This window comes from Indicator indicator, chromosome 21 (assembly GCF_027791375.1).
Source record: "Indicator indicator isolate 239-I01 chromosome 21, UM_Iind_1.1, whole genome shotgun sequence".
NCBI classification, from domain to species: Eukaryota; Metazoa; Chordata; class Aves; order Piciformes; family Indicatoridae; genus Indicator; species Indicator indicator.
Genome location: NC_072030.1, coordinates 1,439,094 through 1,578,313, shown reverse-complemented (window position 1 = coordinate 1,578,313; position 139,220 = coordinate 1,439,094). Strand labels below are relative to the sequence as shown.

General features: G+C 56.4%; 2 protein-coding genes across 2 annotated transcripts; both read right to left on the bottom strand.

Annotated features, from left to right (window-relative positions):
• Positions 1-9,331: 9,331 nt before the first annotated feature.
• On the bottom strand, positions 9,332-34,292 carry CD151 (CD151 molecule (Raph blood group)). Its single transcript, XM_054390383.1, has 8 exons — positions 34,277-34,292; positions 28,154-28,256; positions 25,705-25,896; positions 18,235-18,309; positions 15,326-15,430; positions 14,309-14,464; positions 12,024-12,110; positions 9,332-11,329 (listed from the first exon to the last, which is right to left on the bottom strand). Exons 2-8 carry the CDS (start codon positions 28,235-28,237, stop codon positions 11,270-11,272), a joined length of 759 nt encoding a protein of 252 aa, XP_054246358.1. The 5' UTR covers positions 28,238-28,256; positions 34,277-34,292; the 3' UTR covers positions 9,332-11,269.
• Positions 34,293-65,603: 31,311 nt separating this feature from the next.
• Positions 65,604-138,738, bottom strand: CRACR2B (calcium release activated channel regulator 2B). The gene is made up of 18 exons (XM_054390731.1): positions 138,596-138,738; positions 110,356-110,611; positions 104,107-104,218; positions 98,530-98,698; positions 93,912-94,058; positions 93,070-93,160; positions 92,864-92,956; positions 89,624-89,811; positions 86,651-86,722; positions 85,409-85,463; positions 78,289-78,368; positions 73,332-73,617; positions 72,752-72,893; positions 72,510-72,591; positions 69,189-69,303; positions 68,240-68,347; positions 66,596-66,672; positions 65,604-65,708 (listed from the first exon to the last, which is right to left on the bottom strand). The coding sequence occupies exons 1-18, from the start codon at positions 138,736-138,738 to the stop codon at positions 65,624-65,626; spliced, it is 2,301 nt and encodes a 766-aa protein (XP_054246706.1). The 3' UTR covers positions 65,604-65,623.
• Positions 138,739-139,220: the final 482 nt, after the last annotated feature.

Genomic DNA, 139,220 nt, shown 5'->3' with positions numbered 1-139,220 from the left:
CTAGATGGGCTTCAGTTGGGACTAGATGGGCTTCAGCTGGGACTAGATGGGCTTCAGCTGGGACTAGATGGGCTTTGGTTGGGACTAGATGGGCTTTAGTTGGGACTAGATGGGCTTTGGTTGGGACTAGATGGGCTTCGGTTGGGACTAGATGGGCTTTGGTTGGGACTAGATGGGCTTCAGTTGGGACTAGATGGGCTTTGGTTGGGACTAGATGGGCTTCAGTTGGGACTAGATGGGCTTCAGATGGGACTAGATGGGCTTCAGCTGGGACTAGATGGGCTTCGGTTGGGACTAGATGGGCTTCGGTTGGGACTAGATGGGCTTTAGTTGGGACTAGATGGGGTTTGGTTGGGACTAAATAGGCTTCAGCTGGGACTAGATGGGCTTCAGTTCGGACTAGATGGGCTTCAGTTGGGACTAGATGGGCTTCAGATGGGACTAGATGGGCTTTGGTTGGGACTAGATGGGCTTCAGAGGGGACTAGATGGGCTTCAGCTGGGACTAGATGGGCTTCAGTTGGCACTAGATGGGCTTCAGCTGGGACTAGATGGGCTTCAGTTGGGACTAGATGGGCTTTGGTTGGGACTAGATGGGCTTCAGTTGGGACTAGATGGGCTTCAGCTGGGACTAGATGGGCTTTGGTTGGGACTAGATGGGCTTTGGTTGGGACTAGATGGGCTTCAGCTGGGACTAGATGGGCTTTAGTTGGGACTAGATGGGCTTCAGTTGGGACTAGATGGGCTTTAGTTGGGACTAGATGGGCTTCAGCTGGGACTAGATGGGCTTCAGTTGGGACTAGATGGGCTTTATTTGGGACTAGATGTGCTTCAGCTCGGACTAGATGGGCTTTGGTTGGGACTAGATAGGGTTTAGTTGGGACTAGATGGGCTTTGGTTGGGACTAGATAGGGTTTAGTTGGGATTAGATGGGCTTCAGTTGGGACTAGATGGGCTTTGGTTGGGACTAGATGGGCTTCAGTTGGGACTAGATGGGCTTTGGTTGGGACTAGATGGGCTTCAGTTGGGACTAGATGGGCTTTGGTTGGGACTAGATGGGCTTTGGTTGGGACTAGATGGGCTTCAGTTGGGACTAGATGGGCTTCAGTTTGGAATAGATGGGCTTTGGTTGGGACTAGATGGGCTTCAGCTGGGACTAGATGGGCTTTAGTTGGGACTAGATGGGCTTCAGCTGGGACTAGATGGGCTTCAGTTGGGACTAGATGGGCTTTAGTTGGACTAGATGGGTTTCAGTTGGGACTAGATGGGCTTCAGTTGGGACTAGATGGGCTTCAGCTCGGACTAGATGGGCTTTGGTTGGGACTAGATAGGGTTTAGTTGGGATTAGATGGGCTTTAGTTGGGACTAGATAGGCTTTAATTTGGACTAGATGGGCTTCAGTTGGGACTAGATGGGCTTTGGTTGGGACTAGATGGGCTTTGGTTGGGACTAGATGGGCTTTGGTTTGGACTAGATAGGCTTTAGTTGGGACTAGATGGGCTTTGGTTGGGACTAGATGGGCTTTGGTTGGGACTAGATGGGCTTTAGTTGGGACTAGATGGGCTTTAGTTGGGACTGGGTGGGCTTTAGTGGAAGGTCTATGGAGTTATTTGGGAGTAGATGGGCTTTAGCCCCTGTGGGGAGGAAGCAGGCATCTTCCCACCTTCAGGAGCTTGGGTCCACTTTCCCCAGAGCTCTTTGGGACAAATTTCTCACCCTGCAAGAGCAGATGGAGATGAGGTCTCCTGTGGTTGGCACTCTGAGGCCACAGCTTGTGTGCTGGGTTCAGTTTTGGGCTCCTCACTCCCAGAAGGACATTGAGGAGCTGGAGCAGGGCCAGAGAAGGGCAACCAAGCTGGGGAAGGGTCTGGAGAACAGGGCTGGGGAGGAGCAGCTGAGGGAGCTGGGGGTGTTCAGTGTGGAGCCCTGTCTTGAGCAGACTCCTAGAACCCCAGCATGGAGGGGCTGGAAGGGACCTCTGGATCTCACCCAGTCCAAGCCCCTGCTCCAGCAGGGCACCCACAGCAGCTTGCCCAGCAGCACAATGCCCAGGGGGGGTTGGAAGCTCTCCACACAAGGAGACTCCACAACCTCTCTGGGCAGCCTGCTCCAGGCCTCCAGCACCCTCACACCAAACAACTTTCTCCTCCTGCTCAGGGGGAACCTTCTGGCTTCCACTTTGTGCCCCTTGCCCCTTGAGCTGTCCCTGGGCACCCACTGAGCAGAGTCTGGCCCCAGTCTCATTACAGTAATTAACAAGCCTCATGCACCAGGGGGCTTCATTAAGGGCAGCTGAGGGCATCTCCCACCACCTCTGTCCCCATCCCTGAATATTGCAGGTCAGGTTGTTTGGAGCCCTGAGCAACCTGCTCTGGTTGCAGATGTCCCTGCTGAGTGCAGGGCAGTTGGCCTGGATGACCTTTAAATCAAAGAGGGCTTTGATTCCATGATTATTTAGCTGGAAGCAACAAGGGATGAACATCTGCCTCCTACAAGCCCTAAAGAGAGCTCAGGGCTTGGCTCACAGGTTGCCAGGAGAAGGGACCCAGCCTGGAGAAGACTCAGGTGGGTCAGTGGCTCCTGGCTGAAGGCACAATTCCTCCATTTGTAGCTGGGGGTTTCTGCCCAGTGCCCAGGAGGTGGGACCTTGGGGCTGCCCCTGCCTGCAGGGCCCTGCATGGGGCAGGTGGAAGCTGCTGGGGGACTCTGAGTCACTGCTTCCCTCCTCCAGGACCCCTTCCTGGGGATAAGGGAGGCAGGGAAGTGACCCTGTTCCCTGGAGCTGTCTCTGAGCTGCTGAATCACAGAATCAGCCAGGGTGGAAAAGACCTCCAAGATCCCCAAGTCCAACTGATCACCCAACCCTAACTCATCAACCAGACCATGGCACCAACTGCCTCATCCAGGCTCTTCTCAAACACCTCCAGGGACACTGACCCCACCACCTCCCTGGGCAGCCCATTCCAAAGCCAATCTCTCTGGGAAGAACTTCTTGCTAAGCTCAAGCCTAAACCTCCCCCTGCATAGCTTGAGACTGTGTCCTCTTGTTCTGGTGCTGGGTGCCTGGGAGCAGAGCCCAACCCCCACCTGGCTGCAACCTCCCTTCAGGTAGTTGTAGAGAGCAATGAGGTCTGCCCTGAGCCTCCTCTTCTCCAGGCTGAACACCCCCAGCTCCCTCAGCCTCTCCCCTCAGGGCTGTGCTCCAGACCCCTCCCCAGCCTTGTTGGCCTTCTCTGGACACCTTCCAGCATCTCAACATCCTTCTTGAAGTGAGGGGCCCAGAACTGGACACAGTGCTCAGTGTGTGGCCTCACCAGTGCTGAGCACAGGAGCTGCTTCCCTCTTCCCAAACCCTACACTCCCTCTCTACACTCCTCCAGTACACTCCAGCCTAGTTCCTGCTCCCAGTTCAGCCCAGGCTGGCAGCAGATGGTCCTCTGGGAGATGGTGAACATCTCTGGAGAGTGTCTCTGGGGAGGACTCTGAATGCTAAAGCAGGGAAGGGGAGCAGCTCTCCAGCAGTGCCTGGAGGGAAGCAGCTCTTGGCATCCAGGTTTCAGAAACCTCAGCCTGCAAGAGCAGAACTGAGCTTCCCCCAAGCTCCAGGTGAGCAAGACCAGAGACAGCCTTGAGGCTACACCACAGCCTGCAGCAATGCCTGGTTTGGGCTTGGGCAGCCTGCAGAGGAGAAGGCTCCAGGAGACCTTCTGGTGGCCTTGCAGTGCTTCAAGGGCTGAGCAGAAAGCTGGGGACAGACTTCTGAGCAGGGCCTGTGGGGACAGGCCAAGGGGGGATGGTTTGAAGTGCAAGAGGGAGCTGGAGAGTGGAGAGAAGGGAGAAATGTTTGCCCCTGAGGGTGGGGAGAGCCTGGCCCAGGCTGCCCAGAGAGGTGGGAGCTGCCCCATGGCTGGCAGCAGTGCAGGGCAGGTTGGTTGGGGCTGTGAGCAGCCTGCTCTGGTTGGGGATGGCCCTGCTGAGTGCAGGGGCTTGGACTGGATCAGCTTTGAAGGTCCTCTCCAACCAGTGCTGGTTCCAGAGGAAGAGTGCTTTCACTCTGAGGGCAAAGGGGACCATGCTTAGAAGAGGAAGAGAAACCCTGAGAGGAATTAATTTATCTGCTGTGCCTCTGGCAGCAGCTGGCAGGGGCAGAGGAGCTCAAATCCCTTGGAGATAGATGCAGGATAGGCTTCTCCTGGGGTGCTGGGTGCTTGTCCAGCACCAGCACTGCTAACATCTGGATAGCTGCTGGGCACTTTGCTAAAGGGCTCCTTGGGATTGCCAAAAATCATAGAATCACAGAGTGGGGTTGGGTTGGAAGGGAGCTCAAAGCTCATCCAGCCCCAACCCCCTGCCATGGGCAGGGACACCTCCCACCAGCACAGCTTGCTCAGGGCCTCATCCAGCCTGGTCCTGGACACCTCCAGGAAGGAGGCAGCCACAGCCTCCTTGGGCAACCTGTGCCAGTCTCTCCCCACCCTCACTCTCAACAATTTCTTCCTCATCTCCACTCTCAATCTCCCCTCTCCCAGCTCCAAGCCATTGTCCCTCATCCTGGCACTCCCAGCCCTTGTCCAAAGTCCCTCCCAAGCTCTCCTGGAGCCCTTCAGGTACTGGAAGCTGCTCTGAGGTCTCCCTGGACTCTTCTCCAGGCTAGGCAGACCCATCAGAGCCTCCCAGCTCTGGATGTAAGGTGTCCTCAAACCTCCAGGATGCACCAGCAAGCTCCTGTAGCCCCAGTCAGCAGCACCACTGCAGCCCCAGCACCCTGCTGCTGCCTCTGCTCAGCACTGTCCATGCAAATTCCCTTCAGTTCCAGGAGGCAGTGTTGGGTTAGGGCTGAGAAGGGCCCCAGGAGCCCTGGTTTGTGGGGCTGTGGTTTTAGCAGCCCCATCCAGTGCCATTCAGAGAATCATTGAGGTTGGAAAAGCCCTCTGGGATCATCCAGTCCAACATCAACCCAACCCCACCATGGCCACCAAACCATGGCCCCAAGTGCCATGGGCAAAGGTCTCTTGAACACCTCCAGGCATGGGGACTGCACCACCTCCCTGGGCAGCCTCTGCCAATCCCTGACCACTCTTGCACCAAAGAAATTTTAGTTCCTCTACAACCTAACCCTCCCCTGGCACAACTTCAGGCCAGTTTCTCTCCTTCCATTACCTGAGACTGGTGAGCAGAGCCCAACCCCAGCTCACTGCAGCCTCCTTCCAGGGAGCTGTAGAGCCATGGCAATAGTGAACTGTGAAATATATTTGAATCACCTCTGGGTTTAAACCTCTGGTTTAAAAACATAGGTTACACACAGCATGACAGATTCCTAGACCACTTTGGGGTGGAAGGGACCGCAAAGATTATCCAGGTCCAACCTCCCTGCCATGGGCAGGGACATCTGCCATCCCAACTTGCTCAGGGCCCTGCCCAGCCCAGCTGTGAGCAACACTTCCAGGCTTGGCAGCTTGATTCACTGTCCTCATTTAGGGCTCCACTCCCTGCTCTGGGGTTCAGGATTCAGGTGTGGAAAGTGTGGGCAAAGCTCTGAAAGTTTCCTCTGGAGGAATTGTGCCCCAGCTGCCAGCCCAGAGCCCAAGCACTGGAATCATTCATGAGCCCATCCATAGGCACTCAGCATGGGGAAGAGGAGGTCAGCTTCAAGGGCCTGCTGCTAAATCATTAAAGTCCTGGAAGAGAGCAGGGAAGGAGGCAGGGAGGGAAAAGGAAATGAATTGGACCATTGATCACGTTTGTGGATCGATGGGGGAGGAGGGCTGGCAAATGAAGGACAAAATGTGAATTAGCCTGGGACATCTTGGGGCTGGGCACGTTGAAATGGGACAAGATTTAATTTAGATCAATATAAAAGAGTGCTTGAGAAGAGCTCAGCACTGAGCAGGAGGCACAGGCAAGAGCTGGGTGTGGAGGGAGTGCCTGCAGGGACAGCAGCTGCTCCTGCAGCCTGGGGGACACTGAGCTGGCAGCCTCCAGCAGCAGCAACCACAGCTCAAGTCCCAAGCCCAAAACCTGAGCCTGATGCTCTGGAGAACCTCAGCACAGACAGGGAGCTGCTGGAGCAGGGCCAGAGGAGGCCACAGCAATGCTGGCAGGGCTGGAAGCCCTCTGCTGGGAGGCCAGGCTGAGAGAGTTGGGCTTGGGCAGCCTGCAGAGGAGAAGGCTCCAGGAGACCTTCTGGTGGTCTTGCAGTGCTTCAAGGGCTGAGCAGAAAGCTGGGGACAGACTTCTGAGCAGGGCCTGTGGGGACAGGCCAAGGGGGGATGGTTTGAAGTGCAAGAGGGCAGTTTGTGCCAACTCTGGGTGCCCAGTGCCCCACCAACAGCTGCTGTGCCCCTGCTGCCCCTCTGGGTGGTTGTACTGCAGAAACTCAGGCAAGAGATCCATAGTGAGTATGGGCTGGGGTGTCTGTGCCCCTCAGCAGGCATTGCAAGTGCTGGCAAAGCCTCCTCTTCCCTGGGGGTGCCTGGTTGATCACATTGGCACCCCCCAAACAGTCTTCTCTCTTTGTTTCTATAGAATCAGAATCCCAGACTGGTTTAGCTGGAAGGGACCTTTCAAAGTCATCCAGTCCAAGCCCCTGCACTCAGCAGGGCCATCCCCAACCAGAGCAGGCTGCTCACAGCCCCAACCAACCTGCCCTGCACTGCTGCCAGCCATGGGGCAGCTCCCACCTCTCTGGGCAGCCTGGGCCAGGCTCTCCCCACCCTCAGGGGCAAACATTTCTCCCTTCTCTCCACTCTCCACCTCCCTCTTGCACTTCAAACCATTCCCCCTTGGCCCTGATCAGAAGTCTGTCCCCAGCTTTCTGCTCAGCCCTTGAAGCACTGCAAGGCCACCGGGAGGTCTCCTGGAGCTTCCTCTTTTCATGGGATTAGGTCTCATACATGGACACAACCAGTCCCACCTCACCCAGTGCATCCCAGGAGCACATCTGCCTGCCCCTCAGCAGCACCACAGCTGTGGTGCTGGCTTACCTTGCCCCCACATCTGTCTCCTTGGCACATGCCAGCACATGTGGTGGGAGTCTTGAGGAGAAGTCCCAGCTCTGAGTCAAGGGCAGGTGAGGTCAAGCTCCCAGCCTCAGTCTTGCACGATGTGGCTTTTCTGCAGCATGAAAATCAGGCTGCCGGGGCTGGCAGGAGCGACCAGGTGACAGAACAGCAGGGGTGACCCCCCGGAGCTCAGTGACACCACGGCCCTGCTGCCCACACAGCCAGGCAGCCTGAATCAGAGTCCCCGGAGCGAGAGGAGCTGAACGCCCAGCTCCGGGATGAGCCCTGACAGCCACCGAGTGGCCATGCCCCGGAGCTGCAGGCAGCAGCTTCCAGCTGGCTGCAGAAACCTGTCCTGGGGCATTCCAACCTTCAGCCCCTTGGATCCAGCCCCCCTGCTCCAGCAGGGCACCCACAGCAGCTTGCCCAGCAGCACAATGCCCAGGGGGGGTTGGAAGCTCTCCACACAAGGAGACTCCACAACCTCTCTGGGCAGCCTGCTCCAGGCCTCCTGCACCCTCACACCAAACAACTTTCTCCTCCTGGGTGCCACTTTGTGCCCCTTGTGCTGTCCCTGGGCACCACTGAGCAGAGTCTGGCCCCAGCCTCTTGCCCCCCACAGCTCCTTTAGCTCTTGCTGAGCATTGCTCAGCTCCCCTCTGGGGCTGCTCTTCTGCAGGCTCTCAGCCCCAGGGCTCTCAGCCTTTGCTCCTCCCAGAGCTGCTCCAGGCCCCTCAGCAGCTTTGCAGCCTCCCCTGGACTCTCTCCAGCAGTTCCCTGTCCCTCTTGAACTGGGGAGCTCAGAACTGGACCCAGGACTCCAGATGTGACCTTACTATGGCAGAGGGGCAGGAGAACCTCTCTTGCCCTGCTGACCACACTCTTCTTCATGTACCCCAGGACCCCATTGGCCTTCTTGGCCATGAGGGCACCTTGCTGGCTCAGGTCCTTCTCCATGGAGCTGGTCTCCAGCAGGTCCTCCCTCACCTGTCCTGCTGCAGGAGGCTGTTCCTCCCCAAGTGCAGGACCCTACACTTGTCTTGGTTGATCTTCATGAGGTTCCTCTCCCCCAGCTCTCAGCCTGTGCAGATCTCACTGGATGGCATCACAGCCTGACAGGGTGCCAGCCTCTCCTCCAAGTTTGGTACCACCATCAAACTGGCAGAGGGTGCACTCTGTCCCTTCATCCAGGGATGAGGATGTTGACCTTGACTGGACCCAGCCCTGACCCCAGTCCTGACCCCAGGGAACACTCTGAGCTACAAACCTCCACCCAGACTCAGTGCTGCTGCTCACAACCCTCTGAGCTACAGTGGTGGGCAGAGGCAGCACAGCTGTCCTGAGAGCCAGGATGGAAAAGGCAAAGGTTTCTGTCTTTGGCTGGAAGGCAAGGAGTGCAGGAGAGCACAGCAGAGCCCTCAGCCCATCCAGACCCTCAGCTGGGCTTCTTCAGCTGCCCTGACTGGTAGCCCAGGCAGCCCTGGGCCAGCAAGGGGCAGGTACTACCCCTGCTCCATCTGCCTCCATGCGCTGCACATGAGGATCTGCAGCCTGTGTGACAAGGCTGAGAGGTCCCCCAGTGTCCCAGAGAGCCCAGTCAGGTGTGCCACAGCCCCCAGAGCAGTGCTGCTGTGCACATCTCCATGCACAGAGCACCTACATCACCCCCTGGCACCCTGAGGTTCTGTGACTTCAGCTCTGAGGGTGCCACAGCAGGGAGCAGCCTGCAGCACTCATGGCAGCAGAGCAGAGCCAGGCTGGCAGATCAGGGACACACAGCAGAGTCTTCCTCTTCTGAGGACAAAGGACAATGGCTTTGAGTTAGGGGAGGGCAGATTGAGACTGGAGATGAGGAAGAAGTTCTTGGCTGTGAGGGTGGAGAATGGATTGAAGCTGAGGGAGAGCAGGGTTAGATTGGATCTGAGGAAGAAGTTCTTCAGAGTGAGGGTAGGGAGACTCTGGCACAGGTTGCTCAGGGAGGCTGTGGCTGCCTCCTGCCTGGAGGTGTTGAAGGCCAGGCTGGATGAGGCCCTGAGCAAGCTGTGCTGGTGGGAGGTGTCCCTGCCCATGGCAGGGGGGTTGGAACTGGATCAGCTTTAAGGTCCCTTCCAACCCAAGCCAGGATTCTGTGATTCTATGATTCCCTCTCAGCCTGGTCCCTCAGAGCAGCTTCTGGAGGAAGCAGCTCCTCAGCAGCAGCAGCAGCAGAAGGGATCCCTGGGCCTCACAGCTTCATTTCTACCACACGCAGCAAGTACAGAATCTTCAGCTTTATTTTTCTATTGGCCAGCAACTTAGAACTGGGTTAAAAAAAAAAAACAACAACAAGCCATGAATATTATTACATTGAAAAAAAAAAAACCCACACCAGTAGAAACCAACTGAAGGGACACAAGGCAGCCCACTGGTGGGATCTCATTCTTCCTGGCCTCTCCCAGCCCTGGGTGATGAATCTGCAGGGCAGGGGGTGAAGGCAGCTCTGAAGATATGCTTAAGAACCTGGAAATCCTGCTTCAAGCCATGTGTTCAACCCTTCTTCCTCACAGTTAGTAGTCAATAGGTGTCAGGAACTCGATTATAAACCAAGGAATCATTCAGGGATTTCTCCTTTGGATCATTTTTCTTTCCCTCTGCTGTGGAACAGAGGACACCCCCCATGGGCTCCTCCACCCCCCTCTCCCTCTCTCTCTCTGCATTAGTTAAGGATTATTTCATGGGGCTGATGTTGAAGGGGGCAGTTCCAGCTTGACCTGCTCTGAATTCCCACTTAGTCACCCTTTAGCACCAGCCCAAGATTCCTGCTCTGGAAGAACTAAAACCCCCCCACACAGTGCTGCAAGACCCTTCAGAGGCCTGGCTGACTTTGCTCCTGTTAGCTCTCTGCTGCCAGGGGACAGGGTTCAGCTGGCACCACCAGAAGGCCAGGAGAGGGATCCAATTTGTTTCTGAAAGGGAAAGGGCTGGTGTCCACTGCTCAGGAACACCAGAACCCCACAGCTCTTTCTGCTCCAGGGCTGTAACAGGCACACCAGGAAGGGGAGAGGAACACCAGGAGGCACACAAGACCCTGCTGGCATCACCACCACAGTGCCAGGTCCATGGCAGTGGTGATGTCTGTGTCCTGCATGTATCCAGGATCCCAAAGCAGAGGGAAAGTTAAATTCAAGCCTATTCCTCTGCAGCAGCTAAGCCAGCACTCCCAGCTTGCCAAGTACACTGGGGCAACTGCTTGAAGCTGACTCTCCTGACCAGTAAGCAGTAAATGGGCTTCCAGGTGTCATTGCAGCCCCTCAGCTGATTCCTGAGCTCTCTGGAGGCTGACAAAACATCTGCAGAGATTCATTTCCTGCCCAGAAGAGACAAGCCTGGAGGTGTGAGTGAGCCAAACCAAGCTGAGGGCCTCCTCTCTCAACGTGTGGGAGAGCTGAGAAGGCAGAACCGAAGGGGCCAAAGATAGACCAGCTCCACAGACCTGACCTTCACCAGACCCCAGCAGGGGATAGGGAGGAGGAAGCTGAAGTCCTCTCTCTCCTGCTGGAAGCCACTCAACAGACCAGACCAAAAGAATTAGGAAGCAATCCATCATCCTGGCTCTGGAATCACTGGAGGCAAAAGGCCTCTGCTGGCTTCTAAGAGCACTGTGATGGGAAGAAGCTTCAAGGAAGAGGAGGAAGCATGGCTGGGAAGTCCTAAGGCACCATCAGAGTCATGACAAGATTTGAGCTGTGCTTCCAGTCAGCAAGGAGAGAAGCTCCTGCTCCAAGGAACCTCTCAGGAGGAGAACTGCTGCGTGGGGATTCCGGTGCACGCGTGGGGAAGAGGGAGAGAAACCTTCCATGGGTGAGAGACTCAGCTCTGGCTCCAGCTCGGCACAGAAACATCATCTGTCCTCTCAGCAAAGGCCTGCTGCTGCTGCTGAGCCACTGCTCATGGCTCTTCTTCTACCATCCTGATCCCTTCACCTTGGCTCAAGAGAAGTGGCCCTGGATAAATGCTGCTTGGTAGTTACATCGAGGGACTGCTGGGCTAAAGCTTCTGGCAGAAGGTCCACAGCTCTTTGGGTTACTGACAGCGGAGAGGACCTGCTTCCCACAACCAGGAGGCTGGCACTGTCCCCCAGAGGGGCAGGGGAGGAGAGGCAGTGAATAGCAGAGCCAAGTCCTCGGGTTACAGACAGTTCTGTGGTGGTGGTGGTGGTGGTGGAGAGTGGGCAGTCGGGCAGGCGCTAAGGGGAGCGGCGGAGGGGCAGCCACAGAGCTCCTGCAGCTCTTAGTAGGGCTCTGCCTTCAGACTCCTGTACAAGCAGCAGGTGAAAATCATCCCAAAGATCTGCAGGGTGTGAAGAGGAGAGAGGAAGGGGTGAGAAACCAGCATGGATGCAGCAGCTTGCAACCAGCAGCCTGGCCCCAGCCTGCTGCTGCCTGGGGACACCGAGCTCCAGTTTGCAGCCAGCAGCCACAGCAGAGATAATCTGTGCTAATCCTCCTCATTAATCACCAGCAGCTCCTCTGGGGGGGATTTTGGCTACCTGCCAGCACAGAGGGGAAGAGGAAGAACTGCCAGAGGCCTCTGCAGCTGGAAGAGTTTCCCCTCTAACACGGGAGGAGGTGGCATCTCTCCCCTCTATTCCCCTCTCCCCCTGTTCTTCAGTAGGACACAGCCAAGAGAGAACTTTGGGATGGCTTAAAGCCCATGAAGTGGGGTAGGAAACTCCTCCAGATGCCACCCAGAGCACATGCCCACAAGAGGTCTCTCACAGGCTGCCAGACAGTCTGCCATGAACCTCCCCACAGCCCTGCAGCAGAATTCTCTCCCCCAGGCAATCCTTCACCACAAGCCAAAAATAAAAAGCTTTTTCTTTGGAGCTAGGGAATCTTCAGGCCCTCAAAGAACCTGGCAATTTCTCCTTGCCAGGCAGGGAAGGGCCCAAAAACCATCTAATATTTTTTTTTCCACCCCCCCAGCTCTGGGGTTCCTTTAGCTTCTACCCAGCAGCCCCAAAACTGCAGCCAAGCCTTTGTACCTGCACACAGGCAATGCTGATCCCCACGGCCCCAATAATCTTCAGGTGCTCCTGAATGAAGTTCTCCAGCTTGGTAATGCAACCACTCTGCAGGGAGAGAGGAGCCACATGGAACATCAGCTTCATCTGAACCTCTTGTGCACTTCAACCCAGGGGCTGCAGCCCTTGAGAGCAATGCTACAAGAAGCAGTGTCTGGGAGCCATCCCCTCCCCTGGCTGGTCCACTGGAAAAGCTACCCAGAGGATCTGGAGTGCATCATGTTGTGTATCCCAGAAACACAGAATTGTCAGGGTTGGAAGGGACCTCAAGGCTCATCCAGTCCCAACCCCCTGCCATGGGCAGGGACACCTCACACCACAGCAGGTTGCTCACAGCCACATCCAGCCTGGCTGCAAAACCCTCCAGGGATGAGGCTTCCACCACCTCCCTGGGCAACCTCTGCCAGTCTCTCACCACCCTCATGGGGAACAACTTCTTCCTAACAGCCAATCTCAATCTCCCCACTTCTACTTTTGCTCCATCCCCCCCAGTCCTATCACTCCCTGACACCCTCAAAAGTCCCTCCCCAGCTTTCTTGGAGCCCCCTTCAGATCCTGGAAGGCCACCAGAAGGTCTCCTGGGAGCCTTCTCCTCTCCAGCCTGCACAACCCCAACTCTCTCAGTCTGTTCTTACAACAGAACAACTCCAGCTCTCTGCTCATCCTCATGGCCCTTCTCTGGACACCTTCCAGCACCTCCAGATCCTTCGTACTAGGGGCTCCAGAGCTGGATGCAGTACCCAAGGAGCTACAGACTGAGGACCATCCAACAAGGCCAAGGTGACTGCTAGGTGGGCAGGAGAAGTGCAGGAGAAGCAGTGGCCATGTCACACAGAGTGACATCTTTCTCTGAGGTACCCTCCCCCCCAGCACTGCCTAGCCCTTGCCTGACTCCTGTCAGGCCAGAAGGCCAAGGAACTGCTGCTGAGCAGCTCCAGCAGCAGGATCCCCAAGGTGCCAAGCAGCCTTTTAAGAGCAAAGCTTTGCCACTGCTATTTGTGACAGCAGTGAGGCTGGCTGGGAACCTGGAAAGCCAGGTCCTGCCTGCCCCTCCCTCACAACTGCATCCTTGGCTGGCACTGTGGCCCTTCCCTCTTGCCTAAGGACAAGGTTTTGTTGTCACACAGCAAAAATAAACCAGGAAAAAACATCCCCTGGTGCTGGTTTATTTCTGGAAGAGCTCCTTTTAAAGACTTGGAAGTGTTTCATCTGCTGAGGCAGGTTTTCCATGGTGACCTCAAGGGGTTTATTGTGAGGGCTCCAGCACTGCCCCAAGGGGTTTGGGGGGTTGCAGAGAACACCTCCAGAGAGGCAGGCAGAGGGGAGGAGAGCACACAGCCCTCCAGGGAGGGATGGCAAAGGCCTCACTTTTTCCACACTAGCATCAGGTTTCAGTCAGCCCCAGCTACCCTGGTACAAAGCAGTTCCTCCTGTTCCCTGATGTGATCTTTTCTAGCTTTTGTCCCCCAAAGCCACTAAAATCAGTAAAAAACAATTCTATGATTCTATCAAATCCTTTCTGAGCTCTGAGACCTCATTTCATAGAATCTATGGAATAGTTTTGGTGGGAAGAGACCTTTAAGACCAAGTCCAACCACTAACCCAATGCTACCAGGTCACCTCTAAACCATGTCCCTCAGCACCACATCTACACAGACTTTCAGTGGAGATGGGAACTCCACCATGGCCCTGGGCAGCCTGTCCCAGGGCTTGACAACCCCTTCTGGGGAAGGCTTTTTCCCTAATGCCCAAGCTACACCCCCCCTGCTGCAACTTGAGGCTGTTTCCTCTTGTCCTGTCACTTGGGAGCAGAGCCCAACCCCACCTGGCTCCAAGCTCCTCCCAGGGAGCTGCAGAGAGCAATGAGGTCTCCTCTCAGCCTCCTCTTCTCCCGGCTGAACACCCCCAGTTCCCTCAGCTGCTCCTCCCCAGACCTGATCCCCAGACCCTTCACTGCTTTCATTGCCCTTCTCTGGACACACTCCAGCCCCTCCATGTCCTTCTTGGAGTGAGGGGCTCAAAAAGATGATCTGCAGCATCTGCCTAGGGACCCAAACCTCCCCCTGTCCATTTCTCTCCTGTAGAGCCACCTGGCAGCCTCCAGAGCCCCTGGCTGGCTGAATGCTCAACCAGAGACAGGAATCCTGCTGCCAGCTTGCAGCAATAACCCAGCAGCCTCATTCTCTGCCCACCAGCTCCTCCCTGTGCTTTGCTGCAGGGGGCTCTGAAGCCAGTTTGCCCTTTACCTCCTTGTAGATGTTGGAGGGGTGGTCTCTGCGGCCACACAGGTCGGTGATGGTCTTGCAGCAGCTGTCTGGGACTTTCCTCCCACTGGCCTCTGCAGATTTGATCCACTGGCTGTCAGCCCAGTCCGTGTAGTTGTTGCTCCCACAGCACTTGAACTGGTGGCACAGAGAGCACAGGCTCAGCCTTCAAGCCCTGCAGCCTCCATCTCCACCCCTAGCATCCCACCCCAAGCCCTGCCCTTCACCCTCCCTCACAGGGGAGCTCCACATATTCATGGATTCACAGAAGGGGTTGGGATGGAAGGGACCTTAAAGCCCATCCAGTCCCAACCCCCTGCCACAGGCAGGGACACCTCCCACCAGCCCAGCTTGCTCAGGGCCTCATCCAGCCTGGCCAGGCTTGGAGCCTCCACAACTTCAGCTGCCTGCCTTTGGGTTTAGGTTTTTTTTTGTGGGGGGCAATTTCAGCCAAATCCTTTGTTAGGAGCTGCAGCCCAAGTGCTGGGAGCTCCATTGCTGAGTGTAGCTGTACAAAGTCCTTTAGAGATGTTCTGCTTTTCCACTTCCTTTGGAAGCAGGAGGCTTGGGGGCTTGGCCACAACCCAGCACTGTGTTCATAGATTCACAGAATCAGCCAGGTTGGAAAAGACCTCAGAGATCATCAAGTCCAACCTATTACCCAATACCTAACACCTCCTGACAACTAACCCCTGGCTCCAAGTGCCACATCCAAGCTTTTCTTGGAACCCCTTCAGGGACAGTGACTCCACCACCTCCCTGGTCAGCACATTCCAGAATGGGTTGGGTTGGAAGGGACTTCAAATCTCCAGTCCCAACCCCTCTGCCATGGGCAGGGACACCTCCCACCAGCCCAGGCTGCTCATCCAGCCTGGCCTTGAACCCCTCCAGGGAGAGGGGCATCCAATATCTGTATATTGGCTGGCAGGAGCCTTTTGTGTGCTTGACTGGAAAGCCCTGGAGCTTGGCCTCCCTCTGCCTGCCTCCAGAGACTGCCACCTCCTGCTGCAGCTTGTCGACGGCGCTGGTAACGCTCTCCTCCCCCTCCTTCCTGTACTTCTGGGTCATGGTGGTCTTCAGATTCTGCTTCAGCTCCATGCTCAGCTGGACAGGAGAGACAAGTGGGATACAACCAGAAAGGAAACTCACTCCCTGGCACAACCCCAGTGTTGTTTCAGTGCCTCAGCTCCAAGAGGCAAGCAGTGGAAGGTAGAGAATCCTTCCAGGTGATCTTGCCCCAGGCTGGCCCAGCCAGTGCCAGCTGACGGTGTGTCAGTACCTGGCACCAGGTGCCCCAGGGCCACATTTCAGCCTCTCACACTTCACCAGGTGACTTCTCCCCTTCAGTAAGACTGTCAAGGCATGCCAGCATCAAAGAGAACAGAAAACTATGCCTGGGAGACCAGCTGCACTTTTGTCCCTCTGAAGCCCAACTCCTTCTGTCCAGGAGAAGGAAGAAAGGAGATCCTGGACTGAATGCCACCTGGCTGAACACCTCCTGGATCAGCAGGAGAGGCAATGAGGTGTGTGAGTGCACAAGGAAGGGTGACAGAGGGGCAAATCCTGCAAGCACAGCATGCCTGCAAGCATCCTCATTAACCACTGCCACCTGCAGGGGACTGGATTCCAACACTTCCTGCTCTGGAGGCTCTTTTAACCTGCCTGAAGCCTTCTCACCCACTCAGGTGACAGCCAGAAAGTGCTAAGAGGGCTCTGAGTCACACAGCAACACTGCTCCAGTGCCCCACCTGGGACATCCTGAGCTTCCCACACCAACCAAGGACACCAAGATGCACTTGGGATGGGGGCAGTGACTGGCACAGCTGGGAGGCCTCCCTACACACCTTCTGTTCTACACAGCAAGTGGTGAGTGAGAGGTCAAACACCTGCAAAGTGCAGCCTGCAGGTCACTGTCCCTGGGGAACACTCAGACTGTCCAACCCCATAGGGACAGCACCTACCTCACACAGAGGGTACAGAATCCTGGCTTGGGTTGGAAGGGAGCTCAAAGCTCAGCCAGCCCCAAGCTCCTGTCATGGGCAGGGACACCTCCCCCCAGCCCAGCTTGCTCAGAGCCTTATCCAGCCTGGCCTTCAACACCTCCAGGCAGGAGGCAGCCTGTGCCAGTCTCTCCCTACCCTCACTGGCAAGAATTTCTTCCTCATCTCCACTCTCAATCTCCCCTCTCCCAGCTCCAAGCCATTGTCCCTCATCCTGGCACTCCCAGCCCTTGGCCAAAGTCCCTCCCCAGCTCTCCTGGAGCCCTTCAGGTACTGGAAGCTGCTCTGAGGTCTCCCTGGAGCCTTCTCTTCTCCAGCCTGAACAGCCTCAACTCTCCCAGCCTGGCCCCACAGGGAAGGTTCTGCAGCCTCTGCTCATCTTGGTGGCCTCCTCTGGACCCTCTCCAGCAGCTCCAGGTCCCTCTTGTGCTGGGGGCCCCAGAAGTGGAGGCAGTGCTGCAGGTGGGGTGTGAGCAGAGCAGAGCAGAGGGGCAGAATCCCCTCCCTCTTCCTCATGTCTTTACATGGATGGAGAGATGGAGCCTGGCTTCCTGCCATGCCTGCCAGGATTCTCTTTCCCTGTTAAGCACACCCTGATCCCTCCTGGCAGGAGCCAGCAGGGTTCCTTGGCTCCTCATAAATCACCAGGGCCTATCTAAGTGAGGCCAAGCACAGAAGGTCCAAGAGCCAAAGGAATGGCAAAGAATGCTGGCAGTGAAGCCAACAAGTGGGGATGTCCAGCTGCTTTTCAGACAGCCCCTGGCCAGCAATCCTAATCTGCCATTCCCAACCCATTTCCAGGCAGGAGAGCAGCTGGGCAGGCTGCTTGGACCCTGGGGGTTACAGTCCCTTTGAAACCAGAGTGATGATCTGGAGCCTCTGCCCTCTGCCACTGCAGAAGGTGCCAAGTGAGAATGGCAGCTGCTGGGAGCCTGTGCTCCAGGAGAGCTCTGAAAAAACCTCTTGACCTGAAAGGACCTCTCAGCTGGACCACCAGAGTGTGGCAGGTAGCTTGTGAGACTCATCAGGAACTCCTCCTGCCTCCTCAACATCCTGAGTGGCACTGAAGTGGTTTCAGTTGCCTGCAGTACTCCTTGAGGTGCAGGAGGAGGGTTCCTAGATCTACACAACCTCAAAGTTGTCTTCTGCAAAGGTTTGCAGAAAGGAAGTGCACAAAGGTGAACCACAGGAAGGAGCTGAGCAGCCTCCCAGGAGCAACCACCACCACCTTGCTTAAACAGTCAATAACCCAAGGAGAGGAGAGGGGAGTGAGGGCAGACATGTGGAAAGGTGAAGCACAGCCAAGCTCACAGAGTGACAGAGTGCCAGCTGGGAAGGGACCCCAGGGATCACCTGCTCCAACCTTTCCAGGTGATGGTGCAGTTGCCAGGAGCTGGCCCAGCACCCTGCCAGGCTGAGTCTCCACACTGCTCACTGCAGGGCATCCACTGCTGCCCTTGGGAGATGATTCCAGTGTCCAGCTGTGCTCATGGGAAACATTTCCTTCTGCAGCCCAATGGGAATGTCCCCAGCAGCAACTTGTCCCCACCAGCCCTTGTCTGCCCCATGGACTCCTTGTCACAAGGGAGTCTCCATCCTCCTGTAGCCACCCTTTGAGTCCTGCTGCATGGTGCTAAGGTCTGCCCTCAGCCTTCTCTTTTCCAGGCTGATCAAACCCAGCTCTTAGCCTCTCCTCACCTGGCAGAGAGCTTTCAGGCCTCTGATCACTCTCCTGGCCCTTCTCTGGACCTTCCAGCCTGCCCACATGATTTTTTGCACAGCAGGGACTGAAACTGGAGGGTCTCAAAACTTGGGGTTCCAAGCTTCCAAACCTAATTCTGGCTGTAGAAATGGCCTGGGCTGTTTCCTCCCCCTGCTTTGAGTCTCCAAGGGCTGCTGTCCACTCACCTGCTGGTAGTAGATATAGGCCAGGATGCCAGCAATGATCTCCAGGAGGAAGATGCACAGCAGCAATATGAAGTACTGCAAAAGAATGGAGAGAGCAGGACATGAGAACAGACTGCAAGGAGATGCTGGGAGGCAGCTTTTCATTAGCTGGTAAAATGCACAACTTTTTGTCCCTCCTTTCCTGCAGCAGGGTCCTAAGGCAGGGGGCTGGGATGAGGACCTCAAGAGGGCAGGAAAAGATCAATCCCAGAGGCTGCTATTCAATTCAGCTCTCTGTAGATAAAGCTGAAGAGACAGGAGATCCAGCCATCAGAAGGACCTCACACCAAGTCCCTGTAAGAGTTCTGCTCCCCAGGCCAGAACAATCAAAATCATAGAATCACAGCATCACAGGGTGTGAGGGGTTGGATTGGACCTCTGGAGATCATTGAGTCCAACCCCTGCCAGAGCAGGGCCATAGAACCCAGCACAGGTCACACAGGAACACATCAGACAGGGCTGGAAAGGCTCCAGAGAAGGAGACTCCACAACCTCTCTGGGCAGCCTGCTCCAGGGCTCTGCCACCCTCACAGTGCAGAAGTTCCTCCTCATGTTGAGGTGGAACCTCCTGTGCTGGAGTTTCCATCCATTGCCCCTTGTCCTATCCCAGGGTGCAGCTGAGCAGAGCCTGTCCCTGTCCCTTCCTTCCTGACCCCCAGCCCTCAGCTATTGATAGACATTGATCAGATCCCTCTCAGCCTTCTCCTCTCCACACTAACCACCCCCAGGGCTCTCAGCCTCTCCTCCCCAGGCAGTCTCCAGTCCCTTCAGCATCCTTGGAGCCCTTCCTTGGACTCTCTCCAACAGATCCCTGAACTGGGGAGCCCAGAACTGGAAGCAATATTCCAGGTGAGGTCCCACCAGAACAGAGCAGAGGTGGAGCAGAACCTCCCTGGCTCTGCTGGCCACACTCCTCTGAATGCCCCCCAGGACCCCCTTGGCCTTCTTGGCCCCCAGGGCACATTGGTGTCCTGTGCAGAACTTGCTGCTGGTCCTTCTCCTTGGGGCTGCTCTGCAGCAGATCCCCTCCCAGCCTGTCCTGCTGCAGTTTATTCTTCCTGCCCAGCTGCAGGACTCTGCTCTCATCCTTGTTGAACCTCATTTGGTTCCTCTGTGCCCAGCTCTCAGTGCCCAGGTCTCACTGGATGGTTTCACAGCCTTCAGGTGTCTCAGCCAAGCCTCCCAGTTTGGTGTCATCAGCAACCTTGCTGAGCACACTCTGTCTGTCTGTCTGTCTGTCCCCTCATCAGTGTCACTGATGAGGATGTTGAACAGGACTGGACCCAGCACTGCTCCCTGGGGGACTCCAGTGGGTACAGCTCTGCAGCTGGCCCTGGTACCACTGACCACCACTCTCTGAACTCTCTCCTGTAACCAGTTCCTCATCCCCCTCCCTGTCTGCTCTCCATCCCACACCTTCTGAGCTTAGTCACAAGAATGGTATGGGAGACTGTGTCAAAAGCCTTACCAAGGTCAAGGCCAACCCCCCTGCCACAGCAGGGCACCCAGGGCAGGGCACACAGGAACACACCAGATGGACCTTGGAAGTCTCTAGAAGGAGACTCCACAACCTCTCTGGGCAGCCTGCTCCAGGCCTCCAGCACCCTCACACCAAAGAAGCTTCTCCTCATGTTGAGGTGGAACCTCCTGGGTTCCAGTTTGTACCCACTGCCCTTTGTCCTGTCCCAGGACACCACTGGAAAGAGCCTGGCCCCTTCTGCTTGACACCCAAACTATCTCCCATCTCCTCTCTTACCCCTGACTTGAAGGCAAGGGACAAAGCCAATGGCTCCCTACAAATGCAGCTGGACACCAAACCACCTTTCCCTGGCAGAAAGGAGGACAGTGAAGACCTGGACACAGCAAGCTGGCCTGTACTGTACCAGAGTTATGCCCCCACAGTGCACTCTTCTTCCCCAGGTACTTCCATGCCCCCTTGGGGGAATAAACCACCTCAGACACAGCAGCCAGGCTGCCTCCTTGGGCCCTGCTGGGACTCAGCAGCTGGCAGAAGGGCCAGCTGGGTGCTCTCTGCAGACAGGGCTCCAATCTGAGCACACAATCTCAGGCTTTCACCACCCAGCCCCATGCTGACCCTCCTGCAGAGGTCTGTACAAGGTACCCATTCATAGCAGGGCCATGAGTCACCCAGGCAGTGCAGGCAGCTAAAGGCTGGTCCCAAAGCTCCCAGGAGGTTGGAAGGGGGAAGGAAAGGACTGGCATGGCTGGAGACAAAGGCTGGCTTTCTTTTGGTGGGACCTAGTTCCACCCTAGCTGCCCTGACATCATTGCTCAGCCAAGGAGGGGGCAGGATATGAGCAAAGGAGGCCTCACAGGGCTGGTGAGGAGCAGCTGAGGGAACTGAGGTTGTCCAGCCTGCAGAAAAGGAGGCTGAGAGGAGACTTCATTGCTCTGTACAGCTCCCTGAAAGGAGGTCATTCTCCTCTCCCTAGTAACAAGTGACAGGACAAGAGGAAATGGCCTCTTGGTTGGACATTAGAAGAAACTTCTTCCCAGAAAGGCTTCTCCAAGCCTGGCCCAGGCTGCCCAGGGAGGTGGTTGAATGCCCATCCCTGGAGGTGTTTCAAAGAGGCAGAGATGTGGTGCTGAGGGCCAGGGTTTGGCCCCAGCCTTGGCAGGGTTAGAGAATGGTTGGACTGGGTGAGCTGCAAGGCTCCAACCAAAACAACTCTGGTGATTCCCAGGAAGGGTGGCAGGGTGCTGAGAACAACCAATGAACCAGAAAGCTTTCTTCATTTGCTTTTCCCTGTGCTCTGTCATCATGCCAGAGGCACTCAAGCAGAGCTGGGTGCTGCCACCACAGCCTGGCTGGTCATGGTGGACAGAAACAAACATCCAAGAGACCTTAAAGCCTTGGGAGTCACAAGGGCCTTGTAAACCTTTCAGAATCACAGAAGTGTCAGGGCTGGAAGGGACCTCAAGGCTCAGCCAGTTCCAACCCCCTGCCATGGGCAGGGACACCTCACACCACAGCAGGTTGCTCACAGCCACATCCAGCCTGGCTGCAAAACCCTCCAGGGATGAGGCTTCCACCACCTCCCTGGGCAACCTCTGCCAGTCTCTCACCACCCTCATGGGGAACAACTTCTTCCTCACATCCAATCTCAATCTCCCCATTTCTAGTTTTGTTCCATCCCCCCCACTCCTATCACTCCCTGACACCCTCAAAAGTCCCTCCCCAGCTTTCTTGGAGCCCCCTTCAGATCCTGGAAATCCACAAGAAGGTCACCTTGGAGCCTTCTCTCCAGACTGCACAACCCCAACTCTCTCAGTCTGTCCTCAGAGCAGAGCAGCTCCAGCCCTCTGCTCCTCCTCATGGCCCTTCTCTGGACACCTTCCAGCCCCTACAGATCCTTCCTGTACTAGGGGCTCCAGATCTGGATGCAGTACTCAAGAAAGCAGTACTCAAGAAACTGGTGAGGAACTTTTTAGGCTATCAGGTAGTGACAGGACTGGGGGGAATGGAATAAAGCTGGAAGTGAGGAGATTCAGGCTGGAAGTGAGGAAGAAGTTCTTCCCCATGAGAGTGGTGAGAGCCTGGAATGGGTTGTCCAGGGAGGTGGTTGAGGTCCCATCCCTGGAGGTGTTTGCAGCCAGGCTGGATGAGGCTCTGGCCAGCCTGATCTAGCGTGAGGTGTCCCTGCCCATGGCAGGGGGGTTGGAACTGGATGAGCCTTGTGGTCCCTTCCAACCCTGACTGATTCTATGATTCTATGATTCTATGATCTCAAGTACTCAATCTGAATCTCCCCACTTCTACTTTTGCTCCATTCCCCCCAGTCCTATCACTCCCTGACACCCTCAGAAGTCCCTCCCCAGCTTTCTTGTAGCCCCCTTCAGATCCTGGAAGGCCACAATATTTTTAATTTTTAAAAATAATTTTAATTTAAATAAATAATTTTAAATTATTTTAGTGCATCTGCCACCCAGGAATCCACCCAGCATCATTATCCTTATCTGCCTCATCATTCCCTCAGGGCCAGTTCCAGGGACCATGCAGCAGCTTCCACCCTGGACACACACAGAGCACAGGGCTGCTCTTCAGCAGCAGCTGCAGGGCTTTCTTACAGAGGTCTGCTTGCTCCCAGGGAGCTGCAGGGATGTGCCCTGCTCACAGGATGGCAGAGGTTGGAAGGGACCTCTGGAGATCATTCAGTCCAGCCCCACTGCCAGAGCAGGGCACCCAGGGCAGGGCACACAGGAACACAGCCAGGTGGGGTTGGAAAAGTCTCCAGAGGAGACTCCACAACCTCTCTGGGCAGCCTGCTCCAGGGCTCTGCCACCCTCAGAGTAGAGAAGTTCTTCCTCCTGGAGCTTCTTATGTTCAAGTTTGTGCTCATTACCTCTTGTCCTGTCACTGGGGACCTCTGAGAAGAGTCTGGCCTCACCTTCCTGACAGAGATTGCCTTGGGTTAGCAGTGACCCTCAAAGGTCAGCTTGTCCAATCCCTGCTTGTCTGCTCCCAAGAAGCTACAGGGCAGCAGAACCTTCCCAGCTTCCTGAGCCTTCAGCAGGAAAACAAACTCAAACTCAGCCATGCCTTTTAGAGCTGGCACCCAAAGCTGTCAGCAATTGGGTTTTAAATGCCCCAGGGAGGCACTGGGGACAGCAGAGTGCTGCTTACAGTGCTGCCTCTCACCTCCATGTGGCTGTCTGGTACAGAGACCTCACCTGCAGCACTGCCTCCAGCTCTGGGGCCTCCAGCACAAGGAGGACATGGAATTGTTGGACAGGGTCCAGAGGAGGCCATGAAAATGATCAGAGGGCTGGAGAACCTCTACCACCATTGTGGGGCCAGGCTGGGAGAGTTGGGGCTGTTCAGCCTGGAGAAGAGAAGGCTCCAGGGAGACCTCAGAGCAGCTTCCAGTACCTGAAGGGCTCCAGGAGAGCTGGGGAGGGACTTTGGCCAAGGGCTGGGAGTGGCAGGATGAGGGACAATGGCTTGGAGCTGGGAGAGGAGAGATTGAGAGTGGAGATGAGGAAGAAATTGTTGAGAGTGAGGGTGGGGAGAGACTGGAAGAGGGTGCTCAGGGATGCTGTGGATGTCCCCTCCCTGGGCTGGTGGGAGGTGTCCCTGCCCACGGCAGGGGGTTGGAGCTTTGAGCTCCCTTCCACCCCAACCCACTTCACGAATCTATGAATGTATGAAATTGGGACAGGCTGGCACAGCCCCCAGAGCAGTGGCTGTGGAGCTCTCAGGGTGATTGTCTGAGCTCAGAGCTGGCAAAGGCTCCCAGCCAGGCTGAGGCAGCCCTGGCAAGCACAGCTCTGTCTCCCGTGCAGATTACTCACAGCAAGCAAAGCAGAGCCCAAGCAAGGGGAGACAATAGGCCTGTCACAGCCAGCCACTCCCCAGGCCATGGGGGGAGCAGACAGAACCCCCTTTTGTTCCCAAGAGAAAATTAGTCCTTTGCTGTGGCAGGCTAAGAAAGCAAACCCCACCAGATTTTCACCCAGAGCTTCTGGCTGAGGCCAAAAGGCAAAGGGAGATTCTTCTGGCAGGGAGATCAAGGCCCAGCTGGACTGCTACAGATCAAGAGCCTAATGACCAAGCACCAGCAATGCCTTCACTGTGTCCTCCTCTGTCTTCTCTTCTCCCTTCCTGGTCCTGCTCTGCCTCTCACAGGGGTTACCAGGAATTCAAAGCATCAGGCCTGCTCTTGACTCCTCTTTCTGCTCCTCCATCCAAACAGGAGGGCAAAAGGGACAGCCAGGTGGGGGAGGATTTGCAAGGGAAGGAGCTGGTGAAGAGCTGCTGGAGTATCCTGCTCTGCAGCTGGGGAAGCAAGCAGCCACTGGTTGGTGTTTCAGTCACTGCTCTCAGCACTGCAGCCCAGAAACCAAAAGGTGCCTGGTGCCAGACTCCAGACTGGCAGGGAGATGTGATAGGGAGGGAGCAGAACAGAAGCCCCAGGGCTGGTCAGAGGCTTTAGTGCAGGTAGGTGAGCAGGGAGCTCAGGAAGTCACACAGGGAAAGGTGGAACAGAAGCAGCTGCTTATCAAAACTGTGGCTTTCTGTTGCTGTTGTTGGAAGCAAACTAAACTAATTTTTTAGCAACTGAAGGAAACTGATTGGAAAAGTTTCTGATGTTTGACAAGCAAGTAGAAAAGCTTCTTCATTGGACTGGAGCCCAGTGCCACTAACAGCCAGCTGTGGTACAGCTCTCTCCCATTTCACAGCCTCACAGATTGCATCAGGCTGGAAGGGAGCCTCAGAGGGCATCTTGTGCACCCCTCTGCAGGCAGCAGGGACAGCTCCAGCCAGAGCAGACTGCCCAGGGACACATCCAGCCTGAGCTGCAATGGCTCCAGGGATGGAGCCTCAACCCCCTCCCTGGGCAGCCTGTTCCAGTGTCTCCCCAGCCTCACTGTGCACAACTTCCTCCTGAGGTCCAGCCTAACTCTGCCCTGCTCCAGTTCCAAACCATTGCCCCTGGGCCTATTCCCACAGCCTTTTCTGAACAGTCCCTCCCCAGCTCTCCTGCAGTCCTTTCAGGTACTGTAAGGCTGCTATTATGTCTCCTTGGAGCCTTCTCTTCTCCAGGCTGAACAGCCCCAACTCTCTTAGCCTGTCTCCATAGCAGAGGTTCTCCAACCCTATCTTTGTGGCCTCCTCCAGATCCTCTCCATCAGCTTCATATCTCTCTTGAGTTGAGGGCACCATATCTGGCCCCAGCCCTGCAGGTGAGGTCTCCCCAGAGCAGAGCAGAGGGGCAGGATCCTCTCTCTCCAGCTCTGGCCACACTGCTTTGGCTGCAGCCCAGGCTGCCCTTGGCCTTCTGTGCTGCCAGTGCCCATTGCTGGCTCCTGGCCAGCTTCTCCCCCAAGTCCTTCTCTGCAGGGCTGCTCTCAATCTCATCACCCCCAGCCTGGATGGATAGTGAGGATTGTCCCAACACAGGTGCAGGACCTTGCTCTTTGCTTTCTTGCCCCTCCTGAGGTTCACCTGGGCCCAGCTCTGCAGCCTGTGCAGCTCCCTCTGGATGGCTCTATCCTGTCCTTCAGTCTTACCAACCACACCACTCCCCTCAGCTTGGTATCATTTTGCTCCCTCTTCCCATTTTCCAAAAAGAGAGCAGGGGATGGGCAGGGAAGAAGGGAGAGCCAGAAGGAATGAGATTTTGGGTAGAAGAGTTTCAAACAGAGGTTCTCACACAAAGTACAGCTCTTGTGACCATGCTTTGTACTTCTGACCCACGGGGAGCACATCCTTTGGGTGAAGGCAAATGCTCAGCAGCAGAAGGAAAAGGCTCAGCACTGCTGTTAGGAGCTGCAGGCTTTAGAGACCCTTGCTCTAGGACAAGGTTGGGACAGAACACAACCAAGATGTTTCCTTCCCTTCTAGCATGGCTGAAGGAAAAATGTGGTGAAGCCTGCCCCCCAGAGCAGACCAAGCAAAGGCAAACTCACCACTCTCAGCAGATTGCGACGCTCCTTGAAGGTGGCACAGCAGCCCAGGATGCCAGTGACCATCACAACCACCCCAGCCACCACCAGAATATAAGCAGTGGCTGAGTAGGTGCTGGAGGAGAGCAGGCTGATGTAGTCACTCTTCTCAGCCAGGGTCCAGGTGCCCACTGCCATCACAGCCCCACCAGCCAGCTGGGGGAGGGAGAGAAGCAAGGAAGTGAAGGATGCTGAAGGGACTGGAGCACTGCCCTGTGAGGAGAGGCTGGGAGCCCTGGGGCTGGTTAGTCTGGAGAGGACTGAGAGGGGATCTGATCAATGTCTATCAATATCTGAGGGAGCAGACAGCCTCTGCTCAGTTGCACCCTGGGATAAGACAAGGAGCAATGGATGGAAATTCCAGCACAGGAGGTTCCACCTCAACATGAGGAGGAACTTCTTTACTGTAAGGGTCCCAGAGCCCTGGAGCAGGCTGCCCAGAGAGGTTGTGGAGTCTCCTTCTCTGGAGACTTTCAAGATCCATCTGGATGCATTTCTGTGTGACCTGTGCTGGATTCTCTGGTCCTGCTCTGGCAGGGGGTTTGGACTGGATGATCTCTGGAGGTCCCTTCCAACCCATAACATCCTGTGATCCTGTGTGATCCTGCATGATCCTGTGTGATCCTGTGTGATCCTGTGTGATCCTGTGTGATCCTGTGAAGGGTACCTGCTGCAGGAACCTCCTCACCTCTCTTCAGTATCTGAAGGGGGCTACAAGAAAGTTGGGGAGGGAGTTTTTAGGCTATCAGGTACTGACAGGACTGGGGGGAATGGAATAAAGCTGGAAGTGGGGAGATTCAGGCTGGATGTGAGGAAGAAGTTCTTCAGCATGAGAGTGGTGAGAGCCTGGAATGGGTTGTCCAGGGAGGTGGTTGAGGTCCCATCCCTGGAGGTGTTTAAGGCCAGGCTGGATGAGGCTCTGGCCAGCCTGATCTAGTGTGAGGTGTCCCTGCCCATGGCAGGGGGGTTGGAACTGGCTGATCCTTGTGGTCCCTTCCAACCCTGACTGATTCTATGATTCTCAGGGCTGGGGCTAGCAGGATGCACCTCAGCAACATAAGCCAGAAGGTGATCTACACTAAGTAAGGACTGCCAGAGGTCTTGGTGGCACCAGGAGCAGGCTCCTGTGCACTGGGAGGGGCTGAGCTTCAAGGCAGCCAGCATGGCAGCCCGGTTTAGCCTCAGGTGGAAGCTCTCTGAAGCATCTACCTGTGCACAGCAACACTTGGACCAGGGCTTTCCCAAGGAGCCACACTCTGATCTGGGCAAGTATGGAAGATCTCACAGAATCACAGATTTGTTTTGGTTGGAAGAGACCTTCCAGATCCAGTCCAACCCAGCTCTTCCAGGTCACCACTGAACCGTGGCCCTCAGCACCACATCTACATGGCTGTGAAACCGCTCCAGGGATGAGGACTCCACCACTGCCCTGGGCAGCCTGGGCCAGGCCTTGGCTATCAAAAGCAAATGTCACATCTATTGGGGTGCTACCTAGCAGGAGGGGAGAAGAAAACATCAGCAAGGCTTCCACTGTTGGTGGACAGCCATGTCCAGTATGTCCTTCCTAGACTACACATCCAGGGAACAGGAGTCCAGGAGCTGAACAGCCTCTCTGGTTCTACTCTAACCCTTGCAGCAAAGGAACATGGAGAAGCCAAGCAGACTCCAGCAGTCCCTTCTCTCTCTGCAGGCCTGGGGTTTCTGCAGCTACTAGGAAGCTCAGACAGTTTTCCTTGAAGGTTTGACCTGGACATTCCAATGTTCTGTCCCAGACAGCAAAGGAAAAGAAAATCTTCTCTGGAAGCCTCAGGTTGCCCAGGGAGGCTGTGGATGCCTCCTGCCTGGAGGTGTTCAAGACCAGACTGGATGAGGCCTTGAGCAAGCTGGCCTGGTGGGAGGTGTCCCTGCCCATGGCAGGGGGTTGGAGTAGATATGTCTGAGGTCCCTTCCAACCTGAGCCATTCTGTGATTCTAGGATCTTTCAGCATCAGTAACTGTGTGGTGGAAAGCACAAGTGCAGGAAGCTGTGTGTGGAGCCAGCTTTGTTACCCCTGCTCTGGCTGTCCCACTCCACTGCCAGCACTCCCCCTGCCACTTTGAGAGAAGGAATGGCAAGAGAGTGGAGTCCTCAGGCTCTCTGGAAAATCAAACCAGGTGAACACACAAAGGATGTTTTCAGCTCCCTGTAGTTTTCAAGCCTTGGTAACAACGCCCTAGGAAGAGCCAAGGCCTGCAGTGGGAACCCACAACTTCTCCAGCCAAGGCAAAGCCAAGGGATGGGTTTTCACCACAGGGGCTGAAACCTGGCTCCATACTGACAGCAGCACTCAGTGCCAAAGACCTCATGGAGCCCAAGGCCACCAAACCTGCAGTGCCACCTCCCCTGCCTCTGAGACAGACTGAAGTTTCTTACCCAAAAAAAGAAGTTGAAGATGAAGAGCAGGTACTTGAGGCAGATGGTGCCACATGTCTCCTTCTTCTCAGCGTACTCACGCATGGCGCCGGCTCGGCAGGGGCTGCGAGGGAAGGAGAAGAGCCTGAGGCAGTCACCACTGGAGCTCCTCTGCCCCAAGCCCAGCATTAGCACTGCCCTCCTGCAAGAGGCTCCTCGAGGAACCCACTGAGAAGCCATCCAAATGAGCTCAGGGATGTTAGACACACTGCTTGCCCAGGGGGGCTCCTCCCTGGAGGTGTTCAAGGCCAGGCTGGATGAGGCCTTGAGCAGGCTGGGCAGGTGGGAGGTGTCCCACTAGAATCATAGAATCACAGAATGGTCAGGGTTGGAAGTGACCTCAAGGCTCAGTCAGTTCCAACCCCTTGCCATGGGCAGGGACACCTCACACCACAGCAGGTTGCTCACAGCCACATCCAGCCTGGCTGCAAAAACTTCCAGGGATGAGGCTTCCACCACCTCCCTGGGCAACCTGTGCCAGTCTCTCACCACCCTCATGGGGAACAACTTCTTCCTCACATCCAATCTCAATCTCCCACTTCTACTTTTGCTCCATCCCCCCCAGTCCTATCACTCCCTGACACCCTCAAAAGTCCCTCCCCAGCTTTCTTGGAGCCCCCTTCAGATCCTGCAAGGCCACCAGAAGGTCTCCTGGGAGCCTTCTCCTCTCCAGCCTGTACAACCCCAACTCTCTCAGGCTGTCTCCAGAGCAGAGCAGCTCCAGCCCTCTGCTCACCCTCATGGCCCTTCTCTGGACATTCCTAGATGATCTTGGAACTGGATGATCTTTAAGGTCCCTTCCAACCCAACCCATTCTGTGATTCCATGATTCCTCTGGGGTCCCACTGCAGCTAGAACCCTGCCATGCAGCACACACCCCCACCCCTGGCAGTAAAGATGTCCAGTGATGGGTACCCAGAGCCAGGCTGCATGCCCAGTGGTTCTCAGGTTAGTTTGGTCATTGTTGCTTTGCCTTTGGAGCCAGATGACCCCAGGCTGGGCTGGGCACCTTCCCGTTCTGCACCATGACTGCATTTTGTTTGCAGGAAAGTGCTTCTCTTTGCTTGGTGTCATCCCTGCCAGGCCTGCGCTTTAGAAACTCAGAACTGAAGCTAACAAGGGGACAGACTTTTGAGCAGGGCCTGTTGGGAAAGGACAGGGGGGGCTGGTTGGAACTGAAAGAGGGAGAGAAGGGAGAAATGTTTGCCCCTGAGGGTGGGGAGAGCCTGGCCCAGGCTGTCCAGAGAGGTGGGAGCTGCCCCATGGCTGGCAGCAGTGCAGGGCAGGTTGGTTGGGGCTGTGAGCAGCCTGCTCTGGTTGGGGATGGCCCTGCTGAGTGCAGGGCTTGGAGTAGATGACTTTGAAAGGTCTCTTTCAACCCAGCCCAGTCCATGATGCCATGGTTGTGGGTCCCCTCCCATGGGGGTTGGACGAGGTGACCTGTAGGTCCCTTCCAGCTAAACCATGGTGGCAAGGGTGAGAACTCACCAGCAGTCCCCCTCAGGCCTGTCCCCCATCACCACTTCCCATTTTTCTGCTAACATCTGGCAGTGACATCTGGCAGCAGGGTGCTGCTGCACTGGCAAAGGTAGGAGCTCAGAGCTGGTGGCAGGCATCATGGAGAACTCCTCAGAGTTCTCTTCAGGAGCCATCAGAACCTCCAGCAAGGCTCAGACTGATTACCATGCTGCAGCAGAAAAAGGCCCAGGGCAGGAGGGGGCTGCATGCTGGTGGCAGGGTCTGTGCTGAACACTTGTTAGCTCTCAATGACAACAAGCAGGTGACAGATTTACAGCTCCCACAGGCCTCATTTAGCCCTGGCAGAGGAATGGCAGCTGGCAGGCAGATCCCCACAGCCACACAGGGCCTGCACAGCCCAAAGCAGCTACCTCAGCCCACCACAGATGCCCTCCAGGAACAGGCTCTAAGAGCTGTGCTTGACCTTCTGCCCACCCATCCCAACAGCAAAGCCTTCTCTGAGGAAAATATTCCTGGAGCAGCAATGGTGTGGGCAGCAGGAGCAGGGCAGGAATTGTCCCCCTGGACTCAGCACTGCTGAGGTCACACCTTGAGTGCTGGGTTCAGTTTTGGGCTCCTCACTCCCGGAAGGACATTGAGGAGCTGGAGCAGGTCCAGAGAAGGACAGCAAATCTGGGGAAGGGTCTGGAGAACAGGGCTGGGGAGGAGCAGCTGAGGGAGCTGGGGGTGTTTACTGTGGGGAAGAGGAGGCTGAGGGAGACCTCATTGCTCTCTACAGCTCCTGAGAGGAGGCTGGAGCCAGGTGGGGGTTGGGCTCTGCTCCCAAGGAACAAGTGCTGGGATGAGAGGAACAGGACTCAAGTTGTACCAGGGGAGGTTTAGGTGGGACACTACAAGAAATTTCTTCACTGAAAGGCTTCTCAAAGCCTGGCACAGGCTGCCCAGGGAGGTGGTTGAATGCCCACCCCTGGAGGTGCTGTAAAGACACAGAGATGTGGTGCTGAGGGCCATGGTCTGGCACCAGCCTTGCTAGAATTAGAGAATGGTTGGACTCCACAATGCTCCCACAGAAACCCACTGCAGGTTTGCTGGAACTGAGCCTGGTTCCTGTCTCTGACAGCCAGGAGATGGTCACAACTGTTACTGTGACCCAGTTCCCATCTTGCTCCTGAGGCTTTCAGGAATCTTTCCCCCTTCCCTTCCAAGTATGTCCCTGACCAAACAAAAGCCACTGCAGGTATCTCCACACAGCACCAGACAGCAGGTGCTGGGCCCTAGCAGGGGATGCTAATTGTCCCTCCTCCTGCTCCAAGAGCTCAGAAGGCCATCAGGACTGTCCCTGGCTTGATCCACCCTTCCCAGGCAGGAGCAGAGCTGCTGGCATGAAGCCTCTGCAGGCTTCATGACTCACACTGTGAGCTGCTTGGGGGCAGGCAGCTCCCTGCAGACTCTTTCTGGAAGCCATGTGTGGTCTCCTGGCCTTACAGAGGGAGCTGCCAGCTCCTGCAAGGACAGCCTGAGGCTGGAGGGAGCCATGCTGCTCTGCAGGGAAAGCAAGAGACAGGAGAGAGCTGTGAAATGCCTTTCCCAAGGCACAGGCAGCAGGGAGGCCACAATCACAGCATCATGGACTGGGTTGGGTTGGAAGGGACCTTTCAAGCTCATCTACTCCTTCACACACTCACAGAATCCCAGACTGGGCTGGCTTGGAAAAGACCTTTCAAGGTCATCCAGTCCAAGCCCTGCACTCAGCAGGGACATCCCCAACCAGAGCAGGCTGCTCACAGCCCCAACCAACCTGCCCTGCACTGCTGCCAGCCATGGGGCAGCTCCCACCTCTCTGGGCAGCCTGGGCCAGGCTCTCCCCACCCTCAGGGGCAAACATTTCTCCCTTCTCTCCACTCTCAATCTGCCTCTTGCAGTTCCAACCACCCCCCCTTGGCCTGTCCCAACAGGCCCTCCTTCAAAAGACTGTTCCCAGCCTTCTTACCCATCTTCAGTTCTGGGCCCCTCACTCCAAGAAGGACATTGAGGGGCTGGAGCATGTACAGGGAAAGGCAACAAAGGGGTGAAGGGTCTGGAGAACAGGGCTGGAGAGGAACACCTGAGGGACCTGGGGGTGTTCAGCCTGGAGGAGACTGAGGGAAGACCTCATTGCTCTCTACAGCTCCCTGAAAGGAGGTGGGAGTGAAGTGGGGGTTGGTCTCCTCTCTCAAGGGATAGGACAAGAGGAAACATTCTCAAGTGTCACCAAGGTTTGGAGGCTTGGAACCCCAAGTTTTGGGACCCCCCAGTTTTAGTCCCTGCTGTACGAAAAAGATGTGGGCAGGCTGGAAAGTGTCCAGGGAAGAGCCAGGAGAGTGATCAGAGGCCTGGAAGCTCTCTGCCAGGTGAGGAGAGGCTGAGAGCTGGGTTTGATCAGCCTGGAGAAGAGAAGGCTGAGGGCACACCTTAGCACCATGCAGCAGGACTCAAAGGGTGGCTACAGGAGGATGGAGACTCCCTTGTGACAAGGAGTCCATGGGGCAGACAAGGGCTGGTGGGGACAAGTTACTGCTGGGGACATTCCCTTTGGGCTGCAGAAGGAAATGTTTCCCATGAGCACAGCTGGACACTGGAATCATCTCCCAAGGGCAGCAGTGGATGCCCTGCAGTGAGCAGTGTGGAGACTCAGCCTGGCAGGGTGCTGGGCCAGCTCCTGGCAACTGCACCATCACCTGGAAAGGTTGGAGCAGGTGATCCCTGGGGTCCCTTCCCAGCTGGCACTCTGTGAGTCTGTAATACTGAAACTGATCCCTTAGGACAACCTGGAGAGCAGAAGCAGTCTGGCTCCAGTTGCAGGTGTGAGCACCTGGGAACACAAGCCCTGCACAGACAGCTGCTGTGTGGTGTGTGCTGAGCCACCCAAATCATACAATCACAGAACAAGAGACTCACAGAATGGGAGGGGTTGGAAGGGACCTCCAGAGATCTTCCAGTCCAACCCCTCTGACAAAGCAGAGTCACCCAGGGCAGGGCACACAGGAACACAGCCAGCTGGGGCTTGGAAGTCTCCAGAGCAGGAGACTCCACAACCTCTCTGGGCAGCCTGCTCCAGGCCTCCAACAGCCTCACACCCAAAAAGTTTTTCCTCCTGTTGAGGGGAAACCTCCTGGGTTCCAGTTTGCATCCATTGCCCCTTGTGCTATCACAGGACAGCACTGAACAGAGCCTGGCCCCTTCCTGACCCCCACCCCTCAGCTATTGATAGACATTGATCAGATCCCCTCTCAGCCTTCTCTTCTGCAGCCCAAACAGCCCTAGGGCTCTCAGGCTCTCTTCAGAGGGGAGATGTTCAAGACCCAGCACATCTCAAGAGCAGGGCTCTCTCTGCTTGGCCCACCTCAGATCACTGCAAGGCACATCCAGGCAGGCCCCCCCAGCCCAGCTCAGGAAGCATGCAGCACATTCTCCTGCTGGCTAGACACTGATTTAGTCATCACAGGCCTGGTTGGGTAGGTTTGCCTCAACTTGCAGAGAACAGCAGCAGTTAATTAAAGAGCAGACCAAGCCAGGCCTGCAGGCTGCTGCTGCTGCAGAACCTGCCCCAAAGCAGTGGCTGATGGATGGGGAAGGAAGGAGGCCAAAGCAAATGAAATCACTCCCAGGCCACTCAAAGCATCCTTATTTTGCAAGGAAATTGGGATCCAGCACATCAGTGATGCCTGCTTCTAGTTAGGCAACCTCTGCCAGCACTGACAGACTTGCTGCAGGAATTCTGCTGCAGGGATTCTGCAGCTCCCAAAGGGCTGCAAGCACAGCAGAGACTCACAGAGCCATTCTGGTTGGGAAAGCCCTTCCAGAGCATCCAGTCCAACCATTCCCTAACCCTGCCAAGGCTGGGACCAAACCCTGGCCCTCAGCACCACATCTCTGCCTCTTGGAAACACCTCCAGGGATGGGCATCCAACCACCTCCCTGGGCAGCCTGGGCCTGGCTTTGAGAAGCCTTTCAGTCAAGAAGTTTCTTATGTCCAACCCGAACGTTCCCTCAGGCCACTTCAGGCCTTTTCCCCTCATCCTGGCACTTGTTCCTTGGGAGAAGAGACCAACCCCCACCTGGCTCCAACTCTGAGGGAGCTGTAGAGAGCAATGAGGTCTTCCCCCAGCCTCTCTTTCTCCATGGTCAGCACCTTGCCAATGCAACCACTTCACCCAGGCAGTGGGCACACTGCTGGCGTGGAGGGCAAGGTGTGGCCACACTGGAGTCTGTCTGAGCTGGGTCTGATAACCCTGGCCCTGGGGCAGCTCTGAGCAGACCTTCTCACCTTGGTATATGCAGTGCAGGGGTGTGACTGAAGACCTCATTCTCCACCAAGGCTCCCTTTGAAAGCATGACCCAAGTTCCCCCTCTACAGTGGAAAAACTGACCCCCACCACTTTACCCACCCCACTGAACAGCCCCTGGAAAGGCCTCTGCCTTGCCAGCACATCTCTCACAGCCCAAAAAGCAGCCAGAAGGCAAATAAAGCCCTCCCAGGAGAGGAACACTAAAGCCTGCAAGTGAACAGCTCCCACCATGCCCCCAAAATGATAGACACCACGGGTCAACAGTCTTGCCACTGACCTTTCACCACCAAAGAAGCTCCCAGCACCAGTGCAAATGTTCAGTCCTCCTCAAGTGCTTTCTTCCACCCCCTCTCTTCTTGCTGCCTCTGGTCCTCTGCTGGGTCAGGAAAGCTGAGAGCTGAAGATGCTAAGAGTGATGGAGAGAATCAAAGATGAGTCTGGGAATCAAGGTTTGCTAACATGCACAATGACAGCTCCCTCTGTCCAGCAGAGCTCAGCAAGGAGACTTCTCTGGGCTGTGTGAGGCTCCAGCTACTGTTAGTGCTCCCAAGTGACCACTGCTCCAGGCCCTCCCATGGGAACTTCTCAGGAAGAGGAAAATGGTGTGCAGGCAGTACCAGAACTCCTGGCTTAAGGCCATCCTCTGCTCCCAAGGGTTATGAGACACTGGATGCAAAGCATGAGCTAGAGCTGGGACCCTGCAGAGAAGAAGTGCAAGAGGAAGTCACCATTCTCTTCAGTCTCTGGGCTGAAGCATCACCAAGAGCAGTTGGTTGACACCAAAAATACAGAGTGTAGAAGGACATGGAACTCCTGGAGGGGGTCCAGAGGAGGCCACCAAGATGAACAGAGGGCTGGAGCACCTCCCCTGTGGGAACAGCTGGAAGAACAGGGGCTGTTCAGCCTGAAGAAGGCTCCAGGCAGACCTCAGAGCAGCCTTCCAGTACCTGAAGGGCTCCAGGAGAGCTGGGGAAGGACTCTGAACAAGGGCTGGGAGTGCCAGGATGAGGGACAATGGCTTGGAGCTGGGAGAGGGGAGACTGAGACTGGAGATGAGGAAGGCCAAACCATGTCCTTCATCACCACATCTCTGCCGAGGCTTCCACCACCTCCCTGGGCAACCTGTGCCAGTCTCTCATCACCCTCATGGGGAAAAACTTCTTCCTAACATCCCATCTGAATCTCCCCACTTCTAGTTTTGCTCCATTCCCCCCACTCCTATCACCACCAGACACCCTAAAAAGTTCCTCCCCAGCTTTTCCTCCCTCTCCTCCCTCCCTCCCTCCTCTTTGGAACCTGAATTAATGTTCCTTTGATCCACAGCCAACACCAACCTACTTCAGAGCCCCAAGGCTTCAGCTCTTATCTAGTGCCCCTTGCAGGAGCTGGAAGCAGCAAGACTTCCTGACTTGCCTGGCTTGCCTGGGTGGGATAAGGAGAGATTTGCAAACCACCCAGGAGGAGAAAATGAAATTTAAATTAAAAAGAAAAAAAAAAAGTTACTTTTTATCAGTGGATGAAATTTAACACAATTCAGAACCATTTTCACCTCCTAATATCTTCAAGGAGAGCTTCCCACAGGCCTTCAGCTCCTGCTGGAGACACACCTTAGCTTGGACTACCTCTGCTTCCATTCCCTGAGAAAAGGAACACTCTGCTGAGAGCTTCAAACACCTTGATTCACTTACTGAGCAGCTCCTAGACCACAACAAGCATCTCTGGGGAGAAAGAGGAGAAATTCCAGCACTTGGGCCACTGAGAAGCAGGCCACACAAAGTCCTGGGATCAATAACTAAAGTAAAGATCAGCCAAGGGAGCTTGGGAGAGGAGGGGTGGGAGGGCACAGGCAGTGTGGTCACCTGCAAAGCAAGCAACAGCTCAGAAGCATCCTCACTCCTGAGGCTCCTCAAGCTTTGTGTCCTACCACTGATCCATCTGCTTGGTGTTGCTCCCACACTCCTGCCCTTTGAGAAGGGAAAGGCAACCCAGGAAGCCAGGCTGCCTGCTAACCCAGGATGCAAAGCTGGAGGCTTCACTTTGCAGCTCAGCAGGCTGGAAAGTGCTGGGAACAGAATCATAGAATTGTCAGGGCTGGAAGGGACCTCAAGGTTCAGCCAGTCCCAATCCCCTGCCATGGGCAGGGACACCTCACACCACAGCAGGTTGCTCACAGCCACATCCAGCCTGGCTGCAAAACCCTCCAGGGATGAGGCTTCCACCACCTCCCTGGGCAACCTCTGCCAGGCTCTCACCACCCTCACGGGGAACAACTTCTTCCTGACAGCCAATCTCAGTCTCCCCACTTCTACTTTTGCTCCATTCCCCCAGTCCTATCACTCCCTGACCCCCTCAAAAGTCCCTCCCCAGCTTTCTTGGAGCCCCCTTCAGATCCTGCAAGGCCACCAGAAGGTCTCCTGGGAGCCTTCTCCTCTCCAGCCTGCACAACCCCAACTCTCTCAGGCTGTCTCCAGAGCAGAGCAGCTCCAGCCCTCTGCTCCTCCTCGTGGCCCTTCTCTGGACACCTTCCAGCACCTCCAGATCCTACTTGTAGTAGAGGCTCTGTAGTAGGAGGTCAAAGTACTTGTGCCTCCAGGGCTGGGGAGAGGGCAAAACACAACCAGGCACCCAGTCAGGCAAAGAGGTTCCTCTCAGGAATTGTCATTTATTCTTCTGAACACATTTTGGTCCCAACCCCTCCTCCCTCACCCTTCAAATGGAAGTTTGATTCATTTGGTACTGCTGACTGAGATTCCCCAGAGCACAGCTTGGGAATTGCCTTTATCTTCTTCTGCCTGTTGTCTAAAATCACAGAATGGTCTGGGTTGGAAGTGAGCTCCAAAGCTCATCCAGTCCAAGCCCCTGCACTCAGCAGGGACATCCTCCACTAGATCAGGTTGCCCAGAGCCCTCTCCAGCCTCACCTTCAAGATCTCCAGGCATGGAGCTTCAACCACCTCCCTGGGCAACCTGTTGCAGTGTTCCAGCAGCCTCCTGGTGCAGAACTTGTTCCTCACATCCAATCTCAACCTGCTCTGCTCTAGTTTGAAGCCATTGTCCCTGGTCCTATGATTAGGTGCTCCCAGGGGCATGGAATCATCTTCCTTCACTCAGCAGTACTCAGCCTGTCAGGGGCTGCTGAGAAGTGAGCAATACAAAGCAGTGTTTCCCAGCCACATCACCTGCTCCTTCCAGGAATCTTCATGGTGGCTCTGGGAGAGGTGGCTACCACTTAGAAAGCTTCCAATATTCAATGAGGAGTTGACTATTTTTGGTAGACTCTGCTTGGCCCTACCTCCCGACTGGCAGAGCACCCTGGAGGTGTTCAAGGCCAGGCTGGATGAGGCCCTGAGCAACCTGGGCTGGTGGGAGGGGCCCCTGCCCATGGCTGGGGAGTTGGAACTAAGTGATCTTTGAGGTTCCTTCCAAATCAAACCATTCAATGACTCTGTGAGCTTAGAAAGGACAAACAAGGTCCCACAGTAGAAGAGCAGCCCTGAGGAGAGGGACTTGGGGGTGCTGGGGGATGAGAAGCTCACCAGGAGCCAGCAGTGAGCACTTGCAGCCCAGAGAGCCAAGCAGAGCCTGGGCTGCAGCAAGAGAAGTGTGGCCAGCAGGGCCAGGGAGGGGATTCTCCCCCTCTGCTCCACTCTGCTGAGACCACACCTGGAGCTCTGCGTCCAGCTCTGGAGCCTCTGTTCCAGGAAGGATCTGGAGGTGCTGGAAGGTGTCCAGAGAAGGGCCACGAGGAGGAGCAGAGGGCTGGAGCTGCTCTGCTATGAGGACAGCCTGAGAGAGTTGGGGTTGTGCAGGCTGGAGAAAAGCGAAGACTCCCAGGAGACCTTCTTGTGGCCTTCCAGGATCTGAAGGGGGCTCCAAGAAAGCCGGGGAGGGACTTTTGAGGGTGTCAGAGAGTGACAGGACTGGGGGGGATGGAATAAAGCTGGAAGTGGGGAGATTGAGATTGGCTGTGAGGAAGAAGTTCTTCCCCGTGAGAGCCTGGAATGGGTTGTCCAGGGAGGTGGTTGAGGTCCCATCCCTGGAGGTGTTTGCAGCCAGGCTGGATGAGGCTCTGGCCAGCCTGCTGTAGTGTGAGGTGTCCCTGCCCATGGCAGGGGGGTTGGAACTGGATGAGCCTTGTGGTCCCTTCCAACCCTGACTGATTCTATGATTCTAAGTTCAGGAGGACCTCGCCTCAACACCCTCTCAATCTAAGCATCATCTCCAGAGGCACTTCCCTCTTTTGCTGTCACCCCTTAGGCCACTTGCCAGATCCCTCCACCCTTCTAGCCTGCCTCAAGCTGCTGCATTTCCAACAGACCCCTCAAGAGAGCTGGAGCCACTCAGCTCCAGCTGGTTTTGATGAGAGTCAGGTATGCAGAGAGGAATCATCATGGCATCACAGAATGGATTGGGTTGGAAAGGACATTAAAGATCATCTACTCCAGACCCCTGCCATGGGCAGGGACACCTCCCACCAGCACAGCTTGCTCAGGGCCTCATCCAGCCTGGCCTGCAACACCTCCAGGCAGGAGGCAGCCACAGCCTCCCTGGACAACCTGTGCCAGTCTCTCCCCACCCTCATGCTGAGGAACTTCTTCCTAACATCCAGATCTAGGAACTAAGTCCCCTGGGGAGCCACCTGCTCTTGGGCACAGAAGCTGTCTCTCAGGAGAAGAGCTCTTAGCCCTCTTACTCTTCAGGGCAGGGCCTGACTGAAACAGGAGCAGAGACTGCAAACTCAGTGAGGATTCACCAGGTCAGCATCACACACAACCAAGCTGGGCAAGGGTCTGGAGAACAGGGCTGGGGAGGGGCAGCTGAGGGAGCTGGGGGTGTTCAGTGTGGAAAAGAGGAGGCTGAGGGAGACCTCATTGCTCTCTACAGCTCCTGAGAGGAGGCTGCAGTCAGGTGGGGGTTGGGCTCTGCTCCCTAGTCTGAGGTGATAGAAGGAGAGGAAGTGGCCTGGAATTGTGCCAGGGGAGGGTTAGGTTGGAGAGGAGGAAAAATTTCTTTGCTGCAGGGATTGGCAGAGGCTGCCCAGGGAGGTGGTGCAGTCCCTATCCCTGGAGGTGCTCCAGAAAACTGTGGCCATGGCACCTGGGGCCATGGTGGGGTTGGGTTGCTGGTTGGACTGGATGATCTTAGGGGGCTCTTCCAGCCCAAACAATTCCGTGTTCTCAGGAGGGTTAACCAAAGCTCGGGTCCTTGAGGACAAAAGGGACCTGAGCACAGAACCAATCCCACAAGCACTGAGCAAAGGAAAACACAAAAGAGAAAGGCAGGGAGGGAGCTGCCTGGGACCCTGGGGGCCCTGTGTGCCTGTGCCCTGCCACCAAGCCAACAAAACCCCTCCACAGGGCTCCCTGCTCCTAACACATCACACAGCCACCACATCCTGACAGCAGAGCCCCCCACCCCCAGCTGCTGCTCCCCAAAGCACAGAACCAGGGAAGCAAAGAGCCCTTCCAAGTGCCCATGGGGACCAGCACGCACTGGGTGCCCACTGGGACTCCTTCTGTGTCAGACAAGGTCCTCTTGTCCCTCACAAGGCCTCCTTTATCCTGAAGGATCCCAAAGCACTTTACACTATTTATACACAGGAACCACTTCACTGCTCATTGAGCTGAGGAGAGGAACAATGAGGAGTTCTCTTCTCTCCCTCCAAGCAGCAGCCTGCTTGTGTTTGCAGAGAGCTCAGAGCAAATAGGCTTTGCCACCATGAGGGACAACAGTTCAGCCAGGTCAGGCTTAGCCAACAGCCAAGACAACTCTTCACTGCAGCCTCTTGGTGGTGAAAACACAGAAGGACTTCTGACAGGGGCTTGGAGTGATAGGATGAGGGGCAATGGATTGAAGCTGGAAGAGGGGAGTTTGAGACTGGAGATGAGGAAGAAATTCTTGGCTGTGAGGGTGGAGAATGGATTGAAGCTGGGGGAGAGCAGGGTTAGATTGGATCTGAGGAAGAAGTTCTTCAGAGTGAGGGTGGGGAGAGACTGGCACAGGTTGCCCAGGGAGGCTGTGGCTGCCTCCTGCCTGGAGGTGTTCAAGGCCAGGCTGGATGAGGCCCTGAGCACCCTGGGCTGGTGGGAGGTGTCCCTGCCCATGGCAGGGGGTTGGGGCTGGATGAGCTTTAAGGCCCCTTCCAACCCAACCCATTCCATGACTCTGTTTTAAATTCTGTTTGCCCAGCTCTGTCCCTGGGCATTGTGGGGTTGTTTTGGGCTGTTTTTAAAGCAGGGCTTTGTCTGCTCTGGAGAACTTCCCAGCAGCACTGAACCACACTGCTGCACAAAAGGTTCTGCAGCATCAGCTTTCTGCCTGATCCTTCCCATTCAATCCACTCAGCCCAGCTCTCAGAAGTGAAGCCACCAAGTCCTGGGTGTTTTCAGGGAGTCAAACAAAACCTCCCTGCCCTGTAGCCATGCCAGTGCTAGGACCAAGCCAACAGAGGATAAAAACCTTTCCAGCCCTCACAAAGCCTTTTCAGGCAACTCTGCACAGGAATTCAGAGTGTTCTCCACATCACACTGATGATAACCAGGGCTTTTTGCTTGGGTTTTGTCTGTTGTTTCTTTTTTTGTCACAAGGAGACCAACACTCAGCCAAAGAGAAGTTCTGCTTGGACACTGTCTGCAGGGATAATTCTTCTGGGAATTTCCAGGCTTTTCTCCCTAAGTACTTCAGGGATTTAGAAAAAAGAAGCAAAACAAACCCCAACTATTCCCCCAAAAGCAGCATGAGTGAAGGCTCTTTGGGACAGAGGCACTTCAGAAGTGCTGTGTTCCAGCTGCAAGGAATTGAGTGCCAAAGCAGTGCACTCACCCTGGCCTGGATCTGCAGTGATGTGGGCAGCAGGAGCAGGGCAGGGATTGTCCCCCTGGACTCAGCACTCTGAGGCCACAGCTTGAGTGCTGGGTTCAGTTTTGGGCTCCTCACTTCCAGAAGGACATTGAGGAGCTGGAGCAGGGCCAGAGAAGGGCAACAAAGCTGGGGAAGGGTCTGGAGAACAGGGCTGGGGAGGAGCAGCTGAAGGACTTGGGGGTGTTTAGTGTGGAGCAGAGGAGGCTGAGGGAGACCTCATTGCCTGCCTGAAGGGAGGCTGGAGCCAGGTAGGGGTTGGTCTCTTCTCCCAAGGACCAAGTGACAGGATGAGAGGAAACAGCCTCAGGGTGCACCAGGGAAGGTTTAGGGTGGACACAAGGAGGCCCAGGGCAAGCTGGGCAGTGACCCCACAGGGGCTGTGCACAGGCACTCCAGATGTGGCTGTGGTCTCGCTGCAGAGGTAATTTCAGTTTTGTTCCTTACCAGGGGAGGGTTAGGTTGGAATGAGGAAAAATTTCTTTGCCTCAAGAGTGGTTAGGGATTGGCACAGCCTGCCCAGGGAGGTGGTGGAGTCCCCATGCCTGGAAGTGCTCAAGAAAGGTATGGACACTTTGGGACATGGTGGTCTTAGGTTGAAGGCTGGACTCAATGACCTCAGAAAGCTTTTCCAACTCAAATGATTCTATAAATCTCTGCAGTGAACAGGTGGCTAAAAGCCACCCACCCACAGTACCAGGTGCATATCCCATGGCAGACCATCATCTTCACCTCCCCAGGCTCCCAAAAAAAGTGTGGGACTTTAAATCTCTGTCAAAACTACGTGCAGCACTTGCTGGAAGAAGGGGCAGGCAGCTGCCCTGTCACCCCAGGGCACATCTCCAGCCTCTCAGTCTTTGGTCTTCCAGGCAGTGAGATTATAGAACATGGAGTCAGACACCTGCCTGCAGGCAGCACAAGGCAGGAGGTGCAGGAGAAGCTGGCACCATCTGCAGCATTCACACCAAATTGTTTAGGTTGGTGTGGGCTGCTCCTGCTCATCTCTTCCTGCAGTGCAAACAGGCAAAGCCAAAGTCAGCCCACAGGTCTCTCCCACAGATCAGTTTCACCAGGATCCTACTTCACGAGCAGCTGAGAAGGGACCTGAAGCTAAGGGGAAGAGTCCTACTGCTTCAGCTGTGCTGCTACTAGCTCAGGACTGGAGTCAGTCAGGCCTGAGCAAACCTCTCAGAGCTGCTACCTCCAGTCTGGGCAATGGAGTCCACAGCAGACCCAGCAGAGAAGGGGACATCCTGTGGCCACCAAGCAGGACCACAGCAGATAGAAAAACACTGATAACATCTTCAGGAGCCTCCCTTCCTACCCAGGAGAGCCACTTCTTGCAGCAAGACCTTGCACCCAGAATTACCCACCCTGCAAACTACAGCACCAGAGGCACCTGGACAGGCTGGGGAAGGGGGGCCAGGGCCAACCTCATGATGTTAAACACAGCCAAGTGCAAGGTCCTGCACCTGGGTCAGGGCAAGCACAAGAACAGATCCAGGCTGGGTGGGGAATAGAGGGAGAGCAGTCCTAAGGAGAAGGACTTGGGGGTGCTGGGTGAGGAGAATCTCAACAGGAGCCAGCACTGAGTGCTGCCAGCCCAGCCCCAGCCTGGCCTGGGCTGAGCCCCAGCAGTGTGGGCAGCAGGGGCAGGGAGGGGATTCTGTCCCTCTGCTGTGCTCTGCTCAGCCCCCCCTGCAGTGCTGGGGCAGCTCTGGAGTGCTCAGCACAGACAGGGAGCTGCTGGAGCAGGGCCAGAGGAGGCCACAGCAATGCTGGCAGGGCTGGAAGCCCTCTGCTGGGAGGCCAGGCTGAGAGAGTTGGGCTTGGGCAGCCTGCAGAGGAGAAGGCTCCAGGAAACTTCAAGGGCTTCAAGGGGCTGAGCAGACAGCTGGGGACAGACTTGAACAGGGCCTGTTGGGACAGGACAAGGGGGGATGGCTTTAAACTGGAAGAAGCTGGGTTTAGATTGGACATTAGGAGGAAATTCTTCCCCATGATGGTGCTGAGGCATTGGCACAGGTTGCCCAGAGAAGTTATGGAGGCTCCAACCGGCAGTGTTCAAAGCCAGGCTGAATGGAGCCTTGAGCAACCTGGTCTAGTAGGAGGTGTCCCTGCCAGGGCAGAGGGGCTGGAACTGGATGATCTTTAAGGTCCCTTCCAACCCAACCCAACCCATGCTGTGATTGTATGAATGGCCAAGGAGTCCCTTCTGCCCATAGGCCCTTCTATATCCCAATGCCTGTGCCTCCTAGGCACAGTTTCTCTTCCTCGGCAGAGCTCAAACCACTTCAGAGCAGAGCCAGATCAAATATCCAGCACAGTCCAAGGGAAATTAAATGACATTTCATTTCCCAGGGCTGTGAGTCCCAGCTCACAGAGGCTGTGTCCCTCCTGCTGCTATAGGAGCCACGCTGCTGGCTGCTGCCCTGACAGGGACTCATTCTTCCAGTAACTAAACAACCCTCAGCCAAAAATAAACCAGCCCTCCCCCCTCTGCTGCAGCAGGCTTTAATGGCCTTTGCCACACAGCTGTTTTTAGAGCAGCCTGAGAACCTGACCGGGAGGCACCAGCATGTGAATAAATAACCGGGAGGCTCTGGCTGGCCTCAAGGCAATTACTTGCTGGCCCTGGACCAAAGCTGGGGGCAGGGGAGAAGACAAGAAGTCCCTGACCCCAGAGCATGCACCAACAGGCTCTGAATAAACCCTCCAGTGCCATCAACCCCTGTCCTGACCATGAGGAAAAATGTCTTCACCGGGCAAGTGACACAGCCCTGGAGCAGGCTGCCCAGAAGGGTTGTGGAATCTCCTTCTCTGGAGACTTTCAAGCCCCATCGGGCTGTGTTCCTGTGTGACCTGCTCTGGGTGACCCTGCTTTGGCAGGGGGGTTGCACTGGATGATCTCTGGAGGCCCCTTCCAACCCCTAACATTCAATGATTCTATGAAAAGGTCTCACCCCAGCAGTCTGTACCCAGAGTCCACCAGGAGTGGAGCTGGCTTGGTCCTCTCCACAGCTTCAAATGGACTCACAGGCCAAAGGCAGCTCCCCATGAAGGGTCAGCTCCACAGAAACCTTTGCAAGCCTGTCTCAGCCCGCTGACCACTTCACTTACAGCTGGCAAGAGTAACTAACTGGAAAAGGCTTCCTCTAAGAGATGCCAGCACAAACCAGTTGGACTTCACAGAAGCTGGGAAACCCTGCAGGAGAGTTCTCTGCCAGCCCACCCTCAGGTTACCCAAGAGCTAAGCTTCATTAAAGGAAAGCCTAGAAGGAGTTTGAAACTTAATCCTCCCCACCTCCCACCTAGGAGGTCAATTTTCAAGTCAAGAGGGACCCTATCTCCTCATCAGATCTCCTATTATTTTAAAGGTTAACGTTTTAAAGGCAAAAATAGTCCACTCTACAACTGTGGGACACCCAGGATTAACCCTCAAGTGCCAGGAAGGCTCAAGAGGACTTCAGGAAATCATAGAATTGGTGAACCAAAGCATGGCTCAGCTTGGAAGGGACCTCAGAGATCATCCATTCCAACCCCTGCCATGGGCAAGGACACCTCTCAACTTTGGTTGCTCCATGCCTCATCCAGCCTGGCCTTGAAAACCTCCAGGCAGGAGGCAGCCACAGCCTCCCTGGGCAACCTGTGCCAGAGTCTCACCACTCTCACACTCAAGAACTTCTTCCTCAGCTCCACTCTAACCCTGCTCTGCCTCAGCTTCAAACCATTCCCCCTTGGCCTGGCTCCAGACACCCTCAGCAAAAGTCTCTCTGCAGCCTTCCTGCAGGATCCCTTCAGGTCCTGGCAGGCAGCTCTCAGGTCCCCCTGGAGCCTTCTCTTCTGCAGGCTGCACACCCCCAGCTCCCTCAGCCTGTGCTCACAGCAGAGCTGCTCCAGCCCTTGGAGCATCTTTGTGGCCTCCTCTGGACTCTCTCCTGCAGCTCTGTGTCCTTCTGCTGCTGGGGACAGCAGAGCTGGAGGCAGGATTGGAGGTGAGCTGTGAGCAGAGCAGAGCCCAGGGGCAGAATCCCCTCTGCTGCCCTGCTGCCCACACTCCTCTGGCTGCAGCCCAGCACACAGCTCCTGCTGGGCTGCAGGAGGGCACTGCTGGCACCTGGGGAGCTGCTCAGCACCCAACACCCCCAAGGCTTTTTTTTCAGGGCTGCTCTCAACCCACTCTGCACCCAGACCAGATTTGTGCCTGGGCTTGGCCCAACCCAGATGCAAGACCTTGCACCTTGACTTGTCGAAGCTCATGCAGTTGGCACTGGCTCAGTTCTCAAGCCTGTCAAGATCCTTCTGATGCCATCCCTGCCCTCAGGTGAGTCCCCTGCATCACACAGTTTGGTGTCATCCACAAAGCTGCTGGGAAATGGGAGAAACCAGACCCTTTGTTCCCTCAAAAGCCTCTCCAGACATTGCCTGCACAGACTCAGCATTAAGACCACATCTCTGAGCTCAAGCAGCAAGCAGCAGAGCATTTTCTCAGGGTGTAGAAGACAGGAACACACCAAAGAGCCAGCACTGGGCAGGCTCATTATCCCTTTTCCAAGGCCATGCCATTAGTGAGCAGAGGCAAAAAAGCAGTGCACAGCATGGGTCACTTGTAGGTTAAGATGTTCAGTGTGCTCTTAAAACATTAAAAGCAAAAAAACACTCAAGAGAAAAACCCAGGAAGAAGACAGCCAAGTTTCAGAGGGGGAACTGAGCAGCTCCCTTCCTTTTCAGGAGAGTTCTGGTGGGTATCAAATGCTTACTGTGAAAACCAGGTCCTTCCAGGACACCATGGGACAGAGGAACCAGAAAACCAAAGTCACTTCTTGCTGTTGAAGAGTTTAGATAAACCTCTCAAATTCATACTGGGAGAAACCAGGGCAATTGTGGCACAGCAAATAATCCTCCTGCTGCAAGAAGGCCACCAGCAGCCTGGCTTGGATCAGGAAGAGTGTGACCAGCAGGAGTAGGGAAGGGATTATCTCCCTGGACTCAGAACCTTGAGTGCTAGGTTCAGTTTTTGGGAACCTCACTTCAAGAAGGACATTGGGGTCCTGGAGCAGGTCCAAAGAAGGGCAACAAAGCTGGAGAAGGGTCTGGAGAAGAGGGCTGGGAGAAGCAGCTGAGGGACCTGAGGGTGTTTGGTCTGGAGAAGAGGAGGCTGAGGGAGACCTCATTGCTCTCTACAGCTCCCTGAAAGGAGGCTGCAGCCAGGTGGGGGTTGGGCTCCGCTCCCTAGTAACAAATGATGGGATGAGAGGAACAAGGTTCAAGTTGCACCAGGGGAGGTTTAGGTTAGATATGAGAAGAAACTTCTTCACTGAAAGGGTTCTCAAAGCCTAGCACAGGCTGCTTAGGGAGGTGGTTGAATGCCCATCCCTGGAGGTGTTTCAAAGAGGCAGAGCTGTGGCACTAAGCACCAGACTCCATGGAGTCAGAGCATGGTTGGACATGGTGATCTTCAAGGTCTTTTCCCCATGGAGAGAGATGCAATCCAAGTGAAGCTGGCACCGCCAGTGAAAGCAGAGCTTTTCCTCTGAGGCTGTGTCTGCTCTTCCCTCTTTCCAGGCTCCTTGCAGCACACCAAGGACAGGATCCACACTTCCCAGCTCCCAGAGGGCAAAAGAGAACCCCAAGGAAACAGGAAATTTGTCCCTCTCAGTGCACAAGGTAATTGTAGACCACATCAGCTCTCCAATCCTACCTCTGGCAGACCTCTCACAGAATCCCAGCATGGTAAGGGTTGGAAGGGACCTCTGGAGCTCATCCAGTCCAATCCCCTGCCCCAGCAGGGCACCCACAGCAGCTTGCCCAGCAGCACAATGCCCAGGGGGGGCTGGAAGCTCTCCACACAAGGAGACTCCACAACCTCTCTGGGAAGCCTGCTCCAGGCCTCCAGCACCCTCACACCAAACAACTTTCTCCTCTCACCAACTCTCCCACCAAAGATGGCAGAGGGTTACTCCATATGCAAGGGGGGACCTGCACCTCACCACAGCTCCCAGCTGGCTGGCAGCTCAGCTCCTCAGAAAGCTGCACTTCCACACAGGACTGAGCTCATCCTTCCTATGCCACAGCCAGACCCACGAGCATGAAGCTCCACACTTTGCCACATGGATGATCCTTGCTCACTGCATCCGACACACACACCCAAGGCCCCTTCTTGCCCCAGAGCTGGCTGCTCCAAGGCAGAGCTTGCCACAGATGTGTCCACGTGCCTGGCATCCATGCTGGTTGTACACCACCATGACTGGCAAGAGGCTGGGGCCAGACTCTTCTCATTGGTGCCCAGAGAGAGGACAAGGGGGAAATGGGCACAAAAGGGAACCTTCAGGAGGTTCCACCTGAAGAGAAGGAGGAATTTTTTTGGTGTGAGGGTGCTGGAGCCCTGGAGTAGGTTGCTCAGAGAGGTTATGGAGTCTCCTTCTCTGGAGAGATTCCAACCCCACCTGACCAGCTGTGGAGTGCTCTGCAGGCAGCTCTCTGTGACCATGGAGAAAAACAACAAATCACCTCCATTTCCACGGCAGTGTGGGAGGGAGGAGATGTGGGATATGAATTCCTCCCCTCTGGATTCCACCAAAGCAAAGCAGAAATGCTGACATTCACAAGCCATGACTCACACCCACCCAGGCAGGCACTCCTGAAGTCCCCCTCACTAGCTGGCATGCCACAAATGCCAGCATGGCTGGCACCTGCCAGCTAGCTCTGGCAGTGTTTAAATTTGACCCAAACCATCCTTCTCCTTCCTTTTCTTTCCTGTTGCAGTGTGGTGGTCCCTGAGGATGGGAGCACTGCCTGAAAATACAACCACACAGGCATGGAGGCTTTGCTCTGGCAGGTAACAGGTCAGCAAGGCTCCAGCCATGACCCACTGCACAGGGCAGAAAGCTCTCCTCCACAAATTCCTACTTCCAACCACTCCTTGGCCCTGTTTTCCCTGGATCTCATTAATGAGGAGCCAAAGAATCCATTGTTCCTGCTCCAGCTATGCTGGGAAGTCAGACACTTGTATTTAAGAAGCTGCCAGGGATGCCTCCATTAACCCCCCCAGAGTGCAATTCCTAATTCATGGATTCATAGAATGGTTTGGGTTGGAAGGGACCTTGATGGTCACCCAGCTCCAACCCCCTGCCATGGGCAGGGACACCTTCCACTAGATCAGCTTGCTCAGGGCCTCATCCAGCCTGGCCTTCAACACCTCCAGGGTGTTCAACACCTTTCAACACCATCCACAGCCTCCCTGGGCAACCTGTGCCAGTGTCTGGGTGTCCTCCCTTACCCTACCAGAACAGGATCCTGCCCCCAGGAGCTGCCACTCAACACTTGCAGCCCTCTCTAGAGGAGCCAGCTACACTTTCAGTCCTGTGCTGAGCTCTCAGAAAAACACCTCCCAAGCTGCACAGCACTTTCCCAGCTCAGGCTGGAGAGCCATAACCACCCAACCAGCAAGAGGAACTTGGCTTAGAAACATGGCCCAAGCTGGTCACTCCCAGACATGGCCCAGACCCCAACACACACTGCCATGTCACTCTGCCATGCAGTGCCAGGAGTGCAAAGTAGTCACTAGCTGCTTGGTCTTTCCCCTGTCTACTTCTCCCACAGAGAGCAGAAGCATTCCAGGGCGAGGTCTCAGACCTGCTTTCCCCTTACCCCTTGCCTCAGCACAGCCAGACCTTTCTCCCACAGCATGTCCAGAAGGTGTTTGTTCCTCTCAACTTGTCCTTCTCCTACGGTGGCAGAGGCATCCCAGAGACCTGCTGCAGATTCCAGCTCCACTCCACAGCTTCTTGGGAGCGTGCACCTTCTTAGAATCATAGAATCAGTCAGGGTTGGAAGGGACCACAAGGATCATCCAGTTCCAACCCCCTGCCATGGGCAGGGACACCTCACACTACAGCAGGCTGGCCAGAGCCTCATCCAGCCTGGCTGCAAACACCTCCAGGGATGGGGCCTCAACCACCTCCCTGGACAACCCATTCCAGGCTCTCACCACTCTCATGGGGAAGAACTTCTTCCTCACATCCAGCCTGAATCTTCCCAATTCCAGCTTCTTGCACTTTGCATCTACAGGGACAAGCTGCAGTGAGGCACAGAGGCTTAGGCAGAGCCTCACCAGTCTCTGCACTGCTCCTGCTCTCCCTGCTCTGTTTAAACCAGCTCCAACTTCCTCCCTACAGAAGGGAAGTGAACCTGGGTTGGAGAAGTGAACTTTGCTCCTTCTGTGTTCAGATCTGGCACCCACAAGAGATAAGAAACAACAGACAATGCCAAACATTGGATGTCACCTACTTCTGGCTTGGGTTGAACTTAGAAAGCCTCAACAGCACTGCCAGGAGCAACCCATGGGTCTGAGCAACATCCTCCCTCACACCTCCCACACATCTCACTCCCACCTGTCTCAAGAGGCTGCCCACAACCCACACCCTCCATGCTCTCACCTCTTCCACACAAGCTCAGCAGGCAGGAGAAGTGACTGTGAAGCAGCCTAGGTGAGTGCAGGCAGCCCATGCTCTGGAGCTCACCACACCACTCCAGCTGCCTTGGGGTGGCTGGACCCTGCCAACAGCAGCTGTCAAAGACCCTCCCAAAAGACTCTCTGCAGAACACAATTCCTAGGCTCCTCCCTTACCCTGCTAAACCAGCATCCTGCCTCCAGTATGGTCCAGCATTGATGGCGTCACAGCATCATTCTGATTGGAAAAGCTCCTGAAGATCATCCAGTCCAACCATTCTGTGACTCTACCAAGGCTGTGACTAAAACCTGGCCCTCAGCACCACATCTCTGCCTCTTTTCAGCACCTCCAGGGATGGGGATTCAACCACCTCCCTGGGTGGTCTGTTCCAGGCTTGGAGAATAGTTTCTTCCCATATCCAACCTAAGCCTCCCTGGGGCAACTTGAGGCAATTTCCCCTCCTCCCTGTCACTTGAAACTTCAGAGAAAAAAACAACCCCTACCTGGCACCAACTTCCTCTCAGGGAGCTGTAGAGAGCAATGAGGTCCCCCCTCAGCCTCCTCTTCTCCCTCAGCTGCTCCTCCCCAGCCCTGTTCTCCAGACCCTTCCCCAGCTTTGTTGCCCTTCTCTGGACCTGCTCCAGCTCCTCAATGTCCTTCTTGGAGTGAGGAGCCCAAAACTGAACCCAGCACTTAAGCTGTGGCCTCATTAGTGCAGCATATAGGGACACAACCCCTGCCCTGCTCCTGCTGCCCATACCATTGCTGCTCCAGGCCAGGCTGCTGGTGCCCTTCTTGCCCACCTGGGCACACCCTGGCCCATCTTCAGCTGTCTGTAGATCAGCACCCCCAAGTCCTTTTCCACTGGGCAGTTTCCTGCCACTTTTCCCCAGACCTGAAACATTCATGGGGTTGTTGTGACCCAAATGCAGGACCCAGCACTTGGCCTTGTTGAACCTCAGCCAGCTGGCCTCAGCACATGGATCCAGCCTGGCCAGGTCCCTTTGCACAGCCTCCCAACCCTCCAGCAGATCAACACTGCCACCCAACTTAGTGTCATCTGCAGGCTGACTGAGGCTGCCTCAAGCCTCTCATCCAAATCAGTGATAAAGACATTAAAGAGAACTGGCCCTGGGGAACACCACTGGTGAGCAGCTACCAGCTGGAGTTAACTCCATTCCCCACTACTCTTTGGGCCCAGCCAGCCAGTTCTGAACCCAGTGCAGCATCCTCCCATCCCAGCCAGGAGCAGCCAGGCTCTCCAGGAGGATGTTGTGGGAGACAATGATCAACAGTCTTCAAAACTACGCAAGGAACACAAACATGGATCTCTGTAACTCCATGAAGACTCCAGCTGGCATGTCATGGCAGCTACTCAGCCTTGCATCCTTCTGAGGAGCTCACTCCCAACACTCAGCTTATCTCAGCACAGCACTTGCCCACCTCAGACTGGAGAGCTACAACCACCCACCCAGCAAGAGGAACTGTGGTGAGTAACATAGATCAAGCTGGATGTACCCATATGAAGGTGCCAGTCTCCGTTTGGTGGTGCCCAGGAAGAAGACAAGGAACAACAGATATAAGCTGGAACCCAGGAAGTTCCACTTCAACATGAGGAGAAACTTCTTTGGTATGAGGGTGCTGGAGACCTGGAGCAGGCTGCCCAGAGAGGTTGTGGAGTCTCCTTCTCTAAAGAATTTCAAAACCCAGCTGGATGTGTTCCTGTGTGACCTGCCCTAGGTGATCCTGCCCTGGCAGGGGGGTTGGACTGGATGATCTCCAGAGGTTCCTCCCAACCCCTAATGTTCTGTGATTCTATGAAATGCAGCCCAGAGAACTCCAGAACACAGCTGCCATGCAATGCCAGGACTGCAATACAGTGATTGTCCTCCTGCTCATTCTGCCAAGGCTTTTTGTTCCTGCAGAGCAGCCAGGACTGTCTGACTTGGTTCCCTGGGATGCCAGGCTGATGAGGTCACAGACAGAGGAGCCTGGCAGGCGGGACAGAGCAGAGTGCTGGCAGGGAGATGCCCATCAGCAGTGCTATCACAGTGCTGATCCCTGCCCAGAGGGCCTGGCAGCAAATGGTTTGTGTGCCTTGGGGAGGGACAGAGCAAGGTGCTCTCCACAGGACTGACAAACATCTCTTCTCCACAGAATCACAGAATCAATAAGGTTGGAAAAGACCTCAAGGATCATCAAAGTCCAACCTGTCACCCCAGACCTCATGACTACTAAACCATGTCACCAAGTGCCACATCCAATCCCCTCTTGAACACCTCCAGGGCTGGTGACTCCACCACCTCCCTGGGCAGCACATTCCAACGTCTAACAGCTCTCTCCATGAAGAGCTTTCTCCTCTCCTCCAGCCTAAACTTCCCCTGGCACAGCTTCCTCTTTGTACCCTTGTTCTGGTGCTGGCTGCCTGGGAGAAGAGCCCAACCCCCTCCTGGCTACAGCCTCCCTTCAGGTAGTTGTAGAGAGCAATGAGGTCTGCCCTGAGCCTTCTCTTCTCCAGGCTGAACACCCCCAGCTCCCTCAGCCTCTCCTCACAGGGCCTGTGTTCGAGGCCTGCAGCTCTCTCATTCCTCCTTTCTCCCTCCACATCCTGGCTTCTCACCTTTCTCACTGGTTGGGAAGATGGTCACCACCCTGGGGGCAAGCTCTGCCAAAACCAGGTGTAAGAAGGGGAACCAGGGTGACCTTCCAGGCAGTGACACTGTTCAACTCCTTTGGGCTTTGCTGTGGCAAAAGGAAAATCCCCTTTGGCATGTGAAAGGCAGGATGAGCAAGGGAGATGGAAGGAGATGTGGCCTTCATCTTCAGGAGCTTGGAGGGTTTTAAACAACCAAGGAGACTGCTCCTCAGAGGCAGGAAATCACTGAGCTGTGATTTCCAGGAGTCACCTTCCCTCAGGCTTTCCATGATCTCAGCTGGCAGTGCACACAATTGGGAAGAGCTGGAGACAACCCAGTGTAGAGCCCAAAAGCAAAGAGTCGAGGTGGGGAGTTCCCCATGGCACAGCAATGTGCCCTGGTGGCCAAGAAGGCCAATGGGATCTGGGGTGTATTAAGAAAAGTGTGACCAGCAGATCCAGGGAGGTTCTCCTCCCCCTCTGCTCTGCCCTGCTGAGACCTCATCTTGAGTACTGCCTTCAGTTTTGGGGTCCCCAGTTTAAGAGGAACAGGGACCTGCTGGAGAGGGTCCAGCAGAGGGCTGTGAGGATGATTAGGGGACTGGAACACTGCCTGGGGAGGAGAGGCTGAAGGACCTGGGGCTGTTTAGTCTGGAAAAGAGAAGACTGAGCAGGGATTTAATCAATGTTTATAAATATCTGAGGGCTGGGGGTCAGGAGGGAGGGGACAGGGACAGGCTCTGCTCACTTGCTCCCTGGGATAGGACAAGGAGCAATGGATGTAAGCTGCAGCACAGGAGGTTCCACCTCAACACAAGGAGGAACTTCTGCACTGTAAGGGTCACAGGGCACTGGAGCAGGCTGCCCAGGGGGGTTGTGGAGTCTCCTTTTCTGGAGACTTTCAAGGCCTGTCTGGATGTGTTCCTGTGTGACCTGAGCTAGATTGTATGGTCCTGCTCTGGCAGGGGGTTGGGCTTGGGTCCCTTCCAACTCCTGATATCCTATGATCCTGTGATCTTCTCAGGAGGTTTCAGGAGCAAGACTAATGAGGCTGCTGGGGACAGCAGTAGTAGACTGGGACACAAAAGAGCAAAGCTCAACCCTTTTTGTTTGTCAGAGCCAGTCCATCTATCTTTTCAAGCTTCTCTCTTAAACAGAAAGTGAAAGGAAAACAGAGGGACAGGATGTTTGCTTTTTAAGTGACCACATCACCTGGAAACATCAGACAGGAGAGTTTGTCACATCCAGGTACACAAGGTGGTAGAGATGTCACATGGCCATATTTTCCTCCTCCATGTAACAAGCAGCCCAGGGCACCCCGGAGAGAAGAAGCCAAAGTTCAGAGAAGCAAGAAGGTAATTTACCTGTGAGATGAGCCAGCTAGAGGAGACACAGCTCATCACAAACCAACCCCTTCAAGGCTGTCTCAAGAGCACAGGGAGCTGTTGTCTGGTCTGTGTGTGTGCAGTAGGAACAGCCAGAGCTGTGCCACAACTTTTAGTACAGAATCACAGAATGGCAGGAGTTGAAAGGGACCTCAGGAGATCATCCAGTCCAACCCCCTGCCAGAGCAGGGCACACAGGAACACATTCAGGTGGGTTTAGTAAGTCTCCACAGGAGACTCCACAGCCTCTCTGGGCAGCCTGCTCCAGGCTCTGTCACCCTCACAGTGACAAAGTTTTCCCTTCAATTCCCATGGCACCTCTGCTCCAGCTTGCCCCCAGTGCCCCTTGTCCTGTCCTTGGACATCCCTGAGCAGAGCCTGGTTCTGCCCTCCCAATGCTGACCCTTCACATCTTTAGCAACATGAATGAGGTCTCTTCTCTTCTCCAAGCTAAACAGACCCAACTCCCTCAACCTGTCCTCAGAAAAGGGATTATTAGCTGGGAATAATAACAGGTCTGGTGGAAACATCCTACAGGGACAGAGAGTACTCCAGCAGCCACACCCACCCAGCATTTTTGCTGGCTAAGGGCATAGGAGCAGCTTTCTTCCACCCCCTTGCTGAAGAATTTCTCTCCCCCATCAGCACAAACTTTCAGAGTTTGCACTGAAAATGCACTTCACAGAGGCACGATTTGGGCTCTGGGTGTTTTATTCTACTTCAGGAGAAGCCTCAGAGTCCTGCCCACTTCAAAACTGGCGCAAAGGGGCTGGGAAACTAAAGCAGTGGAGAAATACCTTCTTGGGTTGGTGCTCCCTGCTCATTCAGACAATGGCTTTTGTATTAGGCTCAGGAGGGATGCCACAGCCCCAACTGGCCTTTGAAGATCCTCTGAACACTGCTCTGCTCTCTGCATTAAGAACAAATCCTCCTCTGACACACCTGCCTGCAGACCTGAGAAAGAAAACTTGACTGTCAAGCTCCCACGAATCACACCATGGGACAAGCTCTTTACAATGAAGGTTGGTGAAACACTGGAGCAGGTTGCCCAGAAAGGTGGTGGAGACCCCATCCCTGGAGACATTCAAGGTCAAACTAGATGGGACCCTGAACAGCCTGATACAGTTGGAGATGTCCCTGCTGACTGCAGGGGAGTTGGATAAAATGACCTTTGAGTGTCCCTTCCAAGCAGATGCAATCTGCGACTCTGTGAACAGGTCGGTTTCAGTGCTACACCTGGCTCTGTCTCTTTCCCAGGTGCACCAGTATTGGTAAGGAACCACAAGGCTCTTTTGAGTGCAGGACAGCAGGCTTTGAACTCCCCAAATTAGGCTTGTTAGTTGTGTTGGGACCTTTGAGGGTCCTTTCCAAGTCAATGCCAGGAAAGGCATCTTATTGTCTGCTGGAGTGACAGCAGGGACAGCCAGCAATCTTACCAGGCAACTGAAGGAGGTTTTCCTGCACTGCAGAAAGATTCCACCAGGAATCACAGAATTAAGCAGGTTGGAAAAGGCCTTCAAGATCATCAAGTCCAGCCTATCAACACCATCAGAGGTGAAGCTGTTCTTTAAAAGATGCCCCAGGTGAATGAGTATATGCAACAGGTTGGAATAAAAGATGTTTTTTGCAGACAGACAGCATATGGACAGAAAGGCATCCAGGTCAGGAACTCAAAGGCATCATCAAGAAACTGTAGAGTGAGGATATGATCTCAGGATGGTTATATGCAGGAGCTCAAAAGCTGCCAGCTCTCCCAACCCACAACCTGAGCTTTCAGCAAAGACATCCGAGTCAGAGCAGCTGCAGCAAACCAGAGTCCAGACTCACCAAGACAAGCCAACATCAAGCCTTCAACAGGCACCTGTCACTAGACCCCACGGGAAAAGCAGAAGTGAAGCTGCCTCAAGCATTGCCCAGCTGCAAGTTGTGTGCAGATTGAGGAGTGCCCATCCTAGGCACACAAAACTCCTTCAGAGAATCTAAACACACTGGAACTTGGGCATCGCCTCTTCTAGTTTCTGTTGGGCTCAGCAGCAGCTCAGCACAGACAGATGCTCTGCTCTCTCCATCACAGGCTAGCTTGGGTAGCAGTGAGAGTCACAGAATCACACAATCACAGAATCACAGAATCAGCCAGGTCGGAAGAGACCTCCAAGATCCCCCAAGTCCAACTGATCACCCAACCCTAACTCGTCAACCAGACCATGGCACTAAGTGCCTCATCCAAGCTCTTCTCAAACACCTCCAGGGACACTGACCCCACCACCTCCCTGGGCAGCACATCCCAAGGAGCAATCTCCCTGTCTGGGAAGAACTTCTTGCTAAGCTCAAGCCTAAACCTCCCCTTGCACAGCTTGAGACTGTGTCCTCTTGTTCTGGTGCTGGGTGCCTGGGAGCAGAGCCCAACCCCCACCTGGCTGCAACCTCCCTTCAGGTAGTTGTAGAGAGCAATGGGGTCTGCCCTGAGCCTCCTCTTCTCCAGGCTGAACACCCCCAGCTCCCTCAGCCTCTCCTCACAGGGCTGTGCTCCAGACCCCTCCCCAGCCTTGTTGCCCTTCTCTGGACACATTTGAGCAACTCAACATCTTTCTTGAATTGAGTCACACAGAATTGGGATTGACCTCGGTCTGACTGCTGAAACACCAAGACACTCTTCAGCATCAACAAGACCCTACCAAGAGCTTCCCTAAGAACCTAGGCAACAGCCTCACAGATGGCAAAGATTCATAGAAAGGGTTGGGTTGGAAGGGACCTGAAAGATCTCCCAGTTTCATATCTCCCCTGTCATGGGCAGGGACACCTCCCACCAGCCCAGGCTGCTCATCCAACCTGGCCTCGAACACTTCCAGGGAGGGAGCAGCCACAACCTCCCTGGGCAACCTGTTCCAGACGCCACAGGAACTCCCGGAGCAAGCCAGGAAGCGCTGCGGGGTGGAGGGGAGGGGGAGGAGTGAAGGAAGTGAAGCTGCGTAATGCAAGGGATGCTCCAGAGCAGCCTGAAATAAAGATATGTCATGGCTGCAGTTCAACAGGATGCTGCAACAGGTTGATTAGAAAAGCCCTCGGGAAGAGCCAGGATGTTTTACATTCACAGCAGCTAACGCTCCTCGGGAGACGACAGGGAGGAAAGGCTACTGGAAAAGATTCCTCACGGCAAGGAGGTGCAACAATAACCCACGGCCAGCAGCTTCCCATCTGATTCAGCTTCCAGGGCATGAAGCATTCCAGAAACTGAGTATTGCCTGGATTTGGTGGTAAAGAAGGGCTCATTCTCCCCCCTCCTCCACCTCCGAGGGTCCTACAAGCCCAGCACAAAACACAAGTTTTATTTGTTCACCAGGGAGCCTCAACGGAACAGAAAGCAGGGGTTGATAAACATCGTTTCACAACACTAGGGCAACGCTCTGGACACCTTTCCCACCGCACGGGCTGGGCCGAGCCCCTGACGTTCCCCTCGCAACAGGTTAAAAGCGTTTACAAAAAGAAAGAGACGCAAACGCCGAGCGGCTGTGCAGCGCCGCTTGGGGGGTGATAGGGAAGCAGAGCAGAGCAGAGCTGAGCTGAGCTGAGCTGAGCTGGCCCGCGGACAGGTACCGAGCGGGTAGCTCACCCCAGCCCGGCCGGCCGGCAGCGGCGTGCAGCAGCCCGGCTGCGCTCACTGCGCCCTTCTCAGTGCGTTCCGCCTGCCCTCATCCCGGCCGGGCTGCCAGGGGCCGCCGCCGCCCCGGCCCCTTCACCCACCCGCTTGCCGCCGTGCCACCTCCCCACAGCCGCGGGGAGAGCCGCCTCCCCCGGCGGCCGCCATTTCGGGGCGCCCTGCCTCACCCCTCCGCAGCCAGCCGAGCCGCGCCGGACCCGAGTGCTCCGCGCCGACTCACGCCCCGACCTGCCGCGCTGAGAGGGAGGGAAGGCACGGAGGGAAGGCGGGCGGGAAGGCTGCTCGGCCAGCCCAGCCCAGCCCTGCCCTGCCCAGCCCGGGACGCCCCGCGGGCGGTGCCTCGGCGGTGCCTCCCTCCGAGCTCCCGGGCCCCGCCGCGCAGTGCTGCTCAGCCTCGCCTGTGGTGCTTCGTTCACGGCGCCGGGGCCCGGCGGTTTGCGGTGCCTGTGCCGTGCGGGCTCGCCACACCGTGCCCCTGCCAGCCCTGGCCCCGCTTCCCACCGCCCCGGCCTCGCACTGGCGTGTCCCTTGCCGCAGGCTACGCATTACGGCAAATTCGGGCTGCAGCTGCTTTCTCTTGTTTTGTAAGGCGTCAGACCTGCTCGTTAAAGAGTTTCCCATGAAACATCCTGTAAATCAAGATCAAGCCCTGACTGGCACATTGCCTCATCCTTCCATTACCTCATTGCAGCTTCAAGCCCAAATACCTCCAGGCTGAGCACAGCCTTGCAACAGAGGCTGCTCTCGGGAGAAAGACCTCAGAGGGGCTGCTCTCAAGCAGAAGGACCCTCAGAGAGCCTGCTCTGAAGGACAAGGACCCTCGCAGGGACTGGTCTCAAGGAGAAAGATCCTCCAGGCACAGGGACTCCACCACCACCCTGGGCAGCCTGTGCCAGAGCTTGACAACCCTTTCAGGGAAGAAATTGTTCCTCATGTCCCAACATAAACCTCCCCTGGACCTTAAGTCCTTTTGCTTTTGTCATATCACTCTTCTTCCTAGGGAGAAGAGACTGCCCCCCACCTGGCTGCAGCCTCCTTTCGGGGAGCTGTAGAGAGCAATGAGGTCTGCCCTCAGCCTCCTTTTCTCCAGGTTAAACACTTCTACCTTGAAAAACAAAAAAAAAAATTCCAGCTTTAGCTGGTCAGCTCTGCTGTGGAGCAGCCACTTCAGAAGAAGGCCACAGCGACACTTGTGTTGGAAGCTGAGGACCTTAGCAACCCACATGGCTGGATACGGAGCATGCCCTGCAGGGACGGTAACTGTGCCAGCTGAAGTCTCCCTGTGACTCACTAACAGCCAGATGAGTAACAGCAGACTGGTGGCTGCTCCATGAGCTAAGGAAGCTCTGAACTGCAGGATTTGAGGATCTGTTGGCTCTGAGCAGGCTTCCAAACAGAGCATTTAAAGGTGTGGAGCAGCAGCTATGAGATATATTTCTACTTGTGGCTGAAGTGCTGTGTCCAGCTCTGGAGTGCTCATCACAGCACAGACAGGGAGCTGCTGGAGCAGGGCCAGAGGAGGCCACAGCAATGCTGGCAGGGCTGGAAGCCCTCTGCTGGGAGGCCAGGCTGAGAGAGTTGGGCTTGGGCAGCCTGCAGAGGAGAAGGCTCCAGGAGACCTTCTGGTGGCCTTGCAGTGCTTCAAGGGCTGAGCAGAAAGCTGGGGACAGACTTCTGAGCAGGGCCTGTGGGGACAGGCCAAGGGGGGATGGTTTGAAGTGCAAGAGGGAGCTGGAGAGTGGAGAGAAGGGAGAAATGTTTGCCCCTGAGGGTGGGGAGAGCCTGGCCCAGGCTGCCCAGAGAGGTGGGAGCTGCCCCATGGCTGGCAGCAGTGCAGGTCAGGTTGGTTGGGGCTGTGAGCAGCCTGCTCTGGTTGGGGATGGCCCTCCTGAGTGCAGGGGTTGGACTGGATAACTATAAAGGTCCCTTCCAGCCTAAACCAGTCTGGGATTCTTCTTTGATTCTGTGATTCTACTTTGTCAACGGACTAAGCAATTAAGAAGTAAAAAGAGCATGAAAAGGCACAACCAGAAGAAGGTGACAGGACAGAAAACAAAGTGTGAGAGACTGCAGGATGCCATAGCAGGAACTGATTGGATGTGTGTACATGGACACTGCAGCTTGGAGTTCCTAGAATCACAGAATCATTTAGGTAGGAAAAGACCTTTAGGTTCATTGAGTACAACCATCCAACTTTCCCTGTGCTAAAGAGTTTTTGCCTGGCCAGTTCATGCATGCTTGGTGTTATGGTGAATGGTTGAAAACCCAGAAGATAACAGGGGGGAAAAAAATCAATAACTGGACAAAGTCTGATAACAACTTTAAAGGAGTCAGAGCAAAGCAATAGTTCAGAATTGCAGGCTCTCAGTGGACGCTCTCCTAAGAAAAGCAAACACAACCCCACCTTCTACATTCAAATGATGTCTGTTCAGTGGCCAAATAATGACTGAAAGGGGTGGGAGGAAAACACTGAAAGCCATGTTGAGCCTGCAGACTCTTGCATTGCTCAGAATACTCACTGCAGAGTGAGGGAGTGAGAGGAAATGGCCTGAAATTGTGCCAGGGAAGAGTTAGGTTCGAGATGAGGAGAAATTTCTTTGCTGCAAGAGTGGTCAGGGATTGGCAGAGGCTGCCCAGGGAGGTGGTGGAGTCCTCATCCCTGGAGGAGGTGTTCCAGAAACCTGTGGCCATGGCACCTGGGGCCATGTTTTGCTGGCCATGGTGGGGTTGGGTTGATGGTTGGACTCAATGATCTTGGAGGTCTCAGAGATGATTTTCTATGATTCTGTGATGCTATGAATTAGGGGAGTTGTCCCACCTTGGAAATGCTTTTCCTGTGCCCAGTTCAGCCTGCTGGGATAAAGAAAGTAGAAGAAACCAACATCCCAAACCTTTGCAATTCCTGCTTTTGTCCTATGGGAAAGCTGTAAACCTTCCTAGTGTGGCTTTAACGCTCCCCCAGCAGCCCTGGCCTGGCTCTTCAAAGCAGTGCTGCCAGCTAATCCTGTTCTGCTTCTCCTCAGCACATCAACAGGAAACAGCCAAGCACAGGACAGAGTGTGGTCCCTTTGTGGGACTGTGGCTGCTCAGCAGAGCTGCTGGTTTCTTCTCCTCTGTCCCCACACCTGCTGGTTCACACAGCTGCCCTGCTGCACCTGTCAGGACAAGGCTTCCCAGGCGATGAGAGTACTTCATTGGGATACAATTCCAAGGTGCCTCATGGATTCTACAATCATGGAAAAGTTTGGCTTGGAAAACGCCTCTGAGGTCATCCAGTCCAACATCAACCCAACCCCAGCATGGCCACTAAACCATGGCCCCAGGTGCCATGGCCACAGGTTTCTGGAACACCTCCAGGGATGAGGACTCCACCACCTGCCAATCCCTGACCACTCTTGCAGCAAAGAAATTTTTCCTCATCTCCAATCTAACCCTCTCCTGGTACAACTTCAGGACATTTCCTCTCCTATCACCTAAGACTAGGGAGCAGAGCCCAACCCCCACCTCACAGCAACCTCCTCTCAGGGAGCTGTAGAGAGCAATGAAGGTCTCCCCTCAGCCTCCTCTTCTCCAGGCTGAACACCTCCAGGTCCCTCAGCTGCTCCTGCCCAGCCCCTTCCCCAGCTTTGCTGCTCTTTTCTGGACCTGCTTCAGCACTTCCATGTCTTTCCTGTAGTGAGGGGCCCCAACCAATCTCTCAACCTGCCCCTCTAGGCTGGAAGGTTCTGGCTCTTCCAACAAAGCATTTCACTATTGGGCAGAGAGACAATGAAAGACCACCCCCTAATAAAACCCACCTTGGTGCTTACTCTTGTCCTGCTCAAACTCTGTGCCACTCTGTCACATTTGAAACAAAAACCCACCCTGCCCCTGCTAAAAATATGATGTTACAATGAGCTGGACATTTATAGAAGGGAAATGAGTAATGATTTCTGTGGGCAAAGCTGCAGGGAGATTAGTTCTGTAATGAGCAAACATCCAGCTGGAGCTGTGCCAGGGCACAGGGATTAAAAGCCACCAAATTCCTAACTCCAGTGACAAGGATGCATGGGCAAGGTCCCCAGGAGCCAGCAATGTGCCCTCGTGGCCAAGAAGGCCAACAGAGAGGTGCACCAACAAGAGTGAGGCCAGCAGGTCAGGGGAGGTTCTCCTACCCTTCTACTCTGCCATAGTAAGGTCACATCTGGAGTCCTGGGTCCAGTTCTGAGCTCCCTGGTTCAACAGAGACAGGGAACTGCTGGAGAGAGTCCAGGGGAGGCTGCAAAGCTGCTGAGGGGCCTGGAGCAGCTCTGGGAGGAGCAAAGGCTGAGAGCCCTGGGGCTGAGAGCCTGCAGAAGAGCAGCCCCAGAGGGGAGCTGAGCAATGCTCAGCAAGAGCTAAAGGAGCTGTGGGGGGCAAGAGGCTGGGGCCAGACTCTGCTCAGTGGTGCCCAGGGACAGCACAAGGGGCAAGGGGCACAAACTGGAACCCAGGAGGTTCCATATGAGCAGGAGGAGAAAGTTGTTTGGTGTGAGGGTGCTGGAGGCCTGGAGCAGGCTGCCCAGAGAGGTTGTGGAGTCTCCGTGTGTGGAGAGCTTCCAACCCCCCCTGGGCATTGTGCTGCTGGGCAAGCTGCTGTGGGTGCCCTGCTTTGCAGGGGGCTGGGATGGACTGGATGATCCCCAGAGGTCTCTTCCAACCCCCACCATGCTGGGGTTCTGTGACATCACTAAAATGAGTGTTTAGCTCCACAATCACAGGTACAAGGTGGGAACGTGCCCCCTCTGAAAGCACTGCATTGCCCCCAGACACTGGGAAAGCATCTCCCCTCCTCTTGCCTGGCTTTCCCTGATCAGCTCCACTCTGGCTGCTTGAAAAAGCTAAACCAAAGAAGCCTGGAGAGGAATTGCTCCTGTGCTGCCTCCAGGGAATGGGCTCCTCACTTACCATGTGCCACCATGGGGACAGGCTTCCCAGCCCCTCCTGAGCAGTGACAAGGAAAGGTCAGGCTGCTGGCAGAGAAGGAAGACTGAGGAGGCTCTGTCTCCTGCAGCTCCTGGGAAGAGTCTCTCAACACAACCATGTGTCAGCCAGCTTTCCTTTATTGCCTGTCCTCTGCTTGCACACTCACACAACACTCCAAGGTGGCAGGACCAAAACCCCATGTCCTGCTGGTGCTGACAAAGGTCACAGAGAGCCTGGCCCCTGTGTGTGAGGCAGATGTGTTTCAAACCTTTGTCTTCCACATGCTCTGGGAGGTGTTCCTGAAGGAACACCTTCAGTCAGCCTGGCTGCTGCTTTATCCCTCCTGCAGCACCTTCCCAAATCCTGCAGTTTGTTTGGTAAGCAACCATGAGCATTCCTGAGGTGCCCCCAGCAATGATGCCTGCTCCCAGTCAGCTCCTCTGCTGATGAGAATCATAGAATCACAGAATGGTCCTGTCCCCGTTTTTAGGTAGCTTTCTGCAGAGTTTCAAAGAAATCTCTTCTCAAGTGACCCTGAGCAGGGAATTCCTGCTGGGGAATCATAGAATCATAGAACTGTCAGGGCTGGAAGGGACCTCAAGGCTCAGCCAGTTCCAACCCCCTGCCATGGGCAGGGACACCTCACACCACAGCAGGTTGCTCACAGCCACATCCAGCCTGGCTGCAAAACCCTCCAGGGATGAGGCTTCCACCACCTCCCTGGGCAACCTGTGCCAGTCTCTCACCACCCTCATGGGGAACAACTTCTTCCTAACAGCCAATCTCAATCTCCCCACTTCTACTTTTGCTCCATCTCTCCCACTCCTATCACTCCCTGACACCCTCAAAAGTCCCTCCCCAGCTTTCTTGGAGCCCCCTTCAGATCCTGGAAGGCCACCAGAAGGTCTCCTGGGAGCCTTCTCCTCTCCAGCCTGCACAACCCCAACTCTCTCAGGCTGTCTGCAGAGCAGAGCAGCTCCAGCCCTCTGCTCATCCTCATGGCCCTTCTCTGGACACCTTCCAGCACCTGCAGCTGGATTAACCTACAGCTGGAGTGTGATGCAGAGGAATCATTGACAGCAACTCTCAGCTTGGGTAGTAGGGTTTGTTCCACTGGTGTCAATGTCTCTGCTCCTCCAGCCCACACTGGCCAGAAGGCCTCCTCAGTGTCCACATCCCAGCTGCTTCCTGAAAACAGAGCAGATTTCCCTTCCCAAACACAAGCAGGGCTGCAGGTGTGGGGCCTAAAATACCACCACCACCAGTGGCAGCACTGATGGTGGTACTCCAGGCTCCACTCCAGCAGCCCTGCTTCCTTCTAAGCAGCATCTTCTCACCAGTTAGACCTCTTCCAGCCTTCTGACTAACAGTCTCTGGCCTGGTTAAACACAGCATGAGCCACAGCCAGCCAGCAGGAAGAGCTGAGCAGAAGCCAATTCTTGTGGTCAGGAATCTGCCATTCCAAAGCAAAATTTCCTCTTCCCTCTCAGGGGTAAAGGGCACTGGGAGGAACCAGAGGAACTCTTTGTAGCACTGATGGGCTGTAGGTGATTCACAGCAGTTTTGCTGCATGGGATATTCCCAAAGCAGTGCCTGGGATAAGCAGACCTTTGGAGTCACCTCCTCATCCCAGGAGGGGAGAGACCCTGGGTGAATAAAGCCCTGAGCTGTACATACAACCCTCCCTGAGCTGCAAGGCTGGGGGGGCTGCTTCAGAGCATCACCTCTTGTGTGTCCAACTCACATACAGAGAGAGGCTCAAAGCAGAGAGGGAACAGGGAGCTACCAAAACCAGTCCCAAAAGGCTTCAAGAGCAGCTGAGCTTCAGAGCAGGGCACCCACAGCAGTTTCTATAGCTGCTTATACAGAATCACAGAATCAGAGATGTTGGAAGGAACCTCTGGAGATCATCCAGCCCAACCCCCTGCCAGAGCAGGGTCACCCAGGGCAGGGCACACAGAACACATCCAGGTGGGGCTTGAAGGTCAGCAGAGCAGGAGACTCCACAACCTCTCTGGGCAGCCTGCTCCAGGCCTCCAGCACTCTCACACCAAACAACTTTCTCCTCTTGTTGAGGTGGAACCTCCTGGGGTCCAGTTTGCATCCATTGCCCTTTGTCCTATATACAGGACAGCACTGAACAGAGCCTGGACCCTTCTTGCCACCCACCCCTCAGATATTTACAGACATTGCTCAGATCCCTCTCAGCCTTCTCCTCTCCAGGCTCACCAGCCCCAGGGCTCAGCCTTTCCTCCTCACACAATGTTCCAGGCCCTTCAGCATCCTCATAGCCTCCCCCGGACTCTCTCCAGCAGATCCCTGTCCCTCTTGACCTGAGGAGCCCTGACCTGGCCACAATACTCCAGGTGTATCCTCAGCAGGGCAGAGAGATTCCCAGCACCAAACGACTCTCAGAAACAACCACTGCTGCAAGAACACAAAAAACCAAGATGCAATCCCTCCAGAGCCTGGGTGAGGCAAGGCCACAGAGCAGTCCCCAGTTTTCTGAGAGCTCCTTGATGGCCACCAGCCCTCATCTCCACAACAAGCAAGGGCTCAGTGGGTGACACCAGAGACCATCACACCCCAGGGAGCCCCAGGTGCAGCAGCTGGGGCCAGCTCCTGCCTCAGTGGAGCTCCCTTCAGCCTGCTTTGCCTCCCTCCTCAGTGCCAAGAAGGCCTCTTCCCACCAAGAAGAGGTTCTGCTCTCTCTCAGGCCCTTCACCAGACCAGTGAGGTTACTGCACAGGGGCACCACCAGAGCAAAAGCCTCTCCAGGTCCAGCCATGTGCTGCCAGACCGAGCTGCAAGCACTCTGGTGAAGCCAGCAGGGTGGGATCTCTCCTGACTGCAGCTCAAGCAGCTCCTCATTGCTGGAGAGCCTTCAGGAAGGGTTCAGAGAACAGGAGGGGACAGCAGCACTCAACCTTCAGACAGGCTCTGTCTGGCCCCCAGGACACAGAGCAAGGCTCCAGCAGTGGGTCGTGAGGCAAGTCCCAGGGCAGCTGCTCTGTGCTCTGTACACAGTGGGACAAGGACAGTGAGAGGGGCCCTCAGGGTGAGAGAAGAAGCCATGGGGATGAGCTGTTTTGTCCGTTCATGTTATATCCACCTAGAGAATCAGACAAGCCCAGCCCAGTTCTGCAGTAAACACAGGGCCTGGTCCAGCTCTGGCAGGAGCCAGAGGAGGTTTTCCCACTCACCAGAGCTCTGCTGCTACAGAACCAGGAGGAGATGCTGCTCTTGGAGAGGGATGGGTGAGTGCCTACAGCTAGCCCATGTCTAACCTAACATTTTTTTTCCCTCTTACACTACAATTCCATTTAATGCACCTCCCACTCTGTCCTCTGCTCTCTCTGCTAGGCCACTCCTTTGCCAGAAAGGAAAGCACCAAGACTTCATCCTTTCACAGGTGGCCTCTCCAGACAGAAGGTTTGTGCTGGTAGCCAAGACCAGCTGAACTCTCCCGAGGATGCAGAGGCCTCCAGAGAGCAGGGCTGCGTGCAGGGCTGGGACATAGACCAGTGCAGACATTGTGGCCTGGTTTAATGCCTTGATGTTCCCAGGTGGGGAAAAGCTGCAGCTTCCTCAAGCCTCTGATGCCACCAAGATTCAGCTTGCTTGAAAGGAACCCCTCAGAGTCATGAAACAGTGCTGGCCATGTGTGTCTCTTGCTGACACATCCAAGTGCCTTATGTGCAGCAGCCTTTCTTCCTGCTGACATCTTCCAGCTGCAGGGCACTCTCCCTCTGCCTGTCTTCTTGTGCTGTCAGCAACCTGCAACAAGCAGCACAGACTGAGAACACAAAGCTGGTTACTGAGAGCTTCCTGCCAAGGCTCTGCGCATCAGCCAGGGACACTGAGGGTTGTAAAAGTGACTGGCCCAAAGACTGGGCTGCTCTGGAAGCTGGGCTGGAGAAACCACAGAGAGAAAATGAGCGCAGGAAAGGAACTGGACACAAGGAAGGGGACAGCAGATCAGCCTTAAGTGGTCTGTGCCTTATTCCCAGGCTCCCAAAAGGATGACAGAACCCTGGACTGTTGGCTTCACCTGCATGGGCAGCATTTCCCTAGCTGGTAAGTCAACCATCCCAGTTGATAAACAGGTTGAGTCCTGCTGGGATTTAGACAGAGATGGTGCAGCAGGAAGTGAAGGGATGAAAGCAAACAAAAGGATCTTTTCTTTTCCTTGCAAGGTTTGCAACCTACTTATTTGAAACCTAAAAATCTTAGGGCAAACTTCTTGCAGCTTTCCAAAGTGTTCTTAGCTCCCTGTAAAATTCTTGCCACCATAGACTGTATAAGATAACAGAGAGCCAAAAAAAGAAACCAAAACCCTGGCATGCAGACATCAAAGTGAAAATGCCAACTGCCAGTCTGGGAGAGCACAGAAGGTTAATCAAATAAAGCAATCAAATCCAACTCCAAGCTCCCAGCTCTGCCAGATGAAGTTTTGCACTTAGTGTCCACCCTGCACTTGGTGCTCTCCAGGCACAGAAGATGAGGACCTTGAGTCAGGGGAGAAGCACATTGCTGCAGGTCTCTCTAGTGCCATGGGAGAAGGTCAGGCTCTGGCAGTGCCCTCTCCCCTGTTCCCCAGGGGAGCCCACACCAGTAACCTACAGCTAAGAAACACCCCAAGGGGACAGCTGCTGCTCACTGACCTGGCCATGTGCAGCATGGGCTCCAGGATGTTGTAGCCAGTCAGAGCACTGCACTCGTAGAACACAGCTTGGTATTCCTGCCAGAGAGCACAGCAAGCACCCACCTTGGCTGCCAGCCCTCCCCACACCCCACTCACCCACAGCCCTTGCCACCAGGGACGCTGCCAGGGCCAGCTGGGGCTGACAGGGTAGCTGTTGCCACCCTGCTGGAGCACTGACCCTGATCACCCACCCAGGAGAAGGAGCTGGGTACCCAGCCAGAGTGTCCAAATGGGAACACTGGGGGTTATTTGGGAAGAGAAATCATTCTGGAGACCTACATTTCAATATCTGAAGGGACCTGCAGGCAGGCTGGGGAGGGACTGTTCAGAAGGGGCTGTGGGGATAGGCCAAGGGCAATGGTTTGGAACTGGAGCAGGGCAGAGTTAGGTTGGAGCTCAGGAGGAAGTTGTGCACAGTGAGGCTGGGGAGACACTGGAACAGGCTGCCCAGGGAGGTGGTTGAGGCTCCATCCCTGGAGCCATTGCAGCTCAGGCTGGATGTGTCCCTGGGCAGCCTGCTCTGGCTGGAGGTGTCCCTGCTGCCTGCAGGGGGGTACACAAGATGCCCTTGGAGGCTCCCTTCCAACCAGATGCAATCTGTGAATCTACCCAGAGGGTTTGGATTCTCTCACCTTTGTCTTGTGGGGTGCAGAAGGTAGGGAAGATCTCTGAAGTCCTGCCTGCCCCCAGCCAGGGGCCAAGGTAGCAGGGGGCATGTGGGCAGAGGGCTGGGGAAGGAGGCAGGGTGATTCTGAGGAGCATGCATTTGGGGAGCCCTCCAACAGCCCCTTCCAAGACTGAGCAGTGCTATAAGGAGGCACCAGGCCTCAAGAGATACAGGAGTATAGCTCAAGAGCCTTTGTCTGCCACTTGCTGGTCACCTCCTCATCCTCCCTGGTAGCAGAGTGACCTCAGGACATTTTCACGTTGGAAAACCAGGGGGTGGAAGGGCAGAGGGCAGGCAGAATCACCAAACATTAGGGGTTGGAAGGGACCTCTGGAGACCATTGAGTCCAAGACCCCTCCCAGGACAGGATCACCAAGGGCAGGTCACACAGAACACATCCAGGTGAGACTTGAAAGTCTCCAGAGGAGACTCCACCACCTCCGGGCAGCCTGCTCCAGGCCTCCAGCACCCTCACACTAAAGAATTTTCTCCTCATGCTGAGGTAGAACTTCCTGGCTTCCAGTTTGTGTGCATTGCCCCTTGTGCTGTCACAGAGAAGAGCCTGGCCCCTTCTGCTTGACACCCACCCCTCAGATATTTACAGACATGACTGAGGGCAGCCCTCAGGCTCCTCTGCTCCCAGCTCCAAGCCCCAGCTCCCTCAGCCTGCCCTCACAGGAGATGTTCCACTGCCTGCAGCAGCTCTGTGGCTCTGTGCTGGACTCTCTCAAGCAGTTCACTGAGGTCCTTCTGGAACTGAGGGGCCCAGAACTGGACACAATATTCCAGCTGTGGCCTCACCAGGGCAGAGTGGAGGGGGGAGGAGAACCATGCTGGGAAATGGCTCCAAGAAGTGCTCCCTGCCAGCCAGGCTGCCCTGCTCCCAGGTGGAGGGATGCTGCAGAGCAGGCTGAGCAGCACAGCACAGACTCACACCTTTGCCAGGCGTTCCCCCTCCACCTTGGGCACACTCCTGGGCTCCCTCTGAGCAGCATCCATCTTATTTCCAAGCAGGAAGACCACAGCTCCATCCTCAATACCTTCCTGCAAAGGAAAAGAGAGCAAAGCACCTGAGAGACTCAGCTGAGGGAGGCAAATAGCTTAGAGCAGAGCCTGCTCCAGCTCAGCAAACAAGACTTTGAGTGGCTACAGGATCAGGCCCTGTAGCTCCTGAAAGGACCAGTCCTCAAACAGCCCCAGGGATTTGTGGAAGGAAGCTGAAACTCTGGGAATGTCCTTCAGATGTTTGGTAGGTACAGGTGGGATGCTGAAAGAGGGGAGACAGGGCCCAAGGTCCTCTCTGGGAAATGAAAAAGCCTAAAGAAGAGCAGTTTGCTGGGGTGGGGGTGGGGATTGAAGCTCAGGCAGAGCTTTTTGTGAAGTTCCAGGGTTTCTCTGTGCATGGCCAGGACCTGCTCCTCTGATGTCACAGAGGAGAGGCTGAGGGAGCTGAGGTTGTCTAGTCTGGAGAAGAGGAAGCTGAGGGGAGACCTCATTGCTCTCTACAGCTCCCTGAAAGGAGGCTGCAGTGGGGCTGGGGTTGGTCTCAACTAATTTTCTCAAACTTTTTCTGGGGTTTTCTCAACTAATGAGAGGATGAGAGGAAATGGCCTGAAATTGTGCCAGGGGAGGTTAGGCTGGAGATGAGGAACAATTTCCTTCCTGCAAGAGTGGTCAGGGATTGGCAGAGGCTGCCCAGGGAGGTGGTGGAGTCCCCATGCCCAGAGGTGTTCAGGAAGCTGCAGAGGTGGTGCTCCAGGATCTGGTTTAGTGGTCATGGCAGTCAGAACCCATGATCTTAGATCACTCCTAGAGTGTCAGAGCTGTGCTGGAGCAAGGCAGCAGCAGCAGCAGCAGTGTTGGAGGGGGGAGGCTGTGTCCTCACCTGGAGGCTGCTCATCCAGCTGCGCACGGCGGCGAAGGAGCCCTGGGCAGTGCTGTCGTACATCACCAGGATCCCATCCGCCCGCCGCAGGTACTGCCTGCAGATGCTGCGGAACCTGGGCCAGAGGGAAGCCAGGCCAGCCTCAGAGCCAGGCCAGCCTCAGGGCCAGGCCAGCCTCAGGGCCAGGCCAGCCTCAGAGCCAGGCCTGGGGGCTGACAGCAACGGGGAGGCACTGTCCGAACCCTGAGGAGGGCAGACTGAGGCTGGAGATTAGGAAGAAATTCATGACAGTGAGGGTGGGGAGACACTGGAGCAGGTTGCTCCTCTCTGCCAGCTCCAAGCCATTGTCCCTCATCCTGCCACTCCCAGCCCTTGCCCAAAGTTCCTCCCCAGCTCTCCTGGAGCCCCTTCAGCTAGTGGAAGGCTGCTCTTAGGTCTCCCTGGAGCCTTCTCTTCTCCAGGCTGAACAGCCCCAACACTCCCACCCTGGCCCCACAGAGGAGGTTCTCCATCCCTCTGATCACCTTTGTGTCCTCCTCTGGACCCTCTCCATCAGGTCAAGGTCCTTGTGTTGGGGGCACCAGAACTGGACACAGCACTGCAGGTGAGGTCTCAGCAGAGCAGAGCAGAGGGGCAGGATCCCCTCTCTCCAGCTCTGGCCATGCTGCTTTGGCTGCAGCCCCAGATGTTTCCTGCTGTAGCTAGAAGGGGAGTTCCCCAGGTTGCTGCTCCCACCTCCTGCAGCACACAATGCCACTTGGTTCAGCAGCAGCTCAGGGAGGTGACATGAAAGCTGCTGAGGCTGGAGAGCTGAGTGCAGGCAAACCTCATGAAGTTTAATGAGGAAAAGTGCAGGGTCCTACACCTGGGGAGGAATAGCAACAAGCACCAGGACAGGTTAGAGGCTGCCCTGCTGGAAAGCAGCTCCACAGAGAAAGCCCTTGGAGTGCTGGTGGGCAGCAAGTTCTGCATGGCACAGCAATGTGCTCTTGTGGCCAAGAGAGCCAATGGGATCCTGGGGTGCAGCAAGAAAGGTGTCCAGCAGGGCTGGGGAGGTTCTGCTCCACCTCTGCTCTGCCCTGCTGAGGCCACAGCTGCAATCCTGTGTCCAGTTCTGGGCTCCCCAGATCAGGAGAGACAGAGACCTGCTGGAGAGAGTCCAAGGGAGAGCCAGGAGGATGCTTAGGGGACTTGAGCATCTCCCCTGTGAAGAGAGCCTGAGAGCCCTGGGGCTGTTTAGTCTGGAGAGGAGAAGGCTGAGAGGGATCTGATCAATGTCTATCAATAGCTGAGGGGTGGGGGGCAAGTGGAGGGGGCCAGGCTCTTTTGGGTGGTGCACAGTGATAAGCCAAGGAACAAGAGCTTCAAGCTTGAACAGAGAAGATTGCAGCTCAACATGAGGAGAAACTTCTTACAGTGAGGGTGACAGAGCCATGGAGGAGGCTGCCCAGGGGGGTTGTGGAGTCTCCTTCTCTGCAGACTTTCCAAACCCACCTGGATGCATTCCTGTGTGGACTACCCTAAGTGATGCTGCTCTGGCAGGGGGGTTGGACCTGATGATCTCTTGAGCTCCCTTCCAGCCTCTGCTGTACTGTGAGACTGTGAAATTCAGCTCCATTTGCTTCCAACCCAAGCTGGGCAGGCAAATTTCATGTTGGGAGGGAATTCTCCACCCACCACAATAATCTAACTCACTGTGAGACTGTGATACTGCGATCTTTGTGGCCTCCTCTGCAGCAGCTCCAGGTCCCTCTTGTGCTGGGGGCCCCAGCAGTGGAGGCAGTGCTGCAGGTGGGGTGTGAGCAGAGCAGAGCAGAGGGGCAGAATCCCCTCCCTGTGCTGCTGCTCTCCCTGCTCTGGATGCAGCTCAGCACACAGCTGCCTGCTGGGCTGCCAGGGACCACTGCTGGCTCCTGGGGAGTTCATCACCAACTGACACCCCCAAGGCCTTCTCCTGCAGGCTGCTCTCAGCCACTCCTCACCCAGCCTGGATTTGTGCTGGGGATTGCCAGTTGCAGGACCTTGCATTTGGCTATGTTGAGCTTTATGAGGTTGGCTTGGGGCCACCTCTCCAACCTGTCCAAGTCCCTGTGGATGGATCCTACATGAAGGCAGTGGTAGGCTTTCATCTCCAGTAATAGATGAGGGTCAAAGTACCTCAAGTCACCTCCCCCACAGGTCAGGCTAATTCAGCTGGCTTGGACTGAGAGCTGGAAAGTTTTCCCCACTCCCTTCAGCATCCAGGGAGCAAGTGGTGCTGAGCAGCTAGGGCCACACCTGGATCTCAGAACAGGATGTCTGCCCAGAGCCTTTGTTTCTATCCTAACCTGCAGTCCTGTCCTGCAGCTTCCCCAGCAGCAAGCTGATCAGGAGAGCTTTGAAGCCAGGAGGAGCTTTGAACCCCACACCACCCAGGGACTGATGGATGGAGTGCCTGAAGCCACGAGCATGCAGATCAAATGGATGGAGAAATACTTTCCATCAGGTCTCAGAGCAACCTCCCTGGGCCCTGCTTCACAGCCACAGCTTCCAGAAATCTCTACCACAGACCTTGCTGCAGGTTCAGCACTGCAGTAGCTGCTGCCACCTCTCTGCTCCTTCTGAACTAACAGTTTTCCCCATAGGATCATAGAAGAGTTTTGGCTGGAAGATCTCTTTTAGATAATAGAGTCATAGCATCATGAAATTGTTTGGGTTGGAAAAGACCTCTGAGGTCATCCAGTCCAAGCTTCAACTCACCACAGCCACCAAACCACCACAGCCACCAAATCATGGCTCCGGGTGCCACGGCCACAGGCTTCTGGAACACCTCCAGGCATGGGGACTCCACCACCTCCCTGGGCAGCCTTCTGCCAATCCCTGACCACTCTTACATAAAAGAAATTGTTTCTCCTCTCCAACCTAACCCTCCCCTGGCACAATTTCAGGCCAGTTCCTCTCCTTCTATCACCTCAGACTAGGGAGAAGAGTCCATCAGCCAGTCCAGCCATTACCCCAGCACTAATCCATGTCCCTCAGCACCACATCTCCACAGTTTTTAAATTACTGCAGGGATGGGGACTCCATCACTGCCCTGGGCAGCCTGTTCCTGCCCTTGACAACTCTTTCAGGGAAGAAATTCTTCCTCCTGTCCAACCTAACCCTCCCCTGGTGCAGCCTGAGACCATTTCCTCTTGTCCTGTCGCTCATTCCTTGGGAGAAGAGACCAACCCCCCCCCGGCTCCAAGGCAGAGGCAGAAGCCAGGTGCCTGTGCTCTTTCCTTTTCCCCCCATTCCCCACACTGAGCCTGGCTGTAGGACATGCTGGTGGTAAGCACTGACCTTTCTTGTCCAGCTGTATCCCACAGCTGTAAGGCAACCTGGGTGTCATCCACCATCAGGCTCTTCACCTGGTAGTCGATACCTGCCAGGAAGGTCACAAGCATGGTGAGACAGGAAGGGCAGAGAGCAGCTGCCCACAAGGCCAACACTGGACATGGCAGCACTGAGCCTAGCTGGGGAAACCAAGGGTCCAGGCTGACTTTCCCACCCTTCTAACCAGGCTGAGGAGCTCCCTCACTTACCAATGGTTGTGTTGAGCTCGGCCAAGAAGCTGCCGTGGCAGAGGCGGTGGATGAAGGAAGTCTTCCCCACACCAGAGTTCCCTACAAACACCACCTTGAAGATGTGCTCTAGGGAACAGCTGGCTGGCTCCAGGGCCTGCAGCTGCAATGCAACAAAGGGAGGCAGGCTGGGAAAGCTCAGCTGAACGCTGGGAAAGCTCAGCTGCAGGCTGGGAAAGCCCAGCTGCAGGCTCTGCTTTGATGGAGGCATCAGACCCCAGCACCAGAAACCTGTGGAGCTGGAGTCAGATGGGAAGAGAGGCTGAAGCCCTCCAGCCCCTCCTAGGAGCTGCCTGAGGAAGAACCCCAGGTAATGAGATTCCACCTCAACAGCAAGAGAAACCTCTTTGGTGTGAGGCCTGGAGCAGGCTGCCCAGAGAGGTTGTGGAGTCTCCTTGTGTGGAGAGCTTCCAATCCCCCTGGGCATTGTGCTGCTGGGCAAGCTGCTGTGGGTGCCCTGCTGGAGCAGGGGGTTGGGCTGGGTGGTCTCCAGAGGTCCCTTCCAAGCCTCACCATGCTGGGATTCTGGGATTAGACTCACTCTGGTTTCAGTGCCAACAGGCTGTCCTCTGGGAGGCAATGGAGCATCATCTAATCCATCTGCACTTCTAGAGCCAGCATCCCCCTTCCAAGCCAGCTTCAACCACTCAGCCTCTGCTGCCACTCTCTCCTTGTCCCTGCTCTTCTCCTGGAGGTCTGTGGGGCCTCCTTCTCCTGCCTTCAGCCACGTCCTGCTGCCTGGGAAGTATCTGCAGCTCCTCCTGTTGGGTTCTTCTGCTGCCCCATCCCCTGGGGAGGTGAAGGGAAGGTCCGCAGAGGCCACTTGTCTGTATCCAAGCCCAGAGGCACCACAGAAAGGGGGAGAGAGGAGGTGGGGAGGGCAAGAGGAGGAGGAGAAGGGGGCAGATTCCCCAGACAATGATCCAATTAGTGCACCTGCAGCCTCTGCAGGGTTTCTGCTTCACACAGACACTCCCCACACTCCCTGTCACTCCCCATCAGCTCCCCTCAGCTCCCCTGTACTCTTCTGTGCCAACATTCCATTCCTTTTAACAGAAATTCCCACTTGCTGGATCTTTCAAGCATTCTTGGCCTCCCACTTAACCCCAGTCCAGCGCACACAAAGGTGGCAGCAGGACAAACCTTTCTCCAACAAAAAAACAGCAGCAGCACCACCCCCACCCTCATTTTTGTTCCAAACACAACACCAAAACGAAGCAACCAAGGTCTGGGGGGGAGTGCCAAGGGGGCTGACTGCAGGCAGCAGGGTGAGGGCTGGCTGCTCATCCCTGGGGGCCTCTCACTGTCCTCTGCTGAAGGCACCCAGCTGTGCCCAGCAGCCCAGCCCTCCACTGCCAGGCACTGCTCTGGCAGGGCCTTACCCAGCTCAGAACCCTGCCACAGGTTCAAGCTGCAGTGAAAGTGCTCACAGCAGAGTCTCTTCTGGAGCCAGGACCTGCACCAAGAGCCAGGCTGCAGCGGGGGAAGTGTGGCCAGCAGGGCCAGGGAGGGGATTCTCCCCCTCTGCTCCACTCTGCTGAGACCACTCCTGGAGCTCTGGGTCCAGGTCTGGAGCCTCTGTTCCAGGAAGGATCTGGAGGTGCTGGAAGGTGTCCAGAGAAGGGCCACGAGGAGGAGCAGAGGGCTGGAGCTGCTCTGCTCTGGAGACAGCCTGAGAGAGTTGGGGTTGTGCAGGCTGGAGAGGAGAAGGCTCCCAGGAGACCTTCTGGTGGCCTTCCAGGATCTGAAGGGGGCTCCAAGAAAGCTGGGGAGGGACTTTTGAGGGTGTCAGGGAGTGATAGGACTGGGGGGGATGGAGCAAAACTAGAAGTGGGGAGATAGAGACTGGCTGTTAGGAAGAAGTTGTTCCCCATGAGGATGGTGAGAGACTGGCAGAGGTTGCCCAGGGAGGTGGTGGAAGCCTCATCCCTGGAGGGTTTTGCAGCCAGGCTGGATGTGGCTGTGAGCAACCAGGGATTGGCAGAGGCTGCCCAGGGAGGTGGTGGAGCTCCCATCCCTGGAGGTGTTCAGGAACCACGTGGCCATGGCACCTGGGGCCATGTTTTGCTGGCCATGGTGTGGTTGGGTTGCAGGTTGGACTGGATGATCTCAGAAGGATTTTCCAACCCAAACAATTCTCTGACTCAAGGGAAAGGCTTTACCCACCACAGGGATCTCCATTGCCTTCAATGGCCAAAAGGTTGCACTTGGAAGCCCAGCAGAGAGCCCAGAGGCTGCCTACAATCACTCTGCAGAGGCAGAGGGTCCCAGCTCTGCACACTCTGCAGGCATCCAGGCAAGGTCTCTCCTCTCACTGCTCCTGGGGGCACATCTGCTGCTAGGCTGACACCTTTCTGTGCAAGGAAGCTCACATTCATGGTGGTCTTCCCTCTATGTGTCCTAAAAGCCAGGCCAGCTGGAATCTCTGAAAACAGAGACATCCTCCCAGGCTCTGGGGCTCAGCCCCCAGTCCCCAGGGCTGGCAGCAGGGAGGCTGAGACTCAAAAGCCTCTTGGGGAGGAGAAAGAGGGCCAAGGCCAAAGCCTTCTGAAAAGTGACTCCAGAGCCACTGGATTTTATTCAGGTTTCTCCAGCAGCATGGTGGGACAGAGATAGGACCAACAAATATTTCTCCCCTCTTCACATCATCCTCACTGCCAGACTTCTCCTCCTGCTAAGCCTTTCCTCTGGGTTTATGCCAGCAGGGTCTGTGTATGAACTATCTGGGGAGCAGAAGTTGCTTGTCTGATCCCATGGATGGCACACAGCCAGGAATGAGCTCTCCAAGCATCCTCCCAGCCCAAGAAGCAGCCCTGCTCCACAGGTCACCTGGTTTTCCAGCAGGCCATGAGCCTGGTGGAAGCCTGAGGCTGAATTCTTACATACCATTAGCAGAAGTGCAGCTGTGAAGGGTGAGATGAAGCTGGAAGAAACTCTGAGCCTTGACTTGTCTCTGGTTGGCAGCAGGAAGAACTGACTGGGCTGAGCCCTGGGGCAGGCTGCCCAGAGAGGTTGTGGAGTCTCCTTCTCTGGAGACTTTCCAAAGCCACCTGGAGGTGTTCCTGTGGGACCTGCTCTAGGTGCCCCTGCTCTGGACTGGATGAGCTTTCAAGGTCCCTTCCAAGCCCTCATGTCCTGTGCTTGTGTGAACTGGGAAGCAGAGGAATCTTCCTCAGGGACCTGGTGGGAAGCAGGGAAGTGTGCTGGGGGCCAGCAGCCTCAGGGATAATTGTGGTTAGCTTTAGGCTGAACCTTTCAAACTTGTCACAGGTCTTGAGCAGAAAGTGGCAGAATGTGAACAAATGACTCTTGGGTGTAAAAAGGAAAACAATGATAAGTTCTAAACAAGGCATTGGACACACTAGCACTGAAGTGGGGGTGCACACACCCTCTCTACTCTCTTTTGGCTTCCTCACTCTGGGAGCCTCTAGCTTGCTCCTGCTTGGCTTTGTTCACCTCAGCTCTGTTCTTTGTTTTGGCTAAGTACTGGGAAAAAAAAAAAAAAAAAAAACAACAACAACCCAATTCTCTGCACGTTCTCTTGTCCCTTTGTGTCCAGGGAGGTAAGGAGGGGTGCAGGGAAGGGGAAGTTATCAGCAGCTCCCCTGGTTTTGGGCCAGGGGGGTTCTGGTGCTGTTTATCAATTGTAAATCCCTGTAACTACTGTAACTATTGTCTATTCTGTACACACTCATTGCAGCTCATTGCAGGTTGGAGTTTTGCTTGTAAAACCTCAGGAAGTTTAATAAGGACAAGTGCAGGGTCCTGCATCTGGTGAGGAATACCAACAGGCACCAGGACAGGTCAGAGGCTGTCCTGCTGGAAAGCAGCTCCACAGAGAAAGACCTTGGAGTGCTGGTGGGCAGCAAGTTCTGCATGGCACAGCAATGTGCTCTTGTGGCCAAGAGAGCCAATGGGATCCTGGGGTGCAGCAAGAAAGGTGTCCAGCAGGGCTGGGGAGGTTCTGCTCCACCTCTGCCTGCCCTGCTGAGACCACAGCTGCAATCCTGTGTCCAGTTCTGGGCTCCCCAGATCAGGAGAGACAGAGACCTGCTGGAGAGAGTCCAAGGGAGAGCCATGAGGATGCTTAGGGGACTTGAGCATCTCCCCTGGGAAGAGAGCCTGAGAGCCCTGGGGCTGTTTAGTCTGGAGAAGAGAAGGCTGAGAGGGATCTGATCAATGTCTATCAATAGCTGAGGGGTGGGGGGCAAGTGGAGGGGGCCAGGCTCTTTTGGGTGGTGCACAGTGATAAGCCAAGGAACAACAGCTTCCAGCTTGAACAGAGAAGGTTTCAGCTCAACATGAGGAGAAACTTCTTTACAGTGAGGGTGACAGAGCCCTGGAGCAGGCTGCCCAGGGGGGTTGTGGAGTCTCCTTCTCTGGAGACTTTCCAACCCCACCTGGATGCATTCCTGTGCAGACTACCCTAAGTGATGCTGCTCTGGCAGGGGGGTTGGACCTGATGATCTCTGGAGGTCCCTTCCAACCTCTGCTGCACTGTGAGACTGTGAAATTCAGCTCCATTTGCTTCCAGCCTGAGCTGGGCAGGCAAATTTCATGTTAGGAGGGAATTCTCCACCCAGCACAATGATCCAAGTCCAAGGCAGGGCAGTGCTGGGCTGGGCTCCTCTGCCTCTGAGAGGAAGCAGGGCTTTGGGCAGGGGTGGTGTGCTGGTCACACAACTGCTTCACAGGGAGTGCTGGAGGTGGTGGAAGCCTCATCCCTGGAGGTTTTTGCAGCCAGGCTGGATGTGGCTGTGAGCAATCTGCTGTGGTGTGAGGTGTCCCTGCCCATGGCAGGGGGTTGGGACTGGCTGAGCCTTGAGGTCCCTTCCAGCCCTGACAGTTCTGTGATGCTTCCTTGCAGCACAGGGCAGGCTAGCAGATGGTTGAGGGTATGGAAGCCACTGTGTGGTCTGCATGGAGCCTGAAGGAAAAAGGGCAGCCAGCAGTGTTCACCTGCCCTGGCTGGGCTGTGCTGTGCCAGGTGAGCACCTGCACAGGCATGGAGAGAGCTGGGCAGCAGGAACCCACTTGGAGCTGGGCCCTTGCCCTGGGGCTTTCAGCTGCCAGAGAGAGCCTTGTGCAACTCCTGCCCCCTCCCATGGCCCAGGGGTGCAGGCTCTGGCAGGAGGCACCAGGGGAATTCTGCACACCTGGGAGAGGAGCCAGATGGAGCTGCCTGAGGTGCTCTGAGGACACCTTCATGGCTACCAGCCCAGCAACACTCAGAGCTTCTGAGGGCACTCAGCTTTGCTGCCCCACTGCTGCATGCAGACACAGCCCGGGGCTGGGGGGCACCCACTGGGCACTTAGCTAACAGCTTCCTCAGTGCTAGGCTGAGCCCACACCACCCCTTGCCAAGGGGCAGCCAGAGCCACAGGCAAGCTCCCCAGGCTGGGCAGCACCAAGGTGGGGCCCCAGCCACAGAAGGCAGCTGGAGTGGCAGGGGGCTGCAGCGGGCACAGACAGCACACCACAACACAGAGCCAGCTAACCCTCTGGGCAGCTCCTCCTCCAGCAGGGCACTGCCTGGCACTGGCCCCTTCTTCAGCAGGGGCTTGGTGCTCTGAGGCACCTGCAAGTGGAAAAGAGAAGGGATGAAGAATGTGGTTAAGACCCAGGGACCTGCCCTGCCCCACTCCAACCTCTTGCCACCTCTGCAGATGCTTCAGGGAGACGAGGCCAGAGCCCTGGCACCACTCTGCAGAGATCTGGTGCCACCCTGCAGACCCTAGCACCATTCTGCAGAGCCCTGGCACCACTCTGCAGAGATCTGGTGCCACCCTGCAGACCCTAGCACCATTCTGCAGAGCCCTGGCACCACTCTGCAGAGATCTGGTGCCACTCTGTAGACCCTGGCACCAATCTGCAGACCCTGGCACCACTCTGCAGAGCTCTAGAACCATGCTGCAGACCCTGGCACCACTCTGCAGAGCCCTGGCACCACACTGCAGCAGTGCCTTGCCAGCAGTGGTCCAATGCTTGCCCAGGGGTGCAGTCCAGCTTTGCCCAGCCCAGCAGGAAGGTGCCACTGCCACTGCTTTGCCCCTTGCAACAAAACCCACCCAGGAGGGTGCTCTGCCCCACCAGAGCTCTCCCCCTGGCCAGCCACAGCTTTTCTTTCTGGGGCTTGCTCTGCCTTCGGTCCCAGAGCTGAACCTCCCTTTCCCCAGCAGCCTTTCACCGTGCTGATGCTCTGTGGGACAGACCCAGGGTCCCCTCCTGAGAGGACATCAGGGATCCCCTCCTGAAGGGCATCAGGGATCCCCTCCTGAGAGGACATCAGGGATCCCCTCCTGAGAGGGCATCAGGGATCCCCTCCTGAGAGAGCATCAGGGATCCCCTCCTGAGAGGACATCAGGGATCCCCTCCTGAGAGGACATCAGGGATCCCCTCCTGAGAGAGCATCAGGGATCCCCTCCTGAGAGAGCATCAGGGATCCCCTCCTGAGAGAGCATCAGGGATCCCCTCCTGAGAGAGCATCAGGGATCCCCTCCTGAGAGAGCATCAGGGATCCCCTCCTGAGAGAGCATCAGGGATCCCCTCCTGAGAGAGCATCAGGGATCCCCTCCTGAGAGAGCATCAGGGATCCCCTCCTGAGAGAGAATCAGGGATCCCCTCCTGAGAGGGCATCAGGGATCCCCTCCTGAGAGAGCATCAGGGATCCCCTCCTGAGAGAGCATCAGGGATCCCCTCCTGAAGGGCATCAGGGATCCCCTCCTGAGAGGGAATCAGGGATCCCCTCCTGAGAGAGCATCAGGGATCCCCTCCTGAGAGGGCATCAGGGATCCCCTCCTGAGAGAGAATCAGGGATCCCCTCCTGAGAGAGAATCAGGGATCCCCTCCTGAGAGAGCATCAGGGATCCCCTCCTGAGAGGGCATCAGGGATCCCCTCCTGAGAGAGAATCAGGGATCCCCTCCTGAGAGAGCATCAGGGATCCCCTCCTGAGAGGGCATCAGGGGTCCCCTCCTGAGAGAGCATCAGGGATCCCCTCCTGAGAGAGCATCAGGGGTCCCCTCCTGAGAGAGCATCAGGGATCCCCTCCTGAGAGGGCATCAGGGATCCCCTCCTGAGAGAGAATCAGGGATCCCCTCCTGAGAGAGCATCAGGGATCCCCTCCTGAGAGGGCATCAGGGATCCCCTCCTGAGAGAGAATCAGGGATCCCCTCCTGAAGGGCATCAGGGATCCCCTCCTGAGAGAGCATCAGGGATCCCCTCCTGAGAGAGCATCAGGGATCCCCTCCTGAGAGGGCATCAGGGATCCCCTCCTGAGAGAGAATCAGGGCTCCCCTCCTGAGAGAGAATCAGGGATCCCCTCCTGAAGGGCATCAGGGATCCCCTCCTGAGAGAGAATCAGGGATCCCCTCCTGAGAGAGCATCAGGGATCCCCTCCTGAGAGGGAATCAGGGATCCCCTCCTGAGAGAGCATCAGGGATCCCCTCCTGAGAGAGCATCAGGGATCCCCTCCTGAGAGGGAATCAGGGGTCCCCTCCTGAGAGAGCATCAGGGATCCCCTCCTGAGAGAGAATCAGGGATCCCCTCCTGAGAGAGCATCAGGGATCCCCTCCTGAGAGGGCATCAGGGATCCCCTCCTGAGAGGCCTCTGTACTCCTCATCTGCACAGGCACTCACCCAGAGCTGCTCACAGCAGGAGACCTCTCTGAGGGCTCTGGACCTGCTCTGCCCTGCAGAGATCTCCCTCTCCATGCAACTCCTACTTACCTCAGACCACACTCTGGGGACATCCAGTGCTGAGCAGCTCCCAGAGAAAAAGCCAAGCAGGAGAACTCCTCTCCAGCCTCCTCCCTCCACTCAGCCTTCTCATCTCCTGCAGAGTCAAAAATCAGCAACTCACCTGAGATCAGAGTCACAGAATGGGTTGGGTTGGAAGGGAGCTCAAAGCTCAGCCAGCCCCAACCCCCTGCCATGGGCAGGGACACCTCCCACCAGCCCAGCTTGCTCAGGGCCTCATCCAGCCTGGCCTGCAACACCTCCAGGCAGGAGGCATCCACAGCCTCCCTGGGCAACCTGTGCCAGTCTCTCCCCACCCTCACTGCCAACAATTTCTTCCTCCTCTCCACTCTCCATCTCTCCTCTCCCAGCTCCAAGCCATTGTCCCTCATCCTGGCACTCCCAGCCCTTGGCCAAAGTCCCTCCCCAGCTCTCCTGGAGCCCTTCAGGTACTGGAAGCTGCTCTGAGGTCTCCCTGGAGCCTTCTCTTCTGCAGACTGAACAGCCTCAACTCTCCCAGCCTGGCCCCACAGGGGAGCTTCTCCATCCTCTGCTCATCTTGGTGGCCTCCTCTGGACCCTCTGCAGCAGCTCCAGGTCCCTCTTGTGCTGGGGGCCCCAGCAGTGGAGGCAGTGCTGCAGGTGGGGTGTGAGCAGAGCAGAGCAGAGGGGCAGAATCCCTCTGTGCCCTCCCAGCCCTTGTGTCCCTCCCCAGCCTCCCCTTCACAACACAGGACAGCCTGTGGCAGAGGGCACTGAGCTGCCAGCTGCTCCATGCCCAGCACCCATCACCCTGGCCTGGCCACACACAGACACCGAGGGAGGCAGTGTGGCAAGGTGCCCATGCCCTTGGCAGTGGGGGAAGGGAGTTCTGTAAGCCTGGAGGTTTCTGACATGTCCTCACAAGTGACCCCTTGGGGGGGGGAAGGTGGGGAAGGAGGAGCTTGCAGCCTGCCAGGTGTGCCTCTGGCAGCAGCTTTGGGCTGACCAAACATCTGCAGGCAGCTCTGGGCAGGCCTTCCCCAGGCTGCCCACAGCCCCTGGCAGCACTGCCAAGATTCCCTCCTCAGTAACCCCTGGGTTATGTGGGGAGGCAAAGAATCAAGACCAAAAGATCCAAAGCAGTGTGGCCAGAGATGGAGAGAGAGGATCCTGCCCCTCTGCTCTGCTCTGCTCAGACCTCACCTGCAGGGCTGGGTCCAGATATGGGACCCCAAACACAAGAAGGACATGGACCTGATGGAGAGGGTCCAAAGGAAGCCACCAAGATGATCAGAGGGTGGAGAACCTCTGCTGTGGGGCCAGGTTGGGAGAGTTGGGCTGTGCAGGCTGGAGAAGAGAAGGCTCCAGGGAGACCTCAGAGCTGCATTTCAGTATCTGCAGGGGAGCTGCAGGCAGGCTGGGGAGGGACTGTTCAGAAGGGGCTGTGGGGATAGGCCCAGGGGCAATGGTTTGGAACTGGAGCAGGGCAGAGTTAGGTTGGAGCTCAGGAGGAAGTTGTGCACAGTGAGGCTGGGGAGACACTGGAACAGGCTGCCCAGGGAGGTGCTTGAGGCTCCATCCCTGGAGCCATTGCAGCTCAGGCTGGATGTGTCCCTGGGCAGCCTGCTCTGGCTGGAGGTGTCCCTGCTGCCTGCAGGGGGGTGCACAAGATGCCCTTGGAGGCTCCCTTCCAAGCAGGTGCAGTCTGTGAATCTATGGAAAATGAAGAGGCTCCCAAGGCACCTTTAGAGCAACACAGCCCAGCCCAAGGAGACCCTCCTGACTCCACAGAGCCTCACCCAGTTAGGAACTTCAAGCTAAAAACCAGCACCAAACCATTCTCACTTCTAAACCTGGCATTCAGCCACAGCATCCAGCACCCAGAGGCTCCCAGCTGTGGAACACTTCCAAGGCAAAGGACTTCCAAGCATCAAAGTGACCTCCTTAGGTCAACCCCAGCAGCAGGCTGTGGTTCAGCCAGCCAGAGGCTGTCTGGGGGGCATGGAGGAGGAAGCTCTGAGGGTTTCAGCAGGTTCACTCAGGACACACAGACACAAGGAAGTGGTGGCAGAGCCCATGGGAGCCTTCAAAGGGGCTCCCAGGAAACCTGCAGCTGGAGATGAGGACACAGCCCACAGCTGGGCAAGGAAGGAGGTTCCTTGGTGCTGTTGGTTCTCCCATGCTTTATTGGCCTGCCAGCTCTGCGTGACATTTGGCTTCTCAGCAGGATGGCACAGGGGCAGGGATGAGCTCAGAGGTGTCCGAGAGCATGGTGAGGGCTCCCCAGCAGCAGCAGCAGCAGCAGCAGCAGCACTGATCAGCCTTGGGGCTGGGGAAGGCTCTGCTCTGGCAGTGCCACAGCAGAAAGTCTGCTCTGGCACCCAAACACCAACACCTGGCCGATGCAGTCAGTCCCCCAACTCCTCAGGAGGTTTCCTCTGGCAGCATTCAGCGTCCAGGTGTAACTCCAGAGCCAGCTGTGTCCTGGGTGTGGATCTGAACCCACAGCCGTGGCTGTGGCTGCACAGGGGCACAAACAGCCACCCACTGCCAGCTGGGACAAAGCCACTGGAGCAGAACAGTGCCCCACAGTGCCCTGGGGCCAGGGCATGCCCAGCCTGGCAGGGCCAAGAACTCCTGTGAAGAGCAAGGCACGAAGCTGGTGCTGGGGTGGGTGAAGGAGCAGCAGCTGGTTGCTCTCAGCCACCTCCAGCCCAACTCCTCCTTCCCACCAGCTCAGACTCTGCTGGGAGAGCAGCAGTGTTCACCACACCTCCATGCACAGGAGTGCCCCAGCTCCTCCCAGCACTGACAGGGGGGACTTGAGGCCTGGGGGTTCCTCCTGGCCTGCACAAACAAGGGCAGCCCCTGGCAGAGAGGATGTCCCCCACCAGGGATCCCCAGCAGCAGGCTGTGCAGGGAGGGGTTGCTCTTTCCTCTGCCCCTGCCAGTGGGACAGAGAGGAGAGCAGAGCTTCTGCAGGTGCTGGATGACAGCAGCATCTCTGCAATTCTCTGGAGCTCTGCTTCCTCTGGACTGAACCCAGAGTGGACAATGAGATGTCCTGGAAAAAAACCCCTGAGTGCAGTGCAGGCTTCATCTGCCCAGCATGGCACAGCCCTGCCAGGGGAGCAGTGGTGGTAGGAGGAGACCATTCTGCTGCCAGCACAGGGAGAGGGCAGAGAGCAGCTCCTCAGCACTGTGACTCTCTGCCAGGTTCTCTCTGCCACTGTCATGTTTCAGAGCAGCCCTGAGCAGGTCCTGACAGGGAAAAGGGGAGAGCAGAGGAGAAGCAGCCAAGCCTTGCACACACAGAAGGACCTACCTGAACCATGCTCTCCAGCCACAGCAACCCAGGAGCTGCTGAAGAGACCACCAGACCCTTCTGCCTGCCTGCCTGCCCTGCTCCCTGCTCCAGAGGCACTGGGATCAGCACTTCTCCAAGAGGCAGCAGGAAGCTGGGATGCACTTCCACACACGAGGGGAAAAGAGCAACATCTTCTGATGGCAGAAACACATCCACCAAGGCACATGGACACACCGCAGACCCACCCAAACCACTGCTCCAGCTCCTGCTCAATTGGAGAACCCCTCCAGCTCTGGCAGAGGATCTCCAGCCCCTCATGGAGAGCATCTCCAGCCCCTCACAGAGAGCATCTCCAGCCCCTCATGGAGATCTCCAGCCCCTCATGGAGAGGATCTGCAGCCCCTCATGCAGAAGATCTCCAGCCCCTCATGGAGAGGATCTGCAGCCCCTCATGGAGAAGACCTCCAGCCCCTCATGGAGAAGATCTCCAGCCTCTCTTGGAGAAGATCTCCAGCCCCTCATGGAGAGGATCTCCAGCCCCTCATGGAGAGGATCTCCAGCCCCTCATGGAGAGGAGATTAAGACTCAGGCTGGCAGAGCAGACTAAGACTCAGGGTGGCAGAGCAGATTAAGACCCAGGGTGGCAGAGCAGAGTAAGACCCAGGGTGGCAGAGCAGATTAAGACCTAGGGTGGCAGAGCAGACACAGACTCAAGGGTGGCAGAGCAGAGTAAGACCCAGGGTGGCAGAGCAGATTAAGACCTAGGGTGGCAGAGCAGACACAGACTCAAGGGTGGCAGAGCAGAGTAAGACTCAGGGTGGCAGAGCAGAGTAAGACTCAGGGTGGCAGAGCAGACACAGACTCGGTGGCAGAGCAGAGTAAGACCCAGGGTGGCAGAGTAAGACACAGACTCAAGGGTGGCAAGGATGGGTCCAAGAAAACCACAGAGCAGCCTTGCCAGGGATCTTCGGGAACACAAAGACTTTTTCATGGAAAAATAATAAGAATAAAACTCCTCCCCCCCATACCTGTACTTATCTGGGAGTCTGGGGAAGGCCCAAGCTGGAGCTGCCTGCTCCAGATGTCAGAGGAGCTCTGCTTCCTCCTAGCCCTCTGACACTGCTGCACCTCCCCCCGGGAAGGAGGAACTGCCCCAGAGCAACATCTGCTACAAACTGCAGGGGTCAGAGAAACTCCCAACCCTTCCTGCGCCCCTCCAGCCCCGGGCAGCCAGCAGCACAGCTGGGAATCCATCCTCTTCCTCCCCCCCGGCCGCAGGGACTCATCCTGCGTGACTCCCCTCCTTGCACATCCCGCGGGCACAGCGCCCCCTGCAGCCCTGCTGGGCGCTGGGGGACAGTCACAACCAGCAGGGCTCCAAGCCAGGCAGCTGGCGACAGCAACCAGCAGAGCTCCTCTCCAGCAGGGGCAGAGAAGGGCTGCAGAGTCTGTGTCAGCACCACCGCGGGGCTGCTGCGCTCAGGTCATTGTCCCCCGTGGGAGTGACAGGCCCCAGCGTGGTGCCAGCAGCAGCAGCAGCAGCAGGAGGTGGCAGGAGGGTGGCTGTGGGGCAGGATCTGCTGTCTCAGACTAACCAGCTCCGGGGGCTGCAGGGCGTCGCGCTCGTCACGCAGCCTCCTGTTCATCCCTCTGTCCACACAGCAGCAGGGGAGAGACACAGGGAAGCACTCATCAGAGGGGAACACCACCCTGGCACAGGGCAGGAGCCTGGGGCACAGCTGGAGGTGCCCAGGTGGCTCCGAGCAGGTGACTGGCACCACAGGGTTCATAGATTCAGGGAATGGCTCAGGGTGGGAGGGAGCTCAAAGCTCAGCCAGCCCCAACCCCCTGCCATGGGCAGGGACACCTCCCACCAGCCCAGCTTGCTCAGGGCCTCATCCAGCCTGGTCCTGAACACCTTCAGGCAGGAGGCAGCCACAGCCTCCCTGGGCAACCTGTGCCAGTGTCTGGATGCCCTTCCTTATCCTACCAGAGCAGGATCCTGCCCCCATGAGCTGCAACTCAACACTTGCAGCCCTCTCTAGAGGAACTACCTGTGCCAGGCTCTCCCCAAACTCCTCTCCACTCTCAATCTCCCCTCTCCCAGCTCCAAGCCATTGTCCCTCATCCTGCCACTCCCAGCCCTTGCCCAAAGTCCCTCCCCAGCTCTCCTGGAGCCCTTCAGGTACTGGAAGCTGCTCTGAGGTCTCCCTGGAGCCTTCTCTTCTCCAGCCTGAACAGCCCCAACTCTCCCAGCCTGGCCCCACAGGGGAGGTTCTGCAGCCTCTGCTCATCTTGGTGGCCTCCTCTGGACCCTCTCCAGCAGCTCCAGGTCCCTCTTGTGCTGGGGGCCCCAGCAGTGGAGGCAGTGCTGCAGGTGGGGTGTGAGCAGAGCAGAGCAGAGGGGCAGGATCCCCTCCCTGTGCTGCTGCTCTCCCTGCTCTGGATGCAGCTCAGCACACAGCTGCCTGCTGGGCTGCCAGGGACCACTGCTGGCTCCTGGGCAGTTTGTCACCACCTGACACCCCCAAGGCCTTCTCCTGCAGGCTGCTCTCAGCCCCTCCTCACCCAGCCTGGATCTGTGCTGGGGATTGCCCTGCCCCAGCTGCAGGACCTTGCCCTTGGCCTTGCTGACCTTCAGGAGATGCCTTTAGCCAACAGGAAAGACCAAATCCATGAAGTGGTGAAATCCCAGCTCCTGTGCTCTGCTGGGGCTGGCCAGACAGCACAGCTCTGGCCATGGGAAAGCCACCAGGGCCTGAGCACTGCAGGCTGCTGGGGCAGACAGAGGCAGCCCAGCCCCTCACACTCAGGATCTGCCCCAGCCCTGCTCTCACCTGAGCAGCTCCAGCTGCCGGAGGAGGCTCTGCTTCTCCTTCTGCATGTTCTTGGAGACTCTAAACACATCCCTAGGCAAAAGGGGATTGGAAAAGGGGAGAGAAGTGAATGGGAGAAGGAGATGCAGAGATCCTCACACCCCACTGCTGTTTATTATCTTTCCAACCTCTGTTTGTTTCTGCTTGTGGTGGATTTCTCCTGTGGTGGTCCAGGGCTGGGGTAGCTTTGTTGGGGTTCATTCAAACAGGCACTGCACAGCTCTTTGGGACTTCCTCTCCTGAACAGAGGGGAAGAAGCCCAAAGAGGGGAGGGAAGAGGAGAGGAGCTTGGTGCCAGAGGGTCCCCAGGGCTCAGGAGGTGAAGGTGGGTGATGGGAATGTCAGTGGGCTCAGGGATGGTGTCCCCAGCATGGGGGTTTCTGGGAGCTGGAGCTGCTGTGGAGAGGGATGAGGAACCAGGGCAGGAGGAAGAAGAGGTGGAGGAGGAGGAAGAGGAGGGAAAGAAGAAGGATCATGATGAGGCTCTGGCCAGCCTGCTGTAGTGTGAGGTGTCCCTGCCCATGGCAGGGGGGTTGAAACTGGATGAGCCTTGTGGTCCCTTCCAGCCCTGACTGATTCTATGATTCTCAGGAAGAGGAAGGAGCCTTGAAGACAAAGATGCTGACAGGACTGGAACACCTCCCCTGTGAGGAAAGGCTGAGACCCTGGGGCTGGTTAGTCTGCAGAAGAGCAGCCTGAGGGGGATCTGATCAATCCTGATCAACACTTCAAGGGTGGTGTCAGGAGGATGGGACCAGGCTTTGTTCAGTGGTGCCCAGGACAGGACAAGGGCCAGTGGGCACAGACTTGGACATGAGAACTTCCATCTGAACATGAGGAGGAACTGCTGTGATTGAAGGGTGACAGAGCCTGGAGCAGGCTGCCCAGAGGGATTGTGGAGTCTCTATCTCTGCAGACTTCCCAACCCCACCTGGCTGTGTTCTGTGTGCCCTGCCCTGGGTGCCCTGCCTTGGTGGGGGGTTGGACTGGCTGATCCTGAGGTCCTTCCCAACCCCTACCACTCTGTGATTCTGTGATCCCCTTCTCAGGGACACTGAAGGTATTCTCAGAGGTCAGGGCCTGGAAGGATGGAGGGGAAGCAGCACTGCTGTGGGAGCCAGGAGGGCATGAGGGCAGGCAGCTCATTATCTCCTTCCACACTGCAGGTTCCTCAGCTGCTGGGGGTGGGAAGGATGCTCACTGCCAGCTGGATCTGAACCACTCCAGTGTCTTATCTCCATGGGATCAGGTTCAGCCCAGCAGCAGGAAGAGAAGAGATGAACAGGGATCAGGAGGGACTTTATGGAGGTGATGGTGAACTGGAAACACATGGAGGAGGGAAGCCTCCTGTGGGCTGAGGACCATCTGTGGTTTTGACCCTGCTTTTGCAGTCAAGTACCAATGACCACCCTCATCTGCCAGGCAAGGGGGGCAGGAGGCAGCCCACAGGGGCACTGGGATGTCACCTGTCCTCACAAGGGACAAGCAATCCTCTGCTGCCACCAAGGCTTCTCCCTGCAGACCCCTAAGCTTTAACTGCCTGCACCCCCTGAGGTCCCTGCCCTGACACCCCCTCCCTCCCCTGACACCCCCTCCCTCCCCTGACACCCCCTCCCATCCCTGACACCCCCTCCCTCCCTGACCCCACCTCCCTCCCTGACCCCCACCTCCCTCCCTGACCCCCACCTCCCTCCCTGACCCCACCTCCCTCCCTGACCCCACCTCCCTCCCTGACCCCACCTCCCTCCCTGACCCCACCTCCCTCCCTGACCCCCACCTCCCTCCCTGACCCCACCTCCCTCCCTGACCCCACCTCCCTCCCTGACCCCACCTCCCTCCCTGACCCCACCTCCCTCCCTGACCCCCATCCTCCCTCCCTGACCCCCATCCTCCCTCCCTGACCCCCAACCTCCCTCCCTGACCCCCCTCCCTCCCTGACCCCACCTCCCTCCCTGACCCCCACCTCCCTCCCTGACCCCCACCTCCCTCCCTGACACCCCCTCCCTCCCTGACCCCACCTCCCTCCCTGACCCCCCTCCCTCCCTGACCCCCCTCCCTCCCTGACCCCCACCTCCCTCCCTGACCCCCACCTCCCTCCCTGACCCCCCTCCTCCTCCCTGACCCCCACCTCCCTCCCTGACCCCATCCTCCCTCCCTGACCCCAACCTCCCTCCCTGACCCCAACCTCCCTCCCTGACCCCCATCCTCCCTCCCTGACCCCCAACCTCCCTCCCTGACCCCCAACCTCCCTCCCTGACCCCAACCTCCCTCCCTGACCCCAACCTCCCTCCCTGACCCCATCCTCCCTCCCTGACCCCCATCCTCCCTCCCTGACCCCAACCTCCCTCCCTGACCCCAACCTCCCTCCCTGACCCCAACCTCCCTCCCTGACCCCATCCTCCCTCCCTGACCCCCACCTCCCTCCCTGACCCCCCTCCCTCCCTGACACCCACCTCCCTCCCTGACCCCACCTCCCTCCCTGACCCCACCTCCCTCCCTGACCCCCCCTCCCTCCCTGACCCCACCTCCCTCCCTGACCCCCCTCCCTCCCTGACCCCACCTCCCTCCCTGACCCCCACCTCCCTCCCTGACCCCACCTCCCTCCCTGACCCCCCTCCCTCCCTGACCCCCACCTCCCTCCCTGACCCCCCTCCCTCCCTGACCCCCACCTCCCTCCCTGACCCCCCTCCCTCCCTGACACCCCCTCCCTCCCTGACCCCCTCCCTCCCTGACACCCCCTCCCTCCCTGACACCCCCTCCCTCCCTGACCCCCACCTCCCTCCCTGACCCCCCTCCCTCCCTGACCCCACCTCCCTCCCTGACCCCCCTCCCTCCCTGACCCCCCTCCCTCCCTGACCCCACCTCCCTCCCTGACCCCCCTCCCTCCCTGACACCCCCTCCCCTCCCTGACACCCCTTCCCAGCCCTTTCCCACCTGTCCTTCTGCTCTTGCTCAACCTGAGCCTCTCTCTGGAGCTTCTGCAGCTGTCCCTTGGCAGCCTCCAGCTCCCATCTGCTCTTCTCCAGCTCCTCCAGCAGGTTTTCATTCAGGTGCCTCAGCCTCTTGTTCTGCACTCGAGCCTCCAGCTGCTCCGAGCTCAAGGACTGCAGCTGCAGTTCCAGCTGCAGAGGGACAGGAGAAGGAGGAGGGTTAAGCACAGGGAAGAAGGCTTTGTGCTGCTGTCAGGCAGAGGCAGAAGGGAGGTGAGCACAGGTCCTGCAGGAGCAGCAGTGGGCAGAGAGGTGGTGAACTGGCAGCAATTCCCTCTCCTGACGGCAGCACTGGGCAGGAGGGAGTGCAGAGCACTCAGGCAGGCTGAGGAGCTGGGGGCTGCTGTCAGCTGTGCAGGAAAGCAGAGCACAAAGGAGGGGCAGAGGAGGACTGGCAAAATGTGGGTGAGTCTGTCGGGGCTTATTCAGTGGCTGCTGCAATGGTCTGGGGGCTTCCTGAGCCCATGGCAGCTGCAAGAGGGATCTGTGAAGGTGCTGGGGTCAGCTGCTTGGGAGGCCTCTGCTAGAGACAGGACCTGGGGCTAGAGATGTTCTCTAAATGCCACTAAGGCAGAGCTGCACTCCAGGCACCACAAGACCCCAGCACAGCTGACAAAGCTCCTGTCCCACCCCAACCATCCTCACTCTGTCCTGCACTCAGACTGCCTCCTGGGTCCTCAGCAGTGCTGCTGCAGCCTGCTTGGAAGGGAGCCTCCAAGGGCATCCTCTGCAACCCCTTTGAAGGCTCCCGTGGGCTCTGCCACCACTTCCTTGTGTCTGTGTGTCCTGAGTGAACCTGCTGAAACCCTCAGAGCTTCCTCCTCCATCCCCCCCAGACAGCCTCTGGCTGGCTGAACCACAGCCTGCTGCTGGGGTTGACCTAAGGAGGTCACTTTGATGCTTGGAAGTCCTTTGCCTTGGAAGTGTTCCACAGCTGGGAGCCTCTGGGTGCTTGATGCTGTGGCTGAACGCCAGGTTTAGAAGTGAGAATGGTTTGGTGCTGGTTTTTAGCTTGAAGTTCCTAACTGGGTGAGGCTCTGTGGAGTCAGGAGGGTCTCCTTGGGCTGGGCTGTGTTGCTCTAAAGGTGCCTTGGGAGCCTCTTCATTTTCCATAGATTCACAGACTGCACCTGCTTGGAAGGGAGCCTCCAAGGGCATCTTGTGCACCCTCCTGCAGGCAGCAGGGACACCTCCAGCCAGAGCAGGCTGCCCAGGGACACATCCAGCCTGAGCTGCAATGGCTCCAGGGATGGAGCCTCAAGCCCCTCCCTGGGCAGCCTGTTCCAGTGTCTCCCCAGCCTCACTGTGCACAACTTCCTCCTGAGCTCCAACCTAACTCTGCCCTGCTCCAGTTCCAAACCATTGCCCCTGGGCCTATCCCCACAGCCCCTTCTGAACAGTCCCTCCCCAGCCTGCCTGCAGCTCCCCTGCAGATATGGAAATGTAGTTACAAGGTCTCACCAGAGCCTTCTCCTCTCCAGGGTGATTTCTTTTCCCAAATATCCCCCAGTGGTCCTTTTTTGGACACTGGCTGGGTACCCAGCTCCTTCTCCCGGGTGGGTGAGCAGGGTCTGTGCCCCAGCAGGTTGGCAACAGTCCTCTCCCAGCTCCAAGCCATTGTCCCTCATCCTGGCACTCCCAGCCCCTGTCCAAAGTCTCTCCCCTGCTCTCCTGGAGCCCTTCAGGTACTGGAAGCTGCTCTGAGGTCTCCCTGGAGCCTTCTCTTCTCCAGGCTGAACAGCCCCATCTGTCCCAGCCCAACCATAGGGGAGGTTCTCCAGCCCTCTGCTCATCTTTGTGTCCTCCTCCGGTCCTGTTCCATCAGGTCCATGTCCTTCTTGTGCTGAGTGCCCCAGAGCTGGACACAGCCCTGCAGGTGAGGTCTGAGCAGAGCAGAGCAGAGGGGCAGAAGGATCACAGAGATGCTCCAATATCCCTCCACCCACCTCAGCTAACCAAAGCCTCCTGCTGAAGCTGCAGCTCCACAGAAATTGTGGCACCCACCTGAGAAGTGACAGCCCCAAACTAAAATTAACCAATCCAAGCCTGCAGCCAGAGAGGAGCACCAGGAGCAAGCAGTTGTGAGCAGTGCAGTAGGTGGCAGTCAGGCTCCATGCTGGCATCTTGCCCTGCCCTCTGCCTACCTTCTGCCCCTCTCCATGGCACAGTTAAGCAGCACACTGCCCACAAAGGGATTTTTTCCTGTTCCCCTGCTCTCTGCCAGCACACAACTGCCACAGCCACGAGCAGGAGGCAGCAGAGCTGACTTCTCATAGGTTCCTCAAAACAAGTCCCACAGGAGGATGGAGACTCCCTTGTGACAAGGAGTCCATGGGGCAGACAAGGGCTGGTGGGGACAAGTTGCTGCTGGGGACATTCCCTTTGGGCTGCAGAAGGAAATGTTTCCCATGAGCACAGCTGGACACTGGAATCATCTCCCAAGGGCAGCAGTGGATGCCCTGCAGTGAGCAGTGTGGAGACTCAGCCTGGCAGGGTGCTGGGCCAGCTCCTGGCAACTGCACCATCACCTGGAAAGGTTGGAGCAGGTGATCCCTGGGGTCCCTTCCCAGCTGGCACTCTGTGGGATCCCTCCCCACTGAGGCTACAGCACAGCTCACACCCAGCTGTGTCTGGAGGCTTCTGGAGACTTTGGACATCCGAGGAAATCTGAGCAGTCAACAGCCAGCCCTGCCCACAGCCTTTGGATCTGTCAGGAACTCCTGCCCTGCCCCACAGCAGCCTCCTGGAGCTGGAGGTGACACCAGGAACAATCCCAACGCTGCCTCACTTGCACCACAAGAGGGACCTGAAGATCCACACAGACCACTCCAGGAGGAAGGGAGGTTCTCCTCCTCCTCTGTGGTTCCTGTGCCCAGAGGCAGCTTCCTTACACACCACCCAGGGCTCCAAAGTGCCACAGTGTGACCTCATTTCCCCAGCCAAACAGCTGCTGTACAAATGAGGGGAGGACTGTGCCAGGGGGAAGGCAATGCATGGAGCAACCATTCCCAGGAAGGCCTCACAGGCAAAGACAATCCCTGGACAAAGCACTTCAGCACCCTCAGAGCCAGCAGGGATCTGGACTAGATGGTACCAGGGTAGATGGGGCTCAGCCAGGAAAGGCCTGAGGAGGAAGACGGTAGAAAGGGACAAGCTGCTGGAGGAAGGCTTTGGGTCCTGTTACCTTCTTCTGATGGTAGAGGATTTTCTCCAGCTCCTGCTCTTTGCTGTGCAGCTCCTTCTGGAGCAGGTTACTCCTGTCATGCCTCAGAGCTTCCTGCAGGGCAGACACACAGCTGTGCATACAGCACCCAGGACAGCAGGAGCTGTTCTTGGCCAGAGGAGACACCTCCAGGGCAAGCCTGGCTTCAGGCAGGAGAGAGGAGGTACCTGGCAGCTCAGCCTCTCCCTTTCTGCTTTGATCTGTTGCTCCATCTCTTCATAAAGGCATCGGACTTCCCGGTCGTGGTCTGACTCCTTCCTGCAGGGGGCACAGGGGGCAGGAGAGGGAGAGAATCCAGGGAGGAATCACTGAATGGCTTCAGTTGGAAAGGACCTAGGAGATCATCTGCTCCAACCCGTTGCCATGGGCAGGGACACCTCCCACCAGCACAGCTTGCTCAGGGCCTCATCCAGCCTGGCCTTCAACACCTCCAGGCAGGAGGCAGCCACAGCCTCCCTGGGCAACCTGTGCCAGAGTCTCACCACCCTCACACTCAAGAACTTCTTCCTCAGCTCCACTCTAACCCTGCTCTGCCTCAGCTTCAAACCATTCCCCCTTGGCCTGGCTCCAGACACCCTCAGCAAAAGTCTCTCTGCAGCCTTCCTGCAGGATCCCTTCAGGTCCTGGCAGGCAGCTCTCAGGTCCCTCTGGAGCCTTCTCTTCTCCAGGCTGCACACCCCCAGCTCCCTCAGCCTGTGCTCACAGCAGAGCTGCTCCAGTCCTTGGAGCATCTTGGGTGGGATTGAGTGGGATTGGCATTGGGTGGGATTTAACCCAAACCCAAGGCGATCAGAGCAAGATGATGGAATCAGGGAGTGGTTTGGGTTAGAAGGGACCTTTGAAGGTCATCCAGTCCAACGCTGCAGCAGCCTGCAGGGACATCTGCAACCAGAGCAGGTAAAGAGTCTGCGCCCTCCAACTTCTTGCTGTTGAGGCAGCCTCTGAGCATCAGCTTTTGAGGAAGCACCGCAGCAGCTGGCTCCAAATGGCCAAATAATGTGGTCCATACCTCTTCAAGGCCTGTTCCATTGTCTCCTTCTCATGGTTCACCTCCTGTATGTAGGAGGAAACACGCAACAGAAACTCTTCAAAGCTGGCCAGCAGCTCCGGGCGCTCCTTCCGCAGCCGAGCCCACAGCTCCCGCAGCTCCTGGGGACTGCAGCAAGCAGGCAACAGACAAGGAGAGAAAATGAGTCCCTGCCACCTTATGGGGTGTTAGTCCAGCTCCAAAAGGCACTCAGGATACACAAACTGCCCTTCTCCTGTGACCACCTCCATTCCACCATCAGAGCTAAGAGTGACAGTCATGGAGCGTGCACATGGAACAAGGAAGCCCAAGAGAGCCAAGCAGAGCCTGGGCTGCAGCAAGAGAAGTGTGGCCAGCAGGGCCAGGGAGGGGATTCTCCCCCTCTGCTCCACTCTGCTGAGACCACACCTGGAGCTCTGGGTCCAGTTCACAGGCTCACAGGATGTTAGGAGTTGGAAGGGACCTCTGGAGATCTTCCAGTCCAAACCCCTGCCAGAGCAGAACCATAGAACCCAGCACAGGTCACACAGGAACACATCAGACAGGGCTGGGAAGGCTCCAGAGAAGGAGACTCCACAACCTCTCTGGGCAGCCTGCTCCAGGGCTCTGGGACCCTCACAGTGCAGAAGTTCCTCCTCATGTTGAGGTGGAACCTCCTGTGCTGGAGTTGATATCCATTGCCCTTGTCCTATCCCAGGATGCAGCTGAGCAGAGCCTGTCCCTGTCCCTTCCTTCCTGACCCCCAGCCCTCAGATATTTATAAACATTTATTAAATCCCCTCTCAGCCTTCTCCTCTCCAGACTAAACAGCCTGGAGCCCCTATTACAGAAGAGATCTGGAGGTGCTGGAAGGTGTCCAGAGAAGGGCCATGAGGACGAGCAGAGGGCTGGAGCTGCTCTGCTCTGGAGACAGCCTGAGAGAGTTGGGGTTGTGCAGGCTGGAGAGGAGAAGGCTCCCAGGAGACCTTCTGGTGGCCTTCCAGGATCTGAAGGGGGCTCCAAGAAAGCTGGAGAGGGACTTTTGAGGGTGTCAGGGAGTGATAGGACTGGGGGGGATGGAGCAAAAGTAGAAATGGGGAGATTGAGATTGGCTGTTGGGAAGAAGTTGTTCCCCATGAAGGTGGTGAGAGCCTGGCACAGGTTGCCCAGGGAGGTGGTGGAAGCCTCACCCCTGGAGGGTTTTGCAGCCAGGCTGGATGTGGCTGTGAGCAACCTGCTGTGGTGTGAGGTGTCCCTGCCCATGGCAGGGGGTTGGGACTGGCTGAGCCTTGAGGTCCCTTCCAACCCTGACAATTCTGGGATTCTAAGATCTACTGCAAGGTTAAAATCAAGGAACACAGCACTGCTGGAACACAGCACTGATGAAGTGCCTCTGTCCCAAAGAGCCTTCACTCATGCTGCTTTAGGAGGAAAAGTCTGGGGTTTGTTTTGCTTCTTGTTTCTAAATCCCTGAAGTACTTTGGGAGAAAAGCCTGGAAATTCCCAGAAGAATTATCCCTGCAGACAGTGTGCAAGCAGATCTTCTCTTTGGCTGGGTGTTGGTCTCCTTTAATACTCTTTGTGATAAAAAACAGGCAAAAAAGAAGCAAAAAGCTCTTGATTCCCCTTGCCTGCCCTGCACAGCAGCCTCCTTCACCTACCCCAAGCTGAAGAAGTCCCCTGGCACTTCATCCAGCCTTGCTGGTTCAGATAGAAGAACCTTTTGAGTCCTGTCAATGACCAAGCTCCCTTCATCCTAGCAAACACCAGTGAAGAAAGTTCAGACCCCTGCTGAAAGCTTCTGTATGTGATATAGAGCAGCCACTGGCTGGCTTGGCACCAAGGCACCACCTGAGGCAGCTACAGAACTCACCCCATGGAACTGCAAGTCAGTGCTCAGAACAAAACACAGCAGAGCTCCATGAAGTCCATGAAGTCATGGCCTGAAGCTTCCCAGAGCAGAGTGAGGACCAGCAGCCTGCTTCTCTAGCACAGTTTGGCTTGGAAAATGCCTCTGAGATCATCCAGTCCAACCTTCAACCCAACCCCACCATGGCCCCATGTGCCTTGGGCAGAGGTCTCCTCAGTTCCAGGAGGCAGTGTTGGGTTGGGTCTGAAAAGGGCCCCAGGAGCCCTGGTTTGTGGGGCTGTGGTTTTAGCAGCCCCATCCAGTGCCATTCAGAGAGTCATTGAGGTTGGAAAAGTCCTCTGGGATCATCCAGTCCAACATCAACCCAACCCCACCATGGCCACCAAACCATGGCCCCAAGTGCCATGGGCAAAGGTCTCTTGAACACCTCCAGGCATGGGGACTGCACCACCTCCCTGGGCAGCCTCTGCCAATCCCTGACCACTCTTACAGCAAAGAAAAGTTTCTTCCTCTCCAACCTAACCCTCCCCTGGCACAATTCCAGGCCATCTCCTCTCCTCCTATCAATGTGGCCTCTCAGAGTGGCAGCCCAGCACAGGAGCTTCCCAGAATGTGCCAGGACAGGAGGAGCACAGAGAGCATCACAAGGAGCATGGAAGTGCTTCACATCACACTGCCAGAGGGACCAAGAAAGGCTCTGTTGGGTGACAGAGGCAGCTCTGCAAGCAGCAAGCTCCTTCCCTCTCAGCTTCTGTCCCCTGTCCTCTACTCTGCCCTGGTGAGACCACATCTGGTGTTCTGTGTCCAGGTCTGGGCTCCCCAGCTCAGGAGGGACAGGGAACTGCTGGAGAGAGTCCAATGGAGGCTGTGAGGATGCTGAAGGGCCTGGAACATTGTGTGAGGAGGAAAGGCTGAGCCCTGGGGCTGGTGAGCCTGGAGAGGAGAAGGCTGAGAGGGATCTGAGTCTATCAATATCTGAGGGGTGGGGGTCAGGCTCTTTCCTGTGTTGGAACAAAGGCAATGGACACAAACTGGAACCCAGGAGGTTCCACCTCAACTTCAGGAGGAATTTCTTTGGTGTGAGGCTGCTGGAGGCCTGGACAGGCTGCCCAGAGAGGTTGTGGAGTCTCCTGCTCTGGAGACTTTCAAGCCCCACCTGGCTGTGTTCCTGTGTGCCCTGCCCTGGGTGCCCTGCCCTGGGTGCCCTGCCCTGGGTGCCCCTGCCCTGGCAGGAGGTTGGGCTGGATGATCTCCAGAGGTCCCTTCCAGCTTTACCATTCTGTGATCCTATGATCTGCAAGCCCTGACCCTGCCTGGGCTGCTCCCTACAAACTGCCTGCACTGTTGGCCTGATACAAGATGGCATGGATGCAGCTGGGCACCTCCAGCCCATCAGCTGCACATCAGTCAGAGCCAGCTGTGAGTCATCCTTCCCTTGGGAAGGCTCTGAAACAGGGCTGGGGGACACTGGGGCCAGCAGACTCTACTGGGGCCCAGGAGGACAATGCAAGGACAACAATGTGAAGGCTCAAGGCTCAGGTGAGCTTCCCTGACCCAGCTCAGCCTCTCCATAGAATCACAGAACTGTCAGGGCTGGAAGGGACCTCAAGGCTCAGCCAGTCCCAACCCCCTGCCATGGGCAGGGACACCTCACACCACAGCAGGTTGCTCACAGCCACATCCAGCCTGGCTGCAAAACCCTCCAGGGATGAGGCTTCCACCACCTCCCTGGGCAACCTCTGCCAGTCTCTCACCACCCTCATGGGGAACAACTTCTTCCCAACAGCCAATCTCAATCTCCCCACTTCTACTTTTGCTCCATCCCCCCCAGTCCTATCCCTCCCTGACACCCTCAAAAGTCCCTCCCCAGCTTTCTTGTAGCCCCCTTCAGATCCTGCAAGGCCACCAGAAGGTCTCCTGGGAGCCTTCTCCTCTCCAGCCTGCACAACCCCAACTCTCTCAGGCTGTCTCCAGAGCAGAGCAGCTCCAGCCCTCTGCTCCTCCTCATGGCCCTTCTCTGGACACCTTCCAGCCCCTCCAGATCCTTCCTGGAACAGAGGCTCCAGACCTGGACCCAGAGCTCCAGGTGTGCTCTCAGCAGAGTGGAGCAGAGGGGGAGAATCCCCTCCCTGGCCCTGCTGGCCACACTTCTCTTGCTGCAGCCCAGGCTCTGCTTGGCTCTCTGGGCTGCAAGTGCTCACTGCTGGCTCCTGGGGAGCTTCTCCTCCCCCAGCACCCCCAAGGCCTTTCCTTCAGGGCTGCTCTCAAGCCAGTCCCTGCCCAGCCTCTATCAGTGCCTGGGATTGCTGCAGGACCTTTCCAGCTCAGCCCAGCCCCAAGCAGGCTCCCTGAGCACAGAGCCTCAGAGCTCTGTGGCACATCTGAGCAGCCAGGCACCACTCTGGCTCAGGGAGCACACTCAGCCTCCTCTCCTCTACCCCTCAAATGCTGCTTTCCACCTGCAGCCTGCAGAGGAGCTTCCATAGCACCAACTGTGCCATTTCCCAGCTGTGGGATGAAGCCCAGCCTGGGAAGCTCCCTGTGGTAAGCTCCGCTCTAGCAGCAGTCAGTAACTCTGGGGAGCAGTCCCAAACCTCCCTGCACTTGCCACCAAGCCCAGGAAAAGCCAAGACAGCAGGAAAGAAAGTCCAAGCAGTGCTTCAGAGGGCTCAGTTCAGCCTCTTTGGGCTTTGCTGGCACTCTGAAGATCTAAAGAGGGTAGAAGCAATGCCAGGCAACTCCCCTACTTACTCCTCAAACATCTGGGCTGCTCCCAGCTGCTCCAGCATGGAACAGAAGCGTTTCTCTTCCTCATCTGCTGGCTCCAAGTCGTCTGCCCAGCCTGACTCAAAGGTCTCCTCATGTCTGGAGTGATCCATTCTCCCAGCTCCTCCACCCAGTTCAAGCCCTAGTAACTTTTCTGGGGGAAGGAGAAGAGAAGGAGGAGAAGCAAGTCAGATCTGAAGTCCATTTCAGAAGCTGCTCTTGCAGTGGGAGCCTGACAGAGCTGCCTGGGAAGCTGCCTGCACACTGCTGGTGCAGAGCACTGCTCCTGCTCAGAGCACAGCCCCTGGCCTGACCCCCTGAGTGATGTCAGTGTTCAGCCTGCAGTGCTGGAACTGGCTCCCAGCCCAGCCACAGCCTGTCAGGGCTCTGCTCACAGCTGCAGGCAGATCATCTCCCACCCACAGCCTTGGGTGCTCTGCACTGGGTCACTTCCCTCCCATGGGATGAGGCTGTGGGTGCAGCCCCCAGGGATCCCACACACCCCCTGTGGGGCTGCAGGGCTGGCACTGGAGACCACCCAGCACTGGAGACCACCCTGCCTCAGTTCTCCAGCTCAGAGTGAGGAGGACATCACTGCTGCTCCCTCCTCAGCTGCCACATCTGCTCTGACCCAGCTGCCCAGGGCAAGGACCACCTCAACTGGGCAGTGGCATTGAGACACCCCCAGCAGGTCTGTGGCTGACACCAAGCTGTGAGGTGCTGCTGAGACACTGGGGGGAAGGGATCCATCCAGAGGGATCTGGGCAGGATGCAGAGCTGGGACCAAGCCAGCCTCATGAAGTTCAACAAGGCCAAGGGCAAGGTCCTGCAGCTGGGGCAGGGCAATCCCCAGCACAAGTCCAGGCTGGGTGAGGAGGGGCTGAGAGCAGCCTGCAGGAGAAGGCCTTGGGGGTGTCAGGTGGTGACAAACTGCCCAGGAGCCAGCAGTGGTCCCTGGCAGCCCAGCAGGCAGCTGTGTGCTGAGCTGCATCCAGAGCAGGGAGAGCAGCAGCACAGGGAGGGGATTCTGCCCCTCTGCTCTGCTCTGCTCACACCCCACCTGCAGCACTGCCTCCACTGCTGGGGCCCCCAGCACAAGAGGGACCTGGAGCTGCTGCAGAGGGTCCAGAGGAGGCCACCAAGATGAGCAGAGGATGGAGAACCTCCCTGTGGAGACAGGCTGAGGGAGTTGGGGCTGTTCAACCTGGAGAAGAAAAGAGTCCAGGGAGACCTCAGAGCAGCTTCCAGTACCTGAAGGGCTCCAGGAGAGCTGGGGAGGGACTTTGGACAAGGGCTGGGAGTGCCAGGATGAGGGACAATGGCTTGGAGCTGGGAGAGGGGAGATTGAGAGTGGAGAGGAGGAAGAAATTGTTGGCAGTGAGGGTGGGGAGAGACTGGCACAGGTTGCCCAGGGAGGCTGTGGCTGCCTCCTGCCTGGAGGTGTTGCAGGCCAGGCTGGATGAGGCCCTGAGCAAGCTGGGCTGGTGGGAGGTGTCCCTGCCCATGGCAGGGGGTTGGGGCTGGATGAGCTTTGAGCTCCCTTCCAACCCAACCCATTCTGTGAGTCTATGAATCTCTGGCTGTGCAGTGTCTGTGTGAAGCTCTCTGAGCATCCTCTCCCTGCCCCATCCCACACAGGGATGCCTCCAGCCCCCTGGCTCCTGTTTCACACAGACACTTCATGCCATGAGGCCCTCCTGCAATGCACAGCACAGGACACACACTGCTGCTGGGAACAAATTCTTCTCACAGAAACAAATCCAGCAAATCCTTTCCACAACACAGCCACCCCCACCCCAGCCCCAACCCTGGGGGCCTCCAGGAGCAGCTTCTCTTCCTTTCCAAAGCAGATCTGCTTGGTTCAAGAGGCAGAAGTGACAGCCCAAAGGCCAAGAGCTACAGATGCTCAGAGCACAGCTGAGAAGACAAAGCTGCTCCAAGGGGGAAATATTCAACTATTTGTGTGCCTCAAGGGACTAACTGCACTGCTTCTGCTCTTGTGAGACCCCAACTCAATGACTGCCTCCAGCTCTGCTGTCCCCAGCAGCAGAAGGACACAGAGCTGCAGGAGAGAGTCCAGAGGAGGCCACAAAGATGCTCCAAGGGCTGGAGCAGCTCTGCTGTGAGCACAGGCTGAGGGAGCTGGGGGTGTGCAGCCTGCAGAAGAGAAGGCTCCAGGGGGACCTGAGAGCTGCCTGCCAGGACCTGAAGGGATCCTGCAGGAAGGCTGCAGAGAGACTTTTGCTGAGGGTGTCTGGAGCCAGGCCAAGGGGGAATGGTTTGAAGCTGAGGCAGAGCAGGGTGAGAGTGGAGCTGAGGAAGAAGTTCTTGAGTGTGAGAGTGGTGAGACTCTGGCACAGGTTGCCCAGGGAGGCTGTGGCTGCCTCCTGCCTGGAGGTGCTCAAGGCCAGGCTGGATGAGGCCCTGAGCAAGCTGGGCTGGTGGGAGGTGTCCCTGCCTAGGGCAGGGGCTTGGAGTGGATGATCTCTGAGCTCCCTTCCAACCTGAGCCCCTCTATGATTCCTTGTTCCCTGAGTCAGAATCCAGCTGCTTCTCTCCTGCTCCCAAAAAGTGCTGTGCAAATCCTGCAGTGTGGAGCTCCAGGCCCTGAGGCTCAGGCAGCCAAATCAAGGGGGTGGACACTTTGGATCAGAAAGAGTCAGGATGTCTCCCTGCTGCTGTTTTACAGCTGGGGAAATGGAGGCAGAGCATCCTCTGGAGGTTGTTTTGACCTCCTGGAAGGAGCTCAGACTGCTTTCAGTGGAAGAGTTTCAATGTGTGGTCTGTGCCAGTGGTGCAGATGCAGACTGCAGCCTCCCAGAGGCTGTGCAAGGATCCTCCCAAGCAGCAGCAGCCTCAGCTGCATCCCCACTGAGTGCTGCAGAAGGAAGGCAGCAATGCCCCAGGGCAAGCTCTTCAGCTAGGGGCAGTCTGAGAAGGATCCCAGTGAAGCCAGGCACCAAGAATGAGCACCAAGAAAAGAAATGCAGAGGGGAAGTGCCTGGAGCAGGAGCCATGGAGCCAGGCTGGCAGCACAGGGTAGGCCCTGGCAGCTGGTGGCTGACACCATGGCATGGAGGAAGGACCTTCATGAGGTCCATCTGAGGCCATAGCTGGGACCAATGCCTCAAACAAGCAGGTTTGGGAATAATCTAAGCCATAACACAGAGGGCACTGTGGATGCCACTCACCCAAAGGGTGCCTGCTCACCATCATGGAACCATAGAATGGTTTGGGTTGGAAAAGGCCTCCAAGATCATCCAGTCCAACATCAACCCAACCCCACCATGGCCACCAAACCATGGCCCCAAGTGCCATGGCCACAGGTTGCTGGAAGACCTCCAGGGATGGGGACTCCACCACCTCCCTGGGTACTTCTCCACAGTGCTGGGCAGGAAAGCCACACTCTGAGGTGAAGACAGCCTGAGAGAGTTGGGGTTGTGCAGGCTGGAGAGGAGAAGGCTCCCAGGAGACCTTCTGGTGGCCTTCCAGGATCTGAAGGGGGCTACAAGAAAGCTGGGGAGGGACTTTTGAGGGTGTCAGGGAGTGATAGGACTGGGGGGAATGGAGCAAAAGTAGAAGTGGGGAGATTGAGATTGGATGTGAGGAAGAAGTTGTTCCCCATGAGGGTGGTGAGAGCCTGGCACAGGTTGCCCAGGGAGGTGGTGGAAGCCTCATCCCTGGAGGGTTTTGCAGCCAGGCTGGATGTGGCTGTGAGCAACCTGCTGTGGTGTGAGGTGTCCCTGCCCATGGCAGGGGGTTGGGACTGGCTGAACCTTGAGGTCCCTTCCAGCCCTGACAGTTCTGTGATTCTAAGACTCTTGAGTCCCAGCTCTCCTGAGAGCTTCCCCTCTCAGGGCTGTTTCTGGCCATTCAAACTGAAGCACCACAAACCCCCTCCTCACCTCCAAGCTGTGAGGAAGCCACAAGCAGCCACAAGCTGAGCAATCAGGACACTGACACATCAGACACAATCAGCAATCCAGGAGGCTCTGACAACCCTAGAGCCATCCTCACTTCCTGTGACCACTGCATGCCCAGGCCACAGATATTCTGAGAGCTTAGAAGCACCTGAGGTTATCAGTGCTGTGGTCTTCCCTCCTCCTGAACACCTCTTGCACTGCTTCTGCTGCTGGAAGATGTCTCTGCTGTAGGATGAAGCTTCTCCTGGTGCCTGCAAACCACCTGCTGCTTTGCCACTGTTCTGACCTCCTAACAGAGCATCCTTGAAGAAATGCTGTGCCCAGCAGGAGCAGGGAGGGGATTGTCCCCTGGGACTCAGCTCTGGGGAGTGCTGGGTTCAGTTCTGGGCAGCTCAGTCCAAGAGAGATGTGGAGGTGCTGGAGCCAGGGCAGAGGATGGCAAGGAAGCTGGGAAGGGCCTGGGGAATAAATCTTGTGAGGAGCAACTGAAGGAGCTGGGGATGGTTAGTGTGAAACAGAGGAGGCTGAGGGGAGACCTCATGGCTGTCTACAGCTCCCTGAAAGGAGGTTGTGGAGAGGTTGGTGCTGGTCTCTGCTCACAGGTAATTAGTGACAGAACAAGAGGGAACAGCCTCAGGCTGGCTCTGGGCAGGTTTAGACTGGACAGTAGGAAACTTTTTCCCATCAAGAGTGGTCAGGCACTGGAATGTGCTGCCCAGGGAGGTGGTGGAGTCCCCAAGCCTGGAGGTGTTTCAAGGTGGTTTGGATGTGGTGCTTGGGGCTATGGTTTAGGGGTGAGCCTTGCAGAGCAGGGTCCTGGGTTGGATTTGGTGACCCTGAGGCTCTGTTCCAACCTGAGTGTTTCTGTGATCACTGCTACCAGACAGAGACAGAGGCCCAGGGGCATGTTTTCATCTGCTCATCCAGCAAGGGTCCTTCCCCAGGTGAAGAGCTGTGGATCCCATAGGCTGCAGAGGGGCTGGAGCCATCCCCAGCAGGAGATGTGCAGGCAGGAGCTGGCTCTGCTCAGGCAGGCAGGAAACAGTTGTGGGAGAAGGCAGCACAAGAGAGTCACTCCCACAGAACTCCAGCACAGCAGGGGCTGGAAGGGACCTCTGGAGCTCACCCAGTCCAACCCCCTGCTCCAGCAGGGCACCCACAGCAGCTTGCCCAGCAGCACAATGCCCAGGGGGGGTTGGAAGCACTCCACACAAGGAGACTTCACAACCTCTCTGGGCAGCCTGCTCCAGGCCTCCAGCACCCTCACACCAAACAACTTTCTCCTCCTGCTCACATGGAACCTCCTGGCTGCCAGTTTGTGCCCCTTGCCCCTTGTGCTGTCCCTGGGCACCACTGAGCAGAGTCTGGCCCCAGCCTCTTGCCCCCCACAGCTCCTTTAGCTCTTGCTGAGCATTGCTCAGCTCCCCTCTGGGGCTGCTCTTCTGCAGGCTCTCAGCCCCAGGGCTCTCAGCCTTTGCTCCTCACAGAGCTGCTCCAGCCACACCTCCTCCAGTGACACTCACACCAGCAGGAGGCAATGCCCTGCAGAGCTGCCTCAGCTTCAGCAGGACCACTGCACTTCCCTTCTCCCCAGCCTCAGGTCAGCTTTCTCCTGCCTCTGCCCCTGCACAGCCCTCACCTAGTCCCATGCTGAACTCCACAGGGGTCAGGTATCCATTGTTGTCCTGCTCCAAGCTGTCAAAAACAGCCTCCAGCTGCTCAAGGCTCAGGGGCAGTTCACTCTGGAGCCTCTGCAAAGACAAAAGACCCAACAGCATTAAGGCCTGGCTCAGGGCTTCCCTGGGGCTGCCTCCTGCCCCTGCCACCCTCAGCCTCACACAGAATGGGAGGGCTTGGAAGGGACCTCTGGGGGTCAGCCAGAGCAGGGGCATGCAGGGCAGGGAACACAGGAATACAGCCAGGTGGGGTTGGAAAGTCTCCAGCTCCATCAGCAGCTCCTCCCCAGCCCTGTCCTCCAGACCCTTCCCCAGCTTTGTTGCCCTTCTCTGGCCCTGCTCCAGCTCCTCAGTGTCCTTCTGGGAGTGAGGAGCCCAAAACTGAACCCAGCACTCAAGCTGTGGCCTCACCAGTGCCCAGTCCAGGGGCACCATCCCTGCCCTGCTCCTGCTGGTCACCCTGTGAGGAGATGCTAGAGGCTGGGATGTGGCAGGGCTGATTTCAGCCTGCCAAGCTGTCTTGGAGGGAGAGCAGAAGGTTCTCCTCACACAGCCTTGGGGTTGCTGCAGCAGACCTGGGCTGCCTGGGCTGCTCTGGCTCTCCAAAGAGAAGCAATGAAGCTGATGATGAGGAAGTCAGAGCTGTGCTTCTGGGCACCTTGGTGGCTCTTGGGCAGCCAGAGGGATGTTGCAGAGAGCAGATTTCTGCTTGTCCTTGCTCTGGCTGTTTTCTGCAACCCTGCCCTGGCTCTTGCTCTGGGCTCCAGGTGAGTTTCTTGCCCTCACCGTGGGGCACAGGGTGCTGCTTGGAATGTGCCTTGAGGGCATCACAGGATGGGAGGGGCTGGAAGGGACCTCTGGAGATCAGCCAGTCCAACCCCCTGCCAAGGCAAGGGCACCCAGGGCAGGGCACCCAGGGACACAGCCAGGTGGGGTTGGAATGTCTGCAGAGATGGAGACTCCACCACCCTTCTGGGCAGCCAGCTCCAGCATCCTTCAATCACAGTTCCTCCTGATGTTCAGATGGAACTTCTGATGTCCATGTTTGTGGCTGTTACCCCTTGTCCTGTCCTGGGCACCACTGAACAAAGCCTGGTCCCATCCTCCTGACCCCACCCTTAAAGTATTGCTCAGCATTGATCAGATGCCCCCCAGGCTGCTCTCTGCACAACCAACAGCCTCAGGGCTCTCAGCCTCTCCTCACCAGGGAGATGCTGCAGTGCCCTCAGCAGCTCTGCAGCCTCCTGGGCAGGAGGTGACAGCCTGCAGTGCAGCCAGGAGGTGACACAACCACAGTGACACCTCCACCACTGGAGAGCTCAACCAGCACTGCAGACAGGGCACTTGGGGTTACTTTGTCTGGAGGGAGCTCAACCCTCTCCCTCCTCCACTCCAGAACCACTGCCTCAAGGTCACTGCCTGCTCCCTCCAGCCCTGCCCAAAGAGGCTGCCCCAGCAGGTATGCCACCCTCCTGCACCACTGCTGTGCCCAGGACAGCTCTCCAAGGGCACATCAGCACCAGCCCATGAGCTCTCCAAGGGCACATCAGCACCAGCCCAAGAGCTCTCCAAGGGCACATCAGAACCAGCCCAAGAGCTCTCCAAGGGCACATCAGAACCATCCCAAGAGCTCTCCAAGGGCACATCAGAACCAGCCCAAGAGCTCTCCAAGGGCACATCAGAACCATCCCAAGAGCTCTCCAAGGGCACATCAGAACCAGCCCAAGAGCTCTCCAAGGGCACATCAGAACCATCCCAAGAGCTCTCCAAGGGCACATCAGAACCAGCCCAAGAGCTCTCCAAGGGCACATCAGAACCAGCCCAGGAGAGCTCTCCAAGGGCACATCAGAACCATCCCAGGAGAGCTCTCCAAGGGCACATCAGAACCATCCCAAGAGCTCTCCAAGGGCACATCAGAACCATCCCAGGAGAGCTCTCCAAGGGCACATCAGAACCACCCCAAGAGCTCTCCAAGGGCACATCAGAACCAGCCCAAGAGTTCTCCAAGGGCACATCAGAACCAGCCCAGGAGAGCTCTCCAAGGGCACATCAGAACCACCCCAAGAGCTCTCCAAGGGCACATCAGAACCAGCCCAGGAGAGCTCTCCAAGGGCACATCAGAACCACCCCAAGAGCTCTCCAAGGGCACATCAGAACCATCCCAAGAGCTCTCCAAGAGCACATCAGAACCAGCCCAAGAGCTCTCCAAGGGCACATCAGAACCACCCCAAGAGCTCTCCAAGGCCACATCAGAACCATCCCAAGAGCTCTCCAAGGGCACATCAGAACCATCCCAAGAGCTCTCCAAGGGCACATCAGAACCATCCCAGGAGAACTCTCCAAGGGCACATCAGAACCATCCCAAGAGCTCTCCAAGGGCACATCAGAACCACCCCAAGAGCTCTCCAAGGGCACATCAGAACCACCCCAAGAGCTCTCCAAGGGCACATCAGAACCATCCCAAGAGCTCTCCAAGGGCACATCAGAACCACCCCAAGAGCTCTCCAAGGGCACATCAGAACCATCCCAAGAGCTCTCCAAGGGCACATCAGAACCATCCCAAGAGCTCTCCAAGGCCACATCAGAACCACCCCAAGAGCTCTCCAAGGGCACATCAGAACCATCCCAAGAGCTCTCCAAGGGCACATCAGAACCATCCCAAGAGCTCTCCAAGGGCACATCAGAACCAGCCCAGGAGAGCTCTCCAAGGGCACATCAGAACCATCCCAAGAGCTCTCCAAGGGCACATCAGAACCACCCCAAGAGCTCTCCAAGGGCACATCAGAACCATCCCAGGAGAGCTCTCCAAGGGCACATCAGAACCAGCCCAGGAGAGCTCTCCAAGGGCACATCAGAACCATCCCAAGAGCTCTCCAAGGGCACATCAGAACCACCCCAAGAGCTCTCCAAGGGCACATCAGAACCATCCCAAGAGCTCTCCAAGGGCACATCAGAACCATCCCAAGAGCTCTCCAAGGGCACATCAGAACCATCCCAAGAGCTCTCCAAGGGCACATCAGAACCAGCCCAGGAGAGCTCTCCAAGGGCACATCAGACCCAGCCCAGGAGAGCTCTCCAAGGGCACATCAGAACCAGCCCAGGAGAGCTCTCCAAGGGCACATCAGAACCACCCCAAGAGCTCTCCAAGGGCACATCAGAACCAGCCCAGGAGAGCTCTCCAAGGGCACATCAGAACCAGCCCAGGAGAGCTCTCCAAGGGCACATCAGAACCAGCCCAGGAGAGCTCTCCAAGGGCACATCAGAACCATCCCAAGAGCTCTCCAAGGGCACATCAGAACCAGCCCAGGAGAGCTCTCCAAGGGCACATCAGAACCAGCCCAGGAGAGCTCTCCAAGGCCACATCAGAACCAGCCCAGGAGAGCTCTCCAAGGGCACATCAGAACCATCCCAAGAGCTCTCCAAGGGCACATCAGAACCACCCCAAGAGCTCTCCAAGGGCACATCAGAACCATCCCAGGAGAGCTCTCCAAGGGCACATCAGAACCACCCCAAGAGCTCTCCAAGGGCACATCAGAACCATCCCAAGAGCTCTCCAAGGGCACATCAGAACCAGCCCAAGAGCTCTCCAAGGGCACATCAGAACCAGCCCAGGAGAGCTCTCCAAGGGCACATCAAAGATCTGCTCCATTTCTGTGCCTAGAGAGGGAAAGCAGACTTGTGGATCTCTGGACTCAGTTCCCAGCTCTTGAGGACATCTTGAAGACCACAAAGAAGATGTTCAGTCAGAGCATTAGCTTCCTTCTATCATCTTCTGCCTGTTGGGACCATCTCCCCCTTGCCACCACAGAGGCAGGGAGCAGAGGTTTCTCCTCATGACCCTTGGAGTGAAGGGACACCTAAAGAAGCTTCCACATCACAAGAGGTGTAGGCTGAACCCTCATGAGTGTCCACGGAGCTTCAGAGGAAAGCTCCACAAATATTTGCTGATGTAGCTACACAAAATTAGGCCCCACAGGACCCAAAGCAAAGGCAGCCACTCATTAAACCTGCAGGGACCAGCCAAGTGTTCATTACACGAGGGCAGATGGGAGAGGAGAAAACTGTCCAGAGTGAGCTGGCTGAGAAACAGAAGTGACAGAGAGCTACAGAGGTGCTGTCACCAAATGCTGTCCTCAACAGAAAGCAGGGGGAAGCAGCAGCAAGCAGGCAAGCAGGAGGAAGCAGCAGCAAGCAGGAGGAAGCAGCAGCAAGCAGGAGGAAGCAGCAGCAAGCAGGAGGAAGCAGCAGCAAGCAGGAGGAAGCAGCAGCAAGCAGAAGCAAGCAGCAGCAAGCAGGAGGAAGCAGCAGCAAGCAGAAGCAAGCAGCAGCAAGCAGGAGGAAGCAGGAGGAAGCAGGAGGAAGCAGCAGCCACCAGAATCCGAGCAGTAGCCACCGGCAACCAAGCAGCAGCCAAGCAGCAGCCAGCAGCAGCCAAGCAGCAGCCAGCAGCAGAATGCAGCAGCCAAGCAGCAGCAAGCAGCAGCCAAGCAGCAGAAAGCAGCAGAAAGCAGCAGCCAGCAGCAGCAAAGCAGCAGAAAGCAGCAGCCAAGCAGCAGCAAAGCAGCAGAAAGCAGCAGAAAGCAGCAGCCAAGCAGCAGCCAAGCAGCAGCCAAGCAGCAGAAAGCAGCAGCCAAGCAGCAGAAAGCAGCAGCCAAGTAGCAGCCAGCAGCAGAAAGCAGCAGCCAGCAGCAGAAAGCAGCAGCCAAGCAGCAGCCAGCAGCAGAAAGCAGCAGCCAAGCAGCAGCCAGCAGCAGCCAAGCAGCAGAAAGCAGCAGCCAAGCAGCAGAAAGCAGCAGCCAAGCAGCAGAAAGCAGCAGAAAGCAGCAGCCAAGCAGCAGAAAGCAGCAGCCAAGCAGCAGCCAGCAGCAGAAAGCAGCAGCCAAGCAGCAGAAAGCAGCAGAAAGCAGCAGCCAAGCAGCAGAAAGCAGCAGCCAAGCAGCAGAAAGCAGCAGCCAAGCAGCAGAAAGCAGCAGCCAAGCAGCAGAAAGCAGCAGAAAGCAGCAGCCAGCAGCAGAAAGCAGCAGCCAAGCAGCAGCCAGTAGCAGAAAGCAGCAGCCAGCAGCAGAAAGCAGCAGCCAGCAGCAGCCAAGCAGCAGAAAGCAGCAGCCAGCAGCAGCCAAGCAGCATTCTAGAGCTAAAGAGATACTAAAGGTGAGGCTGGACAGGGCTCTGGGCAACCAGCTCTAGCTGAGGTGTCTCTGCTGAGTGCAGAGGGGCTGGACTGGATGAGCTTTGGAGGTCCTTTCCAACCCAGACCCCTCTGTGATTCTGTGATTCTAAGCTCAAGCCTAAAGTGAGGTTTTGAGGTCAGGCTTTAGCTAGGACTGAGACAAAGCCACTGCACAGCTCGGTTCAGAGGCTTGGTTCAGAGGCTGCTGGATTTCTTGTGTGGCTTGGGGGTGGGGTTTGGGGTTTTTCACCTTAAATCAGGTATTTTCCCCCCCTCAGATTTCCCATCCATCAAGGCAGCTTCTCCTCCCCCTCTATTCTGCCCTGTTAAGGCCACCTCTGGTCCAGTTCTGGGCTCCCCAGTTAAAGGGGGACAGGGAACTGCTGGAGAGAGTCTAGAGGAGGCTATGAGGATGCTGAAGGGCCTGGAACATTGTGTGATGTGGACAGGCTGAGAGCCCTGGGGCTGGTGAGCCTGGAGAAGGGCAGCCCCAGAGGGGATCTGAGCAATGTCTATCAATATCTGAGGACAAGAGGCAATGAACGCAGACTGGAACCCAGGAGGTTCCACCTCAACAGGAGGAGAAACTGCTTTGCTTTGGTGTGAGGCTGCTGGAGGCCTGGAGCAGGCTGCCCAGAGAGGCTGTGCAGTCTCCTTCTGTGGAGACTTTGCAAGCCCACCTGGCTGTGTTGCTGTGTGCCCTGCCCTGGGTGCCCTGCTGTGGCAGGGGGGTTGGGCTGGATGATCTCTGGAGGTCCCTTCCAAGCCCTGCCACTCTGTGCTTCCAGCACCCATTCCCTGCTGAATGTTTGCAGGAGCTGCTGCAATTTTTGTATTTCCTTCATTCCTCAAAAACATGGCCACTTGTCCCAGGGATTCCCTGCAGGTCCAAGGCCCCTCCTGGGATTTGCAGCTCCCAGCAGTGGGCTGTGGCAGAGTTTGGCTCCCAGAAATCTGAATGAGGCAGAGCCCACATCCACAGCTGCCAAAATCCATGACTCTGCAGCTCCTCCCAGGGAAAGGGAAGGACATTTTCCCTCACCTGCATGTCCACCTTGGTGATAAAACCCTTCTCATCCTTGTCACACAGCTGGAAGAGCTCCCTTGCCTTCTTCAGCATCTCCACCTGCACATCTTCCAGCTTGCTCACTTGGCTGGAAGGAGAAGCAGCAGGAGCCACCTCATCCTCCTCCTCCCCTTCCTCTTCTTCTTCCCAGTGGACATATCCCAAGAGCACTCCCCTCTGGTTCTCCATCTTCTCAAAGGCTTTTCCCCCAGGGCAGTGGCAAATGGCAGAGCTGCAGGGGCAGGAAACAGAGAACCCCCAGTCAGACACAATCCCCCACTTCCACCCCACACACCTTCCATGCCTTGTCTGAATGAGGAGAGACCTTCTGGCTCTCTACAGCTCCCTGAAAGGAGGTTGGAGCCAGGTGGGGGTTGGTCTCTTGTCCCAAGGAACGAGGGATAAAAGAGGAAATGGCCTCAAGTTGCACCAGAGGAGGTTTGGGTTGGACATGAGGAACAATTTCTTCCTCAAAAGAGCTGTCAAGCCCTGGCCCAGGCTGCCCAGGGAGATGGTGGAGTCCCCATCCCTGGAGATGTGGTGCTGAGAGCCGTGGTTCAGTGCTGGGCTAACAGTTGGAGTGGATGATCTGGAAGGTCTCTTTCACAGAATTTCACAGAATCACAGAATTTCAGGGGCTGGAAGGGACCTCAGAAGCTCATCCAGACCAACCCCCTGCCAGAGCAGGGTCACCCAGAGCAGGGCACACAGGAACACATCCAGGTGGGTTTTGAATGTCTCCAGAGAAGGAGACTCCACAACCCACCCTGGGCAGCCTGTTCCAGGTTCTGTCACCCTCACTGGGACAGAATTTTTCCTCCTGTTTCCATGGAACTTCCTATGCCTCAGCTCCCACCACTGCCCCTTGTGCTGGCATTGGGCATCACCCAGCAGAGCCTGGCTCCAGCCTCTGGGCACTCCCCCTGCACATCTTCATCACCAGCAATGAGGTCACCTCTCAGGCTCCTCCTCTCCAAGCTCCAGAGCCCTCAGCTCCCTCAGGCTCTCCTCATAGGGAAGATCTTCCACTCCCTGAATCATTTTTGTGGCTCTGGGCTGGACTCTCTCAAGCAGTTCCCTGAGGTCCTTCTGGAACTGAGGGGCCCAGAACTGGACACAATATTCCAGATGTGGCCTCACCAGGGCAGAGCAGAGAGGCAGGAGAACCTCTCTGGACCTACTCCCCACAGCCCTTCTACTGCACCCCAGGCTGCCCTTGGCCTTCTTGGCCACCAGAGCACATTGCTGGCTCCTGGGCAACCTCCCATCCCCCAGCACCCCCAGGGCCTTTTCCCCTTCACTGCTCTCCAGCAGCTCAGTCCCAACCTCTCCTGCTCCATGGGGTTGCTCTTTCCCATGTGCAAGACTCTCCCCTTGCCCTTGTTGGACTTCATTCCATTTCTCCCTGCTCTCAGCCCAAGGCTCACTGAATGGCAGCACAACCTTCCTGTGGCAGCCACTGCAAGCACAACAATTCTGGGAGCTGGGTTAGGTGACCTTTGAAGGTCCCTCCCAGCCCAGACTCTTCCCTGAGGGAAAGGAGGGAGTCTGTGTCACCACTCAAGGCTCCATGCTGTACCCCCCAGGGCTGTAAGCAACCACCCAGCCCTGAGCCTCCACACTGGGAGGGGCTCCAGGCCCTGTACTCAGCAAGGAAGCTCTCTCACCACCTCTCCCCTGCTGGCTCAGACCCACAGGGCAGTCAGAGTGAGAGCCAGGTGCCAAGGGAAGGGTCCAGAGGGGACCAGAGGATGGGAAGGGATGACTAAAGCAACAGGGAATCCTGCAGGGCAGCAGGGTGGCAGTGCCACAGGAGCCGAGAGGGGGCAGCTCCAACACTCCCACAGCTCCCTGCATGCCCTGACCAGGATGCTTCCCTCTGGTCCTGCTTCCTCTGCCTTTCCACCTCCTGTTGCTCTCCTGCTTCAGCCTTGAACACCAAACCAGCACCACAGCTGCAGCACCACAACTGCAGCACCACAGCTGCAGCACCACAGCTGCAGCACCACAACTGCAGCACCACAACTCCAGCACCACAACTCCAGCACCACAACTCCAGCACCACAGCAAGACAAAGGCAGACCAGAGGAAGATCTGTGCCAGTGACAGAGGCAAGAGCAGAAGGAAAGCCTCTCCCAGCCCTTTCCCACCCAGGTCCCCCAGCTGCCATCCCACCCCGGGCATTTTGTTCTGAATGCTTCCCATCCCCTTCCATGCCATTACAGCACTAAGAGAGGTCAGACAACTCCTACCCTGGGAAAAATCTAAACCCCTGAGCCCTCCTTGCTCCCCTCCCTTGCCTTCCAGCCTCTGTTCTGAGAGCTCACAAGCTGCCAAATGCCATTTCAGTCTGAAAGGTTCACCTTTATCAGGAGGAAACCACAGAACTAAAAGAGGCTACAGAGGCCAAAGAAAATAATTCCCACTCCTTCCAAGCATCTAAACCAAAAAGGCTGGGGATGAGAGCAGCCTGGGAAGCACAGCACTGATGGCAAAATTTCACAGAGTCACAGAATGGGTTGGGTTGGAAGGGAGCTCAAAGCTCAGCCAGCCCCAGCCCCCTGCCATGGGGCACTGGGTTACACCTTCCTCCAGCCCAGGGTGCTCAGGGCCTCATCCAGCCTGGCCTTCAACACCTCCAGGCAGGAGGCAGCCACAGCCTCCCTGGGCAACCTGTGCCAGTCTCTCCCCACCCTCACTTCACTCTCAACAATTTCTTCCTCATCTCCACTCTCAATCTCCCCTCTCCCAGCTCCAAGCCATTGTCCCTCATCCTGGCACTCCCAGCCCTTGGCCAAAGTCCCTCCCCAGCTCTCCTGGAGCCCTTCAGGTACTGGAAGGCTCTGACCTCAATCTCCCACCACCCAGTCACCACTTACTGGTGGAACAGCCTCCAGCCAGCCTCCTTCAGCAGCTCCACCACATTCTTTCAGCCTCGTTGCACAGGTTGCTTTAAACCTCTCCTGCTGCAGGTTCCCTGTTCTGCATGGCAGGGCAGGAGGGAGCTGTGCAAGCAAGCTGGGAGCAGATTAAAAGAGAGCTGAGCAAAGAGAGCTGGAGGGGTGGTTGGGCTGCTGGGCTTTTACTCTCCAAGAAAGGAGAACCAGATGCAGATGCTGTGATAAGAGCTGAGTTCACTCTGTCTGCACTGGGAGCACAATGGGAGGATAAAGAGGGTGACGGCCAGGGAGGAATGTCACAGGCAGAAGCTGTATGGAGCTGACACAAAAGCAGAAGGCAATTATGTGCCCTTGCTGGCTGACTCCATTGATTGCTGCTGGCTGGGGAGCCAGAAGGTGGTTCTGCTTCAGAGAGCAAGAGGAACTCTTGGCTCCCCCTGCCATAGCCAGCAGGGCCAGGGAGGGGATTCTCCCCCTCTGCTCCACTCTGCTGAGACCACTCCTGGAGCTCTGGGTCCAGGTCTGGAGCCTCTGTTCCAGGAAGGATCTGGAGGTGCTGGAAGGTGTCCAGAGAAGGGCCATGAGGATGAGCAGAGGGCTGGAGCTGCTCTGCTCTGGAGACAGCCTGAGAGAGTTGGGGTTGTGCAGGCTGGAGAGGAGAAGGCTCCCAGGAGACCTTCTGGTGGCCTTCCAGGATCTGAAGGGGGCTCCAAGAAAGCTGGGGAGGGACTTTTGAGGGTGTCAGGGAGTGATAGGACTGGGGGGGATGGAGCAAAAGTAGAAGTGGGGAGACTGAGACTGGCTGTTAGGAAGAAGTTGTTCCCCATGAGGGTGGTGAGAGACTGGCAGAGGTTGCCCAGGGAGGTGGTGGAAGCCTCATCCCTGGAGGGTTTTGCAGCCAGGCTGGATGTGGCTGTGAGCAACCTGCTGTGGTGTGAGGTGTCCCTGCCCATGGCAGGGGGTTGGAACTGGCTGAGCCTTGAGGTCCCTTCCAGCCCTGACACTTCTGTGATTCTATGATTCCCAGCAGGGCCTCTGCAGGGCACCCCTGCTCAGGATCACTTGAGAAGAGATTTCTTTGAAACTCTGCAGAAAGATACCTAAAAATGGGGACAGGTTATGATCCTAGTCCCTGGCAAGCCATGCAGACAGTGCTGGGCCCAGGCTCCTGCAGAGAAAAGGAGGGAAGGAAGCATCAGGAGCAAGAGAAGGGTGAGGAGGGTGTCCAGAGAGGGGATTCTGCCAATTTGCTCTGCTCTGCTGAGACCTCACCTGCAGTGCTGAGTTCAGGTCTGGAGCCCTCAGCACAGGAAGGACCTGGACCTGATGGAGAGGGTCCAGAGGAGGCCATGAAGATGATCAGTGGGTTGGAGCAGCTCTGCTATGAGGACAGGCTGAGGGAGCTGGGGGTGTTCAGCCTGGAGAAGAGAAGGTTCCAGGGAGACCTCAGAGCTGCCTGCCAGGACCTGAAGGGGCTACAAGAAGGCTGCAGAGGGACTGCTCCCAAAGGCCTGCAGGGACAGCACCAGGGGCAATGGCTTCAGACTAGAGCAGAGCAGATTGAGATTGGATGTGAGGAACAAGTTCTGCACCAGGAGGCTGCTGGAACACTGGAACAGGTTGCCCAGGGAGGTGGTTGAGGCCCCATGCCTGGAGATCTTGAAGGTGAGGCTGGAGAGGGCTCTGGGCAACCTGATCTGGTGGAGGATGTCCCTGCTGAGTGCAGGGGCTTGGACTGGATGATCTCCAGAGGTCCCTTCCAGCCCCTACCATCCTGTGATGCCCTCAAGGCACATTCCAAGCAGCACCCTGTGCCCCACAGTGAGGGCAAGAAACTCACCTGGAGCCCAGAGCAAGAGCCAGGGCAGGGTTGCAGAAAACAGCCAGAGCAAGGACAAGCAGAAATCTGCTCTCTGCAACATCCCTCTGGCTGCCCAAGAGCCACCAAGGTGCCCAGAAGCACAGCTCTGACTTCCTCATCATCAGCTTCATTGCTTCTCTTTGGAGAGCCAGAGCAGCCCAGGCAGCCCAGGTCTGCTGCAGCAACCCCAAGGCTGTGTGAGGAGAACCTTCTGCTCTCCCTCCAAGACAGCTTGGCAGGCTGAAATCAGCCCTGCCACATCCCAGCCTCTAGCATCTCCTCACAGGGTGACCAGCAGGAGCAGGGCAGGGATGGTGCCCCTGGACTCAGCACTGTGAGGCCACAGCTTGAGTGCTGGGTTCAGTTTTGGGCTCCTCACTCCCAGAAGGACACTGAGGAGCTGGAGCAGGTCCAGAGAAGGGCAACAAAGCTGGGGAAGGGTCTGGAGAACAGGGCTGGGGAGCAGCAGCTGAGGGAGCTGGGGGTATTCAGTGTGGAGAAGAGGAGGCTGAGGGCAGACCTCATTGCTCTCTACAGCTCCCTGAGAGGAGGCTGCAGCCAGGTGGGGGTCAGTCTCTTCTGGCCAGGCTCCATGGGCACTGTTCTTCTGCAGCTCCCTCTTCCTCCACCTCAGGAGTTTGGTTGCCTGTGCTCAAGGTCCCTCTGATACTGACCAGACCTGGGTAGCATCCAACACCTGAACAACCTGATACAACCTGGGGTTCAAAAAGAACAGGATGTGGCCCTTGGGGACATGGCCCAGTGGTCATGGTGGTGATGGGCAACGGATTGGACCTGGTGATCCTGGAGGTCATTCCAACCTTAATGGTTCTATGATACACAGATTGAGAGAGAGGCTTCAAGACCTTACACCAGATGTGTGCTGCAGTCCAGCAAGGGAAAATTCACCTGCTCCTGCAAGGAAACTTTCTCAGAACCTGGAAAGCAAATATGGATCTCCTCAGAGAGAGCAGAGAGCAGGAACTGGGCTGCTGGAAGGAGAGCTAACAGCAGCTCTTGGATTCCTGCACAGAGGTCAACTCAGCCAAGGTTGTGTGTGCACATTTTAACCTCCTGAGGCATCAACTGGAGCTTGTGCCATACAAAGCTGGCTCCCGTGGGCATGGCATTCCTTGGGGGAATCACAAGACCTGGATTTTAATCCTGACTCAGCTTGCCAGATGGCCTGGGTGAGTCATGTCACCTGCCTGGGCTGACAGTCAGACTGTCACCTCCTCCACTCTGCTTCTGATGTTGCTGACAGCTCCCACTTTAAGACTCAGTTCCTGGGGACTGAGAATTCCATGTGAAACTCCGGCACCTAGAGAGACTCACAGCCCTCGTGCTGGAGAATGAAAAACTTGAACACAGAAGGTGAAGAAACACTAAAGGTCAAGAAGAGAATCACAGAATGGGTTGGGAAGGAAGGGACCTTAAAGATCACACAATGGGTTGGAATGGAAGGGACCTTAAAGGTCACACAATGGGTTGGAATGGAAGGGACCTTAAAGATGACAGAATCACAGAAAGGGTTGGGATGGAAGGGACCGTAAAGGTCACAGAATGGTTTGGAAAGGTCCTCAAAGCTCATCCAGCCCCAACCCCTTGCCATGGGCAGGGACACCTCCCACCAGCCCAGCTTGCTCAGGGCCTCATCCAGCCTGGCCTGGAGCACCTCCAGGCAGAAGGCAGCCACAGCCTCCCTGGGCAACCTGTGCCAGTCTCTCCCCACCCTCACTCTCAACAATTTCTTCCTCCTCTCCACTCTCAATCTCCCCTCTCCCAGCTCCAAGCCATTGTCCCTCGTCCTGGCACTCCCAGCCCTTGGCCAAAGTCCCTCCCCAGCTTTCTTGTACCCCCTTTCAAGCACTGGAAGGAAGAAGAGCCCAAGGTGGTTCTCCTGGCAGGGGAGATCCTCCTGCCAAGGCAGCTACAGGGTCACAGATTCCAGTCTGCTGTCTCAGCTTCGGGTTGCAGAGTAAGAAGCATCAAAGAGGTAACACAAAGCTAAAATGCTGTCACCAGCCCAGCCCTTATCTAGGTGACCATGACCACCACCTGGACTTCAGGGCTGTGTTTTTTTTCCACAGCCTGATGTCCAAGAGGAAAGGAAAGTGAGGCCTGCAGCCAAGTTTCCAGCAGCAGTCCCCAGCTGCCCGTGGGGCTCTGTACCCACACCGAACACAGAGCCTTCCAAGCAGTCCTGCCCCACAGCCACACAAAGGACCAACAATGAAGGGAGGAGGAAAAACCTGACCTCAGCTGAGTTCAGAGGCTTAGCCAGGATTACACAGCACGACCTGCAAGGGAAAGCAGGTTGATGCTGTCCCAAACTACTGCATTTCTGGTGACATCGAGTCATAGAATCATTAAGGTTGGAAAAGAGCTTCAAGGTCAAGAAGGATCTGGAGGTGCTGAAAGGTGTCCAGAAAAGGGCCATGAGGATGAGCAGAGGGCTGGAGCTGCTCTGCTCTGGAGACAGCCTGAGAGAGTTGGGGTTGTGCAGGCTGGAGAGGAGAAGGCTCCCAGGAGACCTTCTTGTGGCCTTCCAGGATCTGAAGGGGGCTCCAAGAAAGCTGGGGAGGGACTTTTGAGGGTGTCAGGGAGTGATAGGACTGGGGGGGATGGAGCAAAAGTAGAAGTGGGGAGATTGAGATTGGCTGTGAGGAAGAAGTTGTTCCCCATGAGGGTGGTGAGAGACTGGCACAGGTTGCCCAGGGGAGGTGGTGGAAGCCTCATCCCTGGAGGGTTTTTGCAGCCAGGCTGGATGTGGCTGTGAGCAACCTGCTGTGGTGTGAGGTGTCCCTGCCCATGGGCCTTGAGGTCCCTTCCAGCCCTGACAGTTCTGTGATTCTATGATCATGGAGTCCAAACACAACCCAACCACCATGGCCACTAAGCTATATCCTGAAGGGCCACCTCTGCAGCTTCTGGAACACCTCTGGGCATGGGGACTCCACCACCTCCCTGGGCAGCCTCTGCCAATCCCTGACCACTCTTTCAGCAAAGAAATTTCTCCTCCTCTCCAACCTAACCCTCCCCTGGCACAATTTCAGGCCAGTTCCTCTCCTATCACCTGAGACTAGGGAGCAGAGCCCAACCCCCACCTGACTGCAGCCTCCTTTCAGGGAGCTGTACAGAGCAATGAGGTCTCAGCCTCCTCCTCTCCAGACTACACAATCCCAGGTCCCTCCTGGGAGGAACAATAGAAAACTGTTGTAGGTACAAGGTGCCTGAGGGGTACCACAAGCTGAAGAGTTCAGATTGTTGCTGGGGTGTTTCCCAGAGGACATCCTCCTGCAGCTCTGCCTAAGACAATATTATGAGAGACAACAAAAGCAGCCCCACACTGGAGCTAACAGTGAGGCCCTTCAGCTGGGCACAGCACACCCCACAGCCCTTCCCCTCTGCTCCTGCTGCAGACACAGCCTCACAGGGTGTAAGGGAGGAACTCACCAGACATTTGGGGGTGTATTGATCATGTCACACACCCACAGATTGCATCAGGCTGGAAGGGAGCCTCCAAGGGCAACCCCCTGCAGGCAGCAGGGACACCTCCAGCCAGAGCAGGCTGCCCAGGGACACATCCAGCCTGAGCTGGAATGGCTCCAGGGATGGAGCCTCAAGCACCTCCCTGGGCAGCCTGTTCCAGTGTCTCCCCAGCCTCACTGTGCACAACTTCCTCCTGAGCTCCAACCTAACTCTGCCCTGCTCCAGTTCCAAACCATTGCCCCTGGGTCTATCCCCACAGCCCCTTCTGAACAGTCCCTCCCCAGCCTGCCTGCAGGTCCCCTGCAGATATTAACATCCACTCTCAATCTCCCCTCTCCCAGCTCCAAGCCATTGTCCCTCAGCCTGGCACTCCCAGCCCTTGGCCAAAGTCCCTCCTCAGCTCTCCTGGAGCCCTTCAGGTACTGGAAGCTGCTCTGAGGTCTCCCTGGAGCCTTCTCTTCCCCATCCTGAACAGCCCCAACTCTCCCAGCCTGGCCCCACAGGGGAGGTTCTGCAGCCTCTGCTCATCTTGGTGGCCTCCTCTGGACCCTCTGCAGCAGCTCCAGGTCCCTCTTGTGCTGGGGGCCCCAGCAGTGGAGGCAGTGCTGCAGGTGGGGTGTGAGCAGAGCAGAGCAGAGGGGCAGAATCCCCTCCCTGTGCTGCTGCTCTCCCTGCTCTGGATGCAGCTCAGCACACAGCTGCCTGCTGGGCTGCCAGGGACCACTGCTGGCTCCTGGGCAGTTTGTCACCACCTGACACCCCCAAGGCCTTCTCCTGCAGGCTGCTCTCAGCCCCTCCTCACCCAGCCTGGATCTGTGCTGGGGCCTGACCACCAGGATTCAGTGAGGATTCACTCCCCTTCACCAGGACCACCCTAGCTGCATGCAATCAGCAGATTCTGAATGACCAAACCAGAGCCACCTGGGCAGTGGAAGGTAAAGCAGAGATCTTGCCAGGGAATGCTGCTGACCCCTGTGTCCAAGCAGCTTCCACACAGGCTGGATGTCCACCAGCTGCTCAGAGGAACTGGGCACCCAGCTGGTACCCAGCAAGGCTGAGGAGGGAGCAGAAAGCAGAGAATCCTTTCTCAGGGTACTTGGTTCTACATTAATTCTGCTCTCTCCCTGCTGTAGGAAATTTGTTTCCATTGTTTGCAGTGTGTTTGGGTGGTTGTTGGCTTCTCCCTTCCCAAAGGGAACAGCAGGAAAAGCATTACAGTGAAAAATGAGAAAAACATCAATTGTTCTGTCAGGGTTTCATGGTGGATTTTTTTTTTCCCTCCTCTTTCAAACAACCCAAGAAAGCCCCACACACACCCTGGGCAGAGCCTGAAATCAGGTGTAACATCTCCAGCCAGGCTTCCCTCCCTCCCTCTCTCCTTTCCTTGCCTGCTCTGGGTTGTTGCTCCTTAAAGGAAGCAGGAAGGGATCCAGGAACCGTTGTGGTGTTTACACAGCAGCAGATTAGCTCAGCCCGATAGCCCCAGGCTGAGCCAGGCTGCAGGAGCCATGGGTGACCTCACCAGGGGACATGCCAGCACCTCACAGAGACACAGCCCAGCCACAAGGAGAGCCTGCAGAAAGGGAGGCTGAGGGGAGACCTTCTGGCTCTCTACAGCTCCCTGAATGGAGGCTGGAGGCAGGTGGGGGTTGGGCTCTTCTCCCAGGGTACAAGCAGAAGAGGAAATGGCCTCAAGTTACACCAGGGAAGGTTTAGGTTGGACATGAGGAACAATTTTTTTCCCTGAAAGGGTTGTCAAGCCCTGGCCCAGGCTGCCCAGGGCAGTGATTGAGTCCCCATGCTTGGAGGGGTTTCTAAGCCATGGAGATGTGCTGAGGGCCATGGTTCAGTGCTGGGCTAACAGTTGGACTGGATGATCTGAAAGGTCTCTTCCAAGCACAACAATTCTGTGAGCTGGGTTAGGTGACCTTTAAAGGTCCCTTCCAGCCCAAACTCTTCCCTGAGGGAAAGGAGGGAGTCTGTGTCACCACACAGGGGTCCACACTGTGCACGCCAGGGCTGTAAGCAAACACCCAGCCCTGAGCCTCCACACTGGGAGGGGCCCCAGCTAATTCACCATGCCCCCACCAAATCCATCCAAGAGGAATGCTTCTTATGACACCAGCTTCTGGAAGGGACTTTGGACCAGGGCTGGGAGTGCCAGGATGAGGGAGAATGGCTTGGAGCTGGGAGAGGGGAGATTGAGAGTGGAGAGGAGGAAGAAATTGTTGAGAGTGAGGGTGGGGAGAGACTGGCACAGGTTGCCCAGGGAGGCTGTGGCTGCCTCCTGCCTGGAGGTGTTGCAGCCCAGGCTGGATGAGGCCCTGAGCAAGCTGTGCTGGTGGGAGGTGTCCCTGCCCATGGCAGGGGGTTGGGGCTGGATGAGCTTTAAGATCCCTTCCACCCCAACCCCTTCTGTGAATCTACCTTTGCTAAAAGCTTGCTCCAGAGACCCAAGCTTGATGCAGACTGCGCTCCTACCTGCAAACAGCTTGAGCCTGGTAACCTTTCTCTTTCTTTATTTCAAGAGCTGAACAAACAAATCTCTTCCAACCATGCTCTGATGCTTCCTGATTCCACAGCAGCCAGCACCAGTGCCTGCCAAGAACCATCCCTGCAGCAAGCCCTCAGCACAGGCAGGCAGCCACCACGTCCCAAAGCACTAATACTGCCACCAGAAACCGCCCCAGCTCCTCCATCCCACCCACCCCTGGTGGCACTGGAGCTCTCCCACACTGGCACAGAGCCCCCACCAGACTGGCACTTCAACCCTGGAGCCACTCCTCCTGATGGGGGCTTTGGCTTTGCTGGGTTTGGCTTGGGAAGCACAAGAAGCCTCAAGATTTTCTTCTGACAATATCTGGGCCAAGATTTCATTCTCAGCAGCTTAAAACCAAAATCCAAAGCACTTTTATTTTTATTTGCTCCCCCCTCTTCCGTTTAAACAGCTGGCATCTGGGATCTGTCACTGTGAGCAGCACACAGCTGATGTTTCAGCCTGCAAGCAGCCACCACAAAGAGCAAGAGCCAGCTGCAGAACAACCAACAACCAACTGCCACAGGTGCCTGCACTGAGAAAGGCCTGCAGGGCTCCTGCAGCTTTGGGCTTTCCCTGAGACACAAAAGAACACTGCAACACCTCAGGCAGTGCAGCACATCACAGAATCCCTGCATGGTAAGAGTTGGAAGAGAGCTCTGGAGCTCACCCAGTCCAAGCCCCTGCTCCAGCAGGGCACCCACAGCAGCTTGCCCAGCAGCACAATGCCCAGAGCAGGGCACCCAGGACAGGGGACACAGGAACACAGCCAGGTGGGGTTGGAAAGTCTCCACACAACCTCTCTGGGCAGCCTGCTCCAGGCCTCCAGCACCCTCACACCAAACAACTTTCTCCTCCTGCTCACATGGAGCCTCCTGGCTGACAGTTTGTGCCCCTTGCCCCTTGTGCTGTCCCTGGGCACCACTGAGCAGAGTCTGGCCCCAGCCTCTTGCCCCCCACAGCTCCTTTAGCTCTTGCTGAGCATTGCTCAGCTCCCTTCTGGGGCTGCTCTTCTGCAGGCTCTCAGCCCCAAGGCTCTCAGCCTTTGCTCCTCTGCACCACACCAGCAGAGGGCTGGGAAGATCAACAAGAAGACTTCATAGTATTTTTATGGGCTGGAGGTGACATCCACCTAGGCCATGGATGGCCAGCAGTAGGTAAACTTCATTCATTTAGTCAAGCAGAAAATACTCTGAGCTGCTTCCCACTGCTGCTGTGGCTCTTCATCTTCTACAGCAAAGCTGCATTTGGTAGAGGACAGAGACACAGAGCTGCAGAACATAAATGAGGAGAGAGGACAAAGCTTTAGGTGTGAGGAGATGGTGCAGCCTTTGCCAGCAGCACCAGCAGCCATGGGAAGTGGGAGGGAGGTGCTGCTTTGGGGACAGCAAGCAGCAGGCAGATCCTGTTGGTGTGACACCAAGCATGCAGAGCACACAGGAGGTCCTCTGCTCTGCTGCTGATAGCTATGGGCCAGGCAAGAGGCAAACAAACTCCTTCTGCCAGCCAGGCTGTAAGAAAGGGAGAGAAGACAGAGGACTTAAGTATCTGAAGAGGGCTCCAAGAAAGCTGGGGAGGGACTTTTGAGGATGTCAGGGAGTGATAGGAGTGGGGGGGATGGAGCAAAAGTAGAAGTGGAGAGATTGAGATTGGCTGTTAGGAAGAAGTTGTTCCCCATGAGGGTGGTGAGAGACTGGCACAGGTTGCCCAGGGAGGTGGTGGAAGCCTCATCCCTGGAAGTTTTTGCAGCCAGGCTGGATGTGGCTGTGAGCAACCTGCTGTGGTGTGAGGTGTCCCTGCCCATGGCAGGGGGTTGGAACTGGCTGAGCCTGACCCCTTCCAGCCCTGACAGTTCTGTGATGCTATGGCTTGGCTCATGACATCAGACAGGTTGGACCCTTTCTGACTCAAAGCACAAGCTGAGCACCAGGAGCTCAGTCAAAGGAGATCTCTGCTGTCTTCCCCTCCTCTTTTCCAAAGGCTGGTCTGGCAGGCAGGAACACCCCATGAGGAGGACAAGCTCCAGCCCTAAGCTGGCATTCAAAGCTCTTCAAACAGCCTCAAGAGGAAATGGCACAGATGCAGGACAGCTCCTCAAGGTCAGCTGAGCATTGCTGCCAGCCCCTCCTGCCTCACTGCCCCTCCAGCAAAGGCAGCAGCTGTGTGCAGAGCAGGCTGGAGCAGGGACACCAAGCAGGACTCAGCAGGCACCTGCTGGGCTTGTGCCACTCCTTATTGACCAGCCAAGATGTCATCCAACCCTGGCAGGATGAGCACCACCTTGGCTGCTGCAGCTCAGCAGGGACACCCCAGCAGAAGTGCTGCTGTGCAGTGGGATCCTGGGGGGCATCAAGAGGAGTGTGGGCAGCAGAGCCAGGGAGGGTCTCCTCCCCCTCTACTCTGCCCTGGGGAGGCCACACCTGGAATATTGCATCCAGTTCTGGGCTCCCCAGGTCAGGAGGGACTGGGATCTGCTGGAGAGAGTCCAAGGGAGGGCTGCAAGGATGCTGAAGGGACTGGAGACTGCCTGGGGAGGAGAGGCTGAGAGCCCTGGGGGTGGTTAGTGTGGAGAGGAGAAGGCTGAGAGGGATCTGATCAATGTCTATCAATAGCTGAGGGCTGGGGGTCAGGAGGGAGGGGACAGGGACAGGCTCTGCTCAGCTGCACCCTGGGATAGGACAAGGGGCAATGGGTGGAAAGTACAGCACAGGAGGTTCCACCTCAACATGAGGAAGAACTTCTTTACTGTAAGGGTCCCAGAGCCCTGGAGCAGGCTGCCCAGAGAGGTTGTGGAGTCTCCTTCTCTGCAGCCTTTCCAGCCCTGTCTGATGTGTTCCTGTGACCTGTGCTGGGTTCTATGGTCCTGCTCTGGCAGGGGTTGGACTGGAAGATCTCCAGAGGTCCCTTCCATCCCCTCACATCCTGTGAGACTCCAAAGCAGCAGAGACCCTGGGACACAGAGTTCATCCCCAGCCCTCAGGAATGCAACCACTCTTGGTGTCCTGCAGAGAAAAGCCAAGCTGGAAGGAGGCACAGCTCAGTCCTGTGCTGGTGGGGAGTTGTGGTGGATTCTGCCCCTCTGCTGTGCTCTGCTCAGACCCCCCATGCAGTGCTGGGGAAGCTCTGGAGTGCTCAGCACAGACAGGGAGCTGCTGGAGCAGGGCCAGAGGCTGGAAGGCTTCCCCAGCTGGAACTGGGGAGCTACAGGGAGGGATGCAGGAAGTTCAAGCAGCTTCTGTTCATCCCAGGAAACCCCAGAACCATGAGAACTGGACACTGTAACAGGACACAGCTCACCCCTGTAATCATTCCTGGGCTGCATGTAGCAACAGGACCAGGGAAAGAAGCTTTAGCTCACTGCTCTGCACCTGCCAGATGCACTTAGGATCATGGAATGGGTTGGGCTGGAAGGGACCTTTCAAAGTCATCCAGTCCAAGCCCTGCACTCAGCAGGGCCATCCCCAACCAGAGCAGGCTGCTCACAGCCCCAACCAACCTGCCCTGCACTGCTGCCAGCCATGGGGCAGCTCCCACCTCTCTGGGCAGCCTGGGCCAGGCTCTCCCCACCCTCAGGGGCAAACATTTCTCCCTTCTCTCCACTCTCCAGCTCCCTCTTGCACTTCAAACCATCCCCCCTTGGCCTGTCCCCACAGGCCCTGCTCAGAAGTCTGTCCCCAGCTTTCTGCTCAGCCCTTGAAGCACTGCAAGGCCACCAGAAGGTCTCCTGGAGCCTTCTCCTCTGCAGGCTGCCCAAGCCCAACTCTCTCAGCCTGGCCTCCCAGCAGAGGGCTTCCAGCCCTGCCAGCATTGCTGTGGCCTCCTCTGGCCCTGCTCCAGCAGCTCCCTGTCTGTGCTGAGCACTCCAGAGCTGCCCCAGCACTGCAGGGGGGTCTGAGCAGAGCACAGCAGAGGGGCAGAATCCCCTCCCTGCCCCTGTTGCCCCTGACACTGTTGGTTCTGGTTGCCAGCTCATGTCCAGCTTTTCATCCACAAAGGACACTTTCCACCTGCTGAAAGCACAGAACTGGTTTGCAGGCATTACCTGGCAGGAATGAGTATGGAGAGGATTCCTGGGCACCACAGCTCCCAGGAGAAGCCTTTGTGTGGCTGCTGCTGCTGCTGCTGCATTGGTTTTGCCCCAGGAGCCATGCCTGGAGCCATAGACAGTTTGACCTTTCTGCTACTGCTATTAAAACAATAAACAGAGTGGAGGCAGCTGGGTGAAGCTGATGTCCAAGAGGATGGTTAACCCATTCCCTTGCTGAGGGAGGTGAAAAAGGCCACATGCAGGGGGCTGTGACACTTGGGTATCACAGGACCACAGAACATTAGAGGTTGGAAGGGAGCTCCAGAGATCATCCAGCCCAACCCCCCTGCCACAGCAGCATCACCCAGGGGACTCCACACAGGAATGCATCCAGGTGGGTTTTGAATGTGTCCAGAGAAGGAGACTCCACAACCTCTCTGGGCAGCCTGCTGCAGGGCTCCAGCACCTTCACACCAAGAAGTTTCTCCTCATGTTGAGGTGAAAGCTTCTCTGTTGAAGTTTGTATCCATTGTTCCTTGTCTTACTACTGTGCACCACCCAAAAGAGCCTGGCCCCCTCCACTTGCCCCCCACCCCTCAGCTGTTGATAGACATTGATCAGATCCCTCTCAGCCTTCTCTTCTCCACACTAAACAGCCCCAGGGCTCTCAGGCTCTCTTCCCAGGGGAGATGCTCAAGTCCCCTAAGCATCCTCATGGCGCTCCCTTGGACTCTCTCCAGCAGGTCTCTGTCTCTCCTGATCTGGGGAGCCCAGAACTGGACACAGGATTGCAGCTGTGGCCTCAGCAGGGCAGAGCAGAGGTGGAGCAGAACCTCCCCAGCCCTGCTGGACACCTTTCTTGCTGCACCCCAGGATCCCATTGGCTCTCTTGGCCACAAGAGCACATTGCTGTGCCATGCAGAACTTGCTGCCCACCAGCACTCCAAGGTCTTTCTCCACTCAGCTAAGCTTTACCCTGCTAACAGTGGATATGAGGGTAAAGATTCACCCCCTCCAGTGAGCTAAGGAGCTGCTGGCAGTGCCAGGCAAAACCCCTCTGCTGAAATGCTCTGGAAAAGGATGAAATTCCTGTCCTGAGCAGAGACACCTCTTGGGATGCATGAGGGAGGCACAGGTGAAGTCTTTGAGGCAGGGACTCAACACTGCCACTCATTCAGAGATGATCCCTCTGAACATCCAGGAGCTCCAGGCTCTCACACAAGATAGCAGAAACATCCTCTGCCTTTCTCCTTCAGGGGAGGGACAATCACAACAAAACATCACAAGCCTCAGGGTTACTACAAGACAGAAAACTCAAGGAGTAGCCACAAGGCCTGGAATGCTCCTGCCACTAGGCAGGCAACACAGGCAGCTGAAGGACACAAGGTCCCTGGTGCCAGGCACAGCTCAGTGCAAGGAGCAACCAAAGCATGGAATGGCATTTAAAGGAACCCTGGAATGGTTTGGGTTGGAAAAAAAACTTAAAGGTCACCCAGTTCCACCCCCCCTGCCACAGAATCCCAGTGTGGTGGGGTTGGAAGGAACCTCATCCAGTCCATTTGATGCAAACCTGGAAGCAGAAGCTGTCTGAGAGGTGCTTTAGCTCAACTTGTACAAGGTGAAATTCTCCTCTTGGACAAAAGCTGTCACTGAATCAGGAGCTCACAGAGGAAGGATTAGAGGAAACAGGGCAGGGGACAGGTATGGTTATGAGAGAGTGGAGAATCCCCTGACAAATGGGTTTGAAGCCCACATTTCTAAGTCCTCACAAAGCATGCAGCAGAAAAATCCTTTGGCTTTAACCTGACCAGCTCAAGATATGGATGTCCTAAGGAAACAGCACAGCCACACATACTCCATGCAGGTACTTTGCACTCTGTACTGGTGGAAATGTACCCAGCAGGTGTGCAAATCAATGGGTCACTAGAGTCAGAGAATGGTAGGAGGGTTGGAAGGGACCTCCAGAGATCATCCAGCCCAACCCCCTGCCAGAGCAGGGCACCCAGGGCAGGGCACACAGGAACACAGCCAGCTGGGGTTGGAAAGTCTCCACAGAAGGAGACTCCACAACCTCTCTGGGCAGCCTGCTCCAGGCCTCCAGCAGCCTCACACCAAAGAAGTTCCTCCTCAAGTTGAGGTGGAACCTCCTGGGTTCCAGTTTGTGTCCATTGCCCTTTGTCCCAACACAGGACAGCACTGACCAGAGCCTGGCCCCTTCCTGACACCCATGCTCCAGACACTTATAAACACTGATGAGATTCCCTCTCAGCCTTCAAAGCCTACCCAGCCCCAGGGCTCTCAGCCTTTCCTCCCCAGAGAGCCGTTCCAGTCCCTTCAGCATCCTCACAGCCTCCCCTGGACTCCTCTCTCTCACCTCTCCCTGTCCCTCTCGAATGAAGCTGAACCACCTGCAGCACCACACCAGAACCAGCTCAGTCCCTTCGGCGCAGCACCGGCCAAGCCCTGGGGTGAAGCAGGCTGCAGCGTTAACCCTCTGCTCACCCAGCACCTCCGGCTCCTGCAAGCCCCGCCATGAGCTCCCCCTGCCCCGGCACAGGACACCGCCGGCTCCCTGCGGTGCCTCCCGGCGCGGCCGCGCTCGGCGCCTTCCCCCGCGCCGCTCTAAAGCCCAAGCAGGAAGCTGGGACAGAAAGTTCCTAAGGGAGAACCTCTGCTGAGAAGCAGCAGCTTGCAGACTTCCCTCTCAGCCCGTCCCGTGCCCCCAGGACAGAGCCTTTCCTCCCTGCCCCTCCGCCAGTACCTTGGCAGGCCGGAGGGACCTGCTCCCCTCGGCTGGAACCAGCGGCGTGAGCCCGGAGCGAAGAGGCAGCAGAGGACAAACACCACCGCTGTAAAGAGAGGATCGGAGCAGGTCCCGGCTGGGAGGTGTGGTTTGCAACGCTCCCTACGCATCTCAGCCCCTTTCCAACACGGGCTGGCAGCAGCAAGCAGCACCACAAAGCCTGCCCGAAGCTCCCGAGGTGAATTCCTTCTGCTCCTGCCTGCTGCCCGCCTCGGAGGGAGAAGGGTGGTTGCGGAGGTTAGAGGGCAAGAAGCACTCAGAAAGCAGCTCCCTCACCTCATGCTGAACGTACTGGCCCTGAGGAGCTCTCTCTTGTGCCTGCAGGTAGCTCACTGCTCACCTCCCAGCCCATTTCAAGATGGGCAGGGGTGGAAACTACCCCTAGGGACCCTCCCTTGAGTTTCAGGCCACTTTCACAGGGCTGTTTCACAAAGAGAGGTGCAGAGAGCTTAGGAAAAAGAAAACCAGAGCAGAAGGTGACAGTGCAAGGAGCATCTTTCCAAAGCAACACAGAACACCCCCTGGGGGTGTGGTGTACACCCAAGCACCTCCTCACTAGAGCAGCAAGAGCCACTGACCAAGGTACCCCTCCACCAAAACAAAGCCAAGCCAGCCCTGCTCACTGACAGCTGGAGATGCCACTGGGGATTTGTTGCTCCACAGGAGCTCCAAAGCCCCTAGGCAGCATGAAGACACCCTCAGCTCTATCAGCTGCCAGTGGAGAGATAGGGTTGCCCAGCCTGGAGAAGAGAAGGCTCCAGGGAGACCTTAGAGCAGCTGAAGGGGCTCCAGGAGAGCTGGGGAGGGAGTTCTGAAGAAGGCATGGAGTGACAGGACAAAGGGTAGTAGCTTCAAAGTGAAAGAAGCTGGATTTAGATTGGACATTAGGAGGAAATTCTTCCCCATGAGGGTGGTGAGGCACTGGCACAGGTTGCCCAGAGTGGTGGAAGCTCCAAGCATGGTTGGATGGGGACCTGAGCAATGTGATCTAGCAGGAGGTGTCCCCTGCCCATGTCAGGGAGGTTGGAACTGGGTGATCTTTAAGGTCCCTTCCAACCCAAACCATTCTGTGATTCTGTGGTGAACCCTGAGGACTCCTTGGAAGGTGACCAAGGATGCTGAGACTCTAGAAGGCTGGTATGGTTCTGTCCCCTTTGCTCACCCCTGCCCCAAATGCTTCTTTCTGTCAGCCCTCAAAGATAATATTTGCCCAGCAAACAAGTTCTGCCAGAGCAGTCACAAGTGGGCAAGCCCAGCCTCTCTGCAGAGCAAAACCTCCCTTCCACCCATTCCCACAGGGAAGACTCCAGCTGGCACCTGAACAGCAGAGACCTTATCAGCCTTCAGAGGAGCCCCAAACAGCCACATCCTGCCAGCAGAGAGCCATCAGGGGACCTGCAGAGAGCAAAGGTAAAGGCAGAGCCTTCCCCACGGGTTTGAAGAGTAACAAATGGACATGAAGAGCACCATAGAATCATGGAATTGTTGGGGTTGGAAGGGATCTCAAGGCCCAGCCAGTTCCAACCCCCTGCCATGGGCAGGGACACCTCACACCACAGCAGGTTGCTCACAGCCACATCCAGCCTGGCTGCAAAAACCTCCAGGGATGAGGCTTCCACCACCTCCCTGGGCAACCTGTGCCAGTCTCTCACCACCCTCATGGGGAACAACTTCTTCCTAACAGCCAATCTCAATCTCCCCACTTTCAGTTTTGCTCCATCCCCCCCAGTCCTATCACTCCCTGACACCCTCAAAAGTCCCTCCCCAGCTTTCTTGGAGCCCCCTTCAGATCCTGGAAGGCCACCAGAAGGTCTCCTGGGAGCCTTCTCCTCTCCAGGCAGCACAACCCCAACTCTCTCAGGCTGTCTCCAGAGCAGAGCAGCTCCAGCCCTCTGCTCCTCCTTGTGGCCCTTCTCTGGACACCTTCCAGCACCTCCAGATCCTTCCTGGAACAGAGGCTCCAGAACTGGACCCAGAGCTCCAGGTGTGGTCTCAGCAGAGTGGAGCAGAGAGTCAGAATCACCTCACATGGTCTTCAAAACAGTTCTGAGCTCCTTGGAATCATCCTAGAAGGCTCTGTGCTGCCAGAGAGCAGCTCTGCTCCTCTCAGACCAGGATGATCACCTCATCACTCCTCACAGACTCAGCTTTGCCTCAGCCCCAGGACCTCACATCCCTTGAGGCAGGCTCTAGCAGTGTAGCCCAGGCAAAACAAAAGCCCCAAACAACCCCATGCCAAGCCAGGTGCCCACCTCTGAGCAGGAGAACTTACCACTTTGTTCCACCCTTGCTGCTGGGGGGAAGCTCAACACAGAGCCATGGTCTGAGCTGGGGTGCTGCTGGAACAGCACAAAGAAAGGAGCACACTGCTCTCCTGCACCTCACAGCCTGTCCTGTCTCTGTTCTCCTCCTGGGAGTCTTTATAAAGCTTCTCTTAGCCCTGACCAGAACAAAAGAGCTTCTCAACCATCCAAAAAGAAAAAAAAAATCATCATAAAGAGGATTTTGGAGCCAGGTTCATGAATCGTCAACATTAGGCGGGTAAAGGTCAGGAAAGACAAAAAAAAAAAAACAAAAAAACCTTCTGGTTGCCATAGTGATGCTAATCCAAGCACAGCACACATCCTGTGGATGAAGTGGTACTGCCTGAAATGCAAAGGGCTTCATCCACCAGAGCCAAAGAGGGGCTTGGTGTAACAGAGGCACTTGAACACCACCCCCCACACAGCATTTATTGTCCAGAGAAGTGGATTTTCAGAGGGAACTGGATGAAGCCAATCCAAGCATCACTACAGCTGCCCACAGCTAGAGCAAAGCTGAGAGCTCTCAAGCATGATCAGAGCCCAAGTGGGATTTGTCCAGCCTGAAGGGAAGAGAAGGTTCTGGGTGCTGGAAGGAGCTGAGTCACCACTGGCTGCACTTGGATGCAGCAAGGGAGGTGGGGAGGAGAGAATAGAAGCAACCAGCTCCCCCCCAGCCCCAACCAGCAAATGCTAATCCATTCTGTAAGGCACTGGCAGCTGCAAACATCCCCCTGCCCAGCAGCACACCTCACCTCTGAGAAGGAACTGCAGCCATGCTGACCACACTCCAGCTCCAACCCACCTCTGGCTCTGCTCTCCCAGCTCCTGAGGGCTATCACCATAGAATCACAGAATGGCTTTGGTTGGAAGGGACCTCAGAGATCATCTGCTCCAATCTCCCTGCCATGGGCAGGGACACCTCTCAAATAGACTCAAGGCTTCATCCAGCCTGGCCCTGAACACCTCCAGGCAGGAGGCAGCCACAGCCTCCCTGGGCAACCTGTGCCAGTCTCTCATCACCCTCAGCTTCTTCCTCAGCTCCACTCTAACCCTGCTCTGCCTCAGCTTCAAACCATTCCCCCTTGGCCTGTCTTATGAAAAGTCTCTCTGCAGCCTTCCTGCAGGATTCCTTCAGGTCCTGGCAGGCAGCTCTAAGGTCCCCCTGCAGCTTTCTCTTCTCCATGCTGAACACCCCCAGCTCCCTCAGCCTGTCCTTGATGCTTTCCATATAGCCCACAGCACTCTTCAAGAGGGAACAGCTACAAGTGGTCCATTTGCATTCAGCCACTTCAGCTGAGCAGTCAGATTTGCATGGGGAAGGGAAAGGCTCTTTCTATGGCACAGGAAATGCAGCAAATCAAAGGGCTCTGTGCTGGAGCAGAGGTTTGCTCCCCTGGTTGTGTCTGGGAAGAAGAAAAGGCAGAGCAGAGATCCTGCAAACTCCTATGAGAGTGGGGTTTGGTCTCTTCTCCCTAGGTATAAGTGACAGGATGAGAGAAAACAGCCTTGAGTTGTCCCAGGGGAGGTTTAGGTTGGACATGAGAAGAAACTTCTTCACTGAAAGGGTTCTCAAAGCCTGGCACAGGCTGCCCAGGGAGGTGGTTGAATGCCCATGCCTGGAGGTACCAGACTTGGTGGAGTTAGATAATGGTTGGGCTCAATGAAAGACTCCTGAAGGACAGGCTCCCCAGGGGGGTTGTGGAGTCTCCTCTGCAGACTTTCCAAACCCACCTGGATGCATTCCTGTGTGGACTACCCTAAGTGATGCTGCTCTGGCAGAGGGGTTGGACCTGATGATCTCTGGAGGTCCCTTCCAGCCTCTGATACACTGTGAGACTGTAAAGGTCTTTTCCAAGCAGAATGAGTCCTTGATTCTCCAAGAGGCAAAAGAGGCTGAGGTAGAGGAAAGGCAGCTCTCAAGCACAGGAGCCATGCTTGCAGTGGAAGGAATGTCTGCACTTGTGGGACCATCCTCACCTGCCCTTCCTCCTGCCAACACATCTCAACTCTTTCCCTAGCCCCTGTGACCTCAGACATGGATTTGTGTCTGAGACACAGGACAACAGACAGCTCTGAACCTCAGAACCCTGACAGGTGAAGAGAGAGGCTCTGGCAGCACTGCTGCTGAGGAGCTCCTCAGCCCTGCTGGGCACCAGGGCCACCTGCACAGTGTCAGGGGACACTGAGCCAGGGGACACTGGGGTCCACAGCAGGAGCCAGGCACAGGAGCACACAGCACAAGTCCTTACAGACTCACACAATCAACCAGTTGGAAGAGACCTCCAAGATCCCCAAGTCCAACTGATCACCCAACCCTAACTCGTCAACCAGACCATGGCACCAAGTGCCTCATCCAGGCTCTTCTTAAACACCTCCAGGGACACTGACCCCACCACCTCCCTGGGCAGCACATCCCAAGGCCAATCTCTCTGTCTGGGAAGAACTTCTTGCTAAGATCAAGCCTAAACTTCCCCCTGCACAGCTTGAGACTGTGTCCTCTTGTTCTGGTGCTGGGTGCCTGGGAGCAGAGCCCAACCCCCACCTGGCTGTCCCTTCACTCACATCCCACAGCTCCTTCTCTTCCTATCATCATCCCTCAGAGTGCAACCACCTCCTCTGGGCTCCAGCACCAAGTCTGCAGGTTTCAAAGAGGCTTTGCCACCCTCCCACAGCTGGGTGCCAGCATCTAGGCACAGCTGCCAAGGGCAAGAAGGATCTGGTCAGGCTTTATCTTATCGCAGCCACGCTGACACTTGTCGTCCTTCTTGGGCAAAGCTCAGCAGCTCTGCACCTGCCAAGGAGGGCAGCTGGGCAGAGGGCAGCAGCTCCAGCCTGCAGCAGCTCACACCAGAGTGGGGCAGCTCTGCTGGTCCCACCCTACAAACACCCTGGGGTTTAATGCACCAGCAGGAGTGATGGAGAGCTCAGCAACACAGCCACGACTCACCCCACTGCCAGCACAGCCAGCCCAGAGCTTGCCAGGCCACAGGAGCACACAATGGCAGGGCTGGGAAGGGACCTCTGAAGATCATCCAGTCCAAACCCCCTGCCAGAGCAGGGGCACCCAGGGCAGGGCACACAGGAATGCATCCAGATAGCTCTTGAACCTCTCCAGAGAAGGAGACTCCCTGCTCCAGGGCCTCCAGCAACCTCACACCAAAGAAGTTTCTCCTCATGTTGTGAGAAGTTTTTCCCTTGGTTTTATTTCCCAAGGAGTCAAAGCATTTGTCTGGAGAGACTTCAAGATCCATTGTGCTTCCAACTTACAAGTCACCCACAGCTTGAGAGATGAGCTTGATTTCCTTCTCCTCATCTTACAGAGGGGAAACTGGGGCAGATGAAAGCACCCAGAGCTGAGTGATGGGGAGGTGTTCAACTGATGTATGAGGCTGGGAGAGTTGAGGCTGTTCAGGATGGAGAAGAGAAGGCTCCAGGGAGACCTCAGAGCAGCTTCCAGTACCTGAAGGGCTCCAGGAGAGCTGGGGAGGGACTTTGGCCAAGGGCTGGGAGTGCCAGGATGAGGGACAATGGCTTGGAGCTGGGAGAGGGGAGATTGAGAGTGGAGAGGAGGAAGAAATTGTTGAGAGTGAGGGGGGGGAGAGACTGGCACAGGTTGCCCAGGGAGGCTGTGGCTGCCTCCTGCCTGGAGGTGTTGCAGCCCAGGCTGGATGAGACCCTGAGCAAGCTGGGCTGGTGGGAGGTGTCCCTGCCCATGGCAGGGGGTTGGAACTGGCTGAGCTTTGAGCTCCCTTCCAACCCACCCCATTCTGTGAAGCTATCTTTGCTCAAAGCTCACTCCAGAGAAGCAAGTTTGATGCAGACTGTGCTCCTACCTGCAAAGAGCTTGAGCCAACCCACTCTAGGGTTCTATGATGGTTTAGAGGTCTCCTGCCACCCTCAGAACAAGACCTTTCCTGCATGTCCCCCTCACACACCCTCCTGACCCAGGCAGTCCTTTCCACACAGAAAGGGCCATTACCTGGTGCAGAACAGTGATGTGAAGTCTTAGAGCAGCACAGAGACTCAAGGCAGTGCCACAGTTCCTCCTCCAGGTGACACCTCTGCTAAGGCAGCTGCACTCACCTCTCTGGACAGAAAGCTGGGGTGCTGCAAGCCTCCTTGCTCTCCATCTCACTCCTTGACAGACACTGAGATTCCAGCACTCCTGGCAGCTTAGGCAGACACACAAAAGTCACAGAACCAGGGAATCCATTAGGTTGGAAAAGACTTTTGAGATCATCCAGTCCAAGCCTTACCCCAGCACTGCCAGGTCACCACTGAACCATGGCCCTCAGCACATCTCCATGGCTTAGAAACCCCTCCAAGCATGGGGACTCAATCACTGCCCTGGGCAGCCTGGGCCAGGGCTTTGCAACCCTTTCAGGGAAGAAATTGTTCCTCATGTCCAACCTAAACCTTCCCTGGTGTAACTTGAGGCCATTTCCTCTTGTCCTGTCACTTGGTCCAGAGCCCAACCCCCACCTGGCTCCAGCTTCCTCTCAGGAGCTGCAGAGAGCAATGAGGTCTCCCTCAGCCTCCTCTCCTCCACACTAAACACCCCCAGCTCCCTCAGCTGCTCCTCCCCAGCCCTCTTCTCCAGACCCTTCCCCACCTTTGCTGCCCTTCTCTGGACCTGCTCCAGTCCCTCTTGGAGTGAGTGGCCCCAAACTGAACCCAATACTTGAGCTATGGCCTCCCCAGTGCCCAGTCCAGGGGCACCATCCCTGCCTTGCTCCTGCTGCTCCAGGCCAGGCTGCTGGTGCCCTTCTTGCCCACCTGGGCACCCCTTGGCTCATCTCCAGCTGCTGTCAGCCAGCACCCCCAGTTCCCTTGCCACTGGGCAGTTTCCAACCACTCTGCCCCCAGCCTGGAGCCTTCCTGGGGTTGTTGTGACCCAAGGGCAGGACCCAGCTCTTGGCTTTGTTGAACCTCAGCCCCTTGGCCTCAGCCATGGATCCAGCCTGGCCAGGCACCCCTGTAGAGCCTCCAAACCCTCCAGCACATCAACCATGCCACCCAATTTGTTGTGCTCTGCAAATTGGATGAGGCTGCCTCAATCTCCTCACCCACATCAGTGATGAAGATACCAAAGAGACCTTGCCCCAGCACTGAGCCCTGTGCAACACCACTGCTGCCCAGCCACCAGCTGGGGTTAACTCCATTCCTCACCACTCTTTGAGCCCCTCCAGCTAGTTCTTAACCCAGGGAAGCAGATGCCCATGGACAGCCAATCTCCAAGGCAATCAGAAACCAGCTCAAAGAAGCAAATGAAGAAGATGATTTTCAGACAGAGCTACCCAGGTCATCCCCTGGCTGGCTGCTTAGTTTTGGAAGCTTAGGGCTGGCAAATCTCTGAACATCTGGGCTGAGCAGAGCCCATGGGAATGCTTGGGGGATCCAAGCTGCTGAGGTTTGCTCAGCCAAGTCCAGGTCCGTGCAGAGGGAAATCCCTCTGGGCACCTCTGGCCAAGACATGAAAGTTTTAGGACACAGGATGGGGGGAAGAGAAGCCTGCTGGAGCAGGAGCAAGCAGAACATCAAGAGCAGCTCCCTGTGAGCTGTCCCATCCCAAAGGCACTGACCAAGGACACGAAGCCTTACTAAGGGCTGCAAATCTGCTCTTTTGATGTGACTACAAAAGGGATCCTGCAGGATACAGATCTCCAGGGTAAGCCAAGCATGGCCACCTCAGACTGCACATGGACTCAGCTGGAGCTGCTGACCTTAGAGCTCCTTTCCAACTGAAAGAATTCCATGGCTCTATGACAGGAGCAGGGAAGAGGCTGCCTGGCTCCGTGGCAGAAGACACATTTCCTGCAGCTGAAGTTTGTTGCCACTGTCTCCAAATGCAAGATGAGCTCCAGCCAGCAGGCAGGGAGAGGTGGGAGGACTCGGTCCCCTGAGCAGCCTTATCAAACCCAGGAGATTCAGACCATGAGTAATGTGTGGTGGAAAGCAGAGCCAGCTTACTGCACGATGCCTGCAAAGCTCTCTGACCATGAAGAACATCGTGCATGGTGCTGGGCCCACGTGATTTGTGTCCCTGCCTGCTGTCCTCATCCCTTCAGGTCATTCTCTGAGGCTGCCTGGCACACTCACCAGTACCAGCAGACCCCCAGGGCTGCCTCTGTGCTGCTGAGGACAGCCCCGCACCAAGTCCTCCTCTGCAACACAGTGCTAGAGCAGAGTTACAGATTCAAGGCCAGGAGGCATGAGTAGAATTCCAGGCTCAAGGCCAGGATGGATGAGCAGAATCCCAGATTCAAGGCCAGGATGGATGAGCAGAATTCCAGATTCAAGGCCAGGATGGATGAGCAGAATCCCAGATTCAAGGCCAGGACGGATGAGCAGAATTCCAGGCTCAAGGCCAGGATGGATGAGCAGAATTCCAGATTCAAGGCCAGGATGGATGAGCAGAATTCCAGATTCAAAGCTTGGATGGATGAGCAGAATCCCAGATTCAAGGCCAGGATGGATGAGCAGAATCCCAGATTCAAGGCTGGGATGGATGAGCAAAATCCCAGATTCAAGGCCGGGATGGATGAGCAAAATCCCAGATTCAAGGCCAGGCTGGATGAGCAGAATCCCAGATTCAAGGCTGGGATGGATGAGCAAAATCCCAGATTCAAGGCCAGGATGGGTGAGCAGAATTCCAGGTTCAAGGGCAGGCTAGATGAGGCCTTAACCAAGCTGGGCTGGTGGGAGGTCTCCCTGCCCATGGCATGGGTTGGAACTGGATTATTTTTAAGGTCCCTTCCAGCCCAACCCATTCCATCAGTCTATGATCAGGAGAGAGTGGGCTCTTGATTCATCAGATGCCTCAGTCTGGGCAGGAGGACAGAAATGTTCCTGTGTGTAGGGAACAGAGCAGCCAGGCTGACTTTCTGCCAGGACAGTTTATAGCACCCAGCTCAGCTTGCCACAGCAGAGCCCAAGGGCAAAGGGTTGCTCTTGGGAGAGAGATGTTTTCTGGCCAGCAAGGTGGCTTTGGATGGATTTTAGACCATCTCATCAAGGATCCTACCATTTGATGCCTCAGGCCTCACCTGAGGATGCCCTAGGTTCCTAGAATCATAGAATCACAGAATGGTCTGGGTTGGAAGGGAGCTCCAAAGCTCATCCAGTCCAACCCCCTGCACTCAGCAGGGACATCCTCCACTAGATCAGGTTGCTCAGAGCCCTCTCCAGCCTCACCTTCAATATCTCCAGGGATGGAGCCTCAACCACCTCCCTGGGCAACCTCTTCCAGTGTTCCACCACCCTCATGGTGCAGAACTTGTTCCTAACATCTTCCTGGGTTCTTCCACTCCAGCCCATGGTAGCTTCTCAGAACCTGCTCTGGACCCCCTGAATGGCCCAGTGAAAGGACAGACCAGACTGATAACCTCTCTGCTCTAGGAAAGCAATTTCTGAAGCCCTCAGGAGCTGTGGGTATGTATATTCATCTGTGTTTCACAGAATCCCAGCGTGGTGGGGGTTTGAAAGGACCTCTGGAGATCATCTTGTCCAACACCCTTGCCAAAGCAGGGCACCCACAGCAGTTTTTATAGCTGCTTATACAGAATCACAGAATCAGAGATGTTGGAAGGAACCTCTGGAGATCATCCAGCCCAACCCCCTGCCAGAGCAGGGTCACCAAGGGCAGGGCACACAGAACACATCCAGGTGGGGCTTGAAGGTCAACAGAGCAGGAGACTCCACAACCTCTCTGGGCAGCCTGCTCCAGGCCTCCAGCACTCTCATACCAAACAACTTTCTCCTCTTGTTGAGGTGGAACCTCCTGGGGTCCAGTTTGTGTCCATTGTCCTTTGTCCTATATACAGGACAGCACTGAACAGAGCCTGGACCCTTCTTGCCACCCACCCCTCAGATATTGATAGACATTGCTCAGATCCCCTCTGAGGCTGCCCTTCTCCAGGTTCACCACCCCCAGGGCTCAGCCTTTCCTCCCCACACAATGTTCCAGGCCCTTCAGCATCCTCATAGCCTCCCCTGGACTCTCTCCAGCAGATCCCTGTCCCTCTTGACCTGGGGAGCCCTGACCTGGCCACAATACTCCAGGTGTATCCTCAGCAGGGCAGAGAGATTCCCAGCACCAAACGACTCTCAGAAACAACCACTGCTGCAAGAACACAAAAAAAACAAGATGCAATCACTCCAGAGCCTGGGTGAGGCAAGGCCACAGAGCAGTCCCCAGTTTTCTGAGAGCTCCTTGATGGCCACCAGCCCTCATCTCCACAACAAGCAAGGGCTCAGTGGGTGACACCTAAGGGGGCTGCTTGGCTCAGCCTTGCCGGTTCAGTGCTCCCCCGGGCACGGCCATCCCCCTGCGCAGGACACCGGCGGGCGGTCGCCGCTTTTCCCCTCGGCTGTTTTCAGGAAGTCCTACAGGAAGGACCTGAGGTTCAAGCCAGGAGTTCACCCAAGTGCGTCCCATCACGGCATGTTAAAGGGAAAGAGGCTGCAGTCTGAGGAGGGGGGAAAGCTCTGGCAGCTTTTCCTTCCAAAGAGAATGAGAAGCAGCGCTGAGGCAGCTGCCGTAGGGACCTGCGGCATCTTGGTTGGCGGCACCTGGACCGTGGCCAAAAAAAAAGAACATTCCCCGGTGCTGGGGAAAAAAAAAGGGGGAGAAATAGAAGAAATAGAAGATCGCCACTAAGGTCCAGCACGCCAGACCAAAGCCTCAGGGCCCCACAGACCCAGAGCACCAGCGGCAGGCAGAAGGTGGAAGGGATGGAGCCCACCAGGGCAGCAGTCCCCGGCCCCCGGGAGCGGCTGTGGCGGGAAAGGGCTTTGCACAGGGCTGCGGATCCTCCACACTCGTCCTCCACCGGCAAAGCACCGCCGGCTGCCAGCGGGGAGGCAGCTACCGGCACGGACACCCTCAGCAGCCGGACCCCAGCCAGCCCTCCGCTCCCC

Coding starts and splice junctions, on each gene's coding strand:
- CD151 (XM_054390383.1), bottom strand. CDS start 28,237: ATGCGTGAGTACGCTGAGAAGAAGGAGACATGTGGCACCATCTGCCTC. Junction 15,431..18,234: donor CCTATATCTACTACCAGCAG/GTGAGTGGACAG, acceptor TCTCCTGTCCAG/CTGAGCATGGAGCTGAAGCA. Junction 14,465..15,325: donor TCGACAAGCTGCAGCAGGAG/GTGGCAGTCTCT, acceptor CTGTGCCACCAG/TTCAAGTGCTGTGGGAGCAA.
- CRACR2B (XM_054390731.1), bottom strand. CDS start 138,738: ATGGGACGCACTTGGGTGAACTCCTGGCTTGAACCTCAGGTCCTTCCT. Junction 89,812..92,863: donor TCCTCTACCATCAGAAGAAG/GTAACAGGACCC, acceptor GTCCCTCTGCAG/CTGGAACTGCAGCTGCAGTC. Junction 69,304..72,509: donor GATACAGCTGGACAAGAAAG/GTCAGTGCTTAC, acceptor CCTCTGGCCCAG/GTTCCGCAGCATCTGCAGGC.